This window comes from Lemur catta, chromosome 3 (genome assembly GCF_020740605.2).
Source record: "Lemur catta isolate mLemCat1 chromosome 3, mLemCat1.pri, whole genome shotgun sequence".
NCBI lineage: Eukaryota > Metazoa > Chordata > Mammalia > Primates > Lemuridae > Lemur > Lemur catta.
Window position 1 is genome coordinate 47,244,484 of NC_059130.1, and position 144,179 is coordinate 47,388,662.

The 144,179-nt window shown below is 37.6% G+C and overlaps 2 protein-coding genes and 1 long non-coding RNA gene across 3 annotated transcripts; 2 read left to right on the forward strand and 1 right to left on the reverse strand.

Annotated features, from left to right (window-relative positions):
* Positions 1–1,259: 1,259 nt before the first annotated feature.
* LOC123634684 lies at positions 1,260–2,245 on the forward strand. Its single transcript, XR_006733979.1, has 3 exons — positions 1,260–1,277; positions 1,512–1,577; positions 2,229–2,245. It is a non-coding gene; the product is annotated as an uncharacterized LOC123634684 (long non-coding RNA).
* Positions 2,246–4,852: 2,607 nt separating this feature from the next.
* FRRS1 (ferric chelate reductase 1) lies at positions 4,853–50,191 on the forward strand. Its single transcript, XM_045546416.1, has 16 exons — positions 4,853–4,867; positions 14,502–14,697; positions 15,981–16,117; positions 20,321–20,415; positions 21,454–21,601; positions 23,949–24,131; positions 30,759–30,857; positions 32,161–32,308; positions 39,112–39,225; positions 40,877–40,992; positions 42,862–42,948; positions 45,937–46,034; positions 46,291–46,349; positions 47,169–47,312; positions 49,197–49,258; positions 49,331–50,191. Exons 2-16 carry the CDS (start codon positions 14,502–14,504, stop codon positions 49,421–49,423), a joined length of 1,779 nt encoding a protein of 592 aa, XP_045402372.1. The 5' UTR covers positions 4,853–4,867; the 3' UTR covers positions 49,424–50,191.
* Positions 50,192–61,027: 10,836 nt separating this feature from the next.
* Positions 61,028–115,163, reverse strand: PALMD (palmdelphin). Its single transcript, XM_045547464.1, has 8 exons — positions 114,481–115,163; positions 93,612–93,692; positions 88,462–88,586; positions 69,419–69,533; positions 69,246–69,279; positions 68,993–69,106; positions 65,870–66,967; positions 61,028–61,386 (listed from the first exon to the last, which is right to left on the reverse strand). Exons 1-8 carry the CDS (start codon positions 114,523–114,525, stop codon positions 61,343–61,345), a joined length of 1,656 nt encoding a protein of 551 aa, XP_045403420.1. The 5' UTR covers positions 114,526–115,163; the 3' UTR covers positions 61,028–61,342.
* Positions 115,164–144,179: the final 29,016 nt, after the last annotated feature.

The window sequence follows — 144,179 nt, forward strand, 5'->3', positions numbered from 1 at the left end:
GGTTGTAACCCCTCATCTTTACAGTTGAGGCAACAAAAACAGAGAGGATAAATGATTTGCCCAGGGTAATCTAATCCTCTTTTCACTACACACCTGTGTTTTTACATTTATTTTAAGCCAAGCTTCTCTTGAATTTATCTGTCACCTTGAAGAAACAGTATGATTTTTTACTAGGAAGACGCAGTATGATAGTTCTTTCTTCTCTTGGTATTTATTTTCTTCAAAAGCAAAATGCTTCATTCCATTGGGACCCGGGCTCATACATCTAATCTCAGCCTTACACAGTGAACTGAGGCGTTATTCCTGCTTCTTGCCACAACTTTGGATATGTGTAGTGGCATTTTTTTTTTTTTTGTTATTGTTTATCACCATGGGGGAGAAGGAGGCTTTTGGGATTTCATAGTTGTGGTCAGAAATGCTTACACATTCTGCAATGTGCAGGATAGTCTATTACAACAAAGAAATCCCCCATTTGAAATGAATTAATAGAAGGCAATGTCCTATCCTACCAAAGAGCTGTCTTTTATGCATTTACATTGGAGTAGACTTTTATGACTTAAGATCATCTCCAGGTGGTTTTATAATTAAAAAAAATTATGGTGAAAATTGTGAAAGTTGCAGATACCAAGATGAAATTACTTTTGTCAGACCCAGACAAAATAGGGCTGGGAAACCTTGAAGGAGAGGAGGCTCATGCTTACATGTCTGAGATAAGAACTGTATCCAAGGACTTTCTAAGAAACCTTTCCATTCTTTAGGCATTTCCTGCTTTGATAAAATTTATCATTAGTTACTCTTTAGGACTGCAGTAATTCAGATAAGATGATTTTGGGAAAACACTTGCCCAGTAAGGGCCTCTCCACCTATGAACTGACAACGACTCTGGTTTTGAACCCCTGGAACGAATTAACTCTGTTTCTAAGTGGCTTATTTAAATCTCTTTTTGTTTTTTGCTAATAAAAGCTCCCCTTATCCTTTCTTCACCAAATGCACTGGTGGCTTGCCATTTTTTAGAGATAATTTTCTCTAGTATCTTTTTGTTTAGGTTGACAAAATAAAATATTTTGAAGAGATTAATTTTTTCCAGATTATACAAAACTGGATTTCAGTAATAATGTTAGTTCCTTTTTGAAGACACAGACAGCTCTAGCCAGGGCTGAAGTGAAGTGGCAGATAGCCTTCAGGATCTGTCATAGGGAAGTCACATTATACTGAGTAATTTAAGGATTAGTCTGTGTTTAAGAGGAGCGTAATGTGAGGTGATCTTGAACTGTTGGGTAAGAAAAATATGAAGAAGAATGTTACTACCACTGATCTAATGCTGAAAATGGCTTCCTGTTGTCAGAGAACATGTAAAATATGGATTTAGCAATTAGAGTTTAGTCATGGATGATTTTGGAACAATTTATTATTTATAGCACTGAGGGACATTTCATTTACAAAGTCACCATTAAAACCCTTTCTTTTTTTGCTTTTAACTATCATTTATTACTTATTTTTGTGTTTTACAGAAATTATTTCATTTTCCCATCTGTCTATGGAATCTGGATGTTCATTCAGTGATAAGTAGTAAGTAGGTAAGTAAGGATTTTTTTCAGCACAAGAATTATGTGAGTTATACTTTAGAAAGATTAGCATGATTGTTATGTGGGATCACTAATTAGGTTGATAAGAAACTGGAGGCACTTAGTAGATAATGACTCTAGTCCAGCTGAGAAGTAATGAGGACATAAACCAGAATAATGACAATGGAGACAGAGAAGAGGGGATGAATTTGGCTGTTTGGGTGAGATGGATATAATTAAAGGCCAAGTGATATGTCCATTTTAGATGGTGGGTTTTGGAGTTATTGAGGTGAGGCAGGGTCTAATCAGCTAGAGACATTCTACTTGAAAGTAAGCTTTTATGAAATGCTAAGTATAATAGGAAAAGAAAGTTCATAAGTTTGGTCATTCAGACTTGGCAGTAGGGCTCAGTGGAGGGAGTTAGTGGTTCTGGCTTAGAATCTTGTCTGCCACTTTTCTCTGCCTGATCTTGGGCAATTTAGCTACACAAACTCTTAACATTCTCCACTGTAGAATGTCCATAATAATACTTTTCACCTGGAGCAGTTGTGTGACTTAGAAGAATACATGTGCCTAGGTCAAAATGAGTGCTCAATAGATGATAATTATTGTTCTTGCTATACTTTATTTGCTTTAATCATTCTCATTCTCTCATGCATATAGTTTTCCAGTGGCTACCTGATGTGTTATATGATATCACAACAGGTTGAATGCAGAAGCAGCTATGAGAATCCAGCTGTTCTTCTATGTGTAAGGCTGGCGGTGGGCACGTCTCCCGTCCCCTCCCTGATGGAAAAAGAAGAAGCCCACGAGACCTGCCAAGGACAATGCCTGCAAGGCCCAGCTAAGTTAAAGGACGACCACACCTGGATGGTTACCCTGATAAGAGTCTCAGTTCCTGGAGTCCACACATACCACCGGCCCCTCCTATTTCTCAATACCCGCCCTAAAACTGCAATGGAAAATTTCTTGCTCTTCCCACCGTAAATCTTCCTGCCAAAAAAAACCCCACCCCCAGCCCTAAAAACATATATAAACCCACTCAAAACTTCTGGGTGATGCAACTTCCCGGGTCTCTCTCTCAGGGCCCATAAACCTCGCCCGGTAGCACCCCAATAAAGCCTCGTTGCTTACCCCTTTCAACTCTGCTTGTCTTTCTTTCTCTGGCGCCGGCCAATCCAAAAAACCTTACACTATGAAGCCAGGCATTAAAGAGATTTGCAACAATTTCAACAATGATACTCTTTTCACTAAATTTTTATTTTTGGGAAACAATCATAAAAACAACAGTAAAAAAATACTATGTCAACATGTAATGAGTTTATTATTGTCATTTCAAAATGAATCTATGAATAAAATATTTAAATATTTCTGTTCTCATTTTAATACAAAAATACTGATAGCTATCACCCACATAAACAAACATCTCTTTGGGGTCTGCAATAAATTTTAAGAGTGTAAAGGGGTCCTGCAACGAAAAGATTTGAGAACTGTTGATTTAGAGGCATGAGAGTGGGATCCAGTAGGGTAGTTTTAACTTTTAGGATCCAAGTTCCACTGAACATTTTAATAAATTTGGTTTCCTTTGTGACAACTGACAAGTAGCTGATGAAGAAAGAGTCTGGTAGAGGTGAACTGGGAGGGAGTGATAGATAAGAGGTTATAGCTGAGGGCTCTGCGGGAGATGATAGGTCTGGAAAGCGTGGTTTTAAATAGAGCTAGCTTCTCCATGCAGTTCTTTCCACTATGTTGTACTGCTTCCTAAGAGTGTTTTAGGATATAAGATTATGACAACATATTCTAAGAGTTACTTCTTTTATAGGCTTTTTAAAAAATATAATTTATTTATTTATTTTTTTGAGGCAGAGTCCCTCTCTGTCACCCTGGCTAGAGTGCCGTGGCGTCAGCCTAGCTCACAGCAACCTCAAACTCCTAGGCTCAAGCTATCCTTCTGCCTCAGCCTCTGGAGTAGCTGGGACTACAGGCATGCGCCACCATGCCCGGCTAATTTTCTCTATATATTTTTAGTTGTCCAGCTAATTTCTTTCTATTTTTTAGTAGGGATGGGGTCTCACTCTTGCTCAGGCTGGTTTTGAACTCCTGAGCTCAAGGGATCCTCCCGCCTTGGCCTCCCAAGTGCTAGGATTACAGGCCTGAGCCACGGCGCCTGGCCTTTTATAGGCTTTTTATCATACTTTTGGCATGCAAAATGTCCAAGGGGGACTATTCCTGGAAAGAGTCTAATTATAACTGCAGAAAGCTATTTCGTCACCTGAGACTTTGAACTGAAGATCAGCTGACTTAGTTTAAAACTATTCATGTTCCAATCTGGTTTAGTATAGATAACCAGCTCTGGGTCATCTTTCTTTAAAGCCTCTCTTTAAAGTCCTTTAGGGAGGGGCTTTTGTTAATTGGGACTAGTTCTTTAGGAGTAAGATTAAAGTGATAATGTTCTTTCTCCTCTCTTCTCTTCTTTTAAAATGGTTTAGAGAATTTACTAGTATTGATTGATAACCAGTGTTCTCAGGTTAAGGGGTGTGTTGTTATCTATTTTCCTGTTTGTGCATGTTAGTCATGGTCTGAAATGGAGTGTTTAATGTTTTCAGATACATTGTCTTTTCCTAGCCCTGAAATTTTTCCTTTGCAAAAGAATCTTGTGAAACATGAAGATTAAAGGCTTAAAAAGAAACAAAAACAAAACTCCTAAATTCCAGGGTAAAATTTGCAAAATAATTCTTTTGCATTATATCATTCATGCTTCCAAAGGTTTCAGTTCTATGCAACCTGATTCTTTTCCACCATTTGTAAATTAATTGAAAATAGTTTGCTAATTGCTATTGTTTCCTCAACAGGGTTGCCACATAAAATAATGGACTATTCCTATAAATTCCCAGGGTAAATTTGAATTTGAGATAAACAACAAATTATTTTTTAGTATAAATATGTCCCAAATATTGCACAAGACAATACTTATACTTGCTAAATTTGGCAATTCCATCTAGGCACAAGTAAGTAGGTTCGTCTTAGCATTATATAGAACAAAGTATGCATTTTCAAATGGTTTTGCAGTTAAAGACAAAAAACATAATTTTCAGGGTGGAACAAATACTAGTTGGAAAACAGTGCCCCTTTATGTAAAAAAGAGTTCCAAAACAAGTACTGGTCTTGCAATTCAAGTTTTGCAGCTTAGCTTGGAACACGTTCCCTTTTGACTACGGATAAATTGGCTCCACCCAGCTGCTGAAATGTGATACAAGTTGTAACAAAACCGGAAGTTGGCTAGGCTGCCTTCGCTTCTCAAGGTAAGTGTCCCTTTCTGTTTCCTTAACGGCAAAGCTCTTTGCAAAGTGTTTAAAAATTGAATGCAGCTAGGTGACAGAATGGAAAGCCGGCGCCTGTGCTGACCGGGCAGTCGGCGAGGCAGGATGGATGCTTTATTCACAAACTGTGTTCAGGAGCTTGAATTGAGCTAATGAGTGCTCGCTAACGAGTTAATAATATGTCCCGTGACTAACGAGTTTAATCCCAAGAAAAGGGTGGTTACAAGAAGAGACGTGTTTGGGATCTTGAAAAGCATCAACCTTATTCTTGCACGATTTCTTTTTAATTTTAAATTTTAAATCATGAGAACTCCCTTTTATATTTAAACCTAATGGCATAATTACCTATATGAAGGTTACTTAGAGCCTTATTTGGTTTTTAAAGTGTCTTTATTTAGAAGTCTTAGTTCCTTCCACCAAACCCTGTTGTGCCATTAGAATTTCAGAATGGGTGTGGGTGACAAAGTGTTACCTCTTCATTCAGTTTTTTTGCATGCATCTTGTCATGCTACCCTAAAGGCAAAGGAGACTTCTCAAATTGTAAATGTATTAGGAATATAGCTTAACAAAGCTAAACTTTTCAGTTTAGATATTTTCTTTTGCCTCTGAATTAAAAAAAGGTGCAGATTTGAGTATTGTACTTAGATAGTACAGAGGTGGGAGGTTTAAATTTGGTCTGTTGGCTTACTGAAAACAAAAGTTAGACTTTTTAAACGCTAGAGTGAATTTTAATCAGTCATTTAGTAAGCTAATGTGTTGATTCTTTTGGTAGGATGTACCCTCTGTTTCATGCCTGTCTATTTACTTAATGTCAGGTTTCCTAGAGATTTAATTAAAAATCACATTGCACAGGTACTGTGCTTGCCAGAATGAAAGGAGATCAATGAGTAGGACACCTTTGCTGCTATCCAGAGGTTATAGGACAAGTCACCACATGTGGCAGAAAAATGTGATCAAATTTTTTATTGGCAAAACCCAAAGCTTATGGAGTCTCTGAGAAGAGAGCAGTTACACATCAGGTTGATGGAAGTAGGCAATATTCCAAGGAAGGAAGGTGATATTATATGGAATGCCTTGTTTCTGGTGGTTATTGTACTAGATGTTTTCTAGATGTTATTTTATTTAATCCTCATGTGAGCCCTTGATATTGGTGGCATTGTCTCTAATAAGCAAGGAAACTAAGGCTCAGTGAGTTTTAATACTTTGACCGGGGGTCATTAGGGTAGTGCCTGCTGGATTACATTATATAAACGGACTGATTCAAACCCATCTCTATGAGATTTCAAAGTCCATACACTTCACTGTATAATAGGACATAGAATTTGAAGTTTATTAAAACAAAAACAAAAATTGTAAAAGTAACATATAATGTCTGAAAATAGAAAAAAAAATCTAACCACCTTAAAATCTATTTAATGTATTTCTGTACAGTCTTTACATATGCATACTTTGTAGTGTTTTTTTTAAATTATAAAACACTACAGGCTTTAAAACAATATGTACAATATAAAGGGCATTCAAGAGAAGAAGTCCACTCGACTTCCCATCCTGAAAACACATGCTCTCCTAAGGGGTAACCACTGTTGAGAACAATTAGAAGCATGTATAGAGGTTTTTTCTTTTAATTTTTCCTTTTAAGTAATACATATTTTGGTAGAGTCCATATCGTTTTGCAGTTTGCTTCAGTGTGGCATGAGCATGTATCCTCTTAAGTATTAATACATGCAGATTTCTGTCTTAGGATTTTTGTGAAATGAGCTAATACTTGCAAAGTACTTAAAACAATGTCTAGCTCCTGGAAAGCACTTGATAATTATTAGCTGTTGTCTTTGTCATTATCTACTCTATTTCATTCTTTTTAATGGATATATCATATTCTATAGTTTGAGTATAGCATAGTTTATTTTTGTAACCACTTAAATTATCTTAAATTTTTGCTATTAGAAATAATTCTTGCATAATTGTGTGGGTTTTTCTGTAGGTTAAATAAATTTAACCTACAGGATAAACATATTTTTAGTTTAGTAAAATATTGTCATGTTTCCTCCAAAAATGTTGTGACAGTTTACTCTCATTGCTGTGTATGGGTGCTCATTTCTCCACATCCCTGCTTACATTGGATATTATAAGCCTTTTGCATATTACATGAAATGATAGGCAATGCACATTTTTTACATAGTTGAAACATAGTGTACAGATATTTTTGTATCTATTTTTTTCCATTTAACATACATCCATTTTTACATGGGTAGGAATTTGATAGGTGGAAACATAGGAGTCCCGGTTTGAAGGAAGAACTGGAGTAGAAAAAAGAGAGGAGCTTACTCCTGGAATAGCAAATGGTACAGTGTCATCACAGTATAGGGAAAAAAATCCTAGACATTTGGGTTGGGCAGAAAAGTACAAAACATTAAATGTCTAGTGCTTTTTCCCTTAATTTAGTAATTCTTGGGAAGCTGTCGAATGTTTTCGAGGCGAGGAGAGATATGCTGAGAGTTGTGTTTTAGGAATATGATCTTGTGTGGAGTAAAACAGATTAGAATGGCCATACAGAAACAGACCAGCTGAGAGTGTTGAGAGTGTTTCATGAATGTGGGTGACAGGTAAAGGGGGCTTTATACTTGGAGGTGGTGGCAGAATGAATAACATCACACAGATGTAATAGAGAGATGAAAAGTAGAAGAGAGATGCAAAAGGAATGGGGAGGAGCATGGGAGGGTGGAGGTAGAATCTGCAGAGTTTGTCTGGAAGTTGGCATCCAAAAGAGTATTTGGAATCAAATCTTTAGAGTTTGGAGTTTTACATCCTGCTGATGAGAAACGTAATGACAGGCCACCATCAGATTAGGAAAGTCTTGTAGGTGCAAGAACTAGACTGGAAGAAAAGATGAATTTCATTTCAGAGAAACGGGGGAAAAAGAAAAGAGCCAAGAGTAAAAGTCTTGGGGATGGATATCTTCATGTAAGAGACATAAAGAGGAACCAGACTTAATGAAAATATTTTTACAATGACTGTTTTTTGAAACAGTTTCAGAAGGTATACAAAGACCATTTCTAACATTTGATCTTGGTTCTAGTTAGACTGCACCTACTCCCCCCAAAAGTCCATTCTCACTTTTTTTCTTTGTACTTCTATTCTCCTATTGCTCCAATTCAAATCCTGCTTGTTCAGAATCCCTTTTCCTCCATAATTATTTACTTACCATGTCAACCTTAAGGGTCTGATCTAAAGCTGTGTGTAGCTTAGTGGTTAAAACCCCAGAAACTAGGTCAGAGACCATACTTTTTACCACTCATTTGTTGTGACTTTGACAAGTGTCGTAATCAGTGTCCTATTTTACATATTGAGGACAATAACACCCCCTACAGTTCGGTAGGTTATTATGAGGAATGCATATTCAGTCCTTGATATGATGTCTGATATGTTGTAAGCTCTGGGTAATTGTTAGTTCTTGTATTATTCTTTTCTTCCATCCCTGTACATTACTATAATGAAATGCATTTTTTTTCTATTGTGTCCCTGTGTGATCATAAGCAATATATATTTTGTATAACCTCTGTTAGCTTTAATTTCCATACCAGTAAAAAACCTTCATTTATTTCTTCCAAGGATTAGAGATGATACATGTAAAGCACTGACTATGATGACTGGAATAGAGCAGGCATTCAATAAATGCTATCATCATTAAGTTATAGATTAATGGTATTTGCTTCTGTTTCATTGATTAGTTTTGAGTATTTAGAGAAGAGGCCATTCCACTTAGCACCTAATTTTGTTTTGAGGACCAGGTTATTGTGAGAGCCATATGGAATGATCTAGATGAAACCTCTATAACATGTAATAAGATATTTGCTTCCAATTATTTTTCTAGAGAATGAATAAAGAAAATGAAAAAATTACTTGCTGATGATATAGGTAGGGAAATCAGGAATAGATTGTAGAGTTTCAAATTACTTTTTTTAGTGGTTTTCTTTGCCCTTTCCTTTACTTTGTCTTGCTTTCACTCAAACTCTAAAATCTTTTTTTGAAGGCTTTTCTACTATCTTAAGTTGTCAGATCTGACAGATCTCAAATTGGTGTTCAATGTGCCATTTTTATTGCTCTTTGTTTTTTAGAACCTTCTTTGAAAATGTCATAACTCCAGTTGTTAATTTAAAAAAATCATTTTTCTCCATACTTCCTACTGTGAAAATGGAGTCTGATACATTTTTATCTGGGGAAGTGGAAATACTTGACCTATTTTTCAATTTCCTTATAATTTGAGATTCAGCTCTCAAGGTCAATTTAATTTTTGATGGGGATGTTTTCTATGAAGGCAAAGTTAAATTACTGGAAGTAAGGGGAGCAAATTTTCTGAATTATTTTAGAAGGCTTGAACAAATAAAATACAGATGCAAGAAATATGTGAACCACAGTAGTGTTCAGAAAAAATGAGCACATATTGGCGATATGACAAGTTAATAGTGATGATAAATAATGACAGTGACCACTTATTGAGAGCTTATTGTTTTTATGCATCTATGGATTTTACATCCATTCGTTCTGTAGCTTTAGTTCTATGAAAGGAATCTGAATATTGCCACTCAGATTCTTACAAAGTGGACTCAATATTATGGACTAGGTAGGCTGATTTAGATTTCAACCTTTTTCACTATATGCCTCCACTCACATTGTTCATTGTGAAATGTGCATCCTTGCTGGACCTGCTTTCCACCCTCTGTTTCCAAGTAGGGAACAATGATGTACAGTGAAAAGAATATGGATGTTGCATTTAGATTTTGACTGTAAATCCTAAAGGTATACATAATTCAGGGTGCATTCCTTAGCCTCAGTTGATTCTCATTTCTAATATGAAGATAGTATTTGGTTGTTGTAAGGATTGCATCAGATGTATCTAACTGCCGGATTCTCACCAAATGTTTGTTTCTTTTCCTCTTTGTCCACGCTATGTTCCCTTTCTTCCCCTCTTCTTCCCCTCTACAATAAAACTGTAATCTTTGTCATAGAAATTTCATTGCTTTCCATATGTGTGCTCAGTCTTAACTTTTCTGACTTCATCCATCTCCTTATCCTTCTGTTTGTTCTACTTATTTTTGTAAAACTCTTTCCACCTAACTCAGCCACTCAACAAGTGAACACCTATTTCCACCTCTATCCTAGTCACTCTAGGTTTTTGGTAACAGCACAAAGCCCACCAGTTTTGTTCCAGATCCTAGATGAAATGCTGAGCTTGCAAATGTGCTGTGTCTCCAAATTAGTTTCTAATTTAGCTTGAAATTTCAATTCTATTTTCTATTAATAATAGAAGCAATATTATAATGGTGGTCCTGCTTCCAGGCCAAAAGCCTAGAAACAAAAGCATGTTTAAGTCATAAATTAATTAAAATTCATTATACTTGTACCAAAATAAAAGAAAATAATAAAATGAAAAAATATTCTGTAGGAAGTAGCAGTGTACCTTGAACATTATAGAATGTAATTGATGGAAATTCTACAAAGAGCTTACAAGTGCTTTAAGGATTGCAGTGTTTTAATATTATGGTTAATTTTTTTTCTTTTTGGAGACAGAGTCTTGCTCTGTCGCCCTGGGTAGAGTGCAGTGGTGTCATTGTAACTCAGGCTGGTCTTGAACTCTTGAGCTCTCAGCCTCCCAGTGTACTAGGATTACAGGTGTGAGCCACCATGCCAGCCTAATATTATGGTTAATTAAAAAAAAAAACCCTTTCTATTACAGAAGATACTGTGAGAATGCTAATTTATTAGCTATATTTATAGTTTTTTTTTAGGCTCACACATGGAATGAAGAGAGAATAAGGCATTTTCCATTGGATAAACCCATCTCCTATCCCCCAAAATCCTCCCTGTTGTTTAGCCTGTTTGTTCTTTCTTTAGTTCTGAGAACTTTCCTTTTTTACTGAAATCTTTGAGACTTCTAATTTAGAACTTGATTCAGGGCTAAAATTTAATGGTCTATGTATGCTGTACAGTAATGTTTTTCAAACCATAGGTTAAGATCCGTAGGTATGTTGTGAAGTAATAATACAGTAGGATGTAAGCAGCATAAAACAAAAAAAGGAAGGAATGTAAAATATATAAATTTATAATATATGATAAAGGTAAATAATGTGTCTTGAAATGTTTGTTGGCTCATAATGTAAAAGTATTTCTTACCTTGGGTGTGGTAAGAAATTAAACACATCGCATATAGTAAAAAAATTCCCTTTTCCAAATTATTAAGATATTTTGTAGCAAGATATTTTGGTCAAGTTTTTGCTTTTATGCAGCTCATTCTTCATAATTAAGGATGCCTCATCACCTCACACCTACACATTAAGTGAGACATTCAATGCATGCTTACACATATCTTGAGTAATGTAGAGTGGGTGTTACTGGGCTGAGTCCCCACAGTTTTTTGTGTGCATGTTAACTTTTGAACTCCTTTGATATCTTGATTTAAAATCAATGACTAACAAGAGCTAGAACTTGAATACAATATAACTAGACTTAATACATTATTTTTTAGCTTAATCATCTGACTTGGTTTTAAAAGATGCGTTTTCCTCAATTTTTTCTTATTCTCACGTTTTTAGAGTCACACAATAAAAATACATTTAATGACTAATTAAATGTATTAACACATACTCCTTTTTTTTTTTTTGAGACAGAGTCTCGCTCTGTTGCCCGGGCTAGAGTGAGTGCCGTGGCGTCAGCCTAGCTCACAGCAACCTCAAACTCCTGGGCTCAAGTGATCATCCTGTCTCAGCATCTCGAGTAGCTGGGACTACAGGCATGCGCCACCATGCCCGGCTAATTTTTTCTATATATTTTTAGTTGTCCCAATAATTTCTTTCTATTTTTTTAGTAGAGATGGGGTCTCACTCTTGCTCAGGCTGGTCTCGAACTCCTGACCTTGAGCCATCCTCCTGCCTCGGCCTTCCAGAGTGCTAGGATTACAGGCGTAAGCCACCGTGACGGGCCCCACATGCTCCTTTTTCTAATGATTTTCTTACATCTAAATATTTTTCAATTGTATTCTTCTTGTTTTATCTGAATTTTACTTTGTTGTAATAAATGTATTGATTAATATCACTGGTCTCTGTGGGCCACAATCAATAATAATTACATTTTCATCTAAATATTAATATAAAAATTTTGTATTATTATAATAAAGAATATACTTGTTTTGAAGTTTTATCTTTATGTGAGATGTTTATAGAATGTGGTGTAAGCAGTCATTATACTCTTTTATTAAACACCTCTCTTTTAGGCAAGAAAGAAAACCACATAAATCTTAACAGGTTTGGGAATATTTCAGTTATAGAATCAGGATGACCTCTCCTTTAATGTTTTAAGATAATAGGTCTAAGCTAGACGCAGTGGCATGTGCTTGTAGTCCCAGCTACTCAGAAGGCCGAGGCAGGAGGATTGCAGGAGGACAGGAATTTAAGGCCAGCCTGAGCAATGTAGTGAGACCTTGTCTGTTTGAAAAAAAAAACAAAAAAGATCTGTTTTTGTCTTCGGCTGACAAAATGCAAGTTATGATCTCTTTTGTTTTATTCTCCATATTGTATACACAGTGAAATGTGAATATTAACAATTTAAAAAATCATACATAATAATTGGTAGTTTTTCCTATGCTGGAAGGATGACCTCATAATCTAATAAGCGAAGTTATTATTATTACTATTTTATGAAGGGGGAGGGGTGTGAGGAGGGGGTTCAATTCCGCTTTTTTTTTCTTTGAGACAGAGTCCCTAGAGTGCAGGAATGTCATCGTAGCTCACTGCAGCCTTAAACTCCGGGGCTCAAGCGATCCTTCTGCCTCAGCCTCCCCAGTAGCTGGGGACTACAGGCATGTAATAAGATGCCCTGCTAATTTTTCTATTTTTTAGTAGAGAAGAGTCTCGCTCTTGCTTAGGCTGGTCTTGAACTCTTGACCTCAAGCAATCCTCCCGTCTCAGCCTCCCAGAGTATTAGGATTACAGGCATGAGCCACCACGCCTGGCCAATAAATTACTATTGAGATTCTATAATTTTTGCTTAAATGTTTCTATGAATAACTCTTATTCTTTTTCCTGTCATAATTATGTGATCTGTTGGTAGAGGTTGGCTAATGAATTAATGTAATAGTTGGAATCTTAAAACATTAACTGGAAAACTTACCATTAGCCATTATAATGAAAATAGAACTTTATCTTGAACAGTCACCATTTGACAAAGGACAAAGATGTTGCCATTGTACATGTCCCTCTCTGACCTTGTTTGTCATATTTTCCTAAGGAATGACAGACTGGTGGTGTTGTCTTAATCACTTCCCTTTCCTGTCTTATACTTCTTGCTCAGATAATTCCCAATATGCTTTTATACTTTGTTTTCCTAAAATCATAAAATTTTAGGGTTGAAGGTGACCTTGAATTTCTTCTGCTTCACTAGCTATATTTTGTATGTGTTGAAACTGAGACTGAGAGAGATTTAGTGACTTGGTGGATATTATTCAGCTACTTAGTGCATAACAGAGCCTGGGTATCAAGTGTTGTTTCCACTTTCACCTGACAGGAAGTCAGTGCCAACTACAATGTGTTAAACTGAACCAGCTCTACCCACTATGCCAGTCTTTTTTTTTTTTTTTTTTTTTTTTTTTGAGACAGAGTCTCGCTTTGTCGCCCAGGCTAGAGTGAGTGCCGTGGCATCAGCCTAGCTCACAGCAACCTCAAACTCCTGGGCTTAAGCGATCCTACTGCCTCAGCCTCCCGAGTAGCTGGGACTACAGGCATGTGCCACCATGCCCGGCTAATTTTTTCTATATAGATTTTTAGCTGTCCAAATCATTTCTTTCTATTTTTGGTAGAGACGGGGTCTCACTCTTGCTCAGGCTGGTCTCGAACTCCTGACCTCGAGCGATCCACCCGCCTCGGCCTCCCAGAGTGCTAGGATTACAGGCGTGATATGCCAGTCTTTAGGTGAGTGGCACATCACTGCATTTAATATTCTTAATAAGGGCAAGATCACATAGTTTAAACTGTGCCCACGATCCTCTCCAGTGTATCCTTTCTGGACCCAAAAGCCAGTCTAACAAAAAGACTCGGAAGTCAGGTTTGAATAAAAAAAATCCCGTACTGCTCTCCTCATTAGCAGTTATTTTCTTAAATATTCTGTTTCCTATAGTAATCAACCATTTTCAAAGTTATGCTTTTCCTCTGAGTCTTCAAAGAAATCTTCTGCTTCTCTTATGCTATAGATTTTTTCAGATGCCTTGATTGTTTCATTTGTTTCTTTCTCTCATCCATGTAACAAAAACTTTTGTACCCCCTTAACATATTGAAATTCAAAAAAAAAACTTTGAAAGGAAGGTCTTAGTTTCCTCATTTTTCAGGTAAGGAAATGGAGGATTAAGTGATTTGCCCAAAGTCTCATAGTTGGTAATTGATAGAGCTGAGATTCAAATCCAGGTCAGACTTTACGTATCACATTCTTTTTTGTTATGCCTTTTGAGAATATGATTAGCTAAACATTGAAAGCAAATAGTTATTTAGAATTATAGTCTTGTGGTGTTAAAGCTTTTATATTTTACTTAATTTACATCTGAAAATAATGTGCTCTTAATCTTCTTTTTGAGATGGCAGTTCCTGGGTTTACACTTGGTGCCTTCATAATCCTGTTGCTCATTAGTTCTGTGGCTAATTATCCCAATGGAAGAGTAACAAAGTCATGCCATGGAATGATTCCTGAACATGGTCATAGTCCACAGTCTGCTCCTGTTCACAACATTTCAGTGAGCCAGATGACGTTCAGACCAGGAGAGAAGATTGAAGGTACTGTGCTGGAATTAATTTATTTACATTTTGAGTTTCACTTTTATACTGTTCATGAATCTTTATTATTATTGGATTTGGACTATTTCACTTAAATCTATTCACTTGTTTTTGTAAGATACTATCATATCATACTTCCTATTTTTTCTTTAACTATTACAGGTGACTGTATTACTTAAGTTGCATGTAAACCCGTTCAGAAACCCATTCAGAACAAGTTTTAAAATAAATTTTTATAACTATTTAATATATCTTTATTTGTACTATTACCTCAATAGAAGAGAAAAAGAAAGTTTATTTCTTTTTTCCTTTTTTTGTGGTGGTTCTGTCACTTGAAAGAAAGTTTATTTAATCTTGTTTAAATTATAATAAACCCTTGTCTTTCTTTTTTTTTTTTTTGAGACGGAGTCTCACTTTGTTGCCCGGGCTAGAGTGAGTGCCGTGGCATCAGCCTAGCTCACAGCAACCTCAAACTCCTGGGCTTAAGGGATCCTACTGCCTCAGCCTCCCGAGTAGCTGGGACTACAGGCATGCGCCACCATGCCCGGCTAATTTTTTCTATATATATTTTTAGTTGTCCAGATAATTTCTTTCTATTTTTAGTAGAGATGGGGTCTCGCTCAGACTGGTCTCGAACACCTGACCTGGAGCGATCCACCCACCTTAGGCTCCCAGAGGGCTAGGATTACAGGCATGAGCCACCTCACCTGGCCTGTCTTTCTTGACATAATGTAATCTTAGGTTTCCCTGAACTCTCTGGGAAAGTGTAGGTTGATTGTTAAAGGTCTATCTATAATAGCATTTTGCAAACTGTATTTTTTGCAACTCTAGAAATACAAAATATTAATAGGTACTAACAAAAAGGGTGTATGGAGAAATAAATTTGGAATACCCTGTGTGATATATAATATACCTCTTAGAGTTTCACAGTGCACAGTGGGGTATTAAACACCCTAAGGGATTTGCAGTAAAGAAACAAGTTATTTACTTTCATCTAGCATTTTTCAAACTAATTTAACCCTATGGACTGCTGCTTGACCATCACCTACTTTTTTTCTCCCTCTGTGGAAGGGCTATTAATATCTCATGGAGTGAATGTCCTATGGAGCATAATTTAGAACTTCTTTATCTGTAGGATGATTTCTACTCTTTTTTCTCCAGGCGTAGTTTTGTATATGCACACTTGCTTCTAACTGTGATGTACCTCCTCTAAACATTCCTCTACATATTCCTTTTTGGGATATTGCTAAATCTTTTAACTTATCTTTCTGTCTGTTTCTCAGTTACTTTGTCAGGGCGACCATTTAAAGGCTTTCTCCTAGAAGCTCGTGATGCTGAGGATTTGAGTGGTCTTCCTATTGGCTCCTTCACATTGAATAACAGTCAAGTGTCACAGCTTTTGACCTGTGAAGACATACAGGTTTGTGTTCACAGTTGACCCTTGAATCATGCAGGGGTTAGGGGTGCTGGCCCCCTGCTCCCCGCCTTCCTCTACATAGTCAAAAATCTGCATATAACTTTTGACTCCCCCCAAAACTTAACTGCTAATAGCCTACCGTTGACTGGAAGCCTTACCCATAACATAGTCTATTAATGCATATTTTGTATGTTATATGTACTACATCCTATATTCTTACAATAACGTAAGCTAGAGAAAATAAAATGTTATTAAGAAAATTGTAAGGAAGAGAGAATATATTTATTTATTAAGTGGAAGTGGATCATTATAAAGGTCTTCATTCTTGTCTTCGCTTGTCTTATGTTCTTGAATAGGCTGGAGGAAGAGGAGAGGTTGGTCTTACTGTCTCAGGGTTAGAAGAGGTGGAGGAGGTAGGAGGGGAGGCAGGAGAGGCAGGCACACTCAGTGTAACTTTACGGAAATACGTTGTAATTTCTGTCTGACATTTTTGTTTTTTCATTCTCTAAAAATGTTGCTATACAGTACCAGTCCTTCCACTGTTTGCTTTAGTTTCAGTGCCATTATCATAGAAGGGTCTATGTTGTAAAATAAGTCAAAAGCAGTCATGAATAATGAGAGCCCTTCTGCTAGCTTGTTTAACATCAATTTGTTTTCTGGCGCTGCTTCTTCTACATCTTCTTCCTCATTGTCTGGCACTGGTTTGGAAGCAGTCATCTTCATCAAGTTATCTTCTGTTAATTCCTATGGTGTGGTCGTAAAACCTATGAAGTCATGCAAAACATCTGGATATATTTTTTTTGTCTAGCAGGAATTTATTGTTTTGGGCTTGATGGCTTTCACAGCTTTTTCTATAGCAATGGTATCTTCACTGGTGTAATCCTTTCAGACTTGCATGATGTCCTTTCTCTCTTCCATAAAGTACCATGTGTAATGAGCCTTAAAGGTCTTTATGACCAGGGATCTAGAGGCTGAATTAGAGACATTGTGTTTGGGGGCAAGTAGACAACTTTTATACCTTTGGTGTTGAAATCATGGGGTTCTGGGTGGCCAGGGGCATTGGCTAATATAAAAAGAACTTTAAAAGGCAGTTCCTTACTGGCAAGGTTGCTTCCTGACTTCAGGGACAAAGCATTGTTAGAAGCAATCCAGAAAAAGCCTTCTTGTTGTTCAAGATTTCTCATTGTACAACCAAAAGATGGGCAACTGGTGTTTATCTTTTCCCTTCAAGGCTTGGGGGTTAGCAGCTTTATAGATAAGGTCAGTGTTGATCATAAACTCAACTACATTCGCACAAAACAGTAGATTTAGTCTAACCTTTCCTGGCTTAAATTCTGGTGCTTGCTTCTCTTCCTTGCTAATAAATGTCCTCTGTGGCATTTTTTTTTTCTAGAATAGGGCACTTTTGTCTGCATTAAAAACCTGTTCAGGCAGATATCCTTTCTCCTCTGTGACTTTCTTAATGGCATCTGGGAACTCGTCTGGTGCCCCTTGGTCAGCAGAAGCTGCTTTTCCTGTTATTTTGACCTTTTTGTAAAGCCAAACCTCTTCTTAAAAGTATCAAACCATCCTTTATTGGCATTAAATTCTCCAGCTTTAGCTCCTTCACCTTCCTTTTGCTTTAAGTTGTTGTATAATGACTTCGCTTTTTCTTGAATCATATTAGAGTCTATAGGTATGCCTTTTTTTTTATAGCAATCCTGCACCCACGTAAGAGCTGCATTTTATTTTATTTTATTTTTTAGTTTTTATTTTTTTTATTTCAGCATATTATGGGGGTACAAAAGTTTAGGTTATATGCATTGCCCTTCCCTGCCGCCCCCCCCCCCCCCCAGTCAGAGCTTCAAGTGTGTCCATTCCCCAGACAGTGCACAGCGCACTCATTATGTAGGTATACACCTGTCCCCTCCCCCCCACACATCTGCCCAATACCCAGTTGGTGTTATTCCCAAATGTGCACTTAGGTGATGATCAGGGAAACCAATTTGCTGGTGAGTACATGTGGTGCTTATTTTTCCATTCTTGGGATACTTCACTTAGTAGAATGGGTTCCAACTCTATCCAGGAGAACATAAGAGATTCTATATCACCATTATTTCTTATAGCTGAGTAATACTCCATGGTATACATATACCACATTTTACTAATCCACTCATGTATTGATGGGCATTTGGGTTGTTTCCACACCTTTGCGATTGTGAATTGTGCTGCTATAAACATTCAGGTGCAGATGTCTTTTTTATAGAATGTCTTTTGTTCTTTTGTGTAGATGCCCAATAATGGGATTGCTGTATCAAATGGTAGGTCTACTTGTATCTGTTTAAGGAAGAGCTGCATTTTAATATGCTACAAAAAGATACTTTGCAAAAAGTATGAGGTTTTAGTGTGTGCTGGCATGGTTGCAGTGATGGCTTCGCAAATTTTCTTTCCTTTTTTTTTTTTTTTTTTAACAATTGTCTTTATGCTGAATTCATTTATCTTGAAATGGTGGACAACCACAGCTGCAGACTTCAATTTATGGTATATATCAAGGAATTCATCTTTTTCCTACAGGAAAAAGTCATGAGTTTTCTCTGCTTCTTGGAAGTACTTCCAGCATAACTAGTGGCACTTTGTGTGTGCTCCATGGTGTCCTTCAAGGTTTATAGTATTCATTAAACATGATGAAAAATATGCAAGAACCACAAGAGATCGTGATATGCAATTTACTGGCAAGAGGAATTGCTCACGTGGAGGTGATTAGCATCACATGGAGTTTTAAGCGAATACTTGCAACACTTGAGCTCACTGCAATAGCAACAGGTGGCTATGAAATTATTACAGTAGTACAGTATGTACTACAGTTCATTTTATATACAGTTATGATTTAATCTTACATATTTACGTTTGTTTACATTTCTCTCGACTGCAACTGGTACCGTGTATTTGTGTGTATTGTAAGTTTTGATAAATTTTTAAGTTTTTATAATAGATTTGTATATATTTTATGGCAGTAAATGATAAAATAGTCTAGTATCTACATATGTTTTATGCATCCATGATGTACCTAACTTTTTCTTAATTTTTAAAATATTTCTAGGGTAGGCAGTTTGTGAGTTTTTTCAAATTCCCACATATCTCCAAAAAATTTTTCAATATATTTATTGAAAAAAAATCCACATATGAGTGGACCCATGCAGTTCAAACCTGTATTGTTCAAGGGCCAACTGTAGTTTGTAATTGCTCTTTTTCGGCTTTTGTTTTGTCTTTTCACTACAGGGTGGTGGTTGCAAGATGAATGATGACATAAACCATGTGTTGCAGACATTTAGATAGATTCACAATGCTTAGAATTTTCTCTTAATTTTACTGCTTGCAATATATTTTTACACATCAACATCCTAGGAAAGGTAGGGCAATAGTTTGAAGAGTTTATAGATTATGATGTTTTATAGTATATTTACTCCTGTTATATCAATTTTTTAAGGGTTTGAATTTTAAACATCTATTTCTAGAGTGTGACAGAGGTCAAATTTTTGTCATTCATTTACTTATTCATCCATTTAATCTATTATACCACAAATTGCCCTGGATGTGAGGGATATGGTGATAGACAAGATTTACTCTTATTCTTTGAAGAACTCCTAGCCTTACACTTAAATAGGACATCTGGACATAGGACAGACAGATACATAGAACAGTGTGATAACTTGGGTTAGAAGCATATATAGGCTGGAGGGAATTGGGGGAGAGCTTCGTGGAGGAGGCGGTCTTCAAGTGAGGCCTCAAAGAATGAGTAGGAGTTTGCCAAGTGCTTGAAAGTAGGAAACAAGATTGTTCAAGAGAAAGGAATTGCTAAAATATGCTACATGTTTGGAGGCATGATGAATCTTCTTCATTGTATTTGTGTCTATTGATGGAAGGATATAAATTTATAGTGTAAATGAAATAATGAGCAGGCTCTATCTAGTATTAACACACCCAGTATTCATGACTCTCTTCAGTTCTTAAATTTCTGCTGACTCTAATTTATTCACAAAACCAGCTGCTGATCTGCTGTTAACCAATCAATATGTTATTTATTGAGTACCTGTGTCCTTGTTCTAAATAGTCTTCACTGGAATGCCAAGGTCATGCATTGATAAATTATTTTGCAAGATGGTAGCATTTCCAGCCATGCTGAGCTATTGAGTGAGTGAATGGTAGTTCTTTTCCCTTTTATTTCAGGGATCAGCTGTGAGTCATAGAAGTGCATCCAAAAAAACAAAAATTAAAGTCTACTGGAATGCTCCAAGCAGTGCCCCGAATCACATACAGTTTCTGTGAGTATAAGAGTTTACAACTCTAACTAGTGTAATTGCAACCATAATAGTCTATCATTTTCATACCTATTGGTATACTGTATGGGTATAGTGATGACACCACCTTATTGATGCTTTTTTGTTTGTTTTTTCCCCACTGGTATATAACCAGCACCTAGCACAAGACCTGGCACCTAACAGGCAGAATTAGAGATTTGTTGAGTGAATGAAGTATTGTACTGCCCTAATACTAGTAAGAGCCATCAATCAATACTTGAGTCTTTTTGTGTGAGAATACAAATATAAGTCCTGATATTCAGATGACTTTTTTGCAGTGGTACATCTCTCATTAGCTTGTCAGCAAAGTGAGGCTCTGCATGTTCCTAAAAATTATGAAACTCAGTAGAATTAAAATAGTACTTCTTCATTAATCCTATATGCAAAGGGAAATGGAATGTCATAAAGCCAAATAATGATTCCTGGGTGGTGTTACAGACATATATTTTAAGGGTAGGGTTGCCATCCTGTCATGTCTCTGTTTTCTGATTTGCTTTGTGCCCAGGTTCCCAGCACACAGTAACATAGCTTTGCATGCATGTATTAGGTGGAATGTGAAAAGGGGGGTGCGACCCCAGTGAGAGCTGCTGGTTGTTTATGTAGGCGATAGTTTCTTGCTGTAGTTGTCTGCTACACATGCCCTTTGGAAGAATTCGAATAGTGCGCTATGAAATGAGTAGTAGCATGTTCTTTATATGCCAGGGAGTAGACATATGTGCAGTGTAGTCTCTGGGTCTGGCATTCATGGCTGTTGTGAATATGCCCAAAGAACAGACAAGTAAGAAAAGAGAGGGATGGAGGAAGAGAGAGCAATAAGACACCATCTAGTGATGGGGCAGAAGAGGGTCACTAGAGATTTGCCTGAGACAAAATCGGTAGTACTGTTAGGTACTAAGTCATGTGTTCCTAGTTCATTTCCTTTTTTTTTTTTTCCTTTAAAGTTTTGATTTGATTGTGGTGGGCCATAATCAGGGTTCTAATCTCACTGGTATTGCATTTCAGAGTCACAGTTGTGGAGAAATATAAAATCTACTGGGTGAAGATTCCTAGTCCTATAATTTCACAGCCAAATGCACTTCCTTTTACAACACCTAAAGCTACAATAGCACCTTTGGCAACATTGTCTCCAGTTTCCCATTTAACTAAATCAGTAAGTAACATTTTTACAGCCTTACTAAATGCAATCTAAAATAACATGTATTCAAATATAATGTCCATATGTTATAAAATGTAGAAGAGAAGGAAAATAAACAAGACATTACGTAAAAGTAAAATGGTTTACTTAGTTTTTTCTATGTGAGCAAAGAGGTATATTTGTGGTCGGATATTGTGATCCTGTGCTTGGCAAAGTGCAAAGAGAACTAGCTGTACTGGGTTGTGGTAGGAAGCTTTTGGGAGTCTGAAGGAAGTTCTCATTGCAACATTATGACTTAAAGGTTAGAATACAGGGAATGGTCAAGACCCTGCATGTTCAAGGTGTGGTTATGACATTCACATGTAGTCTGTACTAGTAGTGGATATATTTTCATTTCAAAGAAAACCTGATGAAGAAACAGCTTTCTCTCTTTCTCTCTTTCATATAGCCAAATATCAAAAATGGAGAGGGAGCTTAAGCTAAATTTAGATAAGATTTGGAAGAGATTCTTGAAGTGGTGATATAACTCTTAGATGTTATTTCATTAAGGTCAAAGAGTACTAGAGAATTCTATATGCTGAACCACAGAAAATCTCATCAGCTAGAATTCCATTTAGGCCCTCTGAATCAAAAGAATTATGATTGACAAAGCATACTTTGGAAAAGGTAATGCATATTAGAAACATTAGGAAGAAGGGTTTCACTGCAGGAAATTCTGGTAAATTAGAATTCTTAACTCAGAAGTGGATACAATAAAAAATGTCTGGAGGCAGGTTGTTACAGTTGAAAGAACAAATGTGGGCCTGAATGCTGACTTGTCTAATTTCTATGTGTCTTTGGACAAATTACTTAATTTTCAAAGTCTCAATTTATTCACCAATAGAATGAGAAATAATGATATTAGCACAGTATAACTGTAAGAATTAAACAAAATAATGAATATCAGTTTTCTAACTGTGCTTTGCATTTAATAGATATTCAGTAAACATTAGTTCCTTCTCTTTTTTCTTTGCTTTATTATCCTTTCGTATCTCTTTGTTCACACAGAGAAGGCTAAGTAAAGCACTTTGCTCCTATGTAATGTCTTTGTTTCTTTCTCGTCTACATTTTATAATATATGGACATTATATTTGATTACATTATTATGAATGCTGCACTTTTGTTTGACCATACAATTAGATCTGTTATTTGTGCTAGCTCTCAGTTTAGTCTTAATGCTTATTTAATTAAAAGCTGCTTTAGGGGAATAAACAGTCAGTTTGGACCTGAGCTTCCCAGTAGAAATCTGTTAACAATATTGTTGTCTCTGCATATATTCACATAAAAGGCATTAGCTCTTATTGGAGCTTTTATTGTGTCTTTGTGCCAAGTTTATAATCTCTAATTATAGGGAAGTTCATTCAGTCTTAGGATTATAGCATTTTTAGAGCTAGGAGAAACCTCAGGATCTCTTTCTTTCAGCTTTCCTGTTGTATAGCTGAAGGGTAAGGGATCCTGGGAGAATAAATTCTTTGGCAAATGTGGCGTGAAGGGGAGAGCAGAGAACAAAGTATAAGTTTCCTAGTTCCTTGTGGCTTGTTCTCCTCACTCTATTATTATTGGTCTTTACATTTCCATTAAATCTAGTAACATAATGTTTAGCTCTCTTGTGAAAAGTCCTGTCACTGCCCATTCTAGCAAGGGCTGCTCATTTACTTTGTCAAATTATAGAGATGATTTTTTTTAAGACTCTTCCTCTTATGTTCCTTATCAGGAAGATTTGTATTAAATCATTATAGATTGTTGCTTGTTTCTCCCTCCACTAAATCATTACTATTATTTGGAGTGGTGGAGTATATCTGGGGAGCCATTGTTTCTTATATTATTTCAGTATCAAATTTGAATTTGCATTGTAGAAGCAGAATCCAAAATCTAAATGTAATAGCTTGGTAAAGGTTGGTTTGTTTACTTTTTTAAGATTTCATCTCTGAGAACTAGAGGAAACCCTTTATGTAAGAATATCAATGTCAATTAAGTATTAGCGACTTAAATACTCCCTAAGAAGTTTCTTAAAATTTACTAGAAACTTTGCTTCAGAACTTACTGAATGTGAAATGTTTTGTGTATTAAAGGAACTTTAATACTCTTGCACAATTACAGTCCAACTAGTGTTATGTTTTCCAAACTTTAATTAAAATTAATTAAGTTTAAAAGTTTAAAACTATTGCTCTGATCATTTCTAATTTAGGGTATGTCTTTTGTTTTCTTATTTGAATCCTTATTATGAAAAGAAAAACCCATACTTGATGATAGTGGCTCTTCTGTCATTGACAATGAACTGCTTCTTTGATAATTAAGATTTTTTTCCCTGCCATTTTTCTAGGTCAGTGCCTCAGACTGTGGGAACACGAAGTTCTGTATTAGAAGTCCTTTGAACTGTGACCCAGAGAAGGAGGCTGCCTGTGTCTTCTTGTCCTTCACAAGAGATGACCAATCAGTGATGGTTGAAATGAGTGGTCCCAGTAAAGGCTATTTGTCCTTTGCACTGTCTCATGACCGATGGATGGTTTGTACCTCTCACTTGCATAAGTGGTAATGAAAGGACAATCACGAGAGTGAGATCTAATCAATGGTAGATAAGCTGTTTGTTCCAGGGTCAAATGATCATACTTAAGGGTAGAATGAGAAAGGGGAAACTAACTTAGAACAAATTCCAAGTTAAAAAGCTTTGAATATTTTATGATTTTAACAGGCAATTATATACCTCCAAGAACAGGCTGTCCTATAGAAAGTTAGGAAAATCATTTTATTTCCAGTGGATTTGCCATTTTATGTCTGTTTATCTCTTTGTGATAAAGCAGGAAGCTCAGTTTAAACAAAATCACTCTGCATAAAATGTCATGTTTTGTGTATGCTTTTCAAATCATAGTTGTTTATTCAAGTGGCCAGAACTAAAGCATGTGCTCCTGCTCTTGGTGTCCTATTTTAATAGTCTTCAGTGCATTTCCCAAATAGGGAATTAAACCTGTGTATCCAGAAAATGTATTATAATAGGCGCCTTTGTCAGATCTGCAGAAAGCAACATTTGTTTTAAGTGGAGTCTCGCTCCCCCTGGGTGGTGCTGAATGGATCAAATGATCCTGTAGGTGGCAGCCTTGTGCTGTGGTGGGAAAGAGCAGGGCCTGCATAAGCATCCCGATTTCCCAGGGAGCAGGAAGAAGAGTTTGGAGCCAGGACATGTGTAAGTCTTGTTTAAACAGAGTTGGCTTTGGGAAGCTGGGGAAGACTACAAATGGAGAAAGCTCCTTATTTTCACATTAGCAGAAGTAAAGAGTCTTTTCTTCAGAGTTTTCTTCTTATCAGGATTTAAATTTACTACCACTTGTTTAGGGAATCACATTTCAAAAATAGAAAAGGAAGTGTGACATGGCTATGGTACAGGAAATAATGCTTTCCCTGAAAGTGCGCTCTGATCACATAAGTCCTGTGTAGTGGTTGCCAGTATCATCGGAAGCTGGTGTAATTTGTTTAGTGGAATGCCATTTCAGTATGCATATAGGACCTACATATTTTACTATATACCTGTAGAATGCACTTGCTATCCTCTGTCATTAAACAAAGTATATAAATTAAATCTATAAGATATAAGATATGTTATGTGCTTTAAAAATAACATATAAGAAAAATTATGAATCTTTCCCCTTCAATATTGCTTTTATGGGAAATTTTATACATACTCAGATGATGCTGCAATTGCTCAAAACATTTTCCTCACTTACCCTTTTGCAATTGCCATCAGACCTGTAGTGTATTCTTTTGGATGTTCTCAGTGCTGGCAAAAATGAATCAAGTTTGACATATTAGGCAAATGAGACGGGGTTAAAAATAAAATATGACTATAAAGTAATAATGAAAGGTGGTGGTAGGGCTTGTAGTTGTGTGAACATGATAAAACTGGCTATGAAGGAAATTCTGAAAATGAGTCCAAAAAAGGATTAAGTTGTTGAATAAATGTATAGATTCATTGAGATTCATCTCAGAGGTATAGCACTCATTTAGATATATGTTCTAGTCATTAAAATTCTTGACTTATTCTAGCCACTTCATAGCCAAAGTTCCTGCTATTGTATACTAAAACATTTCCTTCCACTGGTCACATAAAATCTGTAAGCAAGAGGGGAAGACACTGTTATTGCCTTGAGTGTGGTGATGAGTAGCCTACAGGTAGGCCAGTTATTTCTGTTCTAAATTGTAGGCACTGATGGCACAAAAGCACTTATCCCTAATTCAAGATATATTTATCTTACTTAGAAATCTTGTCTGTTTCTAGTATAGTACTCATCAAAAATGTTTATAAAAAACTTAATTATGCAGGTGCATTTGATTTACAGAGCAAGCCTATTTAATGATTAAAATCATCTGTACACCTGTTTGCCTAAAGTGGGGGAAATGAATCATTCTCAAAACATATTTTTAAAGTGGTTATTTCTATTTCAGTTGTTATTTTTAAATTTTTAGGGTATTTTTATGACCTGCTATCTCTTTTGAGTATATAATGCAAATTTAAATACTGAAGGTATCTGATGTTATGAATGCTGATTAGGTAACCTAAATTATACCCTTTTTTCAGTATGGCTTGTAAATTAATTATAGCAATTGTTTTGGCACTAGACCTCATCGCTAAAATTGAAATGTATAATTTCTCATATTTTTGCTAAAAATGACTCGTTAATGTCTGAATTTTAACTGAATTTCTAAGCACAGTAAATCTTCACTTAATGTCATTGATGGGTTCTTGGAAACTGACTGTAAGTGGAATGATGTACAGCAGGTCCTCAAATAACATAATTTCCCTTAACATCATTTTTTTATAACATTAATGAGGAAAAAAAATTGTTTTGTTACACATCCTTCCACATAAAGTCACAGTTTCCAAGAAAGAACCTATTGACGACTTTAAGTGAGGACTTATTGTACATGCATCTTCCCAATCTGAGGTATTTTGTTAAATAATATAAAGTCTTTCAAGTACACACATTATTAGCTTCCATCCTTCTCCTTCCCCTGCCCTGTATCATTTTGTTCCATACCTGATCTCTCAGTGCCCAAATTCTAGCATATTCCAGTCCTGACCTCTCTTGAACTCTATTTTGTGATTTCCAGCTGCTGGCTGGTCTCGTCCAGTTGAGTATTCCTGGACAATGCAAATCAACATCTATAAAACTGAACTTATTGTCTTCTTTTCTAATGTCTCCTTGTATACTCCTTTCTTGGTGATCAATGATGTTAGAAAAGCAGTTGCCATTATTGATTGCTTGCTTCTTGTCAGGTATTGTCCTAGGCAATTTATAGACTATCTCATTGCGGCTACCGTCTTCCTTGATAGTCAGAGAAATTTTGATTGTGACTTAGTACCTCCCTTTCATTCATTTCTCAGGTCCTTCTTCCTTCTATCTCCAACTTTTTGTTTTGAAAAGTTTTAAACCTACATAAAAGTTGAAAGAGTGAACACCAATAGGGCCCTCACCTAGATTTGCTGCTTTAGCTTTCCCTCTCTTTCTGTCTCTATCTACCTATCTATCTCAATTGACTAATGTGGCGTGTATAGATACACCTTTTTTTCTGAACTGTTTGAAAATAAGCTGTATAGATCTCGTGACATTTCATCCCTGACGTTTTCAACATCTGTCTCCTAAGAACAAGGACATTCTTCTACAATTACCACAACATCTTTATCACATTGAGAAAATTTAACAAGGATAGGGTAATTTTATGGAATATATAGTCTATATTCCAGTTTCCCCAATTATCCTAATAAAGTCCTTGTAGCTGTTTTAGTTTAAAATTTCTATCCAAGATCCAATCAGTTATCATGCAGTCAGTTTAGTTGTTATATCTCTTTGATTTCCTTTACTTTAGAACAATTATCCCTACCTTTTCTCTTGATTTTTTTTTTCAGGTCTCTTATTTTGTAGATGTTCTATAATTTATATAATAGATTTATGTTAAGATTTTTGGCACAAATACTATATAAGAGATGTTTTTTCATATATCAAAAGTTGCACAGTGTTAAATTATTCTATTATTGATGATGCTATGTGTGATCACTGGTGTCTGTTAGGTTTCTCCATTGTGAAGGTATATTTTCTTTTTGTAATTAATAAGTAATGTGTGGGATGATCCTTTGAGTCTGTGTGAATATTATGTTCCCCAATAACCTGTTACCAAATGGTTTTATCATTTATTGATGTTCTTTCTCTGAATCAATTGTTGCATTTATGGTTGTAAAATGGCGATTTTCTAACTTATTTATTAGCTGACATTCTTCTGAAAAGAAGAGCTTTCTTTTCTCTGCACTTTCCCTTCCCTTTCTGAGTAATACCATGGGCTAATGGATTCCTTTTGACCATTGTATTGTAGTTTATTACCACCATTCTTCTTTTGGATGGTCATGTTGACCCAAATGTGGCCATGGGAGCCCCTTCAAGCTGGTTGCTGTGCCCTTTTGATGTGTCTCCATCAGTTTTTGAGCATGTCTTTGTTTCTGGCATAACAAGATATTCTCCACACATGTTTTCATGCATTCCATCACTTCTCAAAGGAGCCTTGCTTCCCTTTAGTAGCAATAGTATTAAGAAATCAAGATTTGTGTGCTAATACGTTCACTGCTACTGATCTCCCAGGAAATTTTGATTCTATCTTTCTAACATACCTCTTTCCTTCTCGTTTTTGCCTTGTCACTATCTCTGACTTGACTTATACCTTTATTGTCTCTTTCCTGGACTGCTGCAGTAACCCTTCAACAGTCTTCTTGTCTCCATGATTTTCCCTTCCATTTTATCCTTCACACAGCCATTGGAATTCTCTTCCTAAGTCACAATTGAGATGGTCTCAAAAATATCTCCCCATACCTTTGGCAATTATAGAAAAATTGTTCTTTTTCTTTAGCATTTGTCTCAATAGTCTTCAAAGTCTTGGGAATATTTGTTGGAATTTCCATCCTTCGAACTCTTTCTTTACTCTTTATATATTTTAGCTAACAAAATTACTTGTTTCCTAAAATTTTCATATATTTTTATATTTGTACATCTTTGGTCCAAGAAGTTCTTCAGCTTAGAAAACTTTTCTTTTAATCTCAGCTCTACCTTATCCTTATATAAATATATTTTATTCTCTAAATTCTGCTTAATTACAATCTTTTCTGATAAGCCTTTTCCAATTCTCTGGCCATATATAATTTGTCTTTTCTCGGCACTTTGCCTGAATCTCTATTTTGCCATATTTAATGTACTACTGTAGCCGTCTCTCTCCTCCATTAAACATAGGCTTTGATTGTAAGAACTGTATTCTAGTCATCTTTATTTCTTCCACAATATCCAGCACAATGTTTTCTCACAGAGCACATCTAGATGCTTGACTTGAGAGGGGCAAACTTGGGAGAGAGCTTCAGTACAACTCAGCAATTTGGTGGAACTTCTTATGTTGTGTGCTTTCACGCTCCAACTGTGGGGTTCTAGAACTGCCTGGAGCATAAGGTTGTGCTAAAACTTTCTCTTACCTTTCATTTAAAATAGTAAGAACTGAGAGTTATCTGTTCCCTAGCCCAATCATCTTCTCCAATATTTGGGCAATCCACCTTTATTGATTTAGTATTTTAGTTTACTTCTTATCATCAGTTTGCCTCAAAAATCAGCCATTTTGTTGTATTAATTATTTTTTAAATAACAAAAGAATTCCTATACTTCACTGATGGTAGACATTCTAGAATATATGCATCGTTTAAATTGGGGTTCAACAGACTTTTTCTGTAAAGGACCAGATAGCAACTATTTTAGAGTCTGTGGGCCATATAGTTTCTGTTGCAACTACCCAACTCAGTTGTAGTGCAAAAGCAGCCGTAGATAATACATAAATGAATGGATGTGGCTGTGTTCCAATAAAATGTTATTTATGGATACTGAATTTGACTTTGATATATTTTTATTTGTCATGAAATATTCTTCTTTTAATTTTTTTTAACCATTTAAGTATGTAACAGCTATTCTTAAGCCCATGGGTTGTAGCTATAGGTTGAATATGGTTTGCAAGCCATAGTCTGTCAACTCCTGGTTTAAACTATGACCGCTCCAAATTTCTTATCTGAGCTAATTCTGATTTGACTATAAGATGTGTAATAGTGAATAATTGCTTTGCTAAGAGTATGTTCTTGACAGTTTTCAAAAGTGGAACATTTTAAAATAAATTTGAGTCTGAAAGTACATAAATATATCAGAATTTAATATTGGAATTTATAGCAAAATTTATTATACCTGGGTAGTCTTGGATTTTAGGGAATTTAGTGATTAACGCACATAAAGAACCTTGTTAAATAGTTTGTGGAGAAAATAAGCGAAATACCAAATTATAGATAATTACTTAAAATCAAGATTACTCATCGGTCCATTGTTTAAACATATTTTGAAGTTATAGTCTGCCCTCTCATAGTCACTTTAAAGAATAAGATTTAACTTTCAGAGTCAAGGAATATTGGAGACTAAAGCATAGATAAGAAGTAGACAACAAAAAAATTCCCCCTTGAGCTCAGATATTTTTGTTTCAATTTTGTAACATTAGATCTATTAAGTGTGTTCAATATGTGGCAATATTTGATTACAGTGTCTTCCATCTTAAAAGTGGCAATATTTGATTACAGTGTCTTCCATCTTAAATGTTACCAAAAATATCCGATATAATGGAGTGTATTCACAGTCATTAAAATATATAGGACATAGATATTTATTAAGAAATAAATATTTGGAACAACATTCATGGTAAATAGCAGAAAAAAGGTAACAAAGCTATATATTTTCCCATTTGGGAAGGAGAAAATAGGTATGAATACAAATAGATTTAGATAAATATATACAAAAGCTTTAAAGTGGTATTGGTGATTGACTTATGGACATATGAACATGTTATATGTCAACCTATTATTTTACACTGAAATTTTAGTGCTTTTGTATTATAACAAAATTATTTTTAATTAACAAATTGGACAGCCAATTCTCTAGAATTCATAATATCATTCAAGATTGAGTCAGTAAGTTATGTTTTAAAAGCATCAAATAATATTTGATTTCCTTAGGGACTTTTCTTTTTTAAACCAAAATGCTGAAATTCCTTTAAACTTTTTTCATTTGCAATTGTTTTTCAGGGTGATGATGATGCTTATCTGTGTATTCGTGAAGATCAGACAGTGCACATACAGCCTTCCCATTTGACAGGGCGAAGTCACCCTGTGATGGACTCCAGGGTGAGTGTGAAAATTCTGGGAAGCTCCACATGGCTGGTCCACTTTCCAGCTATGTGGCTATCACTGGCACAGCTTGCTGCAAGATGGTCTCCAATCTCTGCAGTTACAGCCTAGCTTGAGCAGGTGCCTGGCAGCAGGGCTCCTTTCACAATAATCTCTGAAAAACTTTTCTACACTTTAGATAGCACAAGACAAATTTCTCTTGTAGGGAAAGATGAATTCTTGCTTGTGTCACTTAAATCCTTTTTGTTGCTTCTTACAAAGTATTTTATGGCTTGTTAAGATAGAGCGTTAACCCTTTTCCAAAAGCTTGCAGACAGGTTTTTTTTTTTTTTTGAGACAGAGTCTTGCTCTGTTGCCCAGGCTGGAGTGCAGTGGCATCATTATTGTTCACTGCAACTTCAAACTCCCAGGCTCAAGTTATCCTCTTGCCTCAGTCTCCTGAACTAGGAGTACAGGCACATGCCACCGTATTCAGCTAATTTTTTTATTCTTTGTAGAGACAGAGTCTCGTTATATTGCCAAGCTGGTCTTGAACTCCTGGCCTCAAGTGATTCTTCTGGCTCTGCTTCTCATAGTGCTGGGTTTACAGACATAAGCTATCATGCCCAGCACCAGACAAGTATTCAAGAAGAGGCTTATGTTAGTGACAGAGTTTCTTGACTAGTGAGAAGGAGGAGCACATTTGGTTAAAACTGGTGCCCACCAGTTGTCTTAAGTGTCCTGTGTTGGCATCTGTGTCAAAGGTGGGCTATTTCAGGTAGAGGAGTGTCTTTTTCACAGGGCAGTGAACAAGCAATGAGCTCTGAAGGAGCGGTAGCTATCACTTAATGACATAGCAAATGAGCTCTGACTGAACAGTAGCTATCACTTAATGGCATAGCTGTCCAGAGCTTTCCCATGGGGTTGACTCTCACAGCTGGCTTGGAACTTCTCCCCAGTTACATGTTGCATTTTGGCCACTAGGATATTACGAATGGTTTCTTCAGTGTTTTTGATTGTGTGCTAGTGGCCAAATGGAGTTAGTTCATCTGCTAAAAATTTCCAACCCCGGTCGAGGAATTGTGGGGTTCTGGCTCAAAGTAAAAATAATATTTTTGCCAAATGGGATAAAAACAAATAAACTGGGAGAAAATGTTTCTTGTACTCTTCAAAGAGGAAGTGGAAAAACAATGATACTGCAGACAAAGCATACACATAAGGTATTAGAAAAAGGAAATTGAACAGGGCAGGATTTTGATCATATCTTATTTTTAGCAAATATTTGGGAAGTGCTAAGAAGACTCATTGTGTATGTTTGTAGGATACTCTTGAAGACATGGCTTGGAGGTTGGCAGATGGTATCATGCAGTGTTCCTTCAGAAGAAACATTACCCTTCCTGGGGTTAAGAATAGATTTGATCTAAACACAAGCTACTACATATTTCTAGCAGATGGTGCAGTTATTGATGGTAAGTATATTGATAAAAACTGTCTTTTCAAGCTTTTTGTTTCTCTTCCTTCCTCCCTTCCCCCCCCTCTTTTGGAGAGACTAGTGTAATAAGGTACACACTTATGGATAAGGAGTTATAACCCTTTTCTATTTTGCCTAAAAATTTTTTGACTTTTAGTTAGCATGCTCTTACAGCTGTGTTTCTCTGGAAACTAGATAAAGGTAGAGTGTCAACTATGTTAAAAGGCAGCATTGCCTATGATCAGAATGGCCTCTGGTTGGTAAAATGCATTTGACCAGAAGAGCTATAAATACCTTGCAAGAAGCCATATCTTTGGGCTTCCCTGAATGTAGTGACATTAGCATTGCAGGGACCCTAAAAATAGTGCCTTTGGGGTTATTGCAAGAGATAGTGGCTCTTGTAAGAAAACATGCCCAATATGAATCTCATTTCCTTAGACCTGAGCTTCCTCCAGGAAGGTAAGGAGGAGATAGAATAGTTGCTGGACAGCTGAGTGAACTGTTCCATGACCTCCCATTGCAGGGAGAATGCCTCACACTGCCCTGTTGGTGTGCTGTATTTCATGTCCTACATCTTTCTAAGTGAATATGATGCCAGGTGCAGCCTAAGGTATTGATAGTTCTGTGTTGAATGTTTAGTTTATCCTTGAGATGACTACCCTGGTGGATACCGTAACACATATTAATAAGAATAGTTTGATTTTGTTTAAGGTTTTGGCTAATGATGTTTTGAGGTGCTGCAAGAAAACCCAATATAGTATTTAGTGACTCATCTCTTAGGGGATAACATTGGCCTAAAACTTTGAGAATATAGCCTACTTTGAAAATGGTGAGAAGGTGGGCATGTAGAATAGAGAGTCAGGGGTTGGATAAAGGGAGAAGAAGAGCAGGAAATGTGTTACAGGTAAAATTGTGAAAAGCCTAGAATATTCTATCATGTGATTTAAATTGTCTGTTATTGGTAAAGTAGAGCCCCAAAATGTTTTGAAGCAGGATAAAATGTATACTTGGTGTTAGAGAAAATTTAGCAACATTTGAAGATTTAGTTATAGGTGATATGTATAGTTATCGAACTGAAATTATGTATTTCACCCTCCCCCCCCTTTTTTGAGACAGGTTTTCATTCTGTCACCTGGGCTAGAGTGGTGCAGTGGTGCAGTCATAACTCACTGCAACCTCAAACTCCTGGGCTTAAGCAAACCTCCCATCTCAGCCTCTGGAATAGCTAGAACTACAGATGCATGCTATAATACCATGCCTGGCTAATTTTTAATACATTTTTTTGTAGAGATGGGGGTCTTGCTATGTTACTTAGGCTGGTATTGAACTTCTGGCCTCAAGGGATCCTCCTGCCTCAACCTCCCAAAATGCTGGGATTATAGGCGTGAACTGCCATGCCCTGCTGGCCATTTTATTTAAATGGAGAAATTTTGTTGTATAACAAAGTGTCTGTGTGTGTGTGTGTGTGTGTGTGTGTGTGTGTGTGTGTGTGTGTGTCTGTGGCAATGCCAAACCTTTCTTCATGGGTTAGCATTATAGAAATCAGCACATATTTTCCAGTAGGAACAATGTTTTAAGTGGTAGTTCTAACACTCCCTCAGTAAAACCTAGTTAATGGATGAAATGTGTAAAGAGCAGAGCATTGTTCTATTTCCTTTGCCTGCTGATATTGCTGCGTGGGATGCAGAATCTCTGCCTTATCTCTTGTGGTGTTTCTCTAAGTGTGGGGCTTAAACAACCTGCTTCAGAACCACCTGAAGTGACTGATAGCAATGCAGATTTCTGACCTCCACCTCAGACCCACTGAATCTGTCATTGGTGCCTGGGCTGTGCATTTTAACAAGCATCCTAGGCGATTGTAAGTGTGCTGTAGTTTGATAACTTACTGCTCTATGATGAGATTTTCCCAACTAAGGTGAACATATTGCAAGGCAGTCCAGGAAATACAGCAAATAATACTAGAACTTTTTTTTTAGTTTTATTTTTTATCTCATTTAAAAATTTTCTGTTTTAATATATTTTATAGTATGCATAATATATTAAAACAATAATACATGGATATGTTTATTACAAATATATGTATACTAAGAGCTCATGCTCATTTTTTTTAACTGGTGGAGTACAATGAAGACAAAACCAAACACCCCAAAAAACAAACCTGGAGATTGCTGCTCCAGGAAATTCATTTTCCAATTCCTTTATACTGGGAAACAAAGGACAGTTACCATATAAATCATTGTCTTTTCTATTACTTATTCGTATGTATGTGGACCATTTGTAAGTTGAACTCTGCTTAAAAACTGAGATTTTGTGAGGTTTAAGCCAATTTTCAAAGTAATCATATCTTTGCAACCCATATAAATGTAAAACATGCCCCATTTCAGTAAAATCTCATAATGATCCATCCTTTTAAAACCTTTTTCTAACTGCTATTTTCTCCACAATGCTGACAGTATCCTATTTTGGGATAAGCAAATGTAAAATGCTGAGAGTTTTAAACTGAAAGATAGAAATCACTTGGATAAAGACGTAATTCATAATTAGGAAACCTACCAATTTCAATAATTAATGATGTAGAGACCCTGTTATCACATGACCTGTTATTTAAACAATTTAGGAATACTATAGGTCACATAATACTGCAGAGTCTTGTGCTAAGCATGAACTCCGTTAGAGTAGCACTGCAAAATTATAACAGCGTCATGCAATGGAACTCTAAAATTATAACAGACTTCTGCTTTCATGAAGGTTAAGTTCATGCTTAGTTCACGGCTCTATGGTGATTTAGAGTTTAAAAACACTTTTCTTCCAACTTGTCTCGCAGGCTCGTTGGGACTGTGGTCTCTTTTTCATCACTGCCACTCAACTAATATAGGATTTTTAGCTCCTTTAGTGCCTTTCTTGTCATTTTTGGTAGTTTTCTTGATCGTTTTCTTTTTGACACTTTTGTAGCTCCTGACAGTTATCATCTCTTTCTTCTTGACACTCTTTTTTCTCAGCAGTCATTACATAAAGCACTTCTCGTTTTCTGCTTTGTAACAAGCCATGATGTAATAGTATTTGCTGAATGAATAACCAAGAGTCCTAATATCATTTTTTGAATAGTCCCTTTTTTCCTTCATTATTTCAAAGACTCTTTATTATACACTAAAACCTATCAATAAATTGAACTATTTCTAGTTTGTCCATTCTTCTATTAATCTATTTGTCTATTCTTGTCCAAGTTGGAATTACTATGGCTTTATAATAGATTGTAAATGTTGATAGAACAAGATTCCCCTTCTGGCCTTCTTTTTCAAGACTTTTTGCCTCTGTGTGTATCTCTTCTTCTAGATGAACTTTAGACATGATTTGTCAAATTCTCTTGATCCTGTTGGGACTGGGATTGAAATTGCAGATTAATTTGGGGAATAATAACTCTTTGCAATAGTGAGTCTTTCTCTGCAGGAACATATTGAGGTAGTCCATTTAATCAGGTCCTGCACGTGTGTGTGTGTCTTTCCATAAAATTTTATGGTTTTCTTTGTATCTTCATTATAGGGCTCATATATTTTTTGTTACTTTGTTCCTAGGTTTAATAGTTTCCTAAAACAAATAATTGTGAATGGGATTGTTTTTCATACATTTGCTAAATGTGTTGATGTATAGGAAAATTATTGATTTTTGAATATTTATCTTGAATTTAACCACCTAGTTTTCCATTTGATTATCTTGGATTTTTCTAGATAAATGTCATATCTTGTGGAAACAATGACAGGTTAATAGCCCTCATTTTCTTTTTTGTCTCATTGCATTGTCCAGTTCTTGCAGAACAGTATAGAATGGCAGTAGTGAGGTGGCAAGAGACCCTGTTATCACATGACCTGTTATTTAAACAGTTTAGGAATACTATAGGTCACATAATACTGTGGAGTCTTGTACTAAGCATGAACTCCCTTAGAGTAGCACTGCAAAATTATAACAGAACTATGCAATGCAACTCTAAAATTATAATGGACTTCTGCGTTCCTGAAGGTTAAGTTCATGCTTAGTTCTTGTCCTGTTCCTGATTTTGATGTGAATGCTTCTGGTATTCAGTGTTAAGCGTCTTGTTCGTGGCATTTTTCTGGTGTGGATGTCCTTTATTGTGTTGAGGAAATGTTTTTCTGTTCCTAATTTTACTAAGAATTTTTATCATGAGGGTGTGCTGAATTTCATCGAATACTTTTTGGACAGCTATTGAGGTGATGTTTTATTATTATTTTTATAGATTTATGGATGGTGAATGATCCTTATGTTTCTGGGATAAACCTTACTTGGTCATGTTTTATTATTCTTTTAATACACAACTCATTTGATTTGCTAATACTTTCTTTAAGCTTTTTACATCTATATTCATTAGTGATTTTGGTCTATGGTTGTGGGCTTGTGCATGTGGGTGGGCGCTTAAGTGAACGCACACGTGACTAGTTTTGGTTTCCGTATCATGCTAATCTTATAGAATGAAATCTAGAAGAGCTTAAGTAAAAAAAGAATTTTTAAACTTAAAAAATTTTTTTTAATGGTACAATAGAACTCACCTACATAACAGTCTGATTGTGGGATGGAAATATTTAACTAATTAAAAAATTCTTCTATTAGTCACCATGGTTACTACTACTTTGGTCAATTTTTGTAATTCTGTATTTTCTTAGAAATGCATCCATTTCATTTAGATTTTGAGATATTTTTTGGCTGATTTAAAGTTGTATATAGCATTTTTATATAATTATAAGAATGTCTTCTACATCAGCAGCTATGTCGCCCTTTTAATTTCTAACACCGTTTGTTATGCTTCCTTTTATGGTGTGGTCAGAGTTGCCAAAAAATTGATTTTACTAACTTTTTACAGGATCAACTTTTCTGATTTTTAGGCTTAGTAGTTTGTTATGTTTTACCTTTAATTTTAATCAATCTTCTTTTTTGGTTTCCAGGGTTATATTTTGTTATTTTAAATGCACCTTGAATGAAATGATTATTTCAATACTTTTTCTTTTTCTTTTTTTAAGAAAAGGCTTTTAAGTTGATAACAAGTTCTTTTGAATAGTTCCTTGATTGCACCACGTGTGGGTATTTTTTTTTTTTAATTTTTTTGTAGAGCAAAAGAACTTTCATTTCCTGTGGGAATTCAAATCGGTACAGCCACTTTGGAAAACAGATGACAATCATTTACAAACCAAACATTCTCTTACAAGATAATTCAGCAATAGGATGTCCTGGTATTTAATCTAATGAGTTAAAAATTTATGTGCACAATAAATCTGCACATAAATATCCAGAATATATAAAGAAATCATGAGAAAGCAATAAACAAATGATCTAAAAATGACAGTTACTGAAAACTATTTTGTAGGAGTTGAGAGATCACATATGAAAACTGGTCAATCTCATGACTGATTAGTAAAAACCAGTATAAAATTATACAGTGATTCCCATTTCATACACACTAGATAGGAAAAAATAATACGGTAGATTATCTCCTTGTTGTCAGTCATGTGGAATAAGTAAACACAACATCACATGTGTTTTGATACCAAGTGTCTTCATTGTTATACATCTTTGAGAAGACTTGTGCTTTTAGTTTTGATTAGGGTTATTAAAAAGAGTAGTTTATAGTTGAACTATTTTCCCCCTAGCTTTTTTTCATTTTTTACTTTTGTTACATTCTGGACAGATAGTATAATCTGTATACCATGTAGTTATTTCCTTTTGGAAATTATGGAGATGTAGTCTGTGGCCTAATATTTGTCATGTGTTTGAGACAAAGGTTCATTTATGTTATATCAAATGTTTTAATTATTTTTAACACTAGCATAGTGCTCTAAAAAGATGTATGTTCCATAATTTATTTACTCATTCTACGATATTTTTATTTTTTGGCCATAATAAAAATAGTTGCTGTAAATACTCCTATACTTATCTTTGGTAGGATAGATTCCTAGAATGAACATACACACAAACACATGCACACTTGGGATAATTCTATACATTCACAGATTTAATTTGATATACAATAAATAGTAAAAATAAGTAATAAAATAATGATATATACTCAATTTGTTTATGTCACTATTATTTGGAGTTTTCATTTGTTAGTCAAATGCAATCTGAATTGATCATTTGTCAAATACCATTATCATCAAAATGCTTTTTTTTTGTCCTCTACTCACCCTTTTCCCCCAATTTCAGTTAGTTTATTCTAGGATTTTAGATGCAGTGGATTTAGATAGCTTGTAGATTTTTGAAAATATGTATTCTCTTTCAAGAGTTATATTTGACATTTTCAATGATTTATGACCATATTAACAGTAATTATTTTGACTTATTGTTTAACTCATCTTTTGCATACCACCAGTTCTCTTACCGTAAATTCTCCATTCCTAATCCTTATTTTGATTCATTTCTTGGTTGGCTACATTATTTCTTCAACTTTTTTCAAGAAGGCTATGTGTCAGGGGAATGGGGCATGGGACCAAGGACTTGATATTTGATTTCTCCTCCTCAAAGTCTCCCAGTTCAGCATTCTATTACTCTGGTACCCTGGATCTCTTTCCCTTCAATGAATGTTTCAAGAAATAAACATTTTGAGGAAAAAAAAAAAAGAAGACTGTGTGCCATTGGGTATATCTTTATGTTACTTTAGCCATGAATGACATCTCTGTTGATATTTAATTATTTTTTATTACCTTAAGAAATTTTATTTCCGTGCCATGTTCGTCTCTCAATTCATTTTTTTTGGCGGGGGGAATTAATTCTTCTTTGTGATTTTTAAAAAAATTTTAGGTCGAATTTATAAGCACTCTCAGCAACCTTTGATTACATATGAAAAACATGATGTGACCGACCATCCAAAAAACATAGGAGGATCCCGTTCTCTGCCCCTTCTGAAGGCTCATGGTAAGTTATCTGTGTAGTATTATTACTACCTTGTGGTATAAACTTACCTGAGGACTCGGTGCTGGCTAGATTAGGAATGGTGGTGGGCATAATTTAGCAAATTTTCATAAATATTTTGTGTGTTTAAAGATTAACATTTACAGGTAGCATCATCTATCTTAATGTTTGCTGATTTTTATTGAAAATGGAGAGTCCGGCTAATTTGGTGGCTTTAACTCTGCACATTAAAATCACCAATGGAAATTTTAAGACATCTATGATTTTAAAAAGTATTCTAGTTGGTTCTAACTGCAGCCAGGGTTGAGTGTCACTGGGTTAGTTAATTTAACTTTTATCAGACTCCAATTTTTACCATTTATTAAAATAAATGCTACTAAGAAAGAGTGATCTGCGATTTTGATTGTTTACTTATAACAGTAGTTTAGTTTCAAGGATACAGTTTTGTTGTTGAACTGATCAATGTACAAGTATTTGAGGGTATACAAAGTACCCATTGCTATACTTGGGTGTCATGTAGCTAAATGAGGAATGGAAGAGCAGTAGCCTAAAATCAAGGCTCCCTGTACTCTGGTTCTAGAGATGAAAGTTGATTCCATTTAAAAAATAGCCTGGCTTATTGTTAAAAAGATGGGATTTAAAAGTAGGAGAATAGTGCAGGGTATGTTACAGTATTACAAATTATTAGTGTTTTGGGGGAACTTTCCTTATTTGGTAAAGTCCCTTTATATTCTCCAGAGTTATCCATTGTCATAGAGTTTCTGTTAATATCACCATAGTTAAGCTCCACCACCAAGTACAGTGCTATAGCAGGTGCAATAAGACAGCAAGGAAACAAAAAATACTGTCTCCTGAGGAGTTTCAGATGTAACTGAGTAGATAAGAGAAAAATATATAAAATGTTTAATTCATGATACAAGAGACTATTAAGTGTGAAAATAGGCACTGTTAATGCATTGTGCCAGGATAACTAGTGTAAACTAAAACTATCCTGGAAAAACTGGAATATATAGTTACCATATATAACCCTATATAACCATATAAAAATAAATATATATAAACCCATATATATATAAACCCATAAATATATAAACCCATATATAACCATATAAAAATAAGTTTATTGTTGTTTATATCTACTCATGTTGTAGCTCCAGTTTGGCAGTAATTGGATTCAGAAATAATGCACCTGTTTTTCATTGTTTTTTGGAGTGAGATATGAGAAGATTCTGAAATAATTGCAGACAAGCTGTATTAATATAATGGTTAAGAGTAGAGTTGCTAAAGCCAGACTGGGCTTGTATACTGACTTTGTAACCTTGGACAAACTGCTTAACTTCTCTATGCTTTAGTTTCCTTATCCAGCACAACTGGAATAATAATTGTAACTACATGATAGGATTGCTGTAAAGAGGAATTAGATAAATACATGTAAAGCACGTAGGGTAGCACGTAATAGGAGTTAATGGAAGTGTCAGATGTTAGCAGTAGTAGTGGTGGTAAAGCTATGATGTATAGGTCTTTGGATGCTGTGCTTATGTCAGCTGAGTGTATTTGGCTGGCTTTTTATATTTTTCTGAGCATTTGGCCTGGTCATTTAAAAAATAGCTTGATTAGTTTGTGAAGTCGACCACTGTATGTTTCTCACCTGTAGGGGCTTTGATGTTTGTGGCATGGATGACTACTGTTAGCATAGGTGTGCTGGTTGCCCGGTTCTTCAAACCTGTTTGGTCAAGAGCTTTCTTCCTTGGTGAAGCAGTTTGGTTTCAGGTAAGTGGGAGAAAAAGGTTTAATGCAATTTTTGTATTATTTGAACATTGCAAGATGAAAACATGAAGAGTATATGTGCATGTGTGTGCATTTTACGGTTCCAGTTGTTGTAGGTTTGGGATCCTCTTTTTTCCCTTTAGTTTCCTTAACCAATTGAGAGCAGGCATAAGATGCTTATGAAGATCAGTATGAAGACAGCTTTATGAAGAGTCAGGCTGAATTGGAGATTGTGTCAGGGCCATGTGTATCCCTTTGTCACAAAGACTTCGCGACCCGAATGATCCTTGTTTATACTTCTATTTATGGGGGGGGGATGTTGGAAGAGTAATTACCCACTGCCCTGAGTAAAGATGGATCAGGGAAGGCAAGGTACAGAAGAAAGAGGTGAACCTGCTTGATGGGCCAATGGATGTTGGATTATCCCTCACTCATCAATCAGGTTCATCTGTCCCCTGTGTGGGTGGGAAGAAAAACTGAAAATCTTTTTCCTTTTTAAAAAAAATTTTTAAAATTTTTATTTATTTTGTTATTTAAGCTCATTCCTGCTTTAGGAGAAAGTTATTTTTCATACTGCCCTCTCCCATGGGATGGGAGGCAGTCTCCCAATAGGAGCATAAGCAAAAGCCAATAAGTACCCTTCAAAACAGAGCAAAACAAACCTCTTTCATGGGTAATGGAGTATAGACATTTGCACATATAGTGGAAGATCAATGAGTATGTGTTGAGTTAGAATGTGCATGCCTGCTTGCAGAAAATAGTATTGCTTATTGGAACAGTTTTGATTTTGTAAGAGGGTATCCTTGATGCTTCATATAAATTTGTAGCTTTTGAGTTTTACTTTACCTAACCTCATTTCGCCCTGTTGTCTGGCAAGGCCAATCTGTTTCATTTTTTTCCCCCGACTGCTACGTGCCTTGCACCCGTCTGTCTTTGCCTCTGGTTTTGTATGTGTGCACTTTCTTGCTTGGACTCACTTGTGCTTTCTCTCTTTCTCGCTCTCTCTCTCTCTCTCTCATCTGCTCATGTAGAAGACTGGAAGACTTCCCAAATGGAAGACTCTTTGTCCTCTCTTTATCAATTCAAATCCTCCACTGCCTTTAAAATGATGGTATACACACACATACATGACAGTTTTATATTTATATATATATGCATATATATACACACACATATATATGTAGGGTTATATATGGTAACTATATATTCCAGTTTTTCCAGGATAGTTTTAGTTTACACTAGTTATCCTGGCACAATGCATTAACAGTGCCTATTTTCACACTTAATAGTCTCTTGTATCATGAATTAAACATTTTATATATTTTTCTCTTATCTACTCAGTTACATCTGAAACTCCTCAGGAGACAGTATTTTTTGCTTCCTTGCTGTCTTATTGCACCTGCTATAGCACTGTACTTGGTGGTGGAGCTTATTAAATATCTTTGGAAGGAAATGAAGGGCTTGCTTGGCAAGGCAGTGTGCTCTGTGTGTGAAATACCCATTCCTGCTACTCTCTGCAGGTGAATTCTTGGCAAACACTTTTAAATGATGAGGATGGCAGCTTAGGGTTTTCTTTAAGGTTTAGGGTTATGCTAAGATTTTTTTTTTTAACTAATCACAAACTATGACTAGATGTCAGGTGAGCCAGATGTGGTGGTATGCACCTGTAGTCCCAGCAACCTTGAGCCCAGGAGTTTCAGGTCATCCTGGGCAAAATAGTGAAATGCTATTGCTAAAACAAGCAGACAAACAAACAAACGACAAATGAATGCATGCCTTCAGTGAATCTTACCCCATGATTTTTTCTCCGCTGTAACTCCATCTCCTTTCTCTTATGTAGCTGTTCTCTCACTTTATCATTCCAACTTGCAGGTGCATCGGATACTCATGCTCACTACATCTGCCCTCACCGGCATTGCTTTTGTTATGCCTTTTGTATACAGAGGAGGCTGGAGTTGGGTGAGTATATCTTAAACAGGATGTTTTTATAGAAATCCTTTTTGATGCCAAAGTAGATTGCTGTTTTTTTCTCAAATGGTGGGTAAACTATTCCTGCATGTATTTCTCTTTCCTTTTGAATCATCTGATGACTCTTTCTCACACCATTGGAGGTCAGGGCTAGGGTGAGGATGGAAGTGCAGATTACTTAGTAATGAAATTTATTTTTAGGCTACATCAAATGTTGTATATACACTATAGCTTTAGTGAGTTTTCCCCACTATAGAGTGGTGAAAACTCAGCATGATATCTAAAGAACATGAACAATGTAAGTGGTTTTCTCTAACTAGTACTATGATTGCCACTAAACTAACAGAAGTTGGATTTCTACTATGTGACCGGCTGTGCTAAGTGCTTTACATGTGTGATTGAATTTAAATCTCAAATAAAGTAGGTATTGGTAATAATCCCATGTCACAAATGAAGAAACTGAAGCTTATTCCCAAATGCTTATCTCCAGCCTAGACCTCTCCCCTGGCTTGAGACTCACCCATCTAGCTCAAGCTACACCCAGGACCCCAACTTGCATGTGTAAGACTTCAAACTTAACATGTCCAAAATGGAATTCCTGATCTTTTTCCCATCTTACTCCACCTTCCGTGAGTCCCATGGTAGCTGTTGGAATTCCATGTTTAGATCAAAACCTTGGAATTATCCTTACCTGTGCTCTCTTGCATATCCCACGTCAGATCCATTGGGAAATTCTATTGGCTCTACAGTGAAGGTATATCCACAGCCCACCACTTCTCACTGCCATCACCGACACTACTACGTGGGCTTGAACCGCCATCATCTTTTGCCTGGATGTTGCAGTAGCCACCTAACTGGTCTTTCCACTTCAACCCTCACTCAGATACTGTCTGTTTTCAACAAAGAAGGCAGAGTGATTTTTTAAAAATGTAAATCAGATCATGTAATTCCTGTGCCTCTCAATTTTACTCAGAGTAAAAGCCAAAGTTCTTCCAGTGACCTCCATGATTGGGCTCCCAGTCGTTCTCTGACTGGCCTCCTCCCCATCTCCATCTAGTGCATCCCCTTCCACTCTGGCCTCGTGCTGGTCTGCAAACCTGGCAGGCACCGCCCTTCTTTGTCTTCTTGGCAAAGACTCTTCCTTCTGCCTGGCACATGCTTCCTTCACTCCCTCACCTTCTTCAAGTCTTTGCTCAAATCAGAGCCTTTCAGGGGGCCACACCTTGCTTATTTTTTTTCACAGCATTCTTTACCTTATGCCATTTCACATAATTTACTTACTATGTTTTTTCTTTGTCTGTCTTCCCGCACTAGTATGGCCAGCTCTGTGAGAGCTGGGATAACCATTGGTATGTTCACGAGTGTATCCCAGACACTATTCCAGTTTTATAGCTAGTCAGAATTTGATATCTAAATTGGGTAGTTCAGAGTTTGGGCTGGTGCCACAAGGAGTGAGATTGATGAGTCTTGGGTCACAGATATCACTAGGGAACCTCCCTCCTGCTTTTTATTTTTTTAAAAAGAATCTTAAGGATAACCAACCTCCTACTTTTTAGGTAGTTCATGGATCAGTTAACGTATTTATTCTAAAGGAAATTATGAAGATTTTATGACATGAACTGAGACATCAGAACCTTATTTTACCCAGGTATTTGGAGCAAGGGTGACACTTACTTTGTAATGTTGTAGTTTATAGTCTTTGCCGTTTATGAATAGGATAGTGTAAAGGTTAAGAACACTGTTCTACAGCCAGACTACTTAGATTCAAATCCTGGGACCCCTTGGGCAAGTTACTTAACGTCTCTGTCCTCAGCTTACTCACCTGTAAAATGGGGATAGTGTAGTATGTATCTCACAGGCCTTCTGTGAGGATTGGGAGTTAGTTAACTGAAGATACTTAGGACAGTGCCCAGTACATTGTAAGCACATATAAGAATTTTGGTGTTGTTGCTGTTTCGTTTTTTTATTAGAAGCCCTTTATGCTTCCAGAGTCACGGTTATAATTTTATCCATGTATAACTGAGTCCCTGATTTGAGAATGTTTTTATATTGCTCGTTTGTCAGCCTTTAGTTCCTATTTACAAAGACTTCCTATCATGGCTTAGAAACCATTATGTCCCCATTTCTAGGTCACAGATTTATAGGCTACCTGAGCAAGTGTCAATGTAACAGACTGTAGTATCCTTCCATCCAAACATGTCATGGGTTAGAGCATCTTCTTTGCCCTTCTCTTAAGTGTTTAAGTGAAATCATACAAAGTGGTCTTATCCAACTAGCTACTCTTTTGAGCAGGCACACAATGTCACTAAGGGAGGAGTGTAGCAGAAACTGTTCAGATACTATGTCGATGTTTTTTCTTGGGTTAGATCTTCATTCTGAACAGAGGAGATAATCTCTTAATACAGTGGCTGTACAGGTTATTCACTGAATCAACAAACATTTATTGAGTGACTAAGACTCTGTTAAGCTCCAGAGTTCCAGGGAATCATATAGATCCCACAGCTTAGGGAAACCCAGAGGTCTAAACAAATCATTATAATACATCGGAATGATTGCTCTTGACATGTGGACACTAACTAGCCCCAGCTGGGCTGCGAATGATTGTGCCAGTGTTGGTACTCACTTAACATCCTGATGGAGGAGAGAAACATTCTGTACGTGAACTCCGCCACAACCATTTATATACCGTGTGGCCTTGGATGCAGCACTTGATAGCTCTGAGGCTCAGTTCCCCGATTTGTAAAATTGGGATATTGATAACCAATTGTCAAGCATTGTGAGAATTAGTAGTGTGTGTAAAGAACATGCCTGGCGTAAAGTATATACTCAGTAAATGTTGCCTATTACCATCATCATCATTACTGAATGTTTAAAGCCATGGGAAAACACTAAGAATACATCTGTGTGTGCTATTTTTAACTTGAGGATTTAAACTGATAAGAGAGATTGAGACCATTAAAACAACATGACTTTGTTTAGCATGCAGGTTACCACCCGTACCTCGGCTGCATAGTGATGACTTTAGCAATTCTTCAGCCTCTTCTGGCAGCCTTCAGGCCACCTTTGCATGACCCAAGGTACTTCCAGCTTTTATATATAAATGCTCTCTTAATGTGGATATCGTGAGTTGGCAAACAAATCCCTTTTCAAGTGGAAACATTTTGCATTTTATAAAATTCAGTGATAAATTGTAGTTACTTTGAAAGCCTTTAAAATGTATTTCAGATATCTAATTCCCAGGCAATAAGGGAAATTGCATGCTTTTTATTCTCTTGGGAATTAATTGTAGTTCCATTGCTTTTAAGAATACTGACTGGTTCTTTATTTTGGTAGAAGGCAAATGTTTAACTGGACTCATTGGAGTATAGGAACAGCTGCTAGAATAATAGCAGGTAAGTAATTGTGATGCCACTTATTCATATATAATTGCTGGTTGTTTATATAGCAAGTTGTAATTTGGCTTAAATGATTTTTAGATGCATTAGTAATTGGAGTAATTGGTTGTTGAGGAGAAATCAGCCTTAAACATTGGAATCCAGAAAGTAATTTCTAGAGGTAACTATTTAAGTCATTATTTCAGTTTTCAGTTTAAGGTTTTAAAAATGACTTTAAACTCTCCTTTTAAGACTTCTTTTTTAGCATGTGCCTTTCCCAGCAGGATAAGCTATCCTGATGGCCAAACATTTGAGCGACTCAAGTTTACGGTCATTTTTGAGTTGGGTTGAGGGGAACTGTTGGGTTCAAGCCCTCTGTCTCTAGGTCCTTTCCATGGGGCTTGTATCTCCCAGAGTAGGGTGGTTTTCAGAAGTCAAGTATGATTATCCAACACATTTTGTTGCCTTATGTAATAAATACCTAAGCAGGCACCTCCTACCCTAACATTGCTATAGTCTATGGGATTCTTTGTGAACGAAGGAGTACAGTCTGCAATGGTTTCCATACTTTTCTCCCTTTCTGCTTTGCAGTTTGAAAGCTTTCTGGAAAGTTTAGGTGCCTCTTTTTTTAACAATTGGTAGATCATAATTATAATTTCCCATCTTGTTCTATCTAGCTTCACAATAAAAAAGACTAAATTAACTATTTGGTCTTAAATATTAATCTTATTTATTTCATAAACTCTTTGTTGATATAATACACAAACAAGCACACACATAATTATGTCCCTTGGTGGCGACTACATTTGAATGTGTATTTTTTTCTCTTAACATTAGTGGCAGTGATATTCCTGGGAATGGATTTACCAGGATTGAATCTTCCTTATCCACGGAAAACCTATGCAATGATCGGATTTGTAGCCTGGCATGTCGGGACTGAGATTGTTCTGGAGATACATGCTTATCGACTCTCTCGAAAAGGTAGCCTGCTCAAAAAGCCATGCTATGAAGAATCATGTTTATACAAACTGTTGGAAAATAATTAGTTTCTTGATACTAATCACTGACCATTACGTGGTAGGAATTTTCTGCTTTTGTTTTTTACATGGTTTAGTATGAGAATTTGTGAGTAAAATATAAAGGAAGTATTTTAGGTTTTAGTGAAGAAGTCTTCTTTTACTTTGCATCCCAGTCTGACTTGAAGCCCGTATAGATCGGGAACCAAAGCCCGAAGCTGAGAGAACCCTGAGATGGAGGAAGAGACTCAGCCCTGCGGACAATTTTTACCTATTTCTCAAACTTACTGTGTGCTGTCACTTAGGTTACCATGTACATAAATAGCTAGCTAGCTAGGGAGCAGGCTAGATAGGAAGGACTTACATTGCCTGTGCTCTCTAGTGGCAAGGTCTGTTTTGGTCCCAGAGCCAGGCAGCTCAAGATACTTATAGCCACCATTGGTGGAGAAATTAGTAGAGAATGGTGATATTTTAAACTTAGCTAAGTGTTGTCTGTGTCCGATCTGAAGGTGAAGGTGTCATTTGTAATTTGAAGTTGTAATTTGGCTTAAATGATTTTTAGATGCATTAGTAATTGGAGTAATTGGTTGTTGAGGAGAAATCAGCCTTAAACATGGGAATCCAGAAAGTAATTTCTAGAGGTAACTATTTAAGTCATTATTTCAGTTTTCAGTTTAAGGTTTTTAAAATGACTTTAAACTCTCCTTTTAAGACTTCTTTTTTAGCATGTGCCTTTCCCAGCAGGATAAGCTATCCTGATGGCCAAACATTTGAGCGACTCAAGTTTACGGTCATTTTTGAGTTGGGTTGAGGGGAACTGTTGGGTTCCAGCCCTCTGTCTCTAGGTCCTTTCCATGGGGCTTGTATCTCCCAGAGTAGGGTGGTTTTCAGAAGTCAAGTATGATATAAGTGAGATATGAGACACCTTGAAATAAGTGAAGGTATCCTTCTAAAAACAAAAACTGTTTGTTGTCCAGTGTATATGTTGTGAACCTAGGAGCCTGAGTGGCTTTTAGGAGCTGAGTAGTAAGTATCTGTCCTGACACTTTTGGTTCTTGAAGGTTATATACACGGGGCTTTTGATGACCACTGAATTATGGCTTACTGTTTGAAATACATATGTTCTTAAAACTTGGATTGTGGCCGGGCGTGGTGGCTCACGCCTGTAATCCTAGCACTCTGGGAGGCCGAGGTGGGCGGATTGTTTGAGCTCAGGAGTTTGAGACCAGCCTGAGCAAGATCGAGACCCTGTCTCTACTAAAAAATAGAAAGAAATTATATGGACAGGTAAAAATATATATAGAAAAATGAGCCGGGCCTGGTGGCACATGCTTGTAGTCCCAGCTACTTGGGAGGCTGAAGCAGGAGGATCGCTTGAGCCCAGGAGTTTGAGGTTGCTGTGAGCTAGGCTGACGCCACGGCACTCTAGCCCGGGCAACAGAGTGAGACTCTGTCTCAAACAAACAAACAAACAAACTTGGATTGTTATCGTATGTTAATTAGCTTGATTTAGCCATTTCACAATGTCATTATGTTATACACCATAAATATCTAAAATTTTTATTTGTCAATTAAAAAACCCAAAAACCTTATATTGTGCGGACTTGGAGGTGGTGTTTATTGATTAAAAGAGGGCCTATTTAAGTTGTTTGACAAATACTCGCTATAGCCAGCTTGTCCCAATTTGTGAGAGTGTTAAGTATTTAGGAAGTTGACCACATTTAGTAGCTTGAAATGGGAGAATTTACACCTTGAAAATTGAACACTGCAAATCAGGTGGTTTTTTTTTTTAAAGTTAGTTTACCTGCAGAACACTGTTCTTATAAACTTATGTTATTATTCTTGACAGTTGAAATACTGGATGATGTTAGAATTCAGATCCTTCAGTCATTTACTGTAGCTGAAGCAGAGGTAAGTCTTTTTCTTCTTTATGGGCATAACCTTAAGGTAGTACTTTTTCTCATATCTCAATTTTTCTTTCAGGGTCATACTTTTAAAAAGGTGGTCTTGGCAATTTATATCTGTGGGAATGTGACTTTTCTCATCATATTCTTATCTGCAATCAACCATCTATGAGCAAGGAAAGATCTTGGCTTTTGTGGGCCAGGTGATAATTATCATCAAACCAAAGAAACTTGAAGCCTGTGCTGACTCCTTGGAGCATATCTGAATTCTAATTTGGAATACGAGGGCCATGTCTACAGAGGAATTCTGAAGTCTCGTCGTTAGAGATCAACATGCAGGAGGGTCATATAGACGAGAAGCTGATGTCAGACTCTTATGTCAATTCTGGACCTTAAAGGGAAGGTTGTACCTGAGGAGAAAAGACTCTTCAATATTCCATGCCAAGATTTTAAGAATGTTAGTATTTAAGAACATAAACAAGAACAATTTGGAAAAAACAAAACAGATGTTACCAGAATAAAAAGGAGATTGTATTACAGTATACATATTTTGGACTACAAAGGTGCTGCGATAACTTCAAGAAAACATTTATTTTTACTAGTTTATCTGAATGGTCTTTGGACTTTTTAAATGGAAACTATGTTTTTCAGTCCAGTTTCGTACATGTTCTTTGCTCTGTTTATTTTGTTACTTCTCTGGTAAAGGTCGAAGTGGGGCTGACACGATTGTGAGTTTTATTGACATTTGAATGTATTATAAATATCATAATTTCTTTCTTAGAAGTGAAATGCGAGTATTCATCTTCTGATTAAAGGCCTTCTTTATATATTGAGCTACAAAGCTAAAGTGCCATTTTATGTTAATTGTTTTGACCATAAAATTTAAGTTCTTAAAGCATTTGTAGATGTGCATTTCAAAACTGATAAAACTCACCCTTGTGAATACACCTAACAACTGTTCTCTTTCTTTGTAAAAGTAATATGGGTGGTTCTGTTTTGTTAGACATTTCTGGTGCTCTAATGAATCAAAATCATTAGTGTGTTTTCCTTTTTATTCCATTAATTTATCTTCTATTTTATGGCTGGGTCTCATATTTGCTATGAGGACTTCTAGCCAGTGGGTGGTGCTGTAATACCGAGGTATGAACTGCTTTGTTCCTGTTTTTCCTTGCGCCGATTCATTTTTGGTATTTAGATAACATCATGGGATGGTGTTTCCCTTAAATGCAAACTCTTCTTAGTCTTTATTTGAAAAATTTTTGTATTTTTTTATTGGGTCAGATTATGGGTTAGAAACTCAAATTAGGGATTGCTGTTGTTTTCTAGTTTCACTTCTGCTTGTTTTCTAACCATGATTATTTGTAACAATTGTTTGATATTTCCTTTTACATTCCCCTGACCTTGTAACAACTGAATACAGCTGTCTTAGGCAAAAGAAACAAGCAAAACTGGACATTTTTAAAATAAAAAATGTTTAGGGAGTCATATTTGATTTCTTTAGGTATTCTTTCTGATTAGATTATAGTTTCTGCTTGTCCCAAGAACCTCATTTCTATATGGTGTAAATAATAGCCTCAGCTCTGTATCCTACATCTTTTACTGGGTAAAATGAGGCGGAAGTTTTATTTTTATTTCTTATATAGGTTTATCATAAGTAGCTTAGAGCTTAGATATGAACTTTCTATGTTCATATTCTGTAGGTGCCATAGTATTTACAGTCTAAACTTTCCTTTTGAATGTCTTTATTTTTTAAAAAAAACCATTTAGTATAGAAAATTAAATATATACTAAAATATTTTCATCCAGTTTTCTGTTATAAGGGGCTTAAAGGTTAATAAATTTCTCCTAATAAGTTATATTCTGTATCTGACAAGGAAAAATTCTTTTAAGGAAAAGATGAGCCTTGATGTGTTTGGTTTTCAAATATGTGAGATTGCTGACTTTCCAGTGTTGAGGCTAAGACATTTTAACTTTCTCTTTTTTACTGATTCATATATTGGCACTATTTTGATACTTAATCAACTGACATACAGAGTTGTACACAGAAACCTTTGTCATTTAATCTTAATAGACCAAATCTTTTCATTAAATTCACGAAATTATGATTCTTCTGCTATGGGTGGTTGGTATCCACAAGCTGCAAATGCCTGTTTTTCACTCCTTTCAGTTTTTCTTCTTTCTGGAATAAACAATATGGGTAGCTTTTAAAATATTATTGCTTTTGATAGGCGTGATTGTTAAACTATATGCTTTTATATCTTTAGCAATGTTGCCTAAAACAGTGAGAAAATCATGAATTTTCTTCTTAAAGAAGGGATGCTCTACAAAATAAAGATAAGTATTTTTTTTGGAAAAAATGAAATAAATTCTCAAAAATTAGAGTTGGGGTAGCATTCATACCTGAGGCTATTTTTGTTTTTATTATTTTCTGGTCTGTGGGAATCAATCTTAAGGGCAAGGCGGTCTATAGCATGAGTTATCAAATAAATGAATCGATTCACTTTAGTGCTTACTTGGTTTTTGTCAGGAGTTTTGGCCAATGTGGGTTAAGTGACACCTCATCTCTTCCACATTTTGCCCTCGTCCAGGCTGCAGTGGGAAAAGACAAATGCAGCAGATGCCAACTAGGAAGCTCTGGGCACATGTAGGTTTTGGCTGAAATTAGATTTATCCGTACACTCTGGTGAGGCAGATTTAAAAAAAAAAAGAACAAAGGTCCTTGTATAGGTGGGAATGAAAGAAAAGATTCTTTTAAGCTTTTTTAAAATTGGATTAGAATGCTCACTGTTCCTATCCACATCCTGCTTCCTTTCTTCCTTGTCCACCCTCCACCAAGTTTGTCTCTGCACCCAGGTCATTAATGGTCACCAGCCTGGAATGCCCTTTCTGTTCTTCTCTTCCTAACAATAGGTAGTTTATCAAGTTCTAGCTCAAGTTCTTTTTTTCTCCTTGGAGCCTTCCCTGACTCTATCCAATGTATGTGTCTCCTTGTCCTAACCATATTTATAAATTGGACAGGAGGCAGCTGATCCTGTAAATAAAGAAGGACGGGGAGTTGGAAGACTTGAATATGCATGTTTGCTTGTTGATTTATAAGCCACATGTGCTTGGGCAAGTCACTTCTCTGGGTCCCATTCCTTCACCTGTAAAGCCCATCTCACTGAGTAGCTGTGAGGATTGAATGAAGTGATGCCAGCAAAAAGTGCTTGCTTTGTACGTGTCATTGGTGATGTCTTTGCCATCTGATTACAGTGATAAACTTGAATCATTTTTACATGTAAAATATGCATTTTTCATTTTATAAAAAAATTTGATGTTCATATTGAAAACATTATCTAAATAAAATAAACCGGACACAAAAGGACAACTGTTGTATGATTCCACTTATATGTGGTACCTATAGTAGTCAAATTTATAGACAGAAAGTAGAATGGTGGTTACCAGCGGCTAGGAGGAGAAGGGAATGGGAAGTTAGTGTTTAATGGGATCAGAGTTTCTGTTAGGGAAGACGAAAAAGTTCTGGAGATGGACTAAATGTCTGTCACCTGGTAAGTGGGTCAACAAAATCTATATTCATACACTGAAATACTATTTGGCAATAAAAAGGAATGAAGTCCTGAAATGTGCTGCAACATGGATGAATCTTGGGACATGTATGCTAACTGAAAGAAGACAGCCACAAAATCCACAAGTTGTGTGATGGCTTCTCAATTCTGTAAATATAGTCCCCTCTTATCCATGGGGGATACGTTCCAAAACCTCCAGTGGATGCCTGAAACTGTGGAAAGTACCAAACCCTATATATATTATGTGTTTTCCTATAAATACATACCTATGATAAAGTTTAATTTATAAATTAGGCACAGTAAGAGATTAACAAAAATACCTAATAATAAAATAGAACAATTATAACAATATGCCAGCATCACTGCTCTTGTGCTTTGGGGCCATTATTGGGTAAAATAAGGGTTACTTGAAAACAAACCTTGGGATACAGCCACAGTCACTCTGACAACCGAGAGGGCTGTTAGGTGACTAACAGGCAGCTAGTGTATACAGCGTGGATCCGCTGTGCAAAGGGTGATTCACGTTCCAGGCGGCATAGAGTGGGATGTCACAAGTTTTTATCATGCTACTCAGAACAATGTGCAATTTAGAACTTATGAATTGTTTATCTCTGGAATTTTCCATCTAATATTTTTGGACCATAGTTGACTATGGGCAAATGAAACTGCAGAAAGCAAAACCACAGGTAAGGGGAGGCTACTGTAAATGCTATTGAACTCTATGGTATGTATATTTAATAAAGAGTTTTTGAAAGAATTAAAGGGAGGTGCAAGTGGTGCCCATCCATGGCTTCCACAGGCAGACCTAGCCACCACCATCGTGTTCTGGGTCATGCTCTCAGCGCTTTCTTAGCGCTGGGACTAAGGTCCTTGAAGAACAAAGACCACACTTTAGCTATATCTCACTTCACTATATCCCACACAGTCTAATTCTGTGGTAGCTAGGTGGCCTTGAATTGGTTACTCACAAACTCACTCAACACACACTTACTGGGCACATATCCTGTGACAGACACTGTGCTGGGCACTGGGATTGGATAAAAAGATAGCACAGATGTTAACCCTGCCCTCCAGGTGCTCTCAGCCTAGAATCACGGAGATTATATTTAAATCATAATAGTAAGAGATGAAGAGGGAGATGATGACGCATCTCCCTTCAAGATAAAACTCACCATTCAGATGGAAGGAGTGCAGTTAGCTGACAGCACCCAGCTGCCGCACCTTGAGGCTGGAGAGCATGCTCTTCCCAGCCAGTGATGAGCATAGCCAGGGTACTCAGGCCTTGCCAGTCCCGCCCAACATGGGCAGCCTGCTCTGGGGCTCCCTGATAATTTTGTCAGGTCTGCGTCATGGTGAGAGGCTCTTCCTGCCCACTCTTGCTTCCTCCCCTTTATCTTTCATCACCCTCCCACCCCAAGAAACCTTTTAAATTCTAAAAAAATAAAAAAAGGAATTAAAGAGAGGAGTAGACATTTCCATAATCATAGCTGGAGATTTCAACATTCCTCTCTAAGCAATTAATAGAACAACTGGAAAAAAAACACACCAATATGGGCACAGAAGTATGACTAGCAGTATCAGCCACCTTGGCCTAACTGATATTTGCACTATACATAGTAACTGTAGACTACACAGTCTTTTAAAGTGCATGGTGTATTCACCAGATAGGTCATATGTTATGCCAGAGAAGAAGACTAAATATATTTAAAAGGATACAAATCATAGAATATGTTTTGGATAACTATTAAATTAAAAATTGATATCCAGAATCTCTGTGGGCAGCAATATGGAGATACCTCAAAGAGATACAAGTAGATCTACCATTTGATCCAGCAATCCCATTACTGGGCATCTACCCAAAAGAACAAAAGACATTTTATAAAAAAGACATCTGTACTAGAATGTTTATAGCAGCACAATTCACAATTGCAAAGATGTGGAAACAATCTAAGTGCCCATCAATACATGAGTGGATTAATAAAATGTGGCATATGTATACCATGGAGTACTACTCAGCTATAAGAAACAATGGTGATATAGCACCTCTTGTATTATCCTGGATAGAACTGGAACCCATTCTACTAAGTGAAGTATCCCAAGAATGGAAAAATAAGCACCACATGTACTCACCATCAAATTGCTTTTAACTGATCAACACCTAAGTGCACATATAGGAATAACATTCATCGGGCATCGGACAGATGTGGGGGGGGAGGGGATGGGTAGATACATACATACTGAGTGTGGTGCGTACCATCTAGGGGATAGACATGCTTGAAGCTCTGACTTAGGTGGGGCAAAAGCAATATACGTAACCTAAACATTTGTACACCTGTAATATGCTGAAGTAAAGAAAACAAAAACAAAAAAAAGAAAAGAAAAGTGCTTTTTTAAAATTTTTTTTTAAAAAAAAGACCAAGTGAGGGTTATCCAAAGAATGCACTGTTGGCATAACATCCAAAAACTTAATCAACAAAATTCACATATTAAAGCATAAAGGAGAAAACCCATCTCATCATCTCAATAGATGGGGAGAAAGCATTTGACAAAATTCAAAACACCTTCATGGTAAGAACTCAGCAAACTAGGACTGGGAACTTCTTCAATGTGATAAAGAGCATCCATGAAAAGCCTCCAGCTAACACCATACTCAATGGTGAAAGACAATATTTTCCCCCCAAGACTGGAAAAAGGCAAAGGATGTCTGCTCTCCTCATTTATATGGAACATCATACTGGAAGTCCTACGCAGTGCAATAAAGTAATAAAATGAAATAAAAGTCATAAAGTTGTGGAAGAAGTAAAGTTTTTATTTGCAGACAACCTGTTCACTAAGTAGAAAATCCTAAGGAATATACAAAAAACTACTAAAACTAATTGTATTTACCAGAGTCGTAGGATACAAAGTCAATACAGAAAAGCAATTTTATCTTTATATACTAACAATGGAAAACTACAAAAATAAAAACCAATCTCAATTTTAATAGCATTAGAATAATAGAATGTTTAGAATATTTAATGACAGGTGTGCAGGATATGCACACTACAAAATATTGTTGAGGGAACTTAAAATTGACCTAAATAAATGGAGAGCTATATTATACTCATGAATTGGCAAATTTAGTATTAAGATGACAATTATCTCCAAATTGATCTATAAATTCATTTCAATCCCAATCAAAATCCTAGTAGGCTCGTTTGAAAGGCTGGACAAACTGATCTAAAATTCTTATGGAAAGACAAAGACCTTAAAGGGCCCAAACAGTTTTTTTTTATTTCAGCATGTTATGGGGGTACAAATGTTTAGGTTACATATATTGCCCTTGCCCCCACTCCAAGTCAGAGCTGCAAGCGTGTCCATGCCCCAGATGGTGTGCATCACACTCATGTATGTATACACCCATCCCCTCCTCCCCGCTCCCATCTGCCTGATGCCCGATGAATAGTATTCCTATATGTGCACTTAGGTGTTGCTCAGTTAAAAGCAATTTGATAGTGAGTACATGTGGTGCTTATTTTTCCATTCTTGGGATACTTCACTTAGTAGAATGGGTTCCAGTTTCATCCAGGATAATACAAGAGGTGCTATATCACCAGTGTTTCTTATAGCTGAGTAGTACTCCATGGTATACATATATATCATATATACATTTTATTAATCCACTCATGTATTGATGGGCACTTAGATTGTTTCCACATCTTTGCAATTGTGAATTGTGCTGCTTTAAACATTCTAGTACAGGTGTCTTTTTTATAGAATGTCTTCTGTTCTTTTGGGTAGATGCCCAGTAATGGGATTGCTGGATCAAATGGTAGATCTACTTGTATCTCTTTGAGGTATCTCCATATTGCTTTTCCCAGAGGTTGCACTAGTTTGCAGTCCCACCAGCAGTGTATGAGTGTTTCTCTCTCTCCACATCCATGCTAGCATTTATTGTTTTGGGACTTTTTGATAAAGGCCACAAAACAATTTTTTTTAAAGAAAAGATAGCAGCAAGCACACCTAGTGCCCAGATCTTGTTTTCTTTTTTCTTTTTTTTTTTTTGAGAGAGTGCAGTGGCATCATCATAGCTCACTGCAACTTCAAACACCTGGGCTCAAGTGATCTTCCTGCCTCAGCCTCCTGAGTAGCTGGTACTACAGGTGTGCATCACCATGCCTGCCTAATTTTTTTTATTTTTAATAGAGACTGAGACTGGTTCTCACTCTTGGTCGGGCTAGTCTCGAACTCCTGACCTCAAGAGAATTCAGAGTGCTAGGATTATAGGCGTGAGCCACCGTGCTAGGCCCCAGATCTTGTTTTCTGTACTATTCTCCAGTAGAAGGCAACAGAAACCGTTGGAGAAATTGCTGACTCTAGGATCGGCACAGAAAATATATGGGATAAGCCTAGATCATCTGGTACTGGCAGAAAGTAAGGAAAAAACAAAGCAAAATCATTTATAGAGGTATGTTAAAGGGACTCAGGAGCCAATTGAAAGCCAATAGCCACAACTGGAACAATTTGAGCAGCAAATTGTGCTGGATCATAACTCAAATATAAAGTACATATCCATGAGTCCAGACTGATTTAAATATGTGATCGAGTAAATAAATAAATGGGGGAGAATAGGCAAATCTGTGCAGAAGAATTCTAAGTAATTATGTAGATTCTCTGTCCTCATGGAGAGGGACCCTCTCTACTCCCTGAGTACATAGAGTCTTCCTTCCAAAGAGTACAGTATACAACGGGGGAAAAAGAGTAACTTTATGGTGACCCGGCAGACACTCCTTCAGCGAGGCGATCAACATCCACAGTGATAACTCATGTTGAAGGTATGTGCCTGTAACATGATGTGATGAAAATGGATTTTACCTCTGTGGTTTTCCTCCATAAAATCCATAATCCCAGTCTGGTCATGAGAAAAACAGCAGACAATTTGCAGTAGAGGGACATCCTACAAAATATCTGTCTAATAATTTTTGAAGCTATCAGGGTCATCAAAAAACGAGGTAAGTCTGAAAAAGAGTCACAGCCAAGAGGAGCCTAAGGAGATGAGACAACTAAAAGTAATGTGGTTTTCTATTTGGGACCCTGGAACGGAAAAAGGACATTAGGTAAAAACTAAAGAAACATGAACAAACTATGCGACTTTAGTTAATGATAGTGTGTCAGTACTGGTTCGTTAATTATAACAAATGTGTCATACTAACGTAAGAAGTTAACAATAGGGGAAACTGGGTGCAGGGTATATGGTAACTTTGTGCTATCTACTCAATTTTCCTGTTAATCTAAAACTGTTCTTAAAGTCTATTAAAAAAACAAGGTAAGACTGGAGGACCTACTCCTACTTGATTCTAATACTTATTATAAAACTACTGTATCAACCAGTGTTAATATAAATAAAGTGTGGTATTGGTGTGAGAGATATATAGATGAATGGAACAGAACAGAGAATCCTTATGCAGATCCTCACTTATAAGGCCAATTAATTTTTTAGCAAAGGTGATAGGGTAATTCAATTTGGAAAATACAGTCTTTCAACAGGTAGAGCTGGAACAACTGAATATCTTTAGAAAAAATTATCCTTAATTTGTACCTCACTTACTTTCCTCTAAACTTTTCTTTTCTTTTCTTTTTTTTTAAGGCTAGTCAAGAGCAGTAGTTCCTCTAAACTTTTCTTGACTTACTTCTCCTACTCCACTTAACTCGAAATGGCCCGTTGACCTTAACATAAGCACTGAACATATAAAACATCAAGATATGAAATGATGAAGGGTGTAGTGGCATCAACCTTAATGCAGGACATCTCAAACAAACTAGATGATGAGCGGGACACTTGGTACTTTTCATTCACTGACAAATGGAATCCTCAAACAACTGTGTGAGGCATATGACATTAACCTCATTTTATCGATAAGAAAACAGGCTCAGGGAAGTTGTTTGTTGCCCAAGGTTATACAGTTAGTGTGGCAGACACTATTGGTGTGTCATCTCCCCTTGGTCCATTTCTGCAGCGCCATAGCTGCAGTGGACAGTTCTGAATAAGTGCAGACTTATGCCAACACTGTCCCTACAGAAGCATGTCCTGTGCTTCTTTCTTCCTTTCACACTGGACCTTCTCCAAGGCTGTAGGAGCCTGTGTGACTCTCATGCAAGTGCAACCCAGAAATGCTGGGAATTTTAAGGTCCCAGGGGTGACCTTTAATCAATGAGGGACCAGATCTGGTGGACAAATATCCCAGCATCCTCTCCTTCAGACAGACAATTATAGGTGCTTTCTGTACCTGTTGCCTAGAACATTGACCTTGATTCTGCACCATTATGTTAACCATTCTTTCCTGTGTCTTTCTTCCTGCTCCTGGGATCTCTTCTCAAATAATCCACTTGTACCCAGGTCCTATTTCAGCCTCTGCTCCTTGTTGGAACTGGGAGTGGCTCTAGACAGCAGATACTCAGTGTGGGATTCTGGAACTGGATGTCCATTCCCTGGTCAGATGGCAATGAGGGCTATGTGATAAGTGGATGGTGACAACCTTTGGCAGGCTGTACTATTACAATTGCTAAGACTCACTTGTACTGGATTGAGATGTACAGGTGAAAAGGGAAGAGTTGGGTTATGTAGTAGCTCTGCACTTGACTGATTGGGGCAAAGGTACTGTCATGTACTGACATGTACTGTAAAGTTGGCTGCTTTTGATAATTGCCTTAGAAGCTTTGAAGAAAAAGAATTAGGCTCAGATCAGCCAACTACTAACTCAGGGCATGCTAGAAAGCCAGATAGGCTCCATGGCTATGTTTATTTGTTTGTTTGTTTGTTTATTTATTTATTTATTTATTTATTTATTGAGACAGAGCCTTACTCTGTTGACCTGAGTAGAGTGCCATGGCGTCAGCCTAGTTCACAGCAACCTCAAACTCCTGGGTTCAAGTGATCCTCTTGCCTCAGCCTCCTGAGTAGCTGGGACTACAGGCAGGTGCCACAACGCCTGGCTAATTTTTCTATTTTTAGTAGAGAAAGGGTCCTGCTCTTGTTCTCGCTGGTCTTGAACTCCTGAGCTCAAGCGATCCTCCCACCTCGGCCTCCCAGAGTGCTAGGATTACAGGCATGAGCCACCGTGCCTGGCCTATGGCAATGTTTACAGAGACCCCTGTCTCCTGAAGCCAGAGGTTAAACTATGTGAGAATAAAACCCAAGCTTCAATCCTAAAGGTGGCAGGGCTACAAAGGAATGTGCAATTTTGACAGGTCACTTACGCTCCCGTCAGAGCCATGAAAGGAAAGGAGACTCTTGGACCTGAAATAGGGGTATTGCTGAAAGAACCTCAAATATTTGAATCTTCATATTTCCCAGAACGTTCCAGGCTGGCAGAAGGGGCTCTCTCCTGCTAGAGAATAGCTGCCCCTTGGAAAACCACTCAACTGAGGCTGATGCTTTGCAGTTAATGCTGTCCTCCTCAAGGTCTGTTTATTTTACCTCTCATTGCCTCTAGACAAATAAGTAAGATAAGGTCTTATCAAACATAGTCCCAGCACGGAAATTCAATTTATGTCCTAGGAGGAAACAGATTATTTACTGAAAGACTTGGAGGACCTGGGTAATGTGTTCTGGCCTGATCCAGGGGAACATGTGTGGGAGTGGGTCTTGAGGGTATGGGAGGGAGGGAAGTAAGATAGGGTAGGGTAGGAGAGAATTCATTGGCATGGGAGTATCTGCCTTCGAATGAGGGTTTAATATCTTGGCAAGAATACTGAGGAGTAACATGCTGTACACATTTTTATTAGTTTTAAGATTCCACCTTGTTCACAGGAATTGGTCAAACATTAGATTAGATCTGTGCTCTTTGAGAATATAGAAAGTCCTCTATCCAACACCCCTTAAATACTAATCTGTCATTGTGCCATGGGGTTCACACTGAACTGAGTGAAAGGATGACAATTTAAGAAGAATGAATGTGCCAGTTATCATCTCCAAGGTCATGTGCACTGTCAAGGCAATCCAAATCCAGTCCCAAAATATGATGATCATTATTGCATTTACAGTTTGGATATGTACAAGGGTTTGAAGTCTCTACCAAACCAATTAAATTGGTCCTTAGGGGAATGTAGTTGCCTTGAGGCATTATTAATTTGAGATGACATGCTTACTTGTCAGGGTTGAATATTTCTGTGATGGGGTGCAATGGCTTCCTAATCTTTGTATTAGTAAAACTGCAATCCAGTCAATATAATATAGTCAGGATATTTTAAATAACTTTATTCTGAAATTTAACAAGCTCTTATTAGAAATGCTTTGGTATCAATACAATAAAAAATGCTGGTTTTCCCCCCATTGAATCTTATCAAGTAACTGGAACAGTTAAGCATCTGTTCTCCCCAGTTTTTTGGAACTGTTCACAAAGAATGACTACTACTTATTCACATGGTTTAATATGGGTATACTGTAATTATAAATTTTTGGAGTTAAAAAAAAAATATCCAGAAGAGAAATTGGCAAACATTTCTTAGTTTCTTCTCCAAAGGATGTTTCCACGGGGGTGGACCTCTCAGATCACTTTTTTCCCCAGCTTTGCCATTCTCATCCTTAAAGCTGCAAATTAAAGGAAAAAAAAAATAGACAGAGAGTTATAAAACAAAAACCTCAGTTTCATTCTAAATGACCATTTCATAGAATGCAGGAAAGTTTAGAACATACCTCAGATGGTTTTATCCAATAATGTGAGCATTGATTTAGTAGCACAAAAAGATAGTAGAAATAATAAGCTATGGTTAACTTAGGGCAGAAGCAGGTTCAGAACTAGAAGGAACCTATTTCTATAAAGATTAGAAAAATTAGTAAATAGTGCAAATAGAATAAATATAGGATTAGTGCACAATTTCACTATAAGTCATACATACATATGCCTATAGGTCACTGGGTTTTGTGTATATTTCTGAGCTATGTAGCACTGAAAAAAAAGATGTTGACACAAACTCGATTTCATGATTGTGCTATCTTTTAGCTCATTAAACTTGGTTGTCCAAACAAGCTCCTTTGGATATACAATGACAAAAGCAAATTTCTTTATGAATGGAACAACATGAACCAGTAATTAAGAGTTGAGTGATTATAAAATGTCTTTGCCAAAATATAAGTATACTTTCAAATGGCAAACATATCTTTTCTGAGTAAATTCCACTGCTAATGATATATTGGATGTAGAAAGCATTTTTAAAAATGTGGATTTAGAATTTATAACACTCCTCTGGTATTCTGGTATCGTGCCCTTAGTATTTAGGACTTCAGAATATAGCTGCCTCAGTCATGTTCCAAAAGTTGGGAGATGCTGTCAAGGCACTGATCTAATATTAATGATCTAATATTACATTCATGTGTAATATGGCCCAAGGACCAGCTATTTAACTGATTGTACAATTTTGTTTAGTGAAAAAATAAAAAGGAAGACATATTCTCTCATTTCTATGTCATATATTAGTTATCTGTTAACAAAGGAAATTACCCTGTCTCTAAGAAGCCCTTTTGTACAAATATGGGAAGATAGGGGTTCCAATGCTATAACAAGACCATGACCGTTTTTGTTGTCACTCCGTTTATATGAAATATTCATTTCAGTGAAGTTAAGGAGGATTATTTTCCTTACAGCTTTCAGAGGAATGATCATTTCTAGTGGCAGGGCCAAGAACATGCCCTTGAATTTAGGATGGGCTGAGCGAATTTCCTTTGCTCTGTAGCAAGTAGGATGGTCTCTATTCCTAGGAGAAACTGGATGGTGAAACCTGTGGAAAGGCTGTAGTTACACACCAGGGGGTGAACAGAAGGCAGCACCAAGGCTTTATAAAGTTTCTACTGTTGGATTTTGTGGACCTCGACTTTGCCCATACCAAAAAAGAGAGCAGGGATGAGGGATTTTTTTAAAGTCTGTTTTAAGGCAAGGGCAAAGTCCTCTTCCCTGCAGTTACTCCTCACCTTACGATGACACACATCAGGCACAGCCCGAGTGCCTGTGGACATTCAGTGACATTTTCTAGAGTCTGCTTTCCGTTTTCTCCTTTTTTCAAGCCTATGCAAGAAGACGGTGTGAATTCCAGGTGAATGTGTGGGGCCAGAGCATATTGGCAATGAAGGCCACTTGGTTTAGCAGCTAAAAATCCTGGGCTGTCAGCTTTCCTTCTGACTTTTCTTTTCTGCTTTTCTCTGATCCCGTCTGTCTTCCTGTCCCCACAGCAATTCAGATGTATGCATGGCTTTGGCTGGCTGGACTTGGTGGAAGAGAGCTCATCTCTACTCTCAGTATCCCTTTGGCCCTAATGGCTGCCACAGGCTGGCAGTTTCAGCACCGATAGCATGTGAATCTTTCCGAGCTGAGGTTCGCCACTCCTTCATCCAGGAATGCCACTGACATCTCCAAGAGGGCAGAATTGAGCCAGAAGTGCAAGAATACTTTAGTGAGAACTGCCAAAGAAAGCCAGGTTGGTGGGGGTAGTAGTGGGCTCCCAGGCAAAGCTTGCTGGGGCCACACAACAGTGGACGTTATCTGGCGTGAAGCTAAACCTTACAACTTGGTTATGTTTACATTAGCAGAGGGATATAACATTGACTAAATTTTTCTGTCATGTCTTACCCTGTTCAAAATTTTGACTGAACAATCTTGCCTTTAGAATCTCTAGGCCCCACCTTTTTCCACCTTTCTTCCTCCTTCATGCTGTTTTCCAAATTAGAAATTGCTCTTAGATAAGGCTTCCATCACCAATTTGACACCAAGGGAATAAAGACTAACAACTCTTATCTATTATGCCTACCAGGACTATTTATATTTAATAGGGGGCTTATACCACAAATAAAGAAATTGACAGAGATGGTGGGTTTTCAAGTATCATAAACATTTTTTAAGCTCAATCTACTTGGTGTTTGTGAAATTGAAGTGAATGGGGGCTATGTATTCTATGTATATGGATGGCCCGTGATGGTATATGACCCTATGATATACTTATTTTTAAAACTCATCTAAAAAATACATAAAGGCTCTGTAATCCATGCCCTGAACTGGAAAATAGTATTGTAGAACAATATCACGATGGAAGGCAAGGAATGTGGAGCATTCTGTTTATAAGATACTTTGATTGATAGTACAGAACTTTGTATTGTTACTTTGTCTGGAATAGGTTTTCCTGTTTTCATTATTTTAGTTCAGTGGCATGGTTAGTTAGTGTTGTCTGGAAACATTAGTCACTTCCTGCCATTTTCCATGGGGTAAATGTGTTGACATGGTTGGGGGAGAAGGAGTGTTGGGTGTTCAGGAGGAGCTGGCTAATATCCAAGTTCAAAAAGGGAGGTTTTCTGGAGGGTAAGTTTACTGCTACTGACCACAAACAGCGTGTTCTTCTTTTCTAAGTCTTCTGTGATGTCATTTTTGAAATGAATTTAAGATGCCAAGCAAACAAAGCTCATTGTCAAAACAGAAAGAAACTTAGTATCTGCAGGTTTCCGTTGTGGGGACACATCACTCAACTCTGACTGAGGAAAATAGATAAGTGTACACTTCCCAAGAGATTAGAAATTCTTCAGGTGGTTACATTTATAACTGGTATGCCTAATTTAACTACTTAAAAGAATGAAAGAGAGTTCATTTTTACTGTATTATTGGCAATCCAAGATTGAGTTTATGGGTTGCAGAGAAAGAAACCTTCTTGAATTGTGCAGGTACTACCACACTTCTGCAGAATTATCAAGTTCTACTTGTCGGATTAGCTGGTACTTAATATTTATTGCTTTTTATTTTTATTTTTATTTTTATTTTTATTTTTTGAGACAGAGTCTCGCTATGTTGCCCGGGCTAGAGTGAGTGCCGTGGCGTCAGCCTAGCTCACAGCAACCTCAAACTCCTGGGCTTAAGCGATCCTACTGCCTCAGCCTCCCGAGTAGCTGGGACTACAGGCATGCGCCACCATGCCCGGCTAATTTTTTTGTATATATATTTTTAGTTGGCCAGATAATTTCTATTTTTCAGTAGAGATGGGGTCTCACTATTGCTCAGGCTGGTCTCGAACTCCTGACTTTGAGCGATCCACCTGCCTCGGCCTCCCAGACTGCTAGGATTACAGGCGTGAGCCACCGTGACTGGCCTATTTATTGCTTTTTAATGACAATCTTCCATTAGAGACGTTTCAAATTATTGTCCCTATCAAACATACAGAGACTGTATGTCTGTAATTAGATTTACATCTTTAGCCAAGGTAAGTAAAACTATTACAATAGATTTTTTTCAGGTTCTTATTTATCCTTTATAAATAATGACTAGAATGTAATATTTAAGTGATAGCAAGAAATCTAAAATTGAGACTGTCACTTTTGTAGAAAAAAGTGTTAAAGTTATTTTCCATCCAATACTAAAATAGCTAGATAGCTATAAAGCTATAAAAAACTTTATAGAGAATGAAAATGCAAATATATAGAAAGTAGAAAAAAATAAATATGCTAAGTTGGGGCATACTTTGCAAAGTTAAATGTTACAGAAGATGTAAGATATACTGACATTCCATTTTAAAATGTAGAAAAACTAGGGAAATAAAGTTAATAAAACTACAAAAGTACAGAGAAAAAGATATAGCAAAGTAATAAAATACTATGAAAATAAAATTTGTTTCTTGTATTTTCTTGCAAAATTAAGGCAATTTGTTAACTTATGCAGGAAGTTTAACTCACAGCAAGGCATAGACAAGTAGTTGTCATCAGATTCTGATGGGAAAAGATATGTTATTGATGATTCAACATATTAGTGACCCAAATACATTCACAGACAGTACCATACCATGACAGAAAGTGAAAGTCAAGTTATTAAGGTCAATCAATGCAATATCCAAATGAGGCAACAATTTATTTTCACTTTATCTTTTGAAGTGACTTAATCACTTTACTGTGGTGACAATAATTCAGATCAGCGTTCATTAAAAAGCCTCAGTGTATATGAGTTTATGAGATGGTCAGAGAAGGTGACAGCGAGAGGATTTGTTAGCACAAAGAAAAGATTGTCACATGACTAAGCAGCAGTGGCATGCCTTGTCATTTTTATTACCTGTTAAGGATGGATCCTCGGTCCCATCGCCAGCTGTCTGAACCTCTAGTGGAGAATGGACAGGCCTCCCTAAGCTCTCTTCTTGCTCTTTCAGAGATATGGAATTTTTGTGGGGAGATTTATGATTTGTGTTTTCATGGGGACTAACTTCCAATCTCTTTCTAGGAAGTGGTGTTGGTTTGGCGGGCTGGTAAACCTGACTATAGGGAGCTACAGGATGGTAGGATGGTGTCTCAGCCTCTCCTTCACCCTCCTCCTCCTCATCATCATCAATCACAACGAGCTCAGCATGGATGATCCCGTCATATCCTGTCAGAAGCTTCTTTTCTTCTTCATTGTCTTCTGCATGCTGATACCCCATGAAAATCATTGTCACGGGTTCTGTGTCATTTATGTCAGGAGGCAGGGAATGAACGATACTATATCGAATATCTTCTTCATCCTCCTGGCAAGGGGCTGGAGAACCCTGGTGTTCAGAGTCTCCACCTGCTGTTTCTCTGGGGCTCACTCTTGCCTTTGGGGCGGGGGTATCTCTGTCCCGCATGACATTCGGTTCTTCCCAAGGAGTCACCAGCCTCTTTTGTGGGGTGTGGAGCATCTCATCTGTTTGTTGAACCACTGATCGGGGATGGGGTATCGGCCGAATGGGACTGATGTGATTGAAGTTGTTGCCCCTTTCCTCTGAAAGTCCATTGCCCATGTTGTGTACGGATTCATTGGCCTCACTGTCCAGTCCATTAGCTTTAATCTTTATCCTTTCTTGAAAGTTTGGTCCAGGGCTTAGCTTTTCTCTCTGTGGGGTTGTAGACCTGCAAAATGGATTGGCATATACAGGGTCGTGATACTCTGTTGGGCATTTGGAGTTTCTTTCTGAGGCTTGTCTTAAAAGTTCCTCTACCTCAACTGGTGCCAGGCCATCGGTGCCATTGTACGCTGCACTGTGATTAGAGCTTACTGCATATACTGACTTTTGCCCGTCGTCATAAACTTTTACTCCTGTACCTTTAAAGTCATCTGATGGGAGAGGTATTGAAGACAGAACTGTACTTTCTCCAGTCTTCAAGTCTTTTTTAACTTTAATTTCCATGGCATACAAAGCTGTTAAGAAACAAATTTGTCTTTGATTTAGTTAACTTTTTCTTTTATAAACTAGACTGCTTTGTGTTTATATATATATATATATATATAAACACTGAAATATATTTATATCTTTAAATATATATATATAAACACTGAAATATATTTATATCTTTAAATATATATATATATGTATATGTATATATATATATATATTTTAAGAGACAGGGTCTTGCTGTGTCACCCAGGCTGGAGTGCAGTGGCATGATCATGGCTCACTGCAGCGTTGAACTCCTGAGCTCAAGTGCTCCTCCTGCCTCAGCCTCCCAAGAAGCCGGGTGCATGCCACTATGCCTGGCTAATTTTTAAAACATATTTTTGTAGAGACAGGGCCTATGTCGCCCAGGCTGGTCCCAAACTCCTAGGCTCAAGCGATCATCCCACCTTTGCCTCCCAAGGTGCTGGGATTACAGGCATGAGCCACTGTGCCTGGCCCATTTTTATATTAAGTATACCCTTTGCTATTCTTTTATGTGAGATGTTGTCTATTTTTTAAATTTCCGATTTTACTCGTTAATTATATAATGATAAACATTGTAATAACATAGGTTTTTATGTAAGGGTATATGAAATTACTGAAAAAATGGGAAAAATTGAAGAAGAGGTGCTGACTGGAGAAGAGAAACTGATGGTTCCAAATAGTAAAAAATTTCCATTGGAAAACCAAAAGATATCCTCTTTCCAATTACTAAATGCAACAAAACAGATTTACTCTCTGTTGCAACACTCAATGGGAGGAATTGCTCTCTTCTTTAGTTAGGGGGAATATGCCACACTATGCATTGTAGTAGGACAGGTAACATGCCTCACACAGTATATTTTATAAAGTTACATCCTGTTGCATAGGCGGCAGCCTGTTGAAAATTATAGAGTATTCTAAAGTTTTCAGAACAGGGAGGTTGTTTAAATGTAGAACTGATATTGAAGAGGGAGGGAGAAGTCTGGAATCACATGCTTCTCTTTTTGCCTTATGTTTTTTTTCATTTCCACTCCCATTTTCAAGTAGAGAAAGGGCTAAAAGTAGAGCAACATCAGCTGTACTGAAACAACTGCACTGCAGAGAACTGGGGAAGCTGAGATCTGCTTCATGACCCAGGCAAGATTCATACGGCTGGAATTCCAACTGGCAAGGTAAAGCTAATAGGATTCTGTGCAAAGTTACAATGTGGCAATGCTTGCTTTTGTTACATCCACACACCTTCCTTTTTGAACCCGTCTTGCATTTCATACATCCTCTATAGCCTGATGGTTCTTGGCCTTCTCTAGGTAGCCAACTAAAACTTCAACATCCCTCACTGACACTCTCCTTGTACAGCTTCTGGGCTTTATTCTTCTGCATTTCACTCCCTGGCATGATATATTTAGTGAATACCTGCTATGTACCTATCTGAGCTTGGCACATAGTAGGTATTCATTAAATATTTGTTGAATGAATGAATGCATGACTGCTACCTGCAGACAGAGAGTAGCTTCTCCTTCCACACTAAAATTCAAAAGTTTCCTCTCTGCCCTAATACAAATCTTCATTTTTCCAGAGGCTTTGAAGTATTTGTTTTATGAAAATCTGTCTCTTATAGGGGTAAATAATGCCTAACCTTCTCACAGGGAATATTTTCATTTTTAAAAAAGATCTTAGTAACCCCCCCTCCAAAAAAAATGTCTATTGGACGGAATATGTTGGGAGAGATATTTTTGAACAGGAAAGCTTTGATTTTAAGAGTTTCTGGTCTCTTTCAGGTCTTTATCTTCCCTGCCTGTCCCTACCTGGTTTGCTACAGAATACAATGCATAAAATGAATGCTGTAACCTCATTATCTCTACATATGCAAGGGACTCACATACCTCATGGAACTTTGTAAAATGGACCATCACTTAACCTAGAAGCATAAGATGTTGCAGCAAATTGTGAATATTTTGACATTGTAAAATCTGAAATTAAGAACATGCCCTTGAACACAGATTTCTCATTTTGTTATAGAAAACTACCTTTTCTATTTTGTTCATCATCTTCTATTTCTTCATTTCTTTCCTTCCTTAACCTGGAAGGTATGTAGGATTTTGGAAGGTCAGGGATATTGGCATAGATGTCCTCAATTGACTCTGTAAAGTTAATGTAATTTTAAAATACATTTAGATTCAAATACATTTAGATTAGTTTAAAATATATTTACAATATTGAGAAAAATTTTAAATTATCAAAAAATAGCTTAGACATAAAGTAGGCTACTTAAAAACATACCTCCTGGTGTTTCTTCCTTTTCCACTTTCACAGACTATAAGAAAAAAGAATTCTCCATGATTAATACAGTTTAAAATAAAAATTCTAAATGTGGATATGCTTTGAAGAATTATTTAGAATTTGCGGATTCATTTTGAGAGAGAATTATAGCTTTAAAATGGGTTAATGCTCACTCTTATTATGTCTTCTGTTGTCCTCTCGATTGATTTTAGTTTCTTTAAAATTGCCTCTTCATTTGTTGAGATTTGAAGTTCAGCTTTTTCAAGATCTTGGATCTCTTTCTCCAGCCTGACAACAAAAAGATATACTTTTTATTGTTTAACACAGTACAAATGCAGGGTTCTCAAATTTATCTTCTCCATATATAAACCTGCCTTGGAATACTGCATGTAAGTAGCCAGATGCCTTCTAAGAACATAGTGTCACACTTAGCGTCACACTAAGCATTATGCTTAATATATACAAGTTACCTAACACCTGACTTTGAACAATTTTCAATTCAAAAGTTTTTAAAAATTTTTTTTGGACAAAGGGATTTCTTCTTAGGTAAAGTTTTTGACCTATGCTCCGTTTTCTTCATTGCATTTACTAATGTTACTTACAAATAAAATAAAGTGATTTTTTTTTTAAATAATGAGACTTAAGTTGAACCAAAAGGCATGTACATTTGTAGTTATTTTGTAGTTCACTAATTTTCCTTACCCCAGTCTCCTTATAAATTGTTTGGAGAAAACATTGTAATTATTAAACTTGATTTAATAATCACAGCTATTTAATACTTAAAACTCCTGCATATCCTAACATTGAAAATGACACTTTGTTTTAATTTCAGTTTCCTAAGAGCTGTGCCGTATTATATGAGTAGAGTGAAGAGATGGGGAAATGGACAAAACCTAGTACAGTGGCTTTGCCTGCTGCTGTTTATAGAGACTACATTTTCTGGAAAAAAGAAAGAAAGTAAAAAAAAAAGGATGCACATGGCCTTACAAAACATAAAAGAACTTATAGGGACAGAGACAGACATCTGAAACTGGATTGTTGCAAACATTCTGGGCTGTATCTCCACCAGCACACAGCGGCATGTCAGATTTAAATGAACTCCAGGGGGCAGCATGGTGACCTCTACTCTGTATAAAAACAAACAGCCACTGGCAGCCCTGCAGTTAGTAAGGCTGGCCCTTGGCAGCCATGAGACACACATAATTTCTCAGCCAAATACTCTAAGCTCTAAAGTCAGCTGCCTCAGAGGATGGCTGATTAGATACAGCAGCTGGTCCAAGAGATGACAGCTGCAAATATTTGTGTCAGCTAAGATAATTGTCAGTTTTCTTGGCTTCCTTCTTGAAGATGGTCATAGGTCTGGTAGCTTGAAAATCCTGTGCTATTGTCACACCAATGAAAGCCCCAAATGCGGTCTACTCGACTGTTCTCCTACTCATCGCTTCAGTTTCAAAATTCTGACTTTGCTGCTGCCTCTGGCCATTGATAGCTAAGGAGGTTTTCTTGCATATCACAGAACTCCAAGTGAAATGTAGTACTCCTGGGTTTCTTAGAAGTTACTGAGGTGTGACTACCATTCTATTAAAATTCCTCCACCTCCATGGTAGCACTTTTGCCCATCAGCACAGCTGTGGGGATGTATGTTGGTCCAGTTTGGTGGAATGGAAAGATTTATGCTAACAGTGATAGATCTGGATTCTATTCTGTCTCTGCCACTCACAACTTGTGATTCCCTTAACCTCCCTGAAACTCAGTTTTGTAATGTGTATAATGAGAATAACAGTACCTGCCTTACCTTATACAGAAGAGATGATGTATATGAAAGAACATTGAATATGGTTGATATCAGTTGTAAGTTTATTATGGTAAAATTCTTAAAGGTTTTCTGTAATATACTGTGTCTTTTTCTCCTTTTCTCCCTTGTCTCACAGGGTCTTTTACTGATATGTGCATATTAATATGTATATATATATATATATATATACACACAAAAATAAATGTATACATTTATATACATTTATTTATGAAGAAAAGTATTTGCCGTGAGAAAAGCAGGATAATGGCTATAAACAGCAGGATAAGGAAGATAGAGAGAGAGCCCAGGGAGGGGTCACTGTTTTACTTGGTGTGGTTAGGGAAGGTCTCTCTGATCAAGTGTCATTTGAACAGAGACATGAAGGAAATGAGGGCAGGACACATGAGGGTTTCAAGGGGAGTGTGCTCCAGAGAGAAGGAAGAGTAACTACAAAGCTTGAAGAGAAGAGAGAGTAAGGAGGTGAGTGGTAAGAAATGAAATCAGAGAGGTGGCAGATGGCCAGATTATACAGAGCCTTGTGCATGGGAAGGCCTTTGGGAAGCCTTTGGAGTTTTCAGCAGAGGAGAAACATATTATGACTTGAAATTTAAGCAATTACATCAGCTTCTGTGTTGAGAATAGGCTAGATGGGGCAAACATGGAGGTCAGTTGTCCTAATAATCCAGATGAAGATGGCTTAATTCCAGTTGGTTGTTGATGGAAGGGTAAGAAGTGGTTGGATTCCGGAAATATGTAAAAGGAAGAGTTGCCAGGATTTGTTTGTGGATTACATGTGGGGTGTGAGAGAGAAAGATGTCAAGGGCGATTCCAATGTTTGTGACCCCAACAATTGGAAACATATGAGTGCAATTGGCTCAACAGAAATTTGGGAGAGACAAGAAATGAGATTTGTGGGGGATGTGTTAAATTGGAGACAATCAAGTATGATGTGGAGAAGACAGTTAGGTATAAAAATCTGGAACTTAGGGAAGTTAGGAGTAGATAAGTTTTCCTAGAAAGCAAGGGAGAAAAAAAATTCCAAGGACTGAACCTGGGGCAATTTGACATTTAGGTGTCTGGTCAATGCTAATGAACTCATAGGGTTTTAGTAAGTAATAAAAGAAATAGTGAGCACTCACTATGCTAGTTTTTTCCTGCCTCCTCCCCTTTCTATTACCAGGGCACAGAGCTAGAGCTCTTGGTCTGCCTGGAAAATGAGATCCTAGGGAATTTTGAAATGCACTGATATCTGTAGTTGCTCCCCTCTGACGAAAAGGCCATGGGTAATGTAATGCCATATGATTTTCATGAATATCTTTAGACTAATGTGGCAAGATTATGAAGTTGAAAGCCTGTAATCCTCATCAGAGTACCTGCTAATGAATGTTTTTGAAGGTTTTCAAGTCACTGGGTGAAAGCTGCATTAAATTGAGGTTGTAGTCCTATGACCCATCATGACATGTTTGTGAAAATAAAACATAAACAAACACACAACTCCTCCCATTCTTTATCACTTAGTTACAGCCAACTCCCAGGTGAAAAGGATAACATGGAAACATCTTTGTACTAATTACATAGAATTACAAACCTCTCATGGGAGATGCTTACTGCTGTAGAACATTTCTTTTTTTTTTTTTTTCTTTTTTTTTTTTATTTCAGCTCATCATGGGGGTACATAAGTTCAGGTCATATACATTGTCCTTGTCCTGCCCATCCCCCCGAGTCAGAGTCCCAAGCGCGTCCGTTCTCATTCTCCAGACAGTGCGCCTGGCACTCATCATGTATTCATACCTCGATCCCCTCCCCCCCCCACCTCCTCGGGTCTGCACCTTCAAGCATGACCATTCCCCAGAGGGTGCGCAACGCACTCGTCATGTAGGCATACACCCATCCCCTCCCCCCACCCCCCCATCCCAGTCTGATATCCAATTGGTATCCTTCCCCGATGTACATTTAGGTGATGATCAGGGAAACCAGTTTTCTGGTGAGTACATGTGATGCTTGTTTTTCCATTCTTTGGATACTTCACTTAGTATAATGGGTTCCAGCTCTCTCCAGGAGAACCAAAGAGATGTCGTATCATTGTTATTTCTTATAGCTGAGTAGTACTCCATGGTATACATATACCACAGTTTACTAATCCATTCGTGGATTGATGGGCACTTGGGTTGTTTCCACATCTTTGCGATTGTGAATTGTGCTGCTATAAACATTCGGGTACAGGTGTCTTTGTTAAAGAATGACTTTTGTTCTTCTGGGTATATGTCCAATAATGGAATTGCTGGATCAAATGGTAGGTCTACTTGAATCTGTTTAAGGTATCTCCATATTGCTTTCCATAGGGGTTGCACTAGTTTGCATTCCCACCAGCAGTGTATGAGTGTTCCTGTCTCTCCGCATCCACGCCAACATGTGTTGTTTTGGGATTTTTTGATAAAGGCCATTCTCACCGGAGTTAAGTGGTATCTCATTGTGGTTTTGATTTGCATTTCCCTGATGATTAGGGATGTTGAGCATTTTTTGATACGTTTTTTGGCCATTCTTATGTCTTCTTTTGAAAAATTTCTATTCATGTCCTTTGCCCATTTTTTGATAGGATTGTTTGATTTTTTCTTGCTGATTTTCCTGAGTTCTAAATAGATTCTTGTTATCAGTCTTTTATCTGATGTATAGTATGCGAAAATTTTTTCCCATTCTGTAGGCTGTCTGTTTATTTTCGTGACTGTTTCTTTGGCTGTGCAGAAGCTTTTTAATTTAATCAGGTCCCATTCGTTTATTTTTGTTGTTGCTGCGATTGCCTTAGGGGTTTTCTTCATAAATTCTTTGCCTAGACCAATGTCTGTGAGAGTCTTTCCTACATTTTCTTCTAGAATTCTAATCGTTTCCCATTTTAGGTTTAAATCTGTTATCCACCGTGATTTGATTTTTGTGAGAGGTGAAATCTGTGGGTCCTGTTTCAGTCTTCTACATGTGGCTATCCAGTTTTCCCAGCACCATTTATTGAATAGGGACTCTTGTCCCCAGAGCTCTGGCGGGTCTCCGGTGCCCTAGAACATTTCTTAAAATTTCTACTTCAGTGAAAAACTTAATTTCTTATTTTTGTAAGTTGGTTTGATACTTCTGTCTATTATTTATGGACAATATAACTGTCATTAAGAGAAAAATGTTAGAGACTTGTTATTGTAGAAAAGATCAGAATGCCAATGGAGGTGATGAGGGACCTAGGGAATAGTAACTGAGAGTAAGGGGCAGGATGCTCCCCAACTCCCCCCGACCTTGCCACTTGCTTAGAACTCACAGGTGCCCAGCAATGGAAGGACAGGAGGTCTGAAAACCTCCACACTATATGATGCACCGAGTTTTTGAGGATTGATTGTTTCTTAAGGAGCATAAAACAAAAATTGAGACTAGTAGGCAGGGCAATCTTTGTGTATCTAGCACAGTGGTTCTCAACCAGGAGCAATTTTGTTCCCTGGGGGCATTTGGCAAAATCTGGAGACATTTTTGGTTGTAACAACTTGGAGGGTGCTGCTGGCATCTAGGGGGTATAGGCCAGTGGTGCTGCTAAACATGCTGGAATGCACAGAGCAATTCCACCACAACAAAGAATTATCTAGTCCAAAGCATCCATAGTGCTCAGGTTGAGAACCCCTGGGCACCTAAAAGAATTGCTAGTTTAGCATAGGTTCTTGAAACATGCCTCATAAGGGATTTCTTTATATCCATCTCTCTGATAGTTTTACTCTTCCCTCATTGTTTCTTCCCGTAAATACACATATATGTGTGCACATCTATCTTTTCTTCCTTGTCCAGTGGCCATTCATAGTTAAGAGACTACTGAACCTCAATAGAAAGCTCAAACATTGCAAGGCTTAAATTAGGGACTCATACCCAATCCCTTTCCAAAGGAATATTTGGGGGAGAGAAAAAATTTAACAAGTGAAGTATTGGGGAAATATATATGTATATATACACACATATGTATGTATGTATGTATATCCATACATATACACACAAGTGTATGTGTAAGTATATATTAACATATACATATAATATGTAGAATTAAAAATTTTTTTATATAAAACTTTGGGGAAGTCGCTGTGGGGTAACTCTCTAAACTTCACCTGCTCATCTTTCAGTTGATGGCTTAGAATTTCCATAAGTGCTGTCATCCCTGTCTTTAGAAGGTATTGCCTTTCAGAATGGGAATTGAGCTCCTTGAAATGCTGATGCAGTTTGGCCAGAAACAGGCAGTAGAGAAAGAGAAATATCCCTCTTGGTACTTCCCTGGCTGTTAGGCGGGGCTTGATGGATGAGTCAGTACCTCTCACAATTTCTGAGAGATGGTGGGCAGGCATCATGTGCCAATTTAGATAAGCAGAGTACATGAAAAAGGATTTGTAATGCTATCCATTATGGAATCTTTCTTCTCCTTGCCTATTTGCTGGGGAAAAAGAGGGTTATTTTCAAGAGCTCCCTAGGTGAAAGCAGGTAGCTTTCATTTCATGCACTGTTGTAGTAATAACTTTCCGTAATCATCACGAGATAATGTCCCCAATCCAATTCCAACATGCAATTTTTTTGTCTTGGAAAAAAGGACAGCACATAAATGCAGAATGCATCAAGAAGTTATTTCAGAGGGCAATTTTTCTGCTGCTAAGGGTCCATTTATCTCTCTCAGTTTTTGGTGGAGTTAACAAGGACTAACAACCTCATAGAATTTGCCATTAGGGACCAAACAGACTGGAAGTCATGAGGGGAGAAAAACCCCACAAACCCAAATTCAAAAGTGTACATCCTATCTTTCAGTACTTCGCATCTTAGCAATTATAACAACATTTAACATGTATTGCATATTTACACTGCACCAGGCACTGGCCTAATTAGTCCTTACAGCAGCCCCCGTGTGCACTGCTATTAGTTCCATCTGACAGATGAAACAGCTGGGCACCTAGGCAGGCAACTGGCCCACAGGCTCACAGGTAGCCTGTGGCAGAATGAAATTTGAAATCAGATTTTTGCTTACAGAGCCTGAACTCTTAACTCCTCTCCCATAGCCACTGTGGAAAGAAGACTTTAAAAAATTGATTCTGGCCGGGTGTAGTGGCTCACGCCTGTAATCCTAGCACTCTGGGAGGCCGAGGCGGGTGGATCGCTCGAAGTCAGGAGTTCGAGACCAGCCTGAGCAATAGTGAGACCGCATCTCTACTAAAAAATAGAAAGAAATTATCTGGCCAACTAAAAATATATATAGAAAAAATTAGCCAGGCATGGTGGCGCATGCCTGTAGTCCCAGCTACTCGGGAGGCTGAGGCAGTAGGATCGCTTAAGCCCAGGAGTTTGAGGTTGCTGTGAGCTAGGCTGACACCACGGCACTCACTCTAGCCCAGGCAACAAAGTGAGACTCTGTCTCAAAAAAACAAAAAAAAAAATTGATTCTTATGAACTTAGACACAACATTCATTTTTCTCAGCAGTATTTTTATACCTATTTATATAGGTAATAAAGAAAGTGAAGATTGAAATGGTAGATGGGGTCCACTAATATGTAAAAGTGTTGCCCAATTATATACAAAGGTGATATTTCATCCTAATCTTCATTAGGGTTATTTTGCTGTATTGGGGATTTTTCTGCTCAGTGGGTTAGTCAGTCGAACAAGGATTAAAGTCCAGGCTTTATCATTTTTTTTTGGCTGCTTGACTTTGGTTCTTGGTAGGAGTTCTTAGAACAGTCTCCTTCAAAGACTCTGGGGTTTCCTAAGCTAATGCCACTTTATAGCAAGACTTTCTTTGCTTGGACACAAGATTGTTGTTCAAAGTAATTGAAGCTGCAGGTCTTAAATATAAAGCTGGCTAATGCAATTTGACTATAATACTGCAGTTTCAATGTAATCACCAATGATATTTTGAAATTAAGTTTATGGCTAGCTTTTAGCTATATGCTTTGAAAGGACTGATGAATTATGTACATCTTACTAGCTGGAGCTCTCTTATTAAAGGCCAGGACTACACCCAAAGAGAGGCCCAACAGCTGTTTCTCTGGGAAAACCTGGGTCAGCAGGTATTATGCCACTACTGATGTACCTCTGACACCAGTTGATGGAAGTGCTAGGACCACTACCTCCTGCCCCATTCCTTAAGTCAGACAAGGAAGGATCCAATTTCTTCTGGAATTCAAAGGCTTTCAGAATATCTTTGGCTCCAATGTACGTTGAATTCTGTCTTAGAGGGGTGAGTGACTGTAACTCTTGACTCTTCCGTTAGGCTAGAGATTCTCTCCCCTTTCTTCCCCACTGAATCTTGGGATAATAGGACATAGTTGGTGGTTTACCTATATTTTGTGAGTTTTTGTGTGAAGGCCCACTTTTTTTTAAGAGAAGAAAAGACTTTTTCTTCCAGCTCTACTCCGGGAAACATAAACTGAGCCCATATCAAAGCTAATACACTTGGCTTAATCATTTAACCTCTCTAAGCTTCAGTTTTCTCATTTGGGGAATAATAATAGTATTCACTAAGGGTTGTCTTAAGGAGATAGTTGAGATAATGTTTGTAAGGCCCTAGTATAGGGCTTGATATACAGGGTGTCCCAAAAGCCTCCATACAGAGGAAAACTTTTGTAAAATTTTGTAAGGAATATTTTGTAAATAAAGGTACATTTAGCTACAATTTCCCAGTTTTCCTATGTATAGCAACTTGTGGGGCACCCTGTAGCAGAGTTCCTTAATAATTGTTCTTTCCCTTTTATCTCCTCAGTCTGCTTGGGAGAGGAGGGCCACCTGTGACAACCCCAGTGGAAAAGAAAATCTACCAGATACATTTGGGTATTTGATCTTCAACTTTAACATCAATGATTTTAGAATAAGCATAGTACTAATATAGCTTCAGGTACACACCTGTCTTTGAAAATATTGTTCTAGACAGGAAACCTCAACAGTGCTCTGCATTATCAAGAAAATTGTCCTAATATGTATGAGGATGGTGTCTATTTAATAAGTGTTGCCAGAAAGAATGTTCTAGTCTATTTCGACAACCTGCTGTTTCCTCCCCTCAGCCCTCAAATCCATTCCCCTCTGTTCTTTTTGGTAACAGAACTCCCCCCCCTTTTTTTTTAATGTTTCCCTGGCTATGTTGGTATAGACCAAATTTCTCAGTCTCCTTCACATTTAGGTGGTGCCATGTGATTAAAATTTAGCCAATAGAATATTAGCAGAAGTGACCTCTGTAGCTGTCAGGTCACACCCTTAAAATAGAGCTGCTTGTCCTCCATTTATCTTCTCCTTCCTAAACTGGAATGCAGATGTGCTGGTGAGCTGGCTTTGACCATACAGCCAAGGGCATCCTGTAGGGGTTAGCAAGGCAACGGGGCAGAGAAAGAAACAGGGCCTCTCAATAATCTCATGTAACGCTGTCGCCTCCGTCTGCTTGACTGTCTACCAGTTAGGGTTTTTATGTGTGTGAGAGAAATGAACCTTTCTATCTCGTTTCAGCCACTGCTGTTAAAGTCTCTTTTAAAGCAATAAAATCAGTTATGCTGCTATTGCATAATGTTATTGGGAATGAATTGTAGTGTGACAGATTTTACAAGATTTTTTTGTAATTTTTTTCATTGATTTGCAGAATTACTCATTAGTATCTTGCATTTCAGGTAGTTAACTAGTAAAAACAGAATAATTAATTAGCTTTTGCTCCTCGTGGTTAAAAAATTTATATGATTCTAAATAATGTATGGTTCTGATATGGTTTGTGTTGACAGCTAGCTAATATTGAATGGCTAAAGTTTGCAATGACAAAAAAAGGTCTTTTTATTTTTTTAAATCATAAATGCATGCAGATGAATGTCTCTGGAAACTCAGTGGATACTACTGAGTACACACCGTTGACTTTAGTCACGTATTCTTGACTGCTGTGTGTTAGTCATATGTAACAGGCAGATAAGGCATTAATAATGAGTTAGAGGTTAAAGAATTTTATCTTTATAGATAGTTTGGTCCATGGTAATTCAAAACTATATTTTCTCAATAAAATTGAGGGTATGCAATCTATTAGAAGGTGGGGTTTTTGTTTTATTTTTTAAAATTGGGGTTTGATAAATTTCATCAAATATTTAACAGACCTTTATTAAGAACCTATTACATGTCAGGCATGTTTTCTTTACCAAATAAAAACATACAAAAAAAGATGAGGAAGATTTCTATGCACAGACACGTAGGTAAGAACAAGAATTGCCTTAGAATCAGCCATTGTCAAAGGGCATGTGTATAAAAAGGAAGATCTAACCAACCACTGCAAACAATCACATGCTATGGTAAGCCTGCCAGGGTATTAAAGGGCATTTGGCATACAGCCAGCATTAAGTTTGCCCCAGGCCAGATCTGTTGCCTCTAATCCTGAGCATTTAAGAACAGGACAGGCAACACAATGCAGCAGCTTTGAGATAACTAGAAGCAGAGAGCCAACAGAACAATGACATTGAAACAAGTGTCAGTTTGCTCTGATGATTGGGAAAGGAGCAGATGTTTAGAAAGCTGAATAATTTATTACATGTGAATAACTTTTGCATGGGTGACTCTCACCTCTTAATATAACTCTGTTAATATTAATAATTATCTTATGGGCAGAGGATACTATCATGATTTGAAACTGCCGTGTAGTTAGAGAGTGATTTAGTAGAAAAGTAAACCTTCTCAATGGGTACAATATTTTCGGTACAATATTTTGTAAATTAAGAGTTTCATTTGCCATGAAAAATATGAAACCAAAATGGTATTCAGAGAATCAACCACTGTCATGCACAAGTTACAAATGTAATTTTCAAATAAATACGCACACACCCTGGAGGTTGGTGTGGTATGGGGAATTGGTTAGTTATGGGCTTCTCAAATGCTCTGGTGGGACAGAAGCTGGGTGTGTGGTTTTTAATTAGGGCCTGTAGGGGACTTTGTAGTCCTTTACATTTAATGCTTAATTTATTTAATAGGAGCAAACTAATTGTAATCATAATTCAATTTGATCTTTACCCAGATGTCATGAGTTTCCCAAGTGACCTTCAACTACTGTTGTAGCCAGGACATGGCAAGTTAACTGAAGATGTGCTTATCCATGATTCTTTTTTCTTTTCTTAAAAAAAGTTGTATGAGTGTTCATTGCAAAGATGTGGAAACAACCCAAGTGCCCATCAATACATGAGTGGATTAATAAAATGTGGTATATGTGTACCATGGAGTTCTACTCAGCCACAAAAAGCAATGGTGATCTAACACCTCTTATATTATCCTTGATAGAGCTGGAGCTCATTCTACTAAGTGAAGTATGACAAGAATGGAAAAACAAGCACCACATGTACTCACCATCAAATTGGTAGTAACTGATCAACACTTACGTGCACATATCGTGGTAACATTCATGTTGGGCAGGTGGGAGGGGGGAGGAAGGGATGGGTATATTCATACCTAATGGGTGCAGTGTGCACCATCTAGGGGATGGACACACTTGAAGATCTGACTCAGGTGGGGCAAAGGCAATATACAGAAACCTAAACGTTTGTACCCCTGTAATATGCTGAAATAAAACAAAAAACAAAAAACAAAACAAAATAAAAAAGTTGAAGAGAAAAATATTCCTAGTGAATAAACCACTTGTAACTATATCATGAACCGGCAAAACATATTCAGTGATGTAGACAGCCATTGGCTCTCCACTCAGAAAATATTCCTGGCTTTGTGTCTTGTAACCCTTAACATTTATTCCTAACAATATTATACAGCATCCAACATATTTTCTATCCACTTCATTTTTGCTTTGCTTCTTAATTGTTCATATTTGATACCAAGAATAGGACTTTATTATTTGAAGACTAACAAATAAAAATTCCAGCCCTAATATAACACAGAATAACCAACAAGGATAGGGTAACCTTGGGTGGTCTAAATGGGCTGAGTATGTTTGCCTTGTGGCAGACAAAAGACACATTGCTAGGAATGGGTGTGGAAGTCTTCTGAGCTGGTAAATTAGTTACAGGGCCTCTCCTGGGGAATGGAGAAGCCTGGGCCTAGGGCAGCACTGACCCTTTCTGATACAATGAGTCTCTGCTCTTGGACATTCTTTCTTTGTGACCAAGACTTGGAGGTTGGATCACTAAAACTAATTCACCTTCCACTTCCTGGATTGTTCAATTGCTCCTTTGTTCTATCTTTACTCATGTCAACACGGCCAAAGATCTATGACAACCCTGCTCATGGTTTTAAATTTGTGTTTCAAGGTACCAAATGTCATTTAGAGTGAGATAATTAGTATAAAAGCACTTTGAAAGTTAAAGGATCTAAAGAGAGGCAAACACTAATATACATTTATTTTGGGGAGCTTATGATCCTGGAATCTTCTCTATAAGACCAAAAAACATATACACATCTTTTGTATATGTTATCAATAATGTCCAGGTTCTCAACAGTGTTCGTTGAAATAAATCAAGAATAAGCAGGGTGAGGGCTGGTGGAAAGGGTCTGGAGTTAGAAAGACCTGTGTGTGACCGATGGTGTGATTGTTAATAGATTTACAGCTTTCTGTGCCTTAGGGTCCTTAAAAAGGCTAATTAGACTTCCCTCAGAGAATTGGCCTTCTCAGAATATTGCTTAGGGTATAAGATGTGCTCCATAAAGGGTAGCTGTTACTAAATTGAAGCAGGGTGAGGGAGGACCCTCAGACGGTATTCTCACCTACCTTTTAGCCTGTCATGGTGGAGGGAGGGTTGTTTATTCTGGGTCAATAACCATTTAATCCTTATTTCTATGAACATATAGGTGAGATTGATAGGTATGAGCAGGAATAAGTGCTGGGAGGTGGGGATAAGGAAATAAAAGGGTCTATCGAGGAGGGGGAAAATGGAAGGAAAGCAAACAGAGTGGTGGTGAGATGTTAAAACATGCCATCAACAATTGCCTCGAAAACCAGCACACCACTGCCACACAGCTTTGCCCTTGGCCCAAGATAGTTGGGTGCTTATTCTTGTAAAGAATGTCAAGCCTTCCTTTTCAGTTCATCAATGTGTAAGTCATTGTCTAGGCTTTTCAGCAGGTCCTCTTGAAAAGGTAGTATTTTTAAGTACTGCCACCCATCTGTCCATCATCTATTTTTCTCATTCATTGATTTATTGAGTTACGTATTCACAGGTATTCCTACTATGTGCTAGGCATTATATTAGGGGCTTTGTGTGTATGTGTGTTTTGGTGGGGTGGAGTGTGTAGACTTCTTCCCTTTTTGCTTTTAAGTTCAGTTTACTTAGCTCTTTTGGTTAAATTAAAAGTGAAGCTACTGAATTCAAAATAATCAGACTATCTGGGAAATTAAAAACAACAACAGATGAACTATTACAGATCCAGTAAACCAATTAGTCAAATATAGAGAGTGAAAAACATGCTTGGAATGATTTTGACTCATATAATTACCTCAGAATAATTTCTTGAGGGTTTCTAGGCAACGGCAAATTTAATAAGAAACAAGTGGTGTTTTTTTCCTCCCTTTTTTTCTTTCTCTTCTCTCTTATGGGGCTATAAGAGCAGCTTGTCCATTTCTCCCTGCTACGTGGTATTAGACATGGCTGGTTGGGTCACAGCAGGAAGGCAGGAACATTTAGAATGTGATAGTTTTCAGGTAGCATACCTCACCTGTGTTTGATGAACCATTAGTTTCATTAAGGTAAAATTAGTCTGCACAGGTAGATAAAAGCATTAGGTAGGGGTTGAACTTGGATAGAAATCGTAATGAGCTAAACTTTGACAAATGATAACCAGCAACAAAAACCATTTAACCTTTATATTTCTACATGAGTGTTTTAGGTTCCCTTTTGAAATTAAATCTTGCCTGCCATCTTTTGAGTTAACTGAGTAGCTAGCTCATTGCTTTGCATAATATTAAGCAGAATGCATTTTCTCACATTCCATCTCCATTTGTGGAGGAATTTTCCTTAAGTTATGTGAGATGTGGCTCCAACTGCTGTAACAGCCCACTCCTCTGCTCTTCTCGTGACATAGTCACGTAGAAACCCAAGGCGTCACACACACCTTAGCACATTTGCATCAGATGCAGAAGGCAGTTTCTAACTATTCGAGCACAAATGAAAATTCACTGAAAGAAGGCAGAAGGTCAGAAGGGTGCTTTGGAATATTAGAAAAACAATCCTTACTAGAGAACATTTAATCATAAGTAGCTTATCCTTCTCGAAGGGAATGCATTGTATTTGCATCATTCTCCTCGGCAGTTAACCTTTTACATTTTATACTTATGACATTTCTGTCAAGCACCCTGTGTGCTGCAATTAAAGTCAGAGGTCTTTGGACACAGTTCAAGAAGTAGACAATGTCTGGAGGGAGCTTATGCAAGGCAGTTTGGCAGAGGGACGTCATGGATAATTGTGGGGCCCCTAGATGGGAAAGAAGAACCCAGGGCATGAATGACAACTTGTGGGAACAAAGCTTCTTGGGGTGTTGTTTTGGGTGTGGCATATTGGGCAGAGGAAAGCCAAGTGTCAGGACAGGATTTCTAACTGAGGCTATAAATCTGTGCACATGGCTATTTGGACTAAATCAGTGCACCTGTGCCTACAATCAGTTAGTATATGGTTCAGTGGTCGCAGGAAGAGCAGGGCTCATTTGGGAGGCAAATTTAAACTCTATTTAAGCAAAGTGATTCAGAAGGAGACGTTCAATACAGCTTCCCTCCTGGGAACATTTTCTCCTAAGGTATTAATCAGGGCACCAGGCAAAATACTCAATAATATTGTTCTAAAGATAAGAATGTGACTCAGGGACAGAAACCATGGAAACCTACTTATTTTCTGAAATGTTGCCTCTTTTTGGAAGAAAAGAGGACAGGATGAATAAACAGATATGGTTTACTTAAGGGTTATGTGTGAGTCAGGGTACCCTTTGAATATTTTTAATATTCAGGTGAATGACTATATAAAGTGATGGATATAAGAGTGAAACTGTAGCATGGATTAAAAATAAAAAATGCTTTACAAGGGGGGAGTTTACAGAACTTAACTTTTGTAGAATTTTTCTGTAGGATCTAAGGCACAATTTAACTTTTATGATTAGGACTTTTAATTAGGTTTAAAATCCCGGCTCTTAACTTTTAGCTGTATGACTTTGAGTAAGTTAGCCTCCGTAAATGTCAGTTTTTCTCATCTGTTAAATGTTACCTACCTCCTAGGGTGGTTGTGAGAATTCAATGAAATAATACATATGAAGTGTTTAGCACTCTCAAATGAGTCAGTCTCTCATTTGAGAGACTCTGGTCCATAGAAAATGTTCTACAAAATTTAACTCCTGTATTAGCATTCTAGTCTGTAAGCCATAAAGAAAATTCCTCAATTATTTCCAAATGTAAAGAATCCTAGTTGGGTGATACTCTCAGTTTACTCAAAGAAGCATAAAAAAGTGAGAGATTTTGGCCAAAAAATAAAAATACCTGAATAATCCAGGCAGTGTCCTTCTTTTAATTATTTTTGACTTTTAATGAGAAATAGCATTTAATATTTTTTGAACACCCACTGTGTGTCAGGTACTCTAGAAGATGCTTTATTCATAGCAGTCCTGTGAAGTGACTATAATTGTTCCTTTATTACAGGCAAGGAAACTGAGGCTGAAAGATACGAAAGAATGGGGCCAAGCTTAGGTACTGTGGTCAGCAGAACAGGGATTTGAGGGCCGGAGGCTATGCTCTTTCAGTTCATCTTACAAAACCTTGGAAGTAGAAGGAATGAAAAATTCACGGGCAAAGTCTGGCCCTGCTACGGACTCTGAGGTAACAGCAATATTTTTATTTTGATGTTCCCATTAAAATCTTATCCTCTGGCTGAGAGGCCTGGCAGAATGGCAAATGTCACCCTTGAGCAAGCACCTAAATGAATATAAATCACATTTAGCGTTTGGGTAACTTCACCTACTTAGGGAACGTGAGTGGCCCTGCCTAGTTCAACTCCATCGGTGCGGGCTTGACTGCTGTTCTGAGCTAACAGGAAGTTGTGCTGATTTAACTGGTGATAAAAGCTTCTTAAGCACTGTCGGCAGTCGTTTAGGAGAAAGATTGAATTTAAAAACATGCACCTGATTATTTAGCAGCTTTACAAACATCTGAGAAGAAAATGTTCAGTTGTCAGGTAAAGCTGCTTTGGCAATGGGATTTCTATAATGCTGGGCAGTGGCGGAGGCTGCTTAATACAGACAAGGCACAGATATTTTTTGTCTTCGTATGTTGCTTCAGAACATTCTGTTCCTTGCCCGTTTTTAATCAGATAAACATGATGACTCTATGGGCCTCAAGAATGCAAATTCTTGACTAATTCTTTGCAAATAGATCTTTAAGGAAAATTCCTTAAACGGAGCAGTTTGCTGATTATTAGAGATACTCGTCTGTGTTAGGTGTTTTACTGTTTCTAGAATGTTTACATCTACAGCTGTCTTTTAGTTTTCAGTTGGAGAGCACTGAACCTGGCTTGCTTTGAGACCCAAGTGTACCCATTACGGGCTCTGTGACTTTAATTAAGTCCCTTATCCTCTCTGAGCCTAACTCCTCGTCTGTGAATTAGAGGTGTTGATGCTTTCCTTTTAGATTGCTGCACTAAATGACTTAATGTAAGTGCAAGTGCTTTGTAAGTGCAAGGCCCCATAAAAGTGAACTACTGCTGTTATTATTTATATTTGGGACTAAAATCATTTGGTGTTCATAAAGGAGTATTCATGAGTTAATAGCATCCTGAAGATCTAAAATAAAGTAGTGAGATGCCAGAAATTGGGTAATGAACAGACATGTAATTGGCAATTTACCAAAGAGAGCGGAGGGACAAGGAAGAAGAACCCGAGAGTGGTAGGAACTTTTTGGAGAAAGGAGAGCAAAGGGACGGAACATGCTTCCCAGACTTTCTATAAGAGATAACGCCTTTTCAGTCCACAGACGTTGCTGTGTGCCATCATTTTATAGGCAGTGTAGGGCAGCCAAATGAGTCAGTCTCTGATCTGCGACTTCCTAGTGGTGTGAATTCCTTAATTCTCTGCAAAAAGTGAAGATAATAAAACCTACCTTCACCGGGTTATGAAGATTAAATGGGCCAATATATGTGAAGTGCCCAGTGCAAATAAGGCTCATTAAGTTTCTCCTCCTCCTTTTGTTTTTTTTTGAGACAGAGTGTCGCTTTGTTGCCCTGGCTAGAGTGAGTGCCGTGGCATCAGCCTAGCTCACAGCAACCTCAAACTCCTGGGCTTAAGCAATCCTCCTGCCTCAGCCTCCCGAGTAGCTGGGACTACAGGCATGCGCCACCACGCCCGGCTAATTTTTTCTATATATATTTTTAGTTGTCCAGATAATTTCTTTCTATTTTTAGTAGAGATGGGGTCTCGCTCAGGCTGGTCTTTAACTCCTGACCTCGAGCGATCCACCTGCCTCAGCCTCCCAGAGTGCTAGGATTACAGGCGTGAGCCACGGCACCTGGCCCTCCTCTTCCTTTTAAATTTTTGGTCAGATAGAAGCTCTAATGAGATAAACCACTATCAATATTTCTAGAAGCTTATGTGCTTCTCAGAGCATTCAGGCAAGGTCGAAAAGCAATCAGTAGAGTTCTAGTAAATACTCTGGGATTACTCAGAATATTGCCCAAACTTGTTAATGGAGTTTGAGTGCATGTAGCCATTTCAATTATTGTCAGGTGCAGAGAAAGCTGTAGGTGTTTGGTATGTGGAAGGACTCTAAAAGAAGGTTTTGAGGGGGAGCAAGTAGGTGTCTGTGCAGTGAGAAAGGTTTACAGGGATTAAACTCAGGACTCCTTTAGAGATAAGGGTTCTGTGTTGAGGAATGAAGAAAGTAATTATTTGCTAAAGCTGGACTCTGGGGGAGAAGGTCTTGCTAAGTGTTGCCTTATGGAAAATTATCGAGGAGTTTTCCAAACTGTAAAGCTGATTTATTAGGTTATTTATAAAGTGCACTTCATATCTTTAAGTAAACAACTGAGAGGTTTAGAAGTGTAAAAATTCCAGTTATATAACCTTTTAAGAATTGTTACTTTCAAAAACACCTAGATAAGGATGAGCAGTCAATGATTTTAGCTATTAAATATACAAGTGCATGCAATTAGGAAAGTAAACTGGAAATCATTTGAAAAAAGGAAGCCTTTTTCAGTTTGTGAATATTAAGCCTAAAATGATGTGTTTGTAGAGTGTACTGAGTATGGATGAAATGTGGTCATTGTACAGCTACTGAATACTTTTGTCTTCCAGGTCTTTCCTATAGTTCTCACTAAAGATAACAAAGTGAGTGAGGTTTTGAAACTTGCCTATATTTCAAAGATGGGTAGATTTTAATTTATTGTCATGATTATACCACAAGAAATTCCATCTTTTTGTCCATGTGTAGGTTAGAAAATGATTCCAACCTTTCCCATACTCGTTTTTTTATACTATTTTCTTGTGATGATAATACTAATAATCTCATTTTTTTTTGAGACAGAGTCTGGCCTGTCACCCCAGCTAGAGTGCAGTGGTGTCATCATAGCTCACTGCAACCTCAAACACCTGGGCTCAAGTGATCCTCCTGCCTCAGCCTCCTGAGTAGCTGGGACTACAGGTGTGCATGACCACGCCCCACTAATTTTTTAAAGAAAATTCTGTAGGGATGGGGTTTCACTATGTTGCTCAGGCTGGTTTCAAGCTCCTGGGCTCAGGTGATCCTCCTGCCTTGGCCTCCCAAAGTGCTAGGATTCCAGGTGTGAAACACCACACCTAGCCAAGGTAATTTTAAAATGTTATTTGTTAAGATAGAAGTTTCCTGACTTATACTGATTGCACTTGATGGCCAGGAAAGGACATAGAGAAATGAGGTGAACACCTGTGACCAATTCATCGAGGAAGCAGAAGAGGGAAAATGTGGGTGGAGTATCCCTATAGAATATTCTCGTCCAAAATATCCTGGTTGTGACTGGGGAGGGACTGGGAGAGGTGTGATGAAGGGACACTATAAACACACCTGTAGACCTGTCACCTGTCCTAGGGTGAGAGTGTGGGCCATGGCTGTGAAGAAGGACTGCTTTTTGTGTACCTACCATGTGCCAAGTAGGTGCTGATGGTTTAGCACATACTTTTTTAATCTGCTCAACACTAAAACATAGGTATTGTTACTACCAATTTGTAGGAAATAGGCTCAGAGAGGTATTGGTAAGTCACCAATATGCATTGTAAAAATAAATTTAGTGTTGCTACGTGCAAGTGATGTTCATGGTAAAATTTCTATTGTTGCCTTCTGATGTGTTCCCTGGTCCTTTTTGGAAATCTAAATGGAAGATCTGATTGGGCCGCTGACACTGAGAATGGCTCTTCTACATACAACATGAGACAAAGTCAAAATGAAGGTAGTTGTGGAGTGTTGGTGAGGGCCATACCTGAGGATACTTTGTTCTAGAATCTGAATCTGATGCTGGTCTTGTTGATTTTGCTTCTTCATCTCTTCTTGTTCTTTTCCACTGCTGATTCCATCTAGAAGCCATTTCTCCCTCAAGGCCTTTTTCTGATGTTAGAAAACATAAAGGTATGTTCTTGTATCAGTCAACAATCTCCAAAATCTCTCACTGCTTTCAAATCTTATGAATTTCCATAGTGGACATATTGAAGAGGAATTATTTTCTCTCAGTGCCTTGCCTGAATAAATCTGGTATTTTCTTGCCTTCATTGCAACTTTCTTGACCCTCTTCCAAAGTCAGTTTTTATACATCTAAATCCTATTTATCCCTTGAGGTCTGGTTCAGGCCCCTCTTTCTCTATAAAGATCCCTGCCCCTCCCCCCAAGTCCCCTGGCAGCCCCGTCCTCACTCTCAGAGAACTTTCTTCAAAATTGTGCTGTACTGTATGTTTATTGCAGTCATAGGGACATCATCATGTGATGTCTTTACTGTTATTTGTTTGTTTGATGGATGTATATCTTGTATGCTTAACAAAGTCAGAAGCTCCTTGAAGCCACTTTGATATTCACCCCAGTGACAGTATACAATAACTGCTCCCAGAAAATCTTTTTTGGGATTAATTGGAATGGTGGGCAAAACAAAAGTTTCTATTGTGTCTTAAATCAATTCAACGTTAGCCTTAGGCTGTGTGGTAGATATTTATTGTTTTGCCCACCCAGCACTGCTTCTTTCCTCTGGGAATCTCCATCATAATATATGATGGATTAAATTCATTGATCTGTCTAAACATTGAGTTGAATATTTGTCGACTTTAACAACACAGAAAAAGACATGTTTTATCATATGGAAAAAAATCCTCTTGAATTTGCATGAAAAAATTAAACTCTTGAACCTGAGCCAAAGAAGACTTAAAACAAGTGAAAGAGACCTATAAATTTTGGAGGCTCTTTATTCTGCATCTAGTTTATGTCTCAAGTAGAAACTGTCAGATATATAGTTATATTACTTTCAAGGAGTTTGTTTCTCCCCTTCTTCTGGAAGAAAAGGGCTGCCATTATGTATCTAATCTGCCTCTAAATTATTTGTTCAGTTATTCATTGTTAATTATTCATTGGGGATTCACTATGTCTAAAATGGTGACGAGAGAATGGAAACTTTTATTTTTTGGGACTTCTTTCTCTTATATTACAGTTAAAATGAGAGCAAGTAAGAATTTTGTGTCTTTTTTTAAAGGATGCTAGAATTAATACTACTGGGATACAAATATCTCTGAATTAAAAAATATTTTTAATTAACCTTAGTTATGCTAGATAATTACCAAAGCATGGTTATTTTAACTAAGGCAATGACTTTCAAACCATTTTTTAAAAAAAATAATATTACACTGAGTACAAATAAATATTATATGGAACTATAGTTTGGACTACTGTAGTTGAAGCAGTGAGGGGGCCTGGAACCTAAGGGTGCACAGGACATGATTTGAAAACCACTAGATTAAGTGAATAACAACTTCACCCCAGATCATCATATTTGTGTTGGCCTTTTTACAGTCTTATGCAATTGCAGGTGGACAACACGTCCCAGGAGAGCAGTTGGTATTACTCTACTCCATGGCCAGAGATTCTTCACCCCAGTGTTATCTTAACCATTTATTACAGCTGTTTAGCTGTTTGCAAAAATGTTTTCTCACATACCCAGTAAATATTATTAATATAGGTTGAGATTTAGTTCCTGAGGTCAAAGATACCAAGAAAATCTGACTATATCTGCATTTTAAGAATTTATTTTGACTTAAGTTTATTTCTATTTGATGGGATACAAAGATAGCTAATCCACAGTAAAGAAAACAGATGACACCTATCCAAGTAAGTTATAGTCATTACAAACCACCTATAAGAATAGTTCTGGTGAACTGCATACATATCTTTATAAGAAACACTCAGATGGGATGGTCTTATCATGCTGAGTTATAGAATGATTGTTGTGACATGATTAGGTTAACTTGAAGCTACTTTCTTGGTTCTTAGTCTGGTTAGGAATAAGAGAAATTTTAATGCTAGTCTTATAAAATTTTGTTCATACTTCACAAATTGTCATTTACCCCTGGTGGAGAATGCTTTGAACTTAAATATAAAATACACAGTTTGTACGTGCAGTCAAAATGATCTGATATGATCACATATTATTGTAATCAAAGCAACTGTTTTGCTTTTATGTCACAGTTTTGACTTATGCTTTAGTATATGAAGCTAATGAATATAATAAAATATATTTCGCAATGACATTCAGAATCAAAAGCCATATGAACTTAATGAAAGTATAAGTGACTTACAGGCAATAGAAGACCTTTTGGCAATTTTTTAGGGAAAGGTTTTCCTGAAGCACTTCTACATTCTACAAAGCAGTTATAGTAGACTTTAGGAATAAATTAGTGTCTCATATCATGAATTGAATAGACTCACACAAAAGTAAATTTTCTAGCTTGACTGTAGGTGGCATGAGATTGTGATCATATTGCTAGTCAAGAAAATCCATAGTGTACAAATCTCAGAATTGTCTGAATATTAGAATGTTAATAGTGCCCCCGGAAGTTCCCTTGCCAGCATAAGATGTATGATATCAGGCTCAGGAGCTAAAGCACATCAGAGAGAGTTACTACAACTATTTTGAAATGTGTGTGTATAGTGATATAGGAGGAGCACTTTGTAAATGTTTCAACTCATGTTTTTTAACAAGTGTCAGTGAAGTCTAATGAAAATATTTGCAATTGAGGACATGGTGAGGACAGTCATGGGAACCAGGACAAATGGATGGAGAACAAACTAAGAGACAGGCTGGTAACTGTAGAGGCCAATAGAGTTTTCTTGACTTGGGGAACATGTAGAATTGATTTTTAAAATACTTTTGCACATTTTTGAATCCCATTTTGGAATTATGCCTACTTTCTCTTTGATATAGCCAACTATGTTCTGAAAACTTGGAAGATTGCTCTGTGTTGAAACAGCTACTCTTTCCTCTGCATTCCCTTTGCAGTTTGTGCATCCCATGCATGTAGTGTTCATCACAGAATAGGTGTCATTATGAGTTTATGTGTCAGTTATCATTTAAGGGCACAGGCTAAGTTGTAGTTTATATTCTTCATGTCCCACATAATAGGTGCTTAATAAATGTTTGTTGACTGAAAGGCCGTATGTACATCTATATAAATTCTACTTATCAGACTCAGCTTTAATCCCACACCTTTAATAAAACCTTCTTTGGCCACCCCAGATTGAAGAATTAATGCTTATACTCTAATTTAAATTAAAATCCTATCATTTAGCTTGTCTTATTTAATACTGAATTTCTGAAATTAAGAAAAGGTGTCATTTCCTTTTCCTCCCACTCCACACCACACACGCCATTTTGGGCCATTGCACACCTTGGGAAATTGGACAGCACCTTCATGCAGAGAAAATGAACACCTCTTGCTCCAGGTATAAGCAGCCCTCGGACAGAGTACGTGAGAATGTGGGCAGAATTTTAGCACCCCCATTTTAAGTACCTTTGTGCAGTACACAATCTGCACAACTGTGTACAGCAGTCCAAAGATGATAAATGCTTTGATTGGATTGGATTAGAAGAGGCCTGCTGGGTTCCAGAAAGCAAACCAACAGAGAAGAATGTGTACTACTCTCTGGACTGTTTTTGTACCAAAATGAAGTGCCACCTCAGAAATGGACCTGTCAGTTAGTCAGAATTTTCCTATGTGAAACTTACTTTCTAGAATGAACTGAGCGGATATTTAAACCTTTTCTTCTATTGTGAGCTCTACCATTCTTTGGCTACCCATTCTGCAGGGATAGCAATTGCTGAAAGCTAGAGAGCTATCAGTTTACTCAGAAGCAGGAAGTAGTTCCCTGGGAGATCCAAATTGTGTGTAAATTGTTTATGTGTGTGTGTATGTGTGTATGAGAGAGAGAGAGAGAGAGAGAAAGAGAAAGAGAGTGAGCTCTGGTTTTGGAGTTAGAAATGGCCTATCTCAAAAGTTGTTCTAGATTTGACTATTGACTTCATTTGAATTATACTGAATAACTTGGTAAAATTTGTTTTTATTTCATCGATTTTCTGGGAGTACACAAGGCATTTCTTGAGTATGTCCACTACTCATGTAAATTCAATGTGACATATTGTAAGGATGGCAGACTAACGATGCTTTGAAATTATCCATCAAACATTGGAAATGTCAACTTGTATACGAGCAAAGAAGCAAACAGAGTCCAGAGAACTGAGGCTAATTGGAATCTGAAATTATGTTTGTTTCCAGAGGTGGTCACTTGTTCCATTAGAAAAATGGATTTAGCTGAATTTGGCAAGTTTCACTTAAGGTAGTGGAACCCATGAGTGTACAGCATTGTTTCATTAAGGGGATTCATTATATATCTATTGATAGCAGCCTTGCCAGATAAGTACAGTTTCCTGCTTGGGCCTGTTCACAAGGAGCTCCTGTTTGTCATTTGCTTGCATCCTGTCACTAAGCTACGTAATAAAGTGTTGAAACTCAATATGCTTTAATTACACAATGACCACACCCAGTGGAAGATGTAAAGTCTGATTTTAAAAATGGAGGTTTATTTCTGGTTATGATCTCATGTTCTGTCAAAACAAAATAAAACAAAATCCCAAACCATGCTCAAACAACATTGGATTCATAGCATTGAGCTTTTAAATGCAAGCATCCTTGACCAGGCCAGACACTGTCTGTTCTGCACCCCCGGGGAATGGCTGGCCTTTCATTGATTTCAAAAGAAACTTCCTAGCTGGATCCGCTCCCTAGGGAGGTTAAGCAAGCCTGCAAGCAGGGCCAAATTCTCAAGGCTCAATTCTCAAGGTTACCCAAGAAAATTAGGAAGTTCAGTAATAAAGGGTAAAAGTAATAAAACCATGTTTTCGACTTTCCACATGTTTGCCAGAAGATATTAGTCTCATATGCAAATATTACTAGCTTCTTGGCCTCCCCTATGGTTATTAGAATGCTAGTAAAACTATGTTGGATTTTTTGTTTTCCTAAAATATCTTCACTATTCAAATTCCAGTGCCATTAGGATATTTGAGTGCAAAATAATTTGAATGAAATTAAAATCATAAGTTACCTTCAAATGCTGGTGCTTTAGTTTTTCTTCCTCTATTTTCAGACGTTTCTGTGATATTTCTTCCTGTATTTTTCTTTTATCCTGAAATGAAAAAGTTCCAACATATTTTATTTTTTTAATTTGCTTAAATGTGTTTCCTTGGGGTTGTTGTCATTATCTGAATGGCCGGCCAGCAATATGCTCTTGGCATTGGTATGAAGCTGCTTCGGAAACTCATTTTAAAGCAAAGGAATGCAAAGTGAAACATTCAAAGCATTTTCCTTATGGGAAACAAAAGGTGCTTTTTCAAAGAGGACTTAAAAATATTTTAGTGTCTTTCCTTCCTCACTCCCCTTTTCTTTCTTTCTTGTTAGTCTAGCAAGATTGACCTACTGAGTGATGCAACAGGAAAAGTGAATTTTAAGGAGGGAGTTTTGAAATAGGCATGAGGAAACATTGTGAGAAGAGAGACTGTTCCCAGCACAAGGCTGAAGAAGTTTCTGGGTGAAAGATGTGCTTAATGTGGAAAAACTGGATAGCCCATGGATCGTTAGAAACCTAAGGAAGCTAGAAAGTAGGACTATTTCATCCTTGTATAACTTGCTATGGGAAGATAGAAAAAAAGAATTTGGATAATACTTCTTAGCACTAGGAGGGCCTTTAGCTGAAGTAAAACAAAATTCATGCAGAGATATGACATTTTTTACAAAGTTTAAATTACATTACCTCAAAAAAACTCAGAAAGCATAGGTATTAATACATAGAGGTTGTACTTTTTAGAAAATATGGCAAATATACTAAGTAGACAGTCTGGTTTTGATTTCTGGCTCCTCCATTCACTAGCTCTGTGTCCCTGGACAAATCCTTAACTTTTCTGTGCCCCAATGACCTCATCTGTAAAATGGGGATACGAAGAGTACCTACCTCATAAGATATGAGCATTAAATGAACTAATATATGTAACAGTTCCTAGAACAGTGCTTGACACATAGTGCTCTAGAAGTATTCAATGACATTAAATAAATAAACACACGACTTTTTAATTGCACAGAAAGCAACATGTTAAGTTTGACAATGCTTTCATTGGTTTGAGATGTTTTAGAGATTCTCTATCTGGAATTGTTTGAGATATTTGATTAGCCATGAAAAAAGGTCTTTCCTCATTTTTGATCAGAGGTGACATTCTCCTCTATCTTATTCATAAGTGTTGGTTTTAAATCTGCTTTCAAAATTGAAAACTCCCAAAGGATAAAATTTTGTTGCCAGTGAAGATATCCAAAAGAACGTGAAGCAGGCTCAGGAGGTAATTTGGAAAAAAGAGTTCCAAAACTATTTGGCAGCATTGCTGAAATAAGTGCATGACTTCCTGATGTGACTATTTTGAAGATAAAAATTCTTTTTTGATGTATAAGTTCAGGTACATTTGTTGAAGAAAAACAATATGTTGTTCTCCAACTTTGTCCCATTTTTTTTTTACGTATAAGAAGAATATTTGCCTTCATCAGCATTACTTTTTAAATTTCATAAATAGTTTTTTTTTTTTTTGGAAAAAATAGCTAGGCAGCAAGCATGGGTCTTCAAAATCACTTCTTTCTTTGGATGAAATCAAATTATTAGTAAAAATAACTCTGAAAACCTCTGTGAGTCAATTCTTCACTATATCTAGAGGCTGTTATTGGGCAGATATTAGTTATATTTTAAATTTATTGTGCCAACATTTTGGTAAATATTTTACAGGCACTATTTCACTTAATACTCATCATAACAAAGAAATACTATAATAACTTTCATTTCACAAAAGAGGAAATGAAAGTTTAGGGGAGAGTAACTCATCCAAGTTCTCATAACTAGTAAGTGACAAAGCCAGGATTTGAACCCAGGCAGTTTGAGGGCAGCTGCCACATTCTTAGCTAATTCACTGTACCATTTCCTTGAGTGGGAATTTAGTCAAGCTAGTCACAATTTCCCTCGTCGTCCTCTCCATCATGAAGTACTGTGGCCTGGAGGCCGCGCTAGGACAGCAGGCAGCAAGTGGGACCTTTTACTAGAATGGAGCACCCTTTTAGCTCCCCAGACGCTGGTGCTGGAACTGTCTCTCCATGAACAGCCCATAGAGAAGAGCACATTGTGCGCGGTGCCCAGAGATTGCTGAACCCAGCAATGCCTCCCCTCCCCTGTTGATTGCCAGTTTGGGCTGGTTTCATCTTGGGGTTAGTAATCAGGTAATTGAAACTGTGGGTAGAGGCAGGGCATCTGAAGTGTTTTGGCAACACCAGGCTCATACAAGGGTTGCTAAGGAATACTGATGTTTTGTCACTCAGAGGTAATGTGATGCCTCTCTTGTATCGGTCTAGGTGGGTAGGAAGGTAATTTTCTGATGTTACAGCCATGATCCTATTTTAAGGTAGGAGTAATTTTTTCTCATAAGATATCCATCTGCAGTAAGTTATTATCGTTTTGCCAAATTTCACAGGACTCTATAAGCATTACTGAAAAACAGTATGACAATAATTTAGTTTTAGTATGGTGGGATAAACTGTAGGTCAACCTTAAGTTGTGTATCTACCTCTATTGTTAGTATACCAAAAGTTATCATAGTCAGCTAATTCCTTCCCAAATTATCATGTAATAAATAGATGTGAAATGCCATCTGCTTCCTAAAATTTCCCCAGAAGCTGACGCACCTCTATAGATAGCTGTTGTAACCTGGCAATTCAGACATTAATGGTTACAATGTAACCATGATGATTATTAATGTAACCATTATGAATAAGTTATATTGTTTTTTACTTCTCAATGTTCAATTACCTGCACTTTTTGTTCAATGAACATTTGTCTACATTTTTAGTTGTCTGACTTAGCCTATTTTAGTAAGTGACAATCACAAATTCTAATTCTGTAAAAGGCTATCTCTTAATTATTTTGAAATTAATTTATTTATCCTATGAAACTACAAAGTTATTATGACTACCTGTGATTCAATGACATTGCTGCAATCACATACTTGATAAAAATAAGCACAATACTTAAGAGTGTGAGTATTTTAGAGACATTATTGATTAATTATTAGCTAATATTCTAATATGCCTGATTCTGTCAAAAAGGCAGGATTAATCCTGAGTTGTATAATTATTAATTCATCCAATACTTAAGTACTTATGTACAAATGTTATATTCAAGGTGACATTAGGAGTTGTGCACTGTTTAAAAGTTATTCAGAAGTAGATGCTTTCCTTAAGGAGCTTATATCTCATAAAGTTATTTGTGTAAGTAACTATAGTCTAAGACAGAAAGTTATTACATAATAACTTTCGTAGTAATATATGTTGTTACTAAGGCACAAGTAAGGTACTATTAGGATTGAGGGGAGACAGGGAAAGGTTGCTTTTATAATGTCATTAGGAGAGGCTTTGAAGTAGCATCTGAGTTGGGTAGTTCCTGGGGGGCTGGGGGGCTGGGGAGTGGGGAGAAGTGGTATTTAAGTCAAAGGCTGGATGTGAGCAAAGGCCTGTAACTAGAATATTGGGATATTCTTTGGAACAGCAAGCCTGGAATCTAAGTTACTGTACAGGGACAGTAAGAATAACTGGATGAGGATAGATTTTCATTATAGAATGTTGAATGGCATGACAAGGGGTTTGGAGTTTATGTATTGAGATAAGGAGCAATAGCGGGGAGGAGAATGGTAGAGTCAAAACCATGTTTAAGAAGTTTAATATAGCCTCATTGTGTAGTAGCTATTGAAGGGAGAGGACTTGAAGGGGATAATCAGTTGGGCTACTGCACAACTCATAAATAAGGCCATGAGAGCCTGAACAAGAAGGAGCAGAGGCATGGGTGTCAGAGATACCAAGGAGTTAGAATGGCAGGACCTGCAACCGATGACACATGGATGCAGGAGAGAGAGGGGTCCATTGAAATGCTTTTATGCCTAGGTAACTGACAGGAGAGCAGAATTGCGCATAGAAATAGGACATTCAGGAGAAGGAAGAAAGAGTTTGGGAGGAGAAATGATGGAGTCACACCAAGTTTGAGGTGCCCTGGGATAAGTAGGAGGCAGTATCTGGTAGGCACTTGGAATGTTGGTGGAGAGAAGAGGATCAGAGCTGGAAATAAAGTGCTGGGCATTGTGGAAGGGATGAACGGGAGCATACGGTGGGTGGGTGGGAGGACGTTTTTATGAAAGAGGAAGGAGGACTAAAGACAGAATCTCCATGAAGCACTTGCATTTAGGTGGCATAGGACGAGGGGCACCCACATGGAAATTTATTTTGGGGTCAGTTAGATATTATTTATGATAGAGCTTGATACCTGGGCCACATAGCTGAAAGGAGCAAGGGAAGAGCACGTGTCATTCCAAATAAACAGATTACGAGGAGCAAAAAGACAGAACAGTCACTGTGTCATGATATCGCAAGTTTTAAGAGATTCAGTGATCCTGAGGTCCAAATACTTTATTTTACATGTAAGAGTTTGAAACCTCAAGAGGTTAAGTGACCTGCTTCATAAGGTATGTAGTGGCAGAGCCAAGACTAGTGAGCAGATCTTCTTACTTCTCAGTCCTGGGCTCTTTTTACTTTTCCTCACTGTCTCCACCCAGAAGAAGGAAAAAAAAAGAAAAAGAAAAAGGGAAAAAGCATGGTCATGGTTGTGGGCATTTAGACAAGGATAAAAGTAAATAAAAATAGAAGCCATCATACTGCCTGACCAGAAAGAGGGGATAAGTGTTTTCCTAAATCAGCTGCAACAGTTGGAAGAGGCAACTTAGAAGCCATGATGAGCGAATTCAATTAGTCAAATGTTTTCTGATTCATTCTGCTAAAAGCTGAGCATCTTATAACTTCATGACTAGCTTTGGTGATATTGTCCATGCTTAGGGTCTGAAGAGAACAATAGTAGAAGCTGCTTATTAGAGTTAAATACTACCAACAACGTGAAGCTGGCTGGTAATGTGCAAATAATGGTAACCTTGGAAGAAAGGGATGTTCCCCATCAAAATGCCAATAACATTCTTCACAGAAATATAAAATATAATCCTAAAATTTACATGGAACCACAAAAGACTCAGAATAGCCAAAGCCATCCTGAGCAAAAAGAACAAAACCAGAGGAATGACATTACCTGACTTCAAATTATAATACAGAGCTATAGTAACCAAAATAGCATGGCACTGGCATAAAAACAGACACATAGACCAACGGAAGAAAGAGAACCCATAAATAAATCCACACATCGATAGTGAATTTATCTTGAACCAAGGTGCCAAGAACATACAGTGGGGAAAGGACAGTCTCTTCTGTAAATGGTGCTGGGAAAACTGGATACCCACATGCAGAAGAATGAAACTAGACTCTTATTTCTCACCACATACAACAATCAAATCAAAATGAATTAAAGACTTAAAACTAAGACCTGAAACTATGAAACTACTAAAAGAAAACATTGGGAAAATGCTTCAGGACGTTTGCCTGGGCAATGATTTCTTGAGTAATACCCCTAAAACACAGGCAACCAAAGCAAAATTGGACAAATAGGATCACATCAAACTTAAAAGCTTCTGCACAGCAAAGGCAACAATCAACAAAGGGAAGAGACAACCCACAGAATGGGAGAAAATATTTGCAAACTACCTATCTGACAAGGGATTAATAGCTAGAATGTATAAGGAGCTCTACAACTAAATAGGAAAAAAATCAAATAGATGGATCAAGAATCTATTTAGAACTCAGGAAAATCAGCAAGAAAAAATCAAACAACCCTATCAAAAAGTGGACAAATGACATGAATAGAAATTTTTCAAAAGAAGATATAAGAATGGCTAACAAACATGAAAAAATGCTCAACATCCCTAATCATCAGGGAAATGCAAATCAAAACCACAATGAGATACCACTTAACTCCGGTGAGAATGGCCTTTATCAAAAAATCCCAAAACAACACATGTTGGCGTGGATGCGGAGAGACAGGAACACTCATAACCTGCTGGTGGGACTGCAAACTAGTGCAACTCCTGTGGAAAGCATTATGGAGATAACTTAAACAGATTCAAGTAGACCTACCATTCGATCCAGCAATCCCATTATTGGGCATCTACCCAGAAGAACAAAAGTCATTCTATAACAAAGACACCTGTACCCGAATGTTTATAGCAGCACAATTCACAATTGCAAAGATGTGGAAACAACCCAAATGCCCATCAATCCACGAATGGATTACTAAACTGTGGTATATGTATACTATGGAGTATTACTCAGCTATAAGAAATAATGGTGATACAACATCTCTTTGGTTCTCCTGGAGAGAGTTGGAACCCATTATATTAAGTGAAGTATCCCAAGAATGGAAAAACAAGCATCACATGTACTCACCAGAAAATTGATTTCCCTGATCATCACCTAAATGCACATCGGGGAAGGATACCAATTGGATATCAGACTGAGACAGGGGGTGGGGGGAGGGGATGGGTGTATGCCTACATGATGAGTGCGTTGCGCACCATCTGGGGAATGGTCATGCTTGAAGGTGCTGACTCGGGGAGGTGGGGGGTGAGGGAAGGGGATGGAGGTATGACTACACGGTGAGTGCCAGGCGCACTGTCTGGAGAATGGACATGCCTGAGGCTCTGACTCAGGGGGATGGGCGGGACATGGACAATGTATATAACCTGAGGTTTTGTACCCCCATGAGGAGCTGAAATAAAAAAAAAATGGGCAAAAGATCTGAATAGACATTTCCCAAAAGAAGACATACAGATGTCCAACAGGTATATGAAAAAATGCTCAACATCATTAGGCATCAGAGAAATGCAAATCAAAACTACAATGAACTATCATCTCACTCCAGTTAAAATGGCTTTTATAAAAAAGACAGGCAATAATGAATGCTGGTGAGGATGTGGAGAGGGGGGACCCTCGTACACTTTTGGTAGGAACGTAAATTAGTGCAACCACTGTGGAGAACAGTATGGAGGTTCCTCAAAAAACTAAAAATAGAACTACCATATGACCTAGCAATCCCACTGCTGGGTATATATACAAAGGATGAGAATTTTGTATATCAGAAAGCTATTTGTATGCCCATGTTTATTGCAGCACTATTCACAATAGCCAAGATTTGGAATCAACCTGAGTGTTCATCAATAGATGAATGGATAAAGGAATTGTGGTACATATATGTAATGGAATATTATATAGCCATAAAAAGAATGACTCCTGCCATTTGCAACAACATGGATGGAACTGGAGAACTAATAAGTGAAATAAGCCAAGCATGGAAAGAAAAATCTTGCATGTTCTCACTCATATGTGGGAGCTAATTATTAAAATGATTAATTTCATGTAGACAGAGAGTAGAATAATAGTTACTAGGGGGTGGGAAGAGTAGCAGGGATGGGAGGGGATAAAGTGGTGATGGTTAGTAGGTACAAAAATATAGTTAGAGAATTAGATAGAATGAACAATATTTTATAGCACAACAAAGTGACTGTAGTCAACAATAAGTTATGGTATACTTGAAAATAACTAAAAGTGTGGAATTGGAATGTTCCTAACACAAAGAAATGATAAATGCTTGAGGTGATGAGGTGATGGATACCCCAATCACCCTGATTTGATTAATGCACATTGTATGCCTGTATTAGAACATCACATGTAACATTTTATATATATAAAACTACTATGTACCCATAATAACTACAAATAAAAAAATTTTTTTAAAAGGAAGGAAAGGAATGTGCTAACAATATTTCTAGAAAAGAATCCTGGGCATAGATAGAAGTTCATTAGATTTCAACGAAAGCAGATTTTGAAAATTCTTGAAAAATTCTTGAAAAAGGAGAAAACATTTAAAGAGGGAAGATAGATCATAAAGAATGGGCAATTTACAAATGGAAGCATGGACACAATTAAAAATGATCTCGGGTAAGAAGGAAAGAGAGCTACTACAAAAGAACCAAACCAAATAGTTAAATAGCTTAATATCACTGAGAGCTTCCCAATGAGTTCATGCAGCTGAGAATACAGATAAGAGGGTGGCACATGTTCATAATAATGTAAATAAGGCATAAATCCAGGATGATGTGAAGATGCGGAGCTCATGAAAAGCACTGTGGGCACAAAAAGCCTGTGTGCGTGTGTGTGCACATGCATGTGTGTGTGAGAGCAAAAAGATAAAGGTCTTATTACCGCTGAGCTGCATAGTGTAATATTAAAATGACAGTGAAAAATACAACTCTTCCACTCCTACTTTACTGTTATATTTTTGATTAAGGAGAATAATCTTGATCCTGAAAGGGTAGAACAAAAATGCTTAAAGGGAAATTGAAGCCCAAGAGAAAATAGAACAGCAAAGACAGAGCTACTGTAGTCTTCTGTCTCTGATGAGTTTCATTTCAGGAAGTAGAAAAATTTATAGACGTGACAGAAAAATATTGTTAAGTAATCTCCTTGGAATCTTGGATGAGGTGAAAAGATACCAGAAAACTGAAAGTGGCAAATGCTCCAAATTTTGAAGAAGGGAATAAAGGTGAATTATGAATATTTAAAGACTGGTGAATTCTTAGCAAAGTTGTAGAATGAAATATATTTATTAATAGACTAGGAATATGGAATTTAGAAAAGAAATGGCTAGGTGGTAGCATTCAATTACTACAAACGAAGCATTTAAAACTTGCATTATTTCTTGTTGCTTAATTATTTCAAGATCTGTAGATGTGGAAGATTATTATGATCATAATAATAGCTAACATTTACTGAGATTTTTTATGTGTTAGGAACTACTTAAAGTACATAAATATATCAATTTATTTATTTAATCTTCTCTAAATCTTTGTGACATAGGGATCATGTTTATTTCCATTATGTAGGTGAAGAAACGAAGGAATGAAGATATCTAGATCATGGCAATATAGTATATCTTAGTTTCACCATAGTGTTTGACTGTTTCTACTTTATTCTTGTGGAAATTTGTGGAAACATGAACAGAAAGGAATATTTATTTGAAGGTGACTGTCTTAAACTTTTTTTAAACCAATGCCCTGTAGGAAGATAAATAGACAACCAATATTAAACAAACACAACAAACAAATACAAATAGACATATTGGGGTAACCCTATTTATTTATTTGTTTAGAGACAGGGTCTTGCTCTGTCACTCAGGCTGTAGTGCAGTGGCGCCAACATAGGTCACTCTAACCTCAAACTCCTGGGCTTAAGTGATCCCTCCTGCCTTAGCTTCCCGAGTGGCTGGGACTACAGGTGTGCACCACCATGCCTAGCTAATTTTTTAAACATTTTTGTACAGGGATCTCTCTATGTTGCCCAGGCTGATCTTGAACTCCTGGCCTCAAGCCATCTTCCCCCCTTGGCCTCCCAAAGTGCTGGGATTATTAGTGTGAGCCACCATACCTGGCCTGTGGTGACTTTCTGAATCAGAATTTCTAGGATGAATTTGGGGAGGGCTGGAAGTTTTATGTTAAAAACTGCTTCTGGTGGTTTTAGTGACTAGCAAGATTTGGAAAGCAATGCAATAAAAGATGACCAAATCAAGATTTCAAAACATCTTGGCTGGGGCCGGCATGGTGGCTCACACCTGTAATCCTAGCATTCTGGGAGGCCAAGGCAGGAGGATCGCTTGAGGTCAGGAGTTTCAGATCAGCCTGAGCAAGAGCAAGACCCTGTCTCTCTCTAAAAAAAAAGAAAAAAAAAATATGACAAAAAAACCCAAAACAAAACATCTTGGCTGATAGGGGTGATGGACCTAAATTAATGATTAATTTTATTATTAGTAAGTATAAACTATAAAACTTTATAGGATATGTTAATCATAGAATATTTCAAAAATTCAGACAATTTTAAAGAAAAATATAAAAGTCACCCAGAATTCTACTACTTAGGAAGAACTACTGGCAATAATTTGGTGCATTTTATTCCAGTCTTTTTTCAATACACTCAAACCACAGATATACATGCTTACACAAACACGTGCACAAACCAAGGAAGACCATACATACAGTTTTGTGTTCCATTTTTTGTACTTAATATTATGTCATGAACATTTCCCATGTAATTAAATTTTATTAAAAAAATTAAATTTTATTCAAAATATCATTTGTCTAATCAAGTCCCTCTTTTCTGGTTTTTAGGTTGTTTTGAATCTTTTGCTATTATAAGTAATTGTGTGATGAAGTTTTTTGTATCTAAATTTTAGGCCACTTTTCTCTGATTTTTTCATTAGGATAGCTTCCTAGAAGTTAGTTACTAAGTCAAAGGGTATGGATGTTTTAAAAATTATTGATACAGATTGATAAAACACTTTAATGTAAAGTTGTTTTAACATATATTTTCACAAAACAGTGTCCATCAACTTTCTCTTACTAATTACGAATATTATAAGTAAAAAATACTTTAGCAATTTGAATAGAACAAAATAGTATTTCAGTGATGTTTTAATGAGATTAGCATGGTCAAATATTATTCATAATTTTCTTTTCTTTTACTTAATTCAGGATATTATGGGGGTACAAATTTTCTTGGCTATTTGTATTAATTCTTTTTACATTGCCTATTTGTAATGTCAACTTATTTTTCTGTGAAGCCTATCAATTATTTACTTAATAATTTGTAAGATTTTAAATTAAGGATTGTAACTTTTTGTTTGCCATATTAGATGGTAAATGCTTTTTCTTATTAATATTTGCCTTTAAATTGTATTTATGATGTCTTTAGAAATACTGAAAACTTTTTTATATTGCTTGGATGTTTTTAATATCATTTGTCATCTGAGATCCTGTAATTATTAATACATATTTTCTTCCAGTTCTCTAAAGATTTAAAAATCTGCTATAATCCAACTGAATTTATTTTGATTTATGGTAGATGCTGAAGACCTAATTGTTTTTCTAGATTTCTAAGTAATTATCTGAAATTTTATCAAATAATTCTTTCTTATTGATTTAGGATGTAAATTTTATTATTTACCATGTTTTAAAATATACATTATGGTCTTGTTCCAGGTTATCTCTATAGTTTTTCTAATTATTGATTTTGGTACCAATACTATACAGTTTAGATCATACACCAATAAGGTCAATTAACATTTTACTAGACAATTTTTCCTTTATTGCTTTTATCAAAAATGTCTTGATTAATAGCAGTAACTTATTTTTCTAGTTGGGCCTTGGAATTTTTTTGTTAAATTCCAATAGAAACAAAATTGAAAACTCAATTAATTCCTTATTCCTCCTCATACCCCACCAAATTGAAGAATCCAACCAACCAACCAACCAAACAAACAAACAAAAAAACTATACACCTTGATGGAATTTAAAAAGTTATTCTTAATAATAATGATCACTATCCAGAGATAGAGATTGATGATGTTATATAATATTTGTATCTGCATGATTTATTATAGTTCATATAAAATTGAGATTAATTTTAAATTTACATGTTTAGTAATATGAGCTGTTTCTTTTAATATATGATGAATATAATGATATACCATGTTATTAAATAGTCTTCTAAATTATTTCTAATGGCTCTATATTATTCCAACACACACACACACACACACACAATTTGTTCAGCTAATCTCTAATTTTGACCATTGAGTATGTTCCCACTTTTGTACTATAAGAAATGACTCTGTTATATTATGAACATCTTAGGATGTCCATCTTTGTGTGCATCTTTTATTTTTTTGGTATATGTTTCTTGTAATGAAATCTAGGCCAAAGTATAAAATAGTTTTTGAGTGTTCTTATACCAGTTGCCAAGTTGTCCTGTATTAGCAATTTCATGCTTTCACTAGCAGTGAATGAGAATGCCTTCTTAGAGATTGTGATTGGCATTGAATTAAACTTAAATTTGGGAGTATATGACAGATTTCTGTTTTCAAACTGCACATTCAGGAATGGTATGCATCTTTAGTCACATATAGTATGCCACTTAGTACAGTTTAATTACATAAATCCTGCACATTTGCCTAGTAGGTATAAAAACCATTTCTTCATATAAATCCAGCACATTTCCTTACTAGGATTATTTTCAGGTTTTAATTTTTTTTTACTTTGTAGCTATTAGGAATGAGATACATCCACATTATATTTTCTTGATAATTATTATTGTTCAGAAAGCTATTGATTTTTTTATATTCATTGTATATCTGACTTCTTTCCTGAACTTTTATAAATTAATTCTTATTCTTAACTTTAGAGACCCTAAAGATGAAAACTAGAGAGTTTATTCACTTTTGGCCTAGTGGAGGAACTTTTGTTGAACCTAATTTCTATAACTCCAAGGGTGATACTTTTTATACCACATCTTACTATTTGCCAAATATGTCAGTAGAAATATAATTCCCCAAATAAAGGACATTATAACACCAAGGGCTCTGTACTGGTCAGAGTTCTGTTCAACTTTCAGCACCAACTTATAACAGTGACACTGACATTTTGGAGAGTGTCCAGAATGAGTCTGTACTATGAGGAATGATTGAAATCCAGAAAATGAAGCTGTATAGCTTTGGGTGCTACAGTCATGACGACTGGGTGAAAATTAAAGGCAACCAGGTTCTGGAACAGTGTGTCAGAGCTCTTAACCCAGAAGGCTGTTCTTAAATGGGGTAGAGTGTTTTTGGGGGTATTGATCCACCTGATATTAGGCGTGCTCAGGGAGAAGCTGGGTGTGCAGCTCTTGAGCATAGTATAAAGAGGGTGGGAATGTGGACAAAGAGATCTCTAAGTTTTCTCCTGGTCCTATGACTATGTCTGCACCTAGATTTGAAATGTCCTAATTTTTAAGTTAGCCATGGAAATTGGGCATGGTTATCATTACTATTAAATACTTAATAGGGTAAATTGAAAAGGGCAAATTTTCTAGACCTCATTTTATTCAGGAACTTTAATTTCTTTCCCAACCTTACAACACATTCTAACAAATTTCTAAATAGGTCCAGCTTGTGTTCTACTCTTTTATTCCTTTGTATATCCTTTCTTGTTTGTTCTAATGAATAGTGGCAAAACAAAACAAAACAAGGATAAACAACAAACACAAAACAAGTCCCTGAATAATCAAGGGGTCATGCTCTTCAGTGAAAGGAAATCTGTTAGCAGGCCAGACAATCATTAGCTTTTCCCCCTTCTCAGCATGATTGTATTTGCTCATTCATTCATTCACTCACTCAGGGTAGTTCTGTTTTGTTTTTGTTTTTGTTTTTGTTTTGTTTTTTTTTTGGAGCTCCAGCTAGTATTGAGCTCACTGTTGGGTGAACTGTGAAAGATGCAAGACGTCTTTTCCTTAAGAAGTCTTAGCTGGAGGGAAGAGACTGTGCAATGGAAGAGGATGGTGGGAGGTAACAAAGGAATATCCTGGCATATTGGATGCTCTGAAAAATGACTTTAATTCCATTCCAGCTCTCTTAAAACAATGACCAATGCTTCTGAAATGGAACCACATTCTCTTCTTGCCCACTTTCACTCCTGGCAGACTGGGGAAGCTGGGAGGAGACTGCAAGGGGTCGAGGACTGTTTGGGGTTAAAAAATTTGATTAAGCTCAAAGGGAAAAATAAATAAATAAATAAATAAATGGATAAAGATCTGAATCAGTGTTTCTCAAAAGACATACAAATGGCCAACAGGCATGTGAAAAATGCTCAACATCACTAATCATCAGAGAAAATGCAAATCAAGACCACAACGCTATTATCATCTCATCCCAGTTAAAACAGCTTGTGTCAGAAAGACAGACAATAACACGTGTTCTCACTTATAAGTGGGAGCTAATCATGTGTAAGGAATAAGAGACATTGGAGACTCCAAGAGGTGAGAGGGTGAGAGGGATTGAGGGATGAGATATTACCTGTTGGGTACAATGTACACAATTCAGGTGATGGTTACACTAAAAGCCCAGGCTTCATCACTATGCAATATATTTATGTGACAAAACTGCACTTGTAGCACCTAAATCTATTTAAAAAAAAAAGACAGGCAATAATAGATGCTGGTGAGGATGTGGAGAGAGGGGAACCCTTGTACACTTTTGGTAGGAATGTAAATTAGTGTAACCACTGTGGAGAAGAGTATGGAGGTTCTTCAAAAAACTAAAAATAGAACTTCAGTATGATCGAGTAATTCCACTACTGGGCATATACCCAAAAGAAAGAAAATCAACCTATCAAAGAGATATCTGTACTCCCATGTTTATTGCAGTGCTACTCACAATAGCCAAAATATGGACCAACTTAAGTGCCCATCAATGGATGAATGGATAAAGAAAATGTGTTATATATACACAGTGAAATATTATTTAGCCATAAAAAGAATGAAATCCTATCATTTGCAACAATATGGATGAAAATTGAGGCTATTATGTTAACTGAAATAAGCCAAGCACAGGACACATGCAGGAGCTAAAAAAAAAAGTGGACCTCATGAAAATAAAGAGTAGATTGGCTATTACCAGAGTCTGGGAAGGGGAGGAGGAAGAAAGGAAGGACAAAAAATAATGTAAATGTATTTATTACCACTGATCTGTACACTTAAAAATGATAAAGATGGTATATTTCATATGTATATTTACCTATTAAAAATTTAAAAAAAATAAAGAAAATGTGGTTAAGCAAAGTAGAAGCTCCAGAGATTCTTCTCTTGGTTCCACTTCAAACTCATTCATAAGAGTGAACAACAGAAACCTGAGGAAGTTCTGAAGACGGGTGAGGATCTCAGTTTCGATGTTTTTAAGAATTTATGATGATGTTGTGGTCAGAGAATCTGACAAGCAGAAGAGTGGATTCAAGTTCCAGCCTTTAATCTTGTAACTTTTCCTGGCCTTAGGTTTTCCACCTATAAAATGGCAATGGTAACATATGCTTTTGAAAACACTATTTAGATAAAAGAGATCATGGATGTGCAAGTTTTTACTTTTATTTATTTATTTATTTTCCATATCCCAAGTCATCAAACAAAAACGTTTTATTTTTTTAAAGCCTAAATACTATGTAAGAATAGATGCTGTTATTTTTGTTAGTAATCTCAGAATTCTTTTGCTTAAGAGATGTCCTTTATATTCTAGATTTATTAGCACAGATGGATTAGGAATAGCTGTTATAGCTCATTTGACTATGTCATATCATCCTATGTCAGCCAATCACTGATGCAGTCTTACATTGAAAACTTGATGCTTAAGACAGAAGCCAGTTTTGATTTCCATTTAGAGCCTCTGAGGATAACCTTGTTCTATGTCTTAAATGGCTTGATGGAATCCTCTCATTCCCTAGGGATTTACATAAAAACTGTTGAGTACAGATCTCACTCAAACTACTTTGATGATGTTTTAGGAAAGTATACATGCCACAGGTTTCTGGGTAAGGGACTTCTTAAATTTTCATGGAGTCTCTTCCCAAAATGACACCACTGCCATTAAAATAAATTAAAATATTCTCATTTTATTTTAAGGGAGGCTAGGTAGTTTGAAACTGCAGATTAGGAAGTGGAAGTCCTATTTCAGCATTGGCACTGAACTATGCTGCATTTGTTTATGGTCTAGTTAGTCTTAGATGCTTATTCTATAATTTGTTTTAATCACAGTTTTCTAAAGAAGCAGATTGGCCTTTTGACCACCCAGTAACGTTCAGAAAGTTCACGGGGAGCCTCGTCAGTGGAGGACTTAGCAAAGTAGCATTATCATTCTGTTGCACACTGGAAAAACCTTCCCCTGTTATCAAAAAGCAATTTCCTTAATGAGCTATCAAATTATTATACCTCATCACATGCTCTCCTTTATGGGTGGGCTATTATGTTTGGCAAAGAAATGTGGTGTAGCATATTCATTTGAAGAAACATTTCCCTCTCTGGAAGAAACATGTAATCTTGGTACAGCACTGTGGAAAATTGTGCGGAGGCTTTATTGTTTGAATATTCTGGCACCGGACATCTTCATTAAGAAGACTGCTACATCTTCATGTACCACCTTCATGTGAATGTCTTTGAATGCTCATGACAAATTAGAAGTTTTTCCCATAACTATGTCTTAACCATGAGGTATGTTGGTTAACGATGATGCATTATGAGTTCTTTTAGCCATTCATTCTTTAAGAAGTCACATAATCCAAATATGTTAAGGTAGACTTTGGTTAAGATCCAGGCTGTTTGCTCTTATTTTCATGGTCTTATTTGTGCAGGTAGAATGAATAGGGGAAAATATATGTGGCTGGACTGGAATACAGAAGCAGGGCCGACTTCTGGCACAGGTGACTTGTGAAGTCATCAGGGCATCATGCTCAGGAGGACCCAGCACATTGCATAAAAGCTCTGATGATACCATCCTGAACTTTCGAATACTTTTTGAACAAGGGCCACCACATTTTCCTTGTGTACGGGGCCCCACAAATTACATAGCAGGTCCTGCTTTGGGGTCATCAACTGATAGAAGTTTCCAGATATTTACAAATAAAGAACGAGACAAGATGCAGAGCCCAGTGACAAGGAACACGTGGTAAAGAAATAACTAGAACCTGTCTCTGTTCACCTTATTGTTTTAATATTAGTCTTTGTACTGTGGAGATTTCTGTTTTATGCAAAAAACTTCCTGCCTCTTAAATTCCTATACTTACAAGTCAAGAAAAAAATTCTTCGGGAGTGGAAAGAAATAGAGAGTGGATCTGGGGAAATGTGAGAGCTCCTTATTTTTTTTGTGTGTCGTGAGCTGCTTTGGCGGGCAAATCTGGCTCTGTTGCTCAAATTCCAGTGTCAGGACTTTATGTGGCTCCTTTCCAAATGGAGAGAGTCCTGGGCAGGTGCTTGTACTTGTGATTATTATTGTTGTCTAGCTTTTGACAGAGCTCATCTCCTTCATGTTTATGCTCAAACGTCACCCTCTCTGTGAACCATGCCCTGACCACTCCACTTAAAATTGTATCCTACTTCCATGCCCACCCTGGGCACTCCCAATTCCCCTTATTTTGCTTCTTTTCATTTAAATGCGTAAGGCTTGGCACATAGCAGGTGCCCGATAACCATTCATTGAATAAAGGCATGAGAGAATGAGTTGATGATACACAGTCCTTATGCTTAAAGGCAAGCCTTCATGAGAATAAAAATTTCAGCTTTCTTCTTACCTCTCCTTTCCTCAGCTAGGTCTGTTCTCTCAAAATTGATTCTAGTTCTCAGAATTCTTCTGAGTTCTCCACTCAAACAGTACAGATTTTGCTAGTCTATGATCTCTAGACGGGTTAAGGTCTAGTTCTCCAGTCTGAGCATCCCTATATTAATTAGTAACGGGATTTTCCAATATCACCGTAGGCATGAAGATAAGAAAATGTGTTCCTTGTGGAGAAGGATGTCAAGAGTGTATGGAATGTTACTTGTCCTAGGGGATCTTTTCATTTCTGGGGGGAATCCACCTGGGCCTCTGCCTGCTCTTCAGGGTGGGCCATGTTCACTTCCAGAGAGGAACTCAGGAGGGATGACTCTGTCAGTGATACATTCAGTCCTTCATCCCACTCTTCTCCAGAATGCTGGAGACACGGGTATTGTCAGTTCCAGTAATGTTAAAAGTGAATTTCAAACTATTAGTCTATTTCAATTAACTCTTCTTTTGTATAAAAATCAGCTATTTGTTAAAGTATGCACAAACTTGAAAAGAGCCTCAAGAGACTTTTAAAAGATGAAGCCTAATATTTAATCAGTTTGAAGCAGCCCTTTTTTCAAATTATAGTAGAAAACTGAACTCTGGCTGAAGAGCACTTTAACCATTAATTTAGCAAGGGAAGAGTTGGTACACGGTAATGTACCAGAGTAATGAAGGAGGAACATGAAAGTATATAATTGTGTAAAATAGAATCTATATTTGGTACACTCAAACTGAAATACCTTTTTTAAAAAAATTGTTTTCTGTGTACTTTCATAATTTTGCCTTTATTCTCTTTGAATTCTGGGAAGGCTTCTGACTAATCTAGAATTCAATTTACTGATATGTGAAATGAATGGCACCATCACAGTAATTTAGTTTTCACTTTGAGAGCCTAAGTGCCACATTCCAACTACTTAATGTGTTTAATCTTATTTTTTTTTTTGAGAAAAAGAAGGCTGATACTTGGTTCTGTCAAGTTATAGGCATATATATTATTTTTTCAATTCTTTACATTAGAAATTATGACTTTTACACACCTAAAATGAGGTAGAATGAATAAAACAGTGAAAATTATTTCATTTCACAATCAGGATTTGGAGAAACAAATTTTAATATAAAAATCAAATAGCACTTACAGTGTAAAAGTTTTTTTTTCTTCCAAAGTGAAGTCTGTGAGTTGCTGTGTCTGGGTACATTAGGCAATTGCCTTGTGATTTTGTTCTTTTTTCCTTTTTTCTGAGACAGAGTCTCCCTCTTTCGCCCTGGCTAGAGTGCCATGGCATAAGCCTAGCTCAGCAACCTCAAACTCCTGGGCTTCAGCGATCCTTCTGCCTCAGCCTCCCGACTAGCTGGGACTACAGGCATGTGCCACCATGCCCGGCTAATTTTTTTTTCTATATATATTTTTAGCTGTCCAAATCATTTCTTTCTATTTTTAGTAGAGACGGGGTCTCACTCTTGCTCAGGCTGGTCTGAAACTCCTGACCTCGAGCAATCCTCCTGCCTCAGCCTCCCAGAGTGCTAGGATTACAGGCGTGAGCCACCGCGCCTGGCCTGTGATTTTGTTCTTGAAGTACAGAAAAATTCCTTCAGTGTAGAGAAATAGGAGGAAAAAGTTAAAATGAGAAGATACTCTCTGAGTTTTAGTTGAGGTCAGAGATTCTGAATAGTTTAAGTAATTCCAAAAATAAGATGATCCTTGCAAACTCTCTGAATACTGTGTTTTCATTTTCCCAGGGAGAAGGAGAATAGCTGAGGTGGCTTCCTGGGTAAGGCAAGGGTGGAGAAAGCTGGCATTTTCCAGGGTGTCCAGGAGAGGAGAGTGGATGTGTTGTTTCCATGGACACACTGCTGCTCCATTTTTCCTCTAGGTGGTGACAAATGTGATTGGATTTAGTCTGGTGAAGTGTAGGCTAGTTTATGGGAAATTTGTTCCCATAAACTTTTTCCAGTTTTTTTTTTCCCTACAACCTTTATACAAGTATATTACTTCCAAGCTAGAATTACTCTGTGATCTTACTTTGGAGATTTGCTTAATTCTTTCTAATGGGATATGTTTAGGCTAATGGAATAATCCAAAAAGTTTTTTTTAATCATCAAAAAAGCATACATCTGTATGTTCAGGAACGTGTGCACTCTCTTGACTGCTTTTAAGGCATTATGACTATGTTGTAGCTCTATTTGCATTTGGAACCCTCAGTGAAAATTCCTTGTCTTCCTGAATAACTGTATGCAGCCATATCTTTGGAACATGTACTGCTGCAGTGAGAGTTATAAGGTGCACTGGAGGGAATAAGGGTTTAAGAAGGGTGTGCCCCAATTTAAAAAGGAAAATGTGGAACAAGGGTCTACGTATGTATTTCAATTAGTTAATTAGGAGATCAAAGCGTTAGAAAAAGCAGAGCTTGTGACCACACAACTCACGCAGTCTAATAAAGTAACCTTTAGACAACAGCTGTAATGTAAAAGGCCCATGCCAAGAACAACAGAGCAGAGCCGAGTTCCTGTCCCTTAAAGCAGGACAGCTGAAATGGTAACTGAGTTTAACAACAAAAAGAACAAAACAAAACAAACAACAATCCAGACCAAGGTTTTCTGACGGAAGGAAAATGTAATCATTAGGAGTTAGACTTTTAAAAAAGCATTTTTATGGAAAAGTGCCAACCTTATCAATAGACTTCTGGTTCCTTACCATTGGCTAAGAAAACATTTCAATTTATTAAATCCTTTCTGGGTGAAACTGGGACATTGTATCCATTTAGTAAAAATCCTAAATTGAGATTAACATTATTAGTTATGCTATGAGAATTTGAAGAGCAAAGAAAAATATCCCTGATTTAGCAACAGTTTTTAAAAAGTACTCATTTCTTCCTGACAGCTAATATCAGTGGCAGAAAATCCTGAGAAATTGGGATGTTGATTTCCAAAGATTTTTTTTCTTAAAACAATTATATCAAAAGTTGTAGCTATGATAAATGATTGTGCCACAGGGGTTTATAACATTATTTTAAAAGCTAGATCATTTAAGAAAAGTAATTCATTTCTTCTTTGACTATTTCCCAGAACAAACATAAAAAATGCGCTATTATCCTTCCCAGTATTAACGAAATATTTTCCAAATCCATTGCATGCACTGCATTCCTTTATCAGGATCTTATTCAGTTTGTGACTCTGCTGGAAACTGATATCTTAGAATTAATCTGATACGTGCTTTTACCTACTTTTCTCTTGTTTAATGCTTAGATTATGTATACCAACATTCATTTTAATTGTTAGGCTTTCTGGAACATACTACCACACTATGAATAAAAAGTTTCAGGTCATTTGTTTTATTTATTTTTCTCTCCCCCTTTTAAAACAATCCTAACTTTTTGATGTATTCATTCCTTAGAAAGTTTCCAAGTTGCGGATCTGTTTTTTGATCTAATGTCTGTCAAACAGAAATAAATTTAAGGGAAAACTGCATTTTTAAGGCACACAGAAGGTGAATGATAGTTAACCAAAGTGCCTTAAAGCTTTTGATTGCTGTTTAACATGTAGGCACGGTCTTTTCAAAAATCAAGAACATTGCCCTGCACTCAGGTTCCTAAGCCCAGGAGTTTCAGAGGGTCACAAGGGTTAAGAGAGAAGCAGAGAGGAGCCCGTGAAAGCTGACAGTTCTGTTTTTCCACTTACGGGGGCTCAGCGACTGGGGCAGCTAGCAACGGGTCTGCCGTTTCTCTATGCAACCACCTTAATGAGTTATAACTGTGTGCAGACTTACTGTGATGGCCTGGAGTCTTCCCTTCACCAGCTCAGCTTCTTCCATTCTAGAAGTCAAGGACGGGCAGACGGTGAAGCAAATCCAAAGCTACCATAAATCAAGGCGCTTCCTAGCAGAGAGGAGCCGGGGTGACAGAAGAGAAACAGGGAGAAATCCGCTCTTTGCACTAGTGGAGAAACGGAGAAATTTCCGACTTGTCCGGAGCGTCTCTGAGCAGATGCACGGACCAGGGCAGACAGACACATGTAACGAGCGCGTGCTGGGGAGGCAGACGCTGAGGCTGCTGGCACGAGTTGACTGACAAGTTTGAACGGCAGCGGCACAAGCCCTTTTCCTTCAGGAGCTGCCAGCTCTTTGTTATAATGTGCACAGTTAGCAAGGCGCATTTTCTTATTAACTGTTCCTTCCCCAACTCATTATTTTCCAGGAGTGGCTCAGAGAGCCAACATGCTGAGTGTTTAATCAGCCTCTGCTCTAGCAACACACAGCCATCCCCGGACGTGTGTGTTTGTACAAGGCTCGTTTACTGGCTGTCTAGCTCCAGACCTTCTGGGGAGAGAGAAACTCACCTTGACTAGGGCAGAAATGGCAAGTCATTTGTTTGCCTTTCTTCCGCTGATTGGCTTTAGATAATAATAGAAAATTCTATGGTTACTTTAAACTTCATATAGTGGTAAATTTACATAAGCTGCTCTCCCTTCCCCCCTCCCCCTCTCCAGCAGTTTGTTGTAGACTTCAGAATCTTTAGGTCATGGAGAAATCAAAGGTGTTAGCGTGACTATATTAAGAAGTTGGCCCACCAGGACTGTTTAGTGTGGCTTCAACATCAAGTGCCACCCTGCGTTACTGCTTGACTTGGATTTCTATGGAATGCAGTTCTTTCTTGGACCTTGTTCAGAAATGACACTCTCGGCTTTCAGGAAGGTGCCCATTTTGACCTCACTAGTTACGCAAGAGAAAGGAGTGAGCCTTTGAAAGTGTGATGAGACATTCTGTAACTGCCTGCAGCCTGACCCTGTGTGGATATTCCCTTGCCCTTTAGAAAAAGGCAGTCAAGCCCAGGGAAACTCAGTTCAAAGCAGAGGCTGGGAAGCTGTGCAATTGACTTTGTCTGTTTTCTTTCCCTTACCAGTTCTTTAATTAAATTTTGATGTAGTATAATTACCATCTACCTCATTATTATGTGTTTGGCTGTTATCAAGCACATTCATATTAACACTCAGCTGAAGAGGTTAAAAAGACAACCTAAGCATTGAACATACGGTTTAATTTCCTTTGAGTAATAATAATAGCTAACATTTGTTGTTGAGTATGAGAGTAGGCAAATGTGTAACATCCTATTTATCTTACAAGGTGCTGAGAGGTACGTGCTATTAACCCTATTTTAAGAATGAGGAAACAGGCTCAAAGAGGTAATTTGCCACATGTCCAAAAAGTAGCAAAGCCAGGACTGGGACCTCGGCCATCTGACTTTTAACAGCCATTCATCAAGGCCTGCCCAAGGACAAAGGGCAAGGTGAAGCATAGGCTGAAGGTTAAATCAGTCTTTCTGAGGAAGAGCTGGACCCCAGCCTTCTCCTCCATCTAGGTTGCAGAACGTTACGCTGGGCATAAAACCCTCAGGCAGAACCCTGTGGGACCTCTTCTGCAGAAACTTGTTGGTCTTAGTGAGACAAGATTTCCCATATTGTCATCTGGAGCTCCCCAACCCTACAGCCCACATCCAGAGCCAGTCACACTATGGTGAAACTCACCAGTTTCAAGAGTCTGAAATAATACTTGAGAGTAATTTGTCCTTGCTCATATATCCCCAGAAGAGATGTTGAGGGAGACTAGGGAATAGGAGAAATGATTAGGTGTGGGCCAAGTTCTATTACTATTGGATGGATAGTTAAAAAAAAAATCAAACTTTCAAAAGTTTTGATTTTGTTTATTTGCAGATCCTGGCTGAATTTAAAGACAAGAAAAGCAGTAGTGATAAATATCTCAGTCAGAATTGTGTATTTGTTGCCCAGAACATATGGGCAGTCATCCAGTTATTAGTCTGGATCTTTTCCTAAAAATAATTTACCTCTCAAATCTCTTTTCTGCTATAGGAAAACCCAAGAGTTTCCTAGTGTGGAGGAGGACTAGATAAAATAAGAGGATCAGAGAATTTAGGAGGGAGCAGAGTTGTGACAAGTGATTAATATCATCATTTGTTCATTCATTTATATACTAATAATTGCTAACACTTTTTTTTGAGACACTGTCTTGCTCTGTCACCCAGGCTAGAGTGCAGTGGCATCATCATAGCTCACTGCAACCTCAAACTCCTGGCTAAGCGATCCTCCTGCCTCAGCCTCCTGAGTAGTTGGAACTACAGGTGCACACTACAGTGCCCGGCTAATTTTTCTATTTTTGGTAGAGACGAGGTCTTATTCTTGCTCAGTGTGATCTCGAACTCTTGACCTCAAGCAATCCTCTTGCCTTGGCATACCAAAGTGCTAGGATTACAGGCGTGAGCCATTGCATCCACCAATTGCTAGCATTTTTAGTTATTCATTCATTCTGCACATATTAATTGAGCACCTGTGATGTATCAGGTACTGTGCTAGGTGTTTTGGATACATGGACGAACAAAATTCCTGCTCTCCTGGAACCTAGACAATAAAAGATAAATATAACAAGTAATCAAAATACAGTAGATGAGGAGGTGATTGTGCTACTCTAGGTCCTCTGAGAAACAAACATCAAGATGGGTTAAGTATGCAGGACTTTATTAAGAGAAACAACTATAGGAGAGAAAATGGGGAGATAGGCAGAAAAGGCTGGAGCTTGGAAAGTCTGGGAGACCCGCATGGAGTCCCGGAGCCAGAACTCTCTGATGGCCTTGCTGGTCTCCCTCAGACTGCACTGCAAATTAGGCTGTTTCCACTTACCTTTTCCTCCTACTCTCCTTCACTGCGGTCTCCCAGACTTTCCCAGCTCCAGCCTTTTCTGCCAATCTCCCCATTTTCTCTTATGCAGTCACTTCTCTTAATAAAATCCTACACATTTAATCCATGTGGGCTTTTGTTGCTTAGAGGTCCTAGAATAACATAATAACCTCCTCATATTTTATTTACTTACTATATTTATATTTTATTGTTTACCAGAATATAGGTTCCAGGAGATTAGGAATTTTCTTCATCCATGTATCCCAAACACCTAGCAGAGTGCCTGGCACATCACAGGCGCTCAATAAATACATACATAATGAATAAATAACAAATGCTTTAAAAATATTAGCAATTATTAGTATTATCAGCTATGCACAGGAGTGAACAGATAATGATATCAATCAGCTGTCAGCTACTGGAGTGGTCCAGTGTGTCTCAGGAATGAGCCCACTTTAGCATTCCTGCCACACTCAGTCATTGGCTGGGAGTAGCCCCTGGGAAGCATGGCCTTGATGCAAACACCGGGATGGATTTCAGAGTGCAACAGCTGGTACTCTTCGTCAATTATGCTCCTGTAGTTCAATGCCTGAGAGGTACTTACTCATGACAGCCACAGTGATAAATGCTATAGAGAGAAAATAGAGTAGAGAGGAGAATAAAGATTGTTAAGGCATAGAAGATTGCAATTTAGAATTCAGCCATTAAGATGGTCAGTGAGAGGTGGGACTTAGCCATGAGGATACTGAAGGGAAGAACATATCCGGACAAGTCTGTGCAAAGGCCCCACAATGGGCCATACCTGTCATGTTTCAGGAAAAAGCCTAGTGTTACTAGGGGGTACTGAGAGAAGAGTAACAGGGGATGTGGTGAGAAGTGTAACAGGGTCTATGCAGGTCTATGCAGGGTCTGTTAGGCCGTTGTGCAAACTTTAGATTTCACTCTGTGTGGTGTGAGAAGTCATTCAGATGTTCTGTGCAGAGGAGTGCTTTGCAAAGATGGAAGCAGGGGGACCAGGTAGGATGCTATTGCAGTAATCCAGGTGAGAGATGGCAGTGGTGTGGGCAAAGGTGGTAATAACAAGAGTGGTGGGAATTGGTTGAACCATGAATATTTTTTAATCCTGCTAGTAGATTAGATACGGAGTTTGAGTGTAAGATAGGATTCATGATAACTCTGAGACTCTTGGTCTGGCAAATAGCAGTTGCCATCAACTGAGATAGGGGACTTGGTGAAATAGTCTTTTTGGAAGGAGAGGATGGATACCAAGAGCTCAGTTTTAGACAAGTCAATTAGTTCTATACACATGAAGATGTTGAGTAGGCAATTGTATATATGAGTTCGGAGTTTAGGAAAGAAATCTCAGATGGATGTATAAAGTTTGTATATCTCTGGAAGTAAGCAGGATTACAAAGTATCTAGAATTAGTCCTGGAGTCTCTAGACATAGAGAAATGTTCCCAGCAGCATAGTTTAGTGAACTACTGTCCGTTAGACGTTAACGATATATTCATGACCAAATTCAGCCTTTGTAAAATAGATACTTAATAGATCTCTACCTGCTTTCAATTGTCTGGTTTTACTAAATATTTTGTTATTTGCCAGCCAGTGTAAATGAAGATGGCAAGAGTTAAAAGTTACAATCAATTACCTGACATTATATTAGATGTTAAGGGGTATAAGAAATTCCGAGACATTGCCCCCTCTTACAATGAATTTATTGTCTGGTTGGAGTGATAAGACACATGCTCAAAACAATTAGAGGACAAAAGAATAGTAAACTAACTGTCATTATATTTTGATAAAACAAAGCACTTACTATTGCACTATATGAGACCAGGATAGTATCACAAAGTAAATAGTAATAGTATATATCACAAGCAGTAAGTGTAACATCAATTGAAGAAGATTGAGATAAATGAGAGTTGCAGGAAAGCTACTACAGGGAGCAGGCAGAACTTAAAAGTAGAGATGGCATTTCTAAGCATGAAGGGAAGGAAAACACAGAATGTATTAAAGGTCCAGAAAGGAGATTATCTTGCCTGGAGCAGAAAGGGGAAATTAGATAGAAAGATTGATAGAAATATACATTCATACACAGAATTTGCTGTTCAGAGAAAGTGGGAGAGAGAAGATCAGATTCATAGTTCAGGAGAACAAAACTGCCAACTCTCTCAGAACATAAAGAAAGAGGGAAATATTAGGTAGAAAGATCTATTAGGAAGATAGGAAATATGAAGTGTAAGTACCTGTAGAAAGAGTATAAAAAAATTGCTCATGTTCCATAAAAGGAAAGATCCTCAGGACTCTTCCTAGCTTCGGAAGGTCTGAACTCAGAGGCCAAGAAGTAGATGAATATGAAGGACAAAGTAAGTGGATTAGGAGTACTTAGGGTGCTAATGTAAATATGTTAAATCCCAAAGGTGATGGCAGTGGGAATGATCAATAAAGGGGAAGTCCAAAAACATTTCAGTGGGAGGGTTGAACTGGAGAGAAGATTGAGAATTTAATAGGTTCCAAATTAAGTATAAAACAGAAGTTTGGATTAGAGATTTCGGATTGAAAAACCATGGAAAAATAAAATCAAATGAAACAGTGGCAGGATGAAAATTGAAGGAAGCTAAAGGCAGGAAGTACTTCTAGAATGTATATGTGAAAAGACTTTTCTACAGCCTTTTTGAAACCAGATCTTGTGTTAAAAAACCCGGGTGCTCACTTTCCTTCTGACCCCCCCCCCCAACCTTTTCCTTCTTTCTCTCTTTATGACTTATCAGACTTTTGGAGGCTAGAAGTGGTATCAGCCTAAGGACAGGGAGTTTCCTTCCTACATCATATCTCTGAAAGAATCATTTAAAAAATTATGACCCTCAGATTTACCATGTGCTAACCACTCCATTACTATCCTTTTTATCCTTGACTCTTTCTCTCCCACATCACTGGACAATGTGAGTTTTTTCTCGTCCTTTCCTTCTCTAGTAGACCCTGGAGGGGACTTAATTGCTGTAGGCAAGTAAATAATATGGGAGTAGGGTGACCACATAACTTACAAGACATCCCTAATAGTGCTTTATTTTCATTCTAGGGTACACTATATAGTTGGTAATATACACATTTCTTTGTTAGGTAATTTGAACTTTATGGTTTAGAGGGTAAATGGGAAAAATACTGTAGGCTTCATGACAGCCTACAACACAGGTGCTTCTCTTACTTCAATCGTCCATGGCATTGGGCAGAGATAATCCCTCCTTCCTTCTTCCTTCTTTCTTCACTTGGCTTCCAGGACACCTCACTTTCTTGATTTTATTCTCCTTCTTAGCCTTCTTTGCTGGTTCCTTCTCTTTTTCCCAACCTCTTAAAGTTGTAGTGCACTAGGCCTCAGTTGTTGGTGATCTTTTCTCTGTTCCTCTCTACTCACTCCGTAGAGATCTCATTTAATATCATCCTAATGCCATTTAGATGCCAAGACTCATGCATTTACTTATATCTCCAGCTAAGACTTCTCTTTTGTTCTAGGGTCCTAGGCTCTTACCTCTGCCTTCCTCCAGAAATATGGATGCCTCATTCCTTCACTTTTTGTAGGTCTTTGCCCAGATGCCAATTTCTCAATGAGGCCCACCTCGACCATACTATACAAAACCACACACCTCCTCTGATACTACCAATCCTCCTCACCTTGCTCTATTTTTTACCATAGCCCTTGCCATTTCCTACAATATTATATAATGCATTTTTCTGGTTTATTGTCTGTCTTCTTTCACTAGAATGCAACCTCCACACAGAGAATGGTTTTTGTCTATGTTCTAACTGCTTAGAACAGACTGGTACCTAGTGAATACTAAGTAAATAATTGTTGAATGATGATCATTATAGTCCATTTGACTGTCCAATATGTGTGAGATGCTTTCTAGGCCTACTTGATGGATTTGGAAATTGATACTCAAAAAGATTAACTAACCCACCAATGGGTGATATACCCAGTAAACAGTAAAACCAGGATTTAAATCTAAGACTGTCTGGATGCAAAGCTCTATCTTGGTCCACTGTACCTCTATTTTCTATCCTACCTCTATCCTACCTCTATTTTTCCCTAGTTGTAATGAGACACCATAGCACAAGTTTTAATCAGATAGATTATTACATGCCTAGAATAATATATTATGTATGACAAACAAATTCAATCATTTTGATGACTTGTGGAATTGCTTTTTAAGAATGAACATAGTCTACAATCAATTTTTCTTTGACATTTGTTTAAAGATTAGACTATAATTTTTTAAGTGAAATATTCCATTGGTACACCAATACAAAAAAAATCCTAGAGTAGAATAGTGCTTTCTTTTTGCTTTCTTTTGGAACATCTATATAATTCTTTCAGGCAGAGTCTCCTAGAAGTCAAACAACTGCTCCATTTAGTGGAAAAGGATATTTAACTAAACCAGCCGACTTTTTGGAGATAAAAGATGCAGCTGTTTTCTGAACACAGACTATGTTATCTAATACACTATCAAAAATAACCACAGATAAAAAATAACCTATTAACAACCCAAACACACAGCAAATAATCTCCCCAAACACCCATCAAAACAAATTGAAAATGTTCCGTAATTTATTTCCCTTCTCACATCCACAGAACATGAGAAGCTAATATTGAACCTATTTGGGATCTTATATTTTAGTTTCCCCTGTCTTAGTTTACAAATGGCCATGACAATAATCAACATTATAAAAAGTATTAGCAAAGTTTTAAACTGGAGGCTAAACTATAATTTTCACTCCACAAAGATCAAGTGCCTCAGCACAGTGCATTTTCTTCGATCAATTTACTGCTCACACATCCGAACCTTGTGGCGTTTGTTCCTTGTACAGTGTGCACCATAGAGGAGGATGAAAAGGACCATCTGTCTAGCTTGAACTTTAAATATACTTGTTTTGAGTAAGAGCATTTGGTGAGGGCCCTTTGCCTTATTCACTTTCCTTCCTTTGTTAGCAGTGTAAGGAAGCCGCCCTTCCCTCAGCATTGTTTTGGGATTTGGGTATTTTCAAAATTACTGTTCCACTGTGATACCTTCACTTGACACTTTCATTTTTAGCCAGTCAATTCAACATAATATTTAAAATATTTGGACCAAAAAATGTTCCTGAAGTCAAAAGTATTTTGAATAATGTTCATAATACGTAATAGTGCATACTGAACTGGATGTTTAAATTATCCAGATTGCTTTTGTGTGTGCTCAGCTGTGTTACGAACTTGAGAAATGTGGCCCTTCTTTGATTTTTTTTTGCTTTGAAAAATTATTTTTCCTTTTTCTCTCAGAGTTTGTGGTTTTAGTTTAAAGAGTAACTGATTACAAGTTTGAGCATTCAAGTAGTTGAAAGTTTTTAGATTTGCACAAAGAAATATTGAGTTTCTATTTATTGAACTTGTTGCATTCCCTTTTTTTCTTTCTCCTTAAGTCGGAATCTTAGCTTTTGTTGGTATAGCAAAATAAACATGCTTGCGTTTGTGTCATAATGCAAGTAGAGAAATTGAAACTGATCATTGAGAAGCTATCTTCCCATAGAGAATTGTTGATTCAGTAGCTCCACTAGACTCACAAATTTAGACATGGGGACTCCTGGTCCTAATATTTAGATCTAAAATACTTGTATTCTCTCAAAGATTTCAAAGAACAGTTTGGCCACCACAGGGATGCAATTTGGGAATTGGATATGGAATTGTAAAAGGATGACTCTATTACATGGAAGCGCAGTATTTTGAGATCTGATCATTTATTCATTCTTCTATCCACACATCATACACTGGTTAAACGCCAGAGTTTGGCTAAGTCATACTAGCAGAGATGACAGGTGAGCTGAGTTTTTGAGTCTTTTAGATTTGGACAAGTAAGGAGTTAATTAACCCAAAGAATGAGTCAGGGATTGGGGGTGGGGAAGCAGAGGGACACTGTATAGTCACAGTCTCTGAATTTCTACATCATCATAGATGAACTGAATAATCTTCCCAGGTGCAGATTCCTTAGCAGATGATGGAAGGACATACTACCAAATTGTTCATGTACAGGCTTATAAATTCCCAGTTTATTATGTAAGGTATATGGAATTGAAAAACTGTATATTTATACATGTGTACACAATGCATATGATATTTGTCTCTCTGTATTTATTAATCATCCTTAGCTAATTCACATGTATCAAAATCTTGGTTGTCTTCCATTAGAGAGTTAATAAATGTAGGTGGTTTTGGAGAGACATGGGCTTATTTTCTAACTTTTCCAATTACTGGAAGAGTAAACTTGGGAAAATAGCTTAAAATCAGAGTCTGCTTTTCTGGGTGTAAACTGAAAAGAGTAACAAATATCTCAAAAAAGTTTTTCACCAAGATTAAATGTGTATTTAGATAAAAGTGGTCATGGAGCATAATAGGTACTTAATAAATGGCAACTCCATTATTATTATTATTACTATGTCTTGTCTTATTCACAAGTTCTTACAAATGGACACTATATTAAATCTTACAGGCACATTACTATTTCTTTCAGTGTTTTCTCATTTGCCAAATGCATCTCTCTGCACATATAACCTAATATTGTAATTGATTTGTTCAGGAGGAAAACCAGAGTCTCATTCTTCCTCATGAACCAAGATGCTATCAGATGTTTTCATTTCCAACATGGGAAAACAGAGGCATAGAGGGACTGACTGATTTGGGCAGGGAGCCAGTTCATTAAGTGGTAACACTGTCTGTCCAGCAATCTTTCCATTAGACTGGCTATGGAAATCTAGGAGGGCTTGGTCTGCTTCTTTGTCATTATGGAAATATTCTATAAGCTTATCCAATTAGATCGGTTTCTAGGCAGAGCCACACCACTCTGAAAGCTAGGGTGTGAGCCAGTTATGTTAAAGTGGATTTACATGGCAAAGCAAGAAATGAGCCAGCTGTCAGTGTGTCTGCCCTTCAGCCCATTTTGCTATTAAGACAGAAAGCTCAGAGGTTTCACTTACTGACAGATTGGGTTCCAGACAATTGTAATTCTAGCTTGAAGATTTTTGGAAATAAGTGTTTTGAAAGATGCCAACTAAAAGTTTACTTCCAAAATATTTAATGGATCTCTCTTTGGAGAGATGAATGCTTTGTAAGGGCCAGTGTTTATTGCATACCTTAGATAGGCCTTTAAAAAGGAAACTAAAAAAGTAAAGAAAACCAAATATTTTCCATTTAGAAGTTTTACTGTATTTTAGCATAGTATGAAATACCTTTGTTATTTCATACTTAAATCTATCGTGCAAAGTAAATTCTTTGGGGTTCGTAGTCTTTATTTTTCTCCCCTGCCCTCCCTTACCCTCCCTTCTCTTACCCTCTCTCTTCTTTTTTGGTGAGATTCTAACTGTAGGAGTTAGATTGCTTAATGCGAGCCCAGGGCAAAGACTGAAAGAATTGTATTATGCAGTCAAGCAGTGGTGTGGGTGGGGTGAGATTTAAGAGAACACTAGGTTCCAAGAAATGTAGTTGCCACAAACAGATCTGTAGGAACTCAGATCTGGAACTGGAGAATAATTAGAGTCCTTATTTCCTGTGAAATTTGAAGGCCTAGAGCAAAGCCCAAATAGTGACGGAGAGAGCTGCCACTTTATACCTCCATCAGTTGTCCATTACCCCCTTTAAAAAAAATTTAGCAATAAAAATATTCCTTTGTGTATATTTAACTTTAATCTTATAACAAAAAAATCATCAGAAGAGAAATCTAAAAACAATTTAAGTATAAATTTGCCTCTAAGTGAAGTTCTAAAGAGCAGTCTACTCCTTTCCTCACGGACCTTGGAATTCTTAAAAATGAAATCCTAAGCTATTATGGTACCACAATTGTAATCAGCATCTAGAGTTTGTCCCTGAATAGAGTAAAAATAGTAATTGAATTGGGAAACAAAGGTCAAGCTAGATGAATATCTCTCATTAATTTTGTCTAAGGCTTTATTAACTTACTATGATTTGCTCATTTGACATTTGATTTTTATCACACTATATTTTTATCCCCCTCTTTTATTTACATATCCCTTTTAAAAATGAATATGAATGAAATAAAAATCACAATGTTTTAGGGTGTGGGGCAGATCCATTTTCCTTTCTTTGAATTTACCAAATCTATGTGAGGAGGCAAAAATGCATTGTACGTTGGCCTAATGGAGTAAGTGCATATTATGTTTCCTGCAGCTATTGAAGGCAGTAAGCTCACTTCCAACTGGGCAATGTAAACACTGTCCGTTTTGTGTTGAGATTTGTGTGACTGCTGGGTCTTCTCCCCCTTTCCACAAATCTACCAGGCACAAATGTACATGCTGACAAATGAAATGTAAACAAATGGTGTGCAATAGGGAAATGTGCAGAGAGGTTCTTACATGCCATTACAAATGGTAGCCTCTAAATGCCAAGTTATTTATGAAGAGGAAAAGCAGTGACTCCCTAACATAGGGCTCAAAATAAAGACGGGTTTGTCCACAACAAAGAATGTCATGATTCAGTTCTATGCATTTGTTTATTGATGATCTCTTTTTCCCCTTACGTCTTGACATTCCACCAAAGCAGACTGCATGATCTTCCCCTTAGGAAACAACTCAAAGCTTAGCTGTATTTACAAGCTTCATTATACTAAAGAGAAAAATGTTCCAGCTGATAGAATAGATGTTACATGGCAGCCCACTGACCTCTCTATTTGGGAGAGATACTTAACTCCTACAGAGAAGTCCTAAATATTAGCTGATTCACGTTCAGTTTTTTTTTTCTACTGCATTTACTGAAGCCCAAATCACTGACTAGCTTATTTCTTTATTTTTCAGTAGAGTGTTTCCCTATTTCATGTAAAATTCTGCAATAAAGAAAGATGCTAATCTGGCTTTTTCTTTTTTTTAAAAATTTCAGCATATTACAGGGGTACAAATGTTTAGGTTATGTCTATTGCCTTTACCCCGCTTGAGTCAGAGCTTCAAGCATCCCCCAGACGGAGTGCACTGCACCCATTAGGTGTGAATATATCCATCTTCTCCTCCCCCATCCCACCTGCCCGACACCCGATGAATGTTACTACTATATGTGCATGTAAGTAAGTGTTAGTCAGTTAATACCAATTTGATGGTGAGTACATGTGGTACTTGTTTTTCCATTCTTGTGATACTTCACTTAGTAGAATAGGCTCTATCCAGGATAATACAAGAGGTGCTAGATCACCATTTTTTTTTGGCTGAATAGAACTCCACAGTATACATACACCATATTTTATTAATCCACTCATGTATTGATGGGCACTTGGGTTGTTTCCACATCTTTGCAATTCTGAATTGTGCTGCTGTAAACATTTGAGTGCAGATGTCTTCTTTATGGAATGTCTTTTTTCCTCTGGGTAGATGCCCAGTAATGAGATTGCCGGATCAAATGGTAGTTCTACTTGTAGCTCTTTGAAGTATCTCCATATTACTTTCCACAGAGTTTGTACTAATTTGCAGTCCCACCAGCAGTGTATGAGTGTTCCTATCTCTCTGCATCCTCGCCAACATTTATTGTTTTGGGACTTTTTGATAAAGCCCGTTCTCACTGGAGATAAATGATATCTCATTGTGGTTTTGATTTACATTTCACTGATGATTAGAGATGTTGAGCATTTTTTCATATGTTTGTTGATCCTTAGTCTGTCTTTTGAAAAGTTTCTGTTCATGTCCTTTGCCCACTTTGAGCTTTTAAATTTTTTGCCTCCATTTGCTTCAAAGTTTATGGTACATTAGAGTTTCCCCTTAACAAGAGAAGGATGGTAGAGGTAGGGTGTAGAATAAGAGGAAGCCTAATCTGCATATCCTTTGGGAATGCTGTGATATCACGGCATTTGCTGTGTGGGCTTCTAGGAGAATGGAGAGACAGCTGTGGAACTGATCCTTTGATTCTGGGGCTCCAGGAACTTCTAGAAACACCCTGAGTAGTAAGAAAACTCACCTTGATGTCAGAGACTGTTGAAAAGACATGTACCTTAATTTAGGATACTGAGGATTATTTTGGGGGAGGGGTACTTTTATGTGGAAGACCCAAGTGTCTCTGATTTCAACCTGAAGGAACCTGACCTCAGATCCTGAGTAAGAAGAGGTGTAAAAACAGATGGAGAATGCTACCATTTGGGGTCTAATAGGAAACTCTACAAACCAGGGAGGCGAGGACCTATCTCCAAATTGAGTCCTGATTGTGAGTCAGTGGGGAGAAGAGAAAAGTCCAGCAGGAGGGAGCAGCATGATTGAACCAGCAGCTGCTATAGTAGAGATCAGCAGAGGTTGGGCAGGGAATTACAACAAAGGACTAGGAGAGTGTGGGAGCTCCCTAAGATCAAAGAAAAGGGCTTGGACTTTTAGGAGTGGCATGCCTTCACAGGCTAGGAACTCAAGAGCCAAAGATGATTGCAATTGTTACTGTATTCTTTGTGGTTTTCCTGGCTCTCTAGGACTGGTGTGGCCTGGGAAGATCTTTCAGTGCACAATGGCCATTCTACTATCAAGATGTAAAGTAAACACTCTACAAAAAGAATTTTAATTTGAAGAAAAATTAGATTTTTCTAAAATCACTTTGATATAGTATTAGAATAACAGTTGAGAGTCCTTATTTCTCACAGCAATGTTGCTGCAGCTTTTATTCCCATTTCTGTCAATAGCTCTTGGTTCTTTCCACCAAATAAAGAAGCGCTAACACATTTGGAGCTTGTAGACAACATTCTGACTCAAGCAGCATGCATAATTAATCCTATGTCATGGCCAGTTTTATTTTCCCTTTAATCAGAGTAAGCACAGAACTTTTGGTTGTTACCTATGTCTTCACTACCTAAGTGGAGCCCATCTTGTCCCTCCACATATTCTCTCCCTCCCCTTAATCTCAGAATTGTCATTCTTAGGGAAAACATAACTAAATGAGTCTGGGTATATTTATTATTCTACTACCTTTCAAAGCCTTTAGGTCAAACTGAATGATATATTTAGCATCGAAAACACTTACAATAGTCTAAACGGAATGTCAGCTTAAGCATTCACGCATCATTGAGTGGTCAACTCATGTATGAAAAGAAGTGATCCTTCCCCTAAGGAAAGGAAATCAGTAAGCCTATTGTGGGAATTACAGTCTGCATACCACCTGTGTGTCAGCTGGTCATGTGTTGGTGCCTGTGTGGTTAGTTGGAAAGGATGAATCACTTGGAGTGACAAATATAACCTTGGTTTCAAACATGTTGCTGGGAATCAAATGATAACTGGAAGTCTCTTAAGATCTAAAACTGTTCCCAATGTGAAAATTTACTGTAACATATGCCTTAAACTCATGATTGTTGTAACATGGTTGATTTCATGCATTCCACAAATATTATGTATTTACCATGAACCACGTACGGTACAAGGGGTTGGTGATAGAATACTGAGCAACATGGATGCTGTCCCTGCTCTCTTGGACATTAGATTTCAGTGGTGAAAGATATGAGAGAAGTAAGCAAAGTTTTAGATTATGTTAAGTGCTATTCAAAGCAGGACTTTGAATAGAATTACTGGTTAGATGTGATGGTGGTGGTAGGATGTGCAGTTCATTTAGCCTGAGAGGTCAAGGAAGGCCTCTCTGAAGAGATAATATTTGAATTGCTTCAAGCAAATAACCCAGCATTCTTTCTGAATTAGATTCCTCTTTTCATAGTTATGAACTTACAAAATTTAGCTAAATACAGTGCTTATTTAGTTTTTATTTGCTTCTTCTAAATTAGGCAAACCTTTTTTTCTGTTGCCATGTAAACATTTAATAAGCTTGCAAGTTGAGCACGGGGAAGAGTTTATTTCCTTTTAAGAATTACAGTAAATATCTCACAACTAGGGAAAATTGCCTCCAGGTAATTGGTGGTACTGCTTAAAAAATAGACTCATGACTTTAATAGTGAGGTTCTAGTTATGAGCATAGTTATTTCAGAGATAATAGAATTTTTCCCCAATGGAAAGCTACTTTGCTTTTAGTAATTCCATACGTACTTATGCCTTTTTGATAGCTTCCTACTCAAAGAAGTTACCGAAGAAGTTATCTCCACACTTTGCAGAAGTTAGCTATGTGAAATGAGAATAAATTTAGGTAATTCACACCTACGGCAGAGCCGTCAGCCTCCTAAGAAAACATATCCCACCTGATATCTTCATCGTTTAATCAACTTGCTTGACCTTCCTTTATTCATTTTAACCAGTTACATAGCTAATTAGATTCTGGGGTGAAACTTGTAAGGATGATAGTTTTTTGTACTCCAATCCATAGTTTCCAAAACATAGATATTGATGCTGTCCTCATGCTCCCTCCTGTGATGCTTCAGGAAATATCCATTAGGGACTTAGCCTGGAGGTCACCCTGTCCTGACCTTTTCCACAGAATTAAAGAAAAAATATAGGTCCACAACAGAAAAATTTGAGAGACCATTTTAAAAGTTATGCTGATTTAGAGAGAGTGTTAGATTGAGGCACTGAGGTGGTTGTTTGATTCATTTAGGATTCATTTATTCACAAATATTTATAGGGAGGGAGCATGGGTAGGTAGGGAGATGCCTAGACTGTGATGCAGGTCTGCCGCCTGTGAAAGGAGAGGGGGAAGGAAGGAAAGATTGTGTAGGAAGAGCTTCAGGCCTCTGCAGTTTTGAGAAAGTCTTGGGTAGGCTGACGGGGAGTTCCTGAACCAAGACTGTGTGTTAGAGAAGTTTCACAGTGGAACGACCTGAATCTAGTACTCCTACTGCATTCAGTCATCCCGGGAGCAGCCAGGGGAAGCATTGCCTCAGAGTGAACATGGGGTAGATCTGAAGGTGGGTTCCTGGAGGCTGCCGGTCAACCACGCCCTCTGGAGCAGGTTTACCTGAGGGGAGTTCTGAACCGTGCACCTCCATGGCTACCACAGATGACTCCTTGAAACTTATCTTCAATGACTCTTGCTTGGTGAAAAAGGATGATGGGATGAGGGACAGGCATGCTTTTGCTTTGTTCTGCTTATAAATTAAGGACGTAGTTTTGGACATGATAAGTTTGGAATACCTGAGACATTTACATGGCTAGACTAGGATATACTAGACAGGAGCTCAGAGAAGAGGTTTGGGCTGGAAACAGTTTTGGAGCCATCATGTTTTATAAACGGTATTTAAAGCCGTGGAAGTAGTGGTGATCATTATGGGGAAATAACATAGAGAAGGAAGAGAGTGTCCAGGACCAAGCTCTGAGGAACTCTCACACCGAGGTCAGGCAGAGGAGGAGGTGACTGAGTGGGAGCAAGCAGAAAGGTAGGGGGAAGCCGAGAAAGCGTGCAAGATGAGAGCGTGACAGCAGGGACCAAGGAAGACAACTGCGGCCAACCAGAAGAGAACAGAAAAGTGAAGAATACTGGCAATATGGAAGCCTCAGGGGACTTTTCTATTTCTTTAGTTTTATTGTCACATTGAGTTCAGAGACGGTTTGTAGTAGATTAAAGTGAGAATGGAAAATGGGGAAGTGGAGTAAATATCTATTTAAAACTCAAGAAATTTGGCTATTTATGGGAGCAGGGAAATGAGGCAGTGCTGGACGTAGGTATGGAAAGAAAAAAAGTTCTCGTTTTTAATGACTGCAGATATTGGAAGATGTTTGTATGTAAATAGGAATGATACTGTGGAAGGTGAGCAATTGATTTGGTAACAGAAAGAAGGGGTAGCTAAGAGCAGTGGGTCTCCTAGCACAAGTGGAGAGATTGACCTTTGCTGGGAGGAGGGAGGTCAATAACCACTTGTCCTGGCATAATATATGGAATTTCATCCTTCCCCAGGGCTCTGAGGGAGACTGGGACAGAATCTTCATTCTGCCTGGTAATCTGCCCAGCAAGAGATTCTATTACCAGGGAAGAAGAAAAAATAGATATGGGGGACGACTAGCAGTCTTGGCCATACAATTTTTTATTAGATTTAATCCTAGGTGCCATATATTTGTGTTGCTATTATAAATCATATATCTTTTTTTTTAAAGGTACATCCCACAGTTCTCCTTTAAACACAGATCTCATCGTACCATTTCCCTGTTCAAAATTGTTGGTTGTTCCCTTTAATTACAAAATAAAGCCCAAACCTTTTGGCCTGGCAGTCAAAGCCTTTTATCCTGTGCTCGCCTACCTACTCCTCACACTCTTCCCATTTACTCGCTGTGCCCTTGCTAGGGTGGGGAACCTGCAGCCTCAGGGCCACACGTGGCCCTCCACATCCCCGAGTGCGGCCCCTCGACCGAATCCAAACTTCACAGATTCGAATTCAGTCAAAAGGCTGCAGTCACGGATTCAGAAGGCCACATGTGGCGCCAAGGCTGCAGGTTCCATTTTTGGAGAAGTTTTTTGATAGGTTTACAAAGGCCATTTGATGGCATTGGCCCTGATTCATTTCACAAAAGGTAACAACACAGCATTTGTTCTTCATTGGGTCTGGATGTTCGGGTGGAAATGTAGCTGCCCCTGCAATATTATTATCTCTTCTTGACAGCAAGGACCAATTTCACCCAGGCATGAATATTTGTCACAGGGAAAGTGCTGGATGGGGAGAGAAGGAATGGGAAAACATACTTTGCTTGAATGCACACGTCTTCTTTCTTCTCAATTTGACTGTTCTGAAAAGGCATAAATGGGGAGTGCTGTTGTATGCACCTTAAAATGTAGTATAATTTCTAGTCGTCTCTCTTTACATTTTTAAAGTTCTGTAATTATTATAACTAAGGAGTCATTATGTGCCAGCTACTGCAATAAGTACTTTGCCTTTCTTACCTCATTTAATTCTTACAATAAGACAGGTACTTTGATGATTTCCATTGGACACTGAGATCAAAAGCAATAAGGAAACTTGCCCAAAGTCACACACACAACCTGCAGCAGAGTGAGAATTTCAAGTCATTTCTGCCTGAATCTAGAGACTAAGCTCTAATCACTGTGCTCTGAAAACTCTAGGCTGGTTTGGTCAGCGTGTGTTTCTGCTGGGGAGGTGTTAGCAACCTTGGGAAAATGGGCACAAGATGGTGGTGGAGCTGATTAAGAGATACCTGCGGTGTATGACTCATCAGCAGGGTTACAGGACAAATTTCAAAAAAGGTAGAGCTTCTTTTAATGTTTCCCAAATTCTTCTTTCTGGCAGTCTATTTTAACGCTATCCTCCAGCTGCCCAAAGCCCACCTGAACTCACTCAGAGTTTCTTTTTTTTTTTCAAAAACATCTTTATTGAGATATAATTCACCAATTTAAAGTGTATAATTCAACAGTTTTTAATATATTTACAGAGTTGTGCATCCATCACCATAATCAATTTTGGCACATTTTTATTACCCCTGAAAGAAATCCCTACCCTTTGGCTGTCACCCTCAATCTCCCTGTACCCATAGCCCTAGGCAGCTACTAATCTACTTTCCATCTCTATTTATTTGCCTATTCTGGACATTTCATATAAATGAAATCACACCATATATGACCTTTTTTGTCTGACCTTTTTTATTTAGCATAATGTTTTCAAGGTTCATCCATGTTGTAGCATATATCAGAACTTATTATATTTTTATTGCCAAATAATATTCCATTATACAGCTGTACCACATTTTATTTATTTATTCATCAGTTAATGGACATTTAGGCTGTTTCCCCTTTTTGGCTATTATGAATAATGCTGCTAGGGCCATTACTCAAAGTTTCTTATTCATCTTTTCATTTTTCCACTCAGAACTCCCACTTCCTCCTTGCATGAATCTGAGTTAGGGATCAGAGAGCATTGGAACAGTCTAATTATTGCAATTCATATTGAGGTGTAGACAAATGTCACACTCAATGCATTTTTAAAAGAGGAGTGTCATAGCCCCAATAAACCTCTAATTGGTGAAGTCATTGCAGGCAGTTCTTTTTGAGAAATGAGGTCTTCCCAGTGCCTTGTTCTTCCACTGGCTGCCACCTGTCATTGTTTCCTCCACACCCACAAGATGCCCAAAGGAGATACTTAGCAGCCCACTTCTGAAAAGCTGCTGACCCTGTGAACAGTTCTGTGTTTAATCCTTTCTCATTTTCTCCTGCTTACATTCTATTTTTCTTCTCCACAATAACTTTCCCTGGCTAAATAAAAAGATTATTATTCTGAAATTTTGTCATTACCCACAATTGAACATCTCCCTAATCTCTTCCTATTCTGTGACAACTTCCTATCTTCTAGCACTCTTTTAAAATAAATGCATGATTTTAGAAGATTTTAGTTATCTACTAAAATAATGCTACTTTTAAATGTAATGTAGGCTAAGACAGGGTTTTCTACAGCAAATGCTTAAAATAACAACCATTTCAATGAAAGCTTACAACAGGGGTGGCATGACCACGATCCCAGCAATTTGATCCCACCTAGAGCTCCAATCCATTGATCCTACTACCTTTTGACTGTTTGTTACCTTCTTGAAGTCCTCTCTTCCCTCTTGACCAAGCTTAAATTCCATTTTCAATCATTCTAATCTCTCCTTTGCATAACTCTCAATTCCTCGCCTGTTTTGGCTTCAGTGTTCTTGCTTGCCAAAGCCAAAGTTAAGTCTCTCTCTGTTTATGACCTACATACACCAATGAATTTGAACAAGATTAGAGAAAAATAGAAAATCTTGCTCCTCTGTGAAATTTGTAAAGATTTGTCCCACTGTAAACGAACAGCTACCAACTTGAGGTGGGCTTCTGATACTTTATGGTTCATCCTTAATGCTGCCAAGAAATTATGTTTCCATAGTCTGTTGACTTTCCCACTTTTCTAGTTAATTTTTTCCACATCTCTCCTCAAACCTCCAACACCTCCTCCATTATCCTCAAGCACAACTAAAAGAGAATTCTCCAGACTCCAGCCGCCATATTTACCCATCTACCAGAGTCTGCTTCGTAAGATCTACCATTTGTGCTTGTTTCTATTGCTTCTTCTTAGAGAGAAAGCTAATTCTTTCATGCGTGTGCTAGACCCCATCCTTTCTTACCTACTAAAGATCAATACTCCAGCAATTCCTCTCTCTCCTGCTTCATCAATTTTTTACTTTTTTGGAACATTGTCATTAATATGCAAATGTAGTATTATATTTCCTATCTCAAAACAATGAAAACCAAAGTTTTCTGCTGACTCCACCATCTTTGCTAGTTACCACCCCATTTCTGGGCCTTCCTTTATAGCAAAACTCCTTAAAACAGTTGCTTCTCTCTACTGCCTTCTTGAAATCTCCACTGGAAGAGCTTATCTATATCTCAAAGTTAATATATCCAAAATGGAATGTCTAGTCTTAGACTTCACAGTACTTTGTTTATTCCCTATTGTCTCCAACTCAGTTGATGGAAATATCACCCTTTTAATTGCTTAGGGCCAAAATTTTAGAGTTAGCCTTGATTCTTCTCTTGCTTTCATACTCCACCTCCAATCAGTCAGAAAATCCCATTTGCCCTACATATAAACTATATTCTTCATCTGATCAATTCTCATCATCTCCACTATAAGCACTTGGTAGGAACCCACACCTATCACTCACCCCCAATTAGTGTCCCTGCCTCCATTCTTGCTTTTTATCATTTGTTTCAACAAAAGCAGTTGGAATGATTCTTGTAAAGCATGGCAGATCTTGTCACTCCTGGGTTCAAAACCCTTAGTGTAAAAGCCAAAGTACTAACAGTGGCCAAGAAAATCTTGCATGAACTGAGACCCCATCAATCTCTGACCTCATCTCCCACTGCTGTTCCCCTCTTATTCACACAAGCTGGCATGTTGTACTTCAGGGCCTTTGCCTAGGCCTCTGCCTGGGATGGTCTTCCCCTGGAGACCTGCAAGACTAGTTCTTTCACTTGCTGTAAGCCTTCCCCAACATCACTTTCTTAATGAGGTACACCTGGGCAACCCAATTCAAAGTTGTATAGTATCGCCACCCTGATCTTCCCACCCTGTTCTGTTTCTGCATGGTGCTTGTTACCTTCTAATTTCCTACGTAATTTCCCTACTTTAAAAATGTTTGTATTTATTTATTTATTTATTTATTTTGGAGTCCTAGGGGTCTGGGATGAGTGAAAAACTTACAGTTCATAAAAATTACCCTTATATTTCAATGACAAGGGTCATTGTATACCCTTTGGCAATATTTAAAACTTTAACTTGTACCTGTATTACCTTGACTAAAGAAAAAAAATCCCAGTTAAATAATGAACAAATCTTTATGTGTAGAATCACTTGACATCTCTGAAAGATTTTAAATAAGAAAGTGATAGAATTGCATTTCAAAAAGATCACTGGGCAACACAGAGAAAAAGGAGATGGAAGAGTGCCCAGTGGAGGCAGGAACGCCAGGTGGTTGTTGGAAACTATTACAGGGATCTCAGGGAGGAGTGACAGGGTTCAGCAGCGAGGATCAAAATCAAGTGGGATGGAAAAGTGAACTATAATCATGTCAGAGCTCCAGGACATACATTTGAGAAAGGGAGGAGGAGTGTAGCATGGCTGCCAGGTTTGTATCGTTGTGGCAACTGGCTACCTGGTGTTGCTGTCACTAGAGAGGAAAAAAATACGAAGAAGAAAAGAATGAATGCAATTTTGGGATATGTCACATTTGAGGTGCCTCTGTTAAAGAAGTAGTATTCTTTGACTAAGAGGACTGGTGATCCTTGTCTTCCAAGAATTGCCTTCTGGATTTTACACCCCAAAACATGGGTTAAAATTCAGCATTTTCATGGGTTCACAGTGCCTAAGTCTTGCCTTTCAAACTACAAGGGTCCACTTTAGAAAATGTTTGTTTTTTGTTCACTGTCTCTCCCCACTAGAATGTAAGCTCCATTAAGTCTGGAATTTTTTGTTTTGTTCACAAGCATTTAGTGCTAGCCCATAGTAGGTGCTCAGTAAATATTTAATCAATGAATTAATCTGAAATTGAGACACACATTCGGTAAATGTCTATTAAATTTATTGATCAAATTGTTCTACTATGTAAAATATCAATTTTCTTTGAAATTTTAGTATGAGAATCATTTATTAAATCTGATGTTTATTTTAAAAAGATATATATATATATATATATATATATATATAAATATTTATCATCCCCATTGCCACCTCTGTTGTAAGCTTTCATTGAAATGGTTGTTAAGAGTTTGCTATAGAAAAATCTTTGTCTTAGCCTACTTTATATATTTAAAAGTAGCATTCTTTTAATAACCAAAATCTTCTAAAATCATGCATTTATTTTAAAAAGAGAAGTTTGAAACAGTGGTGTTAGCTTCATGTCCTGGAATTTGGCATTGAGGACTCCCCGGAATTCTCCAACTGCTGTCGACCTAGCTGAGAGCTAAGAATAGTGCAGAATGTAAACCTCTATAGAGCCAACTGTAAAAGGAATTTTGAGAAGCAAAGTGAGAATATAGCATTCTCAGAAAGTTTGGGAAGTGACACTCTTTAAATGTCACATAGTATATATTTTTAATGATATAGTTTACTGTTCTAAACTCAAATGGAAAAGCTTGTAGGACCCCCTGCCTCTCCCAGCAGTGGTTTCATTCATTCTCTATTCATTCATGTCTTATTTAACGTTATTATGAGAGAACACAGGGCAAAGGCCTGCCTTGGCAAAGGGCATGTGTTTATTGCCACATCTTGTGGGAATACTCTCAAGGCTCCCCCAAAACGCATGTGGCAATTTTATTCAGCATCAGATTATAATTTGTAATGTCTTTTTTGTTTTGCTTTTATCTCCCCTTCCAGCATTCTTATTTCTCCTTACAGCGTCTAGTGTTGGGTTTGCTCCTAGGGAAACCCACAGAGCTCTGCCCTCCCCAGGAAGAGCCTTATGCCCCCTATCTACCTGGCTCCTTCCCCTTCAACGGAAACCTGTTCTTAACTGGCTGATCGTTGGGGAAAAAAGTTAGACTAAATTTTTTTTCTTGCAAAATAGAAAATTGATCTAGATGATAGCCAAGATCCCTTCCTGTTCTAAAATCTTGTGATTCTATGATTCTCTTTTCCAGGCAAAATGAAAACTACTGATGATAAGCTTTCCTGAGAAAATTGTGTCATTTTCACCATACTTATAGAATTATCCTCTCTGTCTCTTTTTATATTTACAGAACTGTGATTTGAACCTAAAATAGTATTCTGCTTGCAGCACATTTCATAGAAAGCAGTTCTGTCTCAGACCCAGTTTCTGGGTGTGTGGATTTCAAGCTACTGACTGGGGCTGGCAGGCAGTTTGGTGGCAAGATGCTGGTGCATTTCCCACTCTCGACAAAGGCGTTGCCGGACAGCCAGCTCTGCTACGTGCTTTTCCACTTTTGGACTCAGCACGGACCACTGAATCCTTGACAGGATCTCGTATTAAACAGTGTAATATTACTGTGTATGGTTCGATAGACTCAGTCTTCACAGGCAGCTCCATGGGAGAGCGCACTATGGACTAGAAAGCGGTAAATGAGTGTTATTGTCCATCCTGAAACTCACAGGCCTCTACTGGGATTAATTGTTGGCAGACTCTTCCTAAGATCATTGACTATAAAGCACTCTAGGGATCGCAAAAGATTATAGCCATGACTCTGATGGAAAGCCGAGCTAATTTTGCCTGGGTCTGACCTTCTGGTTCCAGAGAGTCTAGCTATTTCAGTCCTGTCACTTAGATGACACACCATCATGACGATATCGAGAGTTTGATCAGCCGCTCATCGGGTGCTGGCCACTCAGCATTTCCTTTACAGCTCACAGATATTTCCCTGAAATTTAAAACACCTTCTGAAACATGGTGTCTCCCATTCTTTGTCAGTCACCCCTACTTCGCAGCTGGTCAGTGGCTGTAGCCAGAGTGTGGGAGGATGTGGGAACCCTGCGTGAGTCCTGTGGAGCCAGAGGAGCCCCAGAGGGAGATGAGAAAGTGACAGGTGCTGAACAGTGACAGGCACAGGCAGGACAATGCTCTCCCTGAGATGGAGGCACTCTACCTGTAGGGGGAACTCGTTCAGTTTCATGTTATTTTCCAGAGGGTTCTTCTTTGTTTCCGTATGACTGACAGATACCCACAGTCACACTTGATTGTAGTATAGCTTTCTTGGCTACCAAGGCAGCTTTATTCCTGAAACCTGGTGAAAATTCGTAAAGGAAAGAGTCATGATGGGCCACTAAAGAGCCCCAATGAAGGAAAATAAATTCTGCATAAAAGAGAAGTGATGATTTGGTTCAGGTTTTCTCAGCACTAAGTATTGCTGTCTTTGTGATGCAGAACAGATCTGGGAAACAGTGAGAGAAGAATTTAGAAGACCATTTTTAAGTTAAACCATGGTTTCAGTGCATAGGTAAACGCAGTGAGTTGAGATTAATCAGAAATGAAATGACTTTGGCAGATCTATTTAAGTAATAGCTGTCAAGGGCCTGGCATTTCCTGAAGAGGAGGAGGAAGAGCCCATAGCTCCTAAGATCCTCCCTGCTTCCAGATGGATGATTCTCAGAAGCTACCCTTTGTGGAGGTCATTACTGCTACTGTGAAATGGTAATTAAAAAAAAAAAGAAAAGAAAAAAGCAGGCGATTAGAACACAGTGGCCTGAATGCTCACCCACTCAGATTTCTCAGAGTAAACTTGCCCCGTCCTCGTCGCTTTTGTGGTTCTTAATGGCAGAGGTACAGAACATAAAGTAATACACTTTTCTAGAGTGTCATTGATTTATACTAATGTGTAGAACTTGAGTGAAGCTTGGAAGACATGACATGAAAAGGGTTTTGTATGTTATCAGCACTGAAAGCACATATACTATCTTTTTTTTTTTTTTTTTTTGAGTCAGAGTCTCACTTTGTTGCCCGGGCTAGAGTGAGTGCCGTGGCGTCAGCCTAGCTCACAGCAACCTCAAACTCCTGGGCTTAAGCAATCCTACTGCCTCAGCCTCCCGAGTAGCTGGGACTACAGGCATGTGCCACCATGCCCGGCTAATTTTTTTTTTCTATATATATTTTTAGTTGGCCAGATAATTTCTTTCTATTTTTAGTAGAGACGGGGTCTCGCTCAGGCTGGTCTCGAACTCCTGACCTTGAGCGATCCACCTGCCTCGGCCTCCCAGAGTGCTAGGATTACAGGCGTGAGCCACCGCGCCCGGCCCACATATACTATCTTAATTGTACTTTATCTTTCATAAAGTGATTCCATCTCTTATTCTACAACACGGGACCATTTTTTTTTTTAAACAATCATTTTTCTTCTTTTTTTTCTTCACTGAAGTTGCCTTGCTGTGACTTGCTCCCTCTATTATAAAAGGCCTATTTATAACACAGATAGCTCAGTGTGGACTGGAAATCCTGACTCATCCATTCTTACGTTTAATCACTACCTAAGCATAAATATTTGCCTTTTGATGGTGCTCAGTCTTTGCTATGGGAAAGGGACAGTGACCAAATTTTAGTTCTAAGGCACTGTTAAGAACGAGAAATCATTTTGAAAACAATAATATGCTTAGCCTGTTTCTCTGAGAAGTTTTTCACCACTTGGTAGGCATCCTGAAATGTACAATAATAGCAATAATATTTAGTGAGAAATTGCTATGTAGCAGAAAGCACAGATCCTTTATATATACTGACACACTCAACTCTCAGAACTACCTGGTGGGATAGGTCCTACTGGCATCACCTCAAGGGGAGGGCTGAATGGCTGGTGGTTTGGGTTCCACACATGGGCTAAAAGTTAAAGGGGAGAGGGACTGATGTTGAACAGTGCATGGTGAATGCCCTTTTGGATCCAGCTGCCATGACGTGAATTGTGTTCCCAGAACAATGGCTAAGCATGTGGGAATTAAAGAGAACAAAGCTGGAAATGCAGTGTGGGGAAGCAGTTGATCATCCCTGTTACCTGCTTCAGCATCACCTCAGCAGTGGACAGTTGTCTCCTAAGTAGTACAGGGACTCTGTGACAGTGAGCCAAGCAATGGACGGAGGCTTTTCCAGTCTCTCCCTTCTCCTGGCACTTGGAAGAACAACTGAGCCTTGAATTAAATTGTGAAAGCCCCTGGAATTCTTGGACAATTCAGGGTTAGGATGGGGTGATATTTTTAGGAGAAAAATTCCAGATTTCCTGCTAGGGCAAATGTAGTTTCCAGCAACTAATTGTACTATAAAAGAGGTATGACTGTATTTATGGTAGAAGCTGGAGGAAGGCCTTATTTATACAAATACACATTTCTATGGGTCACTGCCTTGATCAGAAATCTATAATGATTTTCTTTCTTTCTTTCTCCTTCCTTCCTTCCCCCTCCCTCTCTCTCTCCCCCTTATTTCCCCTTCCTTCCTTCCTTCCTTCCTTCCTTTTCTTTCCTTCTTTCCTTTCTTTCCCTCCCTTCCTTCCTTTCTCCCTCCCTCCCCCCTCTTTCTCTTTCACTTTCTTTCTTTCTTTAACCTTCCTTCCTTCCTTCCTTCCTTCCTTCCTTCCTTCCTTCCTTCCTTCCTTCCTTCCCTTTTCTCTCTCCTTCCTTCCTTCTTTTTTATAGGGTCCCCACCTGTCGCCCAGGCTAGAGTGTAGTGGTGTTATCATAGCTCATTGCAACCTCAAACTCCTGGGCTCAAGTGGTCCTCTTGCCTCATCCTCCTGAGTAGCTGGGAGTAGAGTCTGGGTCTCACTCTTGCTCAGGCTGGTCTCAAACTTCTGACCTCAAGCAATCCTCCCACCTCAGCCTCCCAAAATGCTAGGATTACAGGCATGAGCCACCATGCCTGGCTTCCAAAGACTTTGCATTGCATACAGTTTCCAGCTCTTTCCTCACATCAGCCTCCAAGATACCTTATCTCTAGTTCTTTTGGGGTCAACTTTGGATCTTTTGCTGGATCCAAGCAGTCTCATTTCTGTTTCCTAAATGTGCTTTGCTTCCCAACTTGAAGTTTTGCTCATGATTTATCCTGTGGCCCTTGAGGAGAATAAGCTCTCCCCTCCTACTATCCAAATTGTATCATTCCTCCACTAAAACTCCCATGTCCTCCATGAAGCTTTTCTCTTCTTTTTTTTGACAATTTTTTTTATTTCAGCATATTATGGGGGTACAAAAATTTAGGTTATGTATATTGCCCATGCCTCCCCCCCCAGTCAGAGCTTCAAGTGTGTCCATTCCCTAGACGGTGCGCATCGCACTCATTATGTATGTATACACCCATCCCCTCCACCCCCACATCTGCCCGACATCCAATTGGTGTTATTCCCAAATGTGCACTTAGGTGATGATCAGGGAAACCAATTTGATGGTGAGTACATGTGGTGCTTATTTTTCCATTCTTGGGATACTTCACTTAGTAGAATGGGTTCCAGCTCTATCCAGGAGAACATAAGAGATTCTATATCACTGTTATTTCTTATAGCTGAGTAATACTCCATGGTATACATATACCCCATTTTACTAATCCACTCATGTATTGAGGGGCATTTGGGTTGTTTCCACATTGTTGCGATTGTGAATTGTGCTGCTATAAACCATGAAGCTTTCCTTTAGCTGTTACAAATCTCTTCCTTCTCCAAGTTTCTGTAGTATTTCCTATCTACATTTTCTCTTTGTTTTCATGAGAATAAAGTGCTAGTTATCATTAATTGCCTACTCTGTAGATTTATATCTTTTCTCCTGAACAAGGCTTTAAATTCCAAGAAGGTAGGACTACAAGACTTAGCATTTCTTTTGTACCTATCACAGGGCAACTGTGACCAAAGGAAGAACAGTCATGCATTGAATTGGAAGACCTGAATTTGAATTCTAGCTCTGACATTTTCTCACTGTGACTTAATTAATAATAGCTATCTTACAGGTTATTGTGAGAATTAAACATGATAAGGTATGTGAGAGTAAATATGTAAGCAACAGATGCACAATTAAGAGTATTTGCTCATAAAAATCATTTCTGAATGAATGACTGTCACCATGACCATACTTTTCTAACCACTAGAATTTATGCCATTTCAGTACCTTGATGAGGGAATGCCAGGAGAATACTTATGCTTCATTTTAAACGTCTCTATAGAAACCATGACCTTCCTTCTAATTATCATTTGCTTTCCTATGTAGCGTGGACCCAGTTGTCAGTCATAGCAGAGATGTGTTGGAGTCCCTTCCCTATCTAATCTCCTAACTTTTCAGCCTGCTGTATTTGTTATCTATTGCTGTGTAACAAATTGCCCCAAAGCTTAGTGGATTAAGATAGGAATAATCATCTGTTACCTTTCAGGGTTTTGTGGGTCAAGAATTCAGGAGCATCTCATGATATTGCAGTCAGATGTCAGCTGGGACTGCCATCATCTGAAGGCTTGACAGGGGCTGGAAGATCCACTTCAAAGATGGCTCACCCATATACCTGTTGGCCAGGGTCCTCAGTTCCTCTTGCTATGAGACTTTCCATGGAATTGTTTGAGTTTCCTTATGGTATGATAGGTGGCTTTTCCTAGAGTGAAGGAACCAAGATAACATGACAAAAGTTGAAGTGCCCTTTATGACCAAGTCTTAGAAGTCACACACCAAAACTTCTACCATATTATATTGGTCACATGGGGGCAGACCTGATTTATTATAAGAGGGGCCTATACAAGGTCTCAGTACACAGAGGTGAGGCTCATTGGAGGCTATTTTGAGACTGATTATCATAGTTCACTGTCTGGTCCCCAGTGATTCATATCTTTCCTACTTAAAAAAAAATACAGATTTCCTTCTTCAAGTCTCATGCTATTACAGTATCAGCTCAAAGTCCAACATCAGATCATTTTCAGTAAGACCTGGATATAGATACTTGAATATTTTTCCTTTATCTGAAGACCTGTGAACTAAGGAGACAAGTTATCTGTCCCCCACACACCCAGCACCCCAAAATTATGGGAAAGGCAAAGGACAATAGCGATCCACACTCCTCCAAAAGGGAGAAAACAGGAATCACGCAGCAATCACTGATCCATGGCAATTCTGAAATCCACCTAAGCACATATTGCCAACTCCTTGATTAGAGTTCAACCCTACTGCATGGGAATGATCTTTTAAGGTTCTTACCTCTGCCCTCTGAGCAATTAGTTCTGCTTTTGGAGTCTTCATTTTTCATTAGAAATGGCCAGTATTTGCAGCTGAGTAGTTTTCTAAGCCTGCTTCTTGCCCATAGTAGATCGGGGATCCAAAGACCTCTTACTTTGCACTGTCTCAGTTCTCTTAAATGCAAGAAGACATACTTCTTTTTTAAATTAAAAAATTTTCTTTTCTTTCTTTCTTTTTGTTTTTTTTAGAGATGAAATCTCACTCTGTCACCCAGGCTGGAGTGCAGTAATGAAATTGTAGCTCACTGAAGCCTTGAACTGGGCTCAAGTGATCCTCCCTCCTCAGCCTCTAAGAGGACTCCTAGCTAAAGCAATCCTCCTATCTCAGTCTCCCAGGTAGCTGGGATTATAGATGTGAACTGCCATGACCAGTTTAATATAATTCTTTTAAAAATTTTGTGGAGCTTTTAATGAACTGGTTTATAGTTCACTTCATTAGACAAAAACCACACATACACGTCTTTTCAAGATAGACTCCCCTTTACTGTGATCTTCCTGCAATGCTGTAGAGAAACATCACCCCTAAGAGTCTTAGAGGGCTTTTTGTTTAAGGGAGTAAATTTGTGAGACTGAGTTTTGGGGCCATAGAGGGCCTTTTGTCTGATTGAATGGTTTTCTCAGGGACTACCTTAGATCTTTCTAAGGTTGTAACAAAGGATCTTACAGTTCTCTATTGGATTTGGTCTTTGCTCTGAGGTCATTTCTTAATTTGAT

Coding starts and splice junctions, on each gene's coding strand:
- FRRS1 (XM_045546416.1), top strand. CDS start 14,502: ATGGCAGTTCCTGGGTTTACACTTGGTGCCTTCATAATCCTGTTGCTC. Junction 39,226..40,876: donor GCCCCTTCTGAAGGCTCATG/GTAAGTTATCTG, acceptor TCTCACCTGTAG/GGGCTTTGATGTTTGTGGCA. Junction 42,949..45,936: donor ACAGAGGAGGCTGGAGTTGG/GTGAGTATATCT, acceptor GACTTTGTTTAG/CATGCAGGTTACCACCCGTA.
- PALMD (XM_045547464.1), bottom strand. CDS start 114,525: ATGGAAGAAGCTGAGCTGGTGAAGGGAAGACTCCAGGCCATCACA. Junction 69,534..88,461: donor CTAGAACAAAGTATCCTCAG/GTATGGCCCTCA, acceptor TTTTGTTGTCAG/GCTGGAGAAAGAGATCCAAG. Junction 66,968..68,992: donor TGATGAACAAAATAGAAAAG/GTAGTTTTCTAT, acceptor GTTTCTTAACAG/CTTTGTATGCCATGGAAATT.